The following is a 121,896-nucleotide window of genomic DNA, read 5'->3' as shown; positions in this document are numbered from 1 at the left end:
AATTTCAAGGCTGTTTGTGATAAGTATATCCTTCTCTTAGATTAACAGTGTCTATCATTCTCTCCATATTAAGTATATATACTTTTGTTTTTGTTGTTGAACCCTTTGAAAGTTTGTTATGATGTAACACTTCATCCCTAAATACTACAACATGGGACAAAGTCATTCCTCCTAATACAAATGTAACATTCAGGAAATTTAAAATACTGATATTATAGCCCATGTTTAAAAATTACCAAGTGTCCTAATAATATTCTTTATAATTTTGTTTAATAAGACTGTCACATCGCTTTAAAGACAAATATCTCTCTAGGGGGCACCTGGGTGGATCAGTTGGTTAAGTATCCGACCTTTGGTTTCAGTTCAGGTCATGATCTCATGGTTTGACCGTTTGAGCCCTGCATCGATTGGACTCTGTGCTGACAGTGCAGAGCCTGCTTGGGATTCTCTTTCTTTCCCTCTCTCTCTCTCTCAAAATGAATAAAAATAAACTTTGTTTAAAAAAATTTTTTAAATGCAAATATCTATTCTTTTTTTAAAACATAAAACAATTCTTGATCTTCATTTCTTTCCTTCTCCGCTCCCCCCCCCCCTTTTTTTTTAAACATTTTATTTATTTTTGAGAGACCAAGACTGAGCTCAGCTGGGGGAAGAACAGAGAGCGGGAGACACAGAATCGGAAGCAGGCTCCAGGCTCCAAGCTGTCAGCAGAGCCCATAGTGGGGCTTGAGCCCACTAACCGTGAGATCATGACCAGATGCTTAACTGACTGAGCCACGCAGGCACCCTGCTTTTTTCCCTTTTCAATTTTTATAGCCTTTCATTCTTTCATGACATTAACATTTTTGACTAGCCTAGGCCAACTTCAGAATGTTGTAGTTGTTATTTTAGAATAGGACTTATCAGAATGTTGTGTAATTTTCTTCAACACAAAGTTCAGGGGATAAGATACGTGGAGGGAGTAAGCTCTCAGGGTAGTTACATTTAAGCAGGACTGTGTGTGATTGGGGGGAAAAAGGGTGAGAGAAGTTAAAGTTAATTGTAAAGGAGTTCTAATGATAAACCATCAACTTTTACCATCAATGGGTAAAAGGAGGGAACGAGACCATGAAGGGAGTGAGGATAATAATAAAAGGATAGTTGGTTAACTGGAGGTTTCTACAAAGTTTCCATATTGTGAAAGAACTGGGTCAGGAACATAGGAAAAGCAGCTGATCAGTGAATACATCTGTGTTTTTCAGTACCTAGGTCTGCCAAAAATGTTTATGCATGAGACAAAATCTGGGAGATAGATCCCATACACAAAACTGTTTCATGAGCCCCATTGCTAGAAGTACAGCATGTATTATACATAAGGACTTGTAAAGTCCTTTCCTATAACTTTGACTTTATGTTATACCTGCTAAGAGGAGCTCTGTGATTCTCCTGCTTTTTTATATTTTCAGCATCCCTAGCAGAAAGGAATCATGTGGATGATAGGCAACCGTCATGTAGAACTTTGTAAGTGACTAATGAAATCACCAAGCACATCAATGATACTTCGGAGAAGAGAACCAGAGTACCAACTGAACGCTCCTCAAATGACACAATATATATGCTACCCAAATCGCCTGCACATCGGAAGGGCTGGGGCTTGATGGACGTCTCTATTTTCATTACTTGACATTATGCCTCTTATTTTGTCAAAACCCAATTTGGATGTAAATAGCCACCTAGAAAGGATAAATTCTTAAAGATGTGCCCTCAACAGATAATTTTGGATTCGGAAGGTTTGCAGTAACTGAAAGCCATTTATTATCACTCAGTTCTGGTGATCAGAACATTTATGAGCATTTATGCCAGAGCATTTATGAATGCCCTAAGTACTGGCACCAGTTCCTGTACTCAACGTTATTTTATGAGCGACATTGAACCCCAAGTACAGAATCTATCTGCCTTCATTAACTGGCATTCTTTACCATCATCATCATAAGCCAACATTCATTGAGTGTCTACAGGGTTTTGGCACTATATAATGTTCTACTTATACTTTCCACTATACTTTTAGTGTTTTTTAAACACTAACATAGTATGAAAAAGGAAGATATGAGTATTATTCCCGTCTAAAAGGACTCTATGAGAGAGGACCACAATGACAGGGAAATAAGACACTGGAGATTTTCTTTCACTTTTTATTAAGAATTTACTGTCCTTCTTTTTTTGATAAAATAGCTGAAACAGAACTATTTCAGTCATGGCATATGCTATTTAAATCCAACTTGCTGTCTGAAACACTGGATTGACTTCAGAAAATGATACCAGTAAAGCAACGCATCTCACTGTAGCTTCATTTTAATTTATACCAGAACCACATTCTGAGGTCCTCACATTAAGTTTTAATTCAATAGCACTTTCATCTTGAAAAATCTGGCTGGCCCGAATTGAAATTAGGCCTGTCAAGAGAACACACTGGAGTTAGGGAGAGCCCCGGATGGAACCAAACTACGGGCTTCAAGTGCCCTCTGGTGGCTGACAACAGAACAGCACAATTTGAAGTCTGGAATAAATAGGCACATGCCAAATTTCATTCTCTGTTGCGTTTATTATTCATATCTTTAAAAGAACTTATCAAGAATTTATTCTGTTAGGCACTTAGGATCAAAAGATAAATGGTATACAGTCTGTGTCATACAGGGGTTAATAGTAGAATGAGGGTAAAACTGACTACAGATAATTTCAACCCTCCCTAAGTACTATTAGAGTGCAATTTAATCTATTACAACCAAAGGCATGTTTGTTATCTTCATTTTTATAGGTATTATCATGGTAATTAATAGTATATAGAAATTCCTGAAAAAATAAAAGCAGCTATTTTCCACATACATTGTAATTCATATATCTGTATAAATCCAGAAAACACATGGTAAATAATTACAGATTTCTAGAGTTTTTCCTAGGAGTAACTCAAATCCATATTGCTTTTATGACTATTTTATTCATAGTAATAACAACTTTGTAATTATTTTAACTCTTGCTGGATAATATCAGACCTATTATGCAGATGAAAAAACTGAGGCAGAAGAGTCAGTCTTACCTGATAATTCAGTGTCAGAGATGAAACTAGAACTTGAATTGCCTGACTGCACCTGTTGGTTTTCTTGGTGGATTCATCCAATGACTTTTGTGTGATTTCTAATGATAATATGAAGGGTTTTATGAAGTCGCTGAGTAACATGAGATAGCCATTTACAAGAAGGGTTCACACCACACACACACACACACACACACACACACACACACACACTGGATCATTTCCAACATCAGCTACTGAGCAGCTGTCACAATTCTCTTGAGTTAGATGGAGCCTTTTATCAAGTTATGAAAAGTCCCATATCTAATTACCAATCTCCAGCATCATCTTGAGCTTGGCTCTGCTCAACCAAATGATACACTCTTAATGCCAAAGCAAAGTGATTACATAAATAATTTAGTCTGGTCTTCTTTAATCCTATCCAGGAGAAGCTTATAGTAATCTTAATTAGTATTTCACTCACCCAGTTCAGCCCCGTAACAGTAATCTCCTATCGAATTCCTGACATTGGGAATGGAAGGGTGCAAGATCTTTAAACGATGTATTCCTAATTTACATAAACCAATGATGTGAGTCAAGAAGTTAGTTTCAAAGGTATCAATGATGCTGGATGCAAACAAGACATTTCTGAGATGTCAAAGAAACCTAGAGGTGGTGGGGTAGAGGTGGGAAGTTTTGGGCACTACGATTTTAAAACTATGCTCTTTGGTACTTTTGATTGCTATAAAATATTTTCAATTCAGCTTTTTGTTGTTCCATTTCAAAGTATTTTGTTTTCATTTTCCTTTTGAGCTACTAAATATCTTCATGAGCGATTTTTGGTTTGTTTTCATACACAGTACTATGAAATAAGAATTGTTTTTAACACTTTTGATGTACCATTTGTTTCCTTTTTGATAAGGGGCAACAGAAAAATGAACATAACTATCATTACTTTAGATCATTGCTTTGTAAGAGATGAAACAAAAACTCTCTTGCGTAGGTTTTGATTGTGTGTGAGGGAGAGAGAGAGAGGTCACTTTACATAATTAGGTCCAGCTGGTTCAGACTACACCTAAAATACAAGTTCATTGGAAAGTTAAAATTATACCTCTGGGACAGTGAACCAAAAATTAACATGAAGTCTTTTCTCAACTATACCCAATTGTATTATCTTTTTTTGTGCTCCTATAAATGTTCATTTCCTTGTCCATCTGTCCACAAATATCACTCAAAGTCAAAAAATGTTTCCTTTCCTCCAGGAGATATATGTAAATTTCAGGAACCACTGTGGTGAAGAGAAATTATGCACAGGTGCTTCTTATAGAAAAAAAGGGGTGGGGAATTGAAAGCAAAGGAACGTTAGAATGTTTTAGCAACAACTCAAGCTGAATTTTGAAGGTCAGGTAAGAATGAAAGTAAAATGGCTAAGTTGATGGATTTTCAAAATTATTGAGGGATGAAGTAATTTTATTCTTTTGGGGACTCTTTAGAGCGACTAGAAATAAGTAAATGTCAGACCTACGTGCTATGGTCAAGCTTGAATTTTACTCTGTAAACTAAGAGCCGCTGAGAAATTTCAAGCAGAAAAAAATGATGAGGCTTGACTTTTAGTAAGATCACTTAGGTAATCCTGTGGAAGAGTCATTGGAGGAGGCATGGACAACTAAAATTGGAGCCTACTGCAATTATCAGTCTGACCTAAGGCAGTCAAGAGGGCAGGAAGTGGACAATTTACAACCTTGCTACACAGTGTCCTCCCTCAGCAGCACAAACCTTGACTGAGAACCTGTCTGAAATAGAGAAATCTTGTGCCATACCTCTTACCTTCTGAATTAGTATTTTAATCTGTAGATCTGGGAGGTACCACTCACAGAGATAAGGAACACAGTTAAGGGCAGTTATTGGAGGAAAAGAAGTCACTGTCTTAGATGTGGTCAGGTTAAGGTGTTTATGGAACATCCAAGAAAGCTGATCCACAGCAGTTGGGTATTCGGGTCTGGAGGCTGGGTTGAAGTCTGGTTTGGAGATACAATTTACCATTTATCACCAAGTTTATATTTGAAGCCACAGTCCAACCCAAGTGTCCTGGGATTTGCCCAGGAAAAGTGTATCATTAGTCAAGCAGAGGGCCCAGGAGGGAGCACTAAAACACACCATTATTTAAAGTCCCATACAGCAAAAGGTATCCACAAGAAACAGAAGGAACTTCCAGTGTAGGAAAACACAATGTGAGGAGTGGGAAGAAAGTTCCAAGTGGCAGGATGGTCAACATTCTCATTCCAGCAGAGGTCACATTAAGAATAGGTAAGAGTCCATTGGATTTGGCAATCTTGATGTCAGAGTAAAGCTACAGGTGGAGATTATTTCCCAGCAAGTTCTTTCTTGACCTTAGTATGTGGGGATGCAATTTAGAGCTTCTGCTCTCAAAGTTCAGATGAGTAGAGTATGTGAGAGGAGCGTGGTATGAAGCCAGTTTGCAAATGTTCTCTCTTCCAATAGGATGGTAAATTCTTTGAGGAATAAGGAAGGCACATAAAGATGATTAAGACCCAGTCCCAACCCTCAGCATTTATAACAAATCAGAAATTAGACATCTGTAGTACAAGATGGGACATGTATTATAAAATATCATAGAGATTCAAAAGAGGAATACACCACATCCAGACAATAGAAGAGCCTGCTTACTTCTCTTCGGTTGTTAGCACAGATATATGCACATACTTAACATTTAAACTGTATTAATTGCTGACTTTTTCAACAAATCTGGCAAATTATTAATAAAGTCCCTTTTATTCGCAAATCCAAGGAAACTTCAAACTCATTCATGAGATATTTATTAAAATAACACATTTAGGGAAAAAAATCAATACAATGTATACATCATTACTGAAAACTGTATACCATCATACAAAAAAGGATTTTATTTTGGGAAATTGATTCCTAATTTATGGCAAGTTTTACTTTCAGAAATAAAACCACAAAACGACACAATCTAATTCAATCTTAAAGGCTGGCATGCTGAGCAAGGAATGTTCTTATTCTTTGTAGGAGCTCCTTCTTTACACTGTCAGGTACCAGGGCTGAAATATAAAAATAAAATATAAGAGTAAGAAGATTCCAATTAATATATGTCAATTTGATATTTGATATCTTATTCTGAACTAATAATTTCATGAATAACCCACATGCTTCAATAAAGAAATAGGTAAAGATACCTGAAAAAGTATATTTGCAATTCATTATTTGAGTGAACTGTCCAATACCTAACTACACTGCACACCGATGAGAAAACATAAGAAAATTCTTTAAACTAGGAGTGGAAAAGGCTTTTTTTAAATACAGAGGTACAGCAGGTTAATAAATTTGGTTTAAATGCAACAGTGACAATTCAAGAAGTTGGTCAAAATCACCATAAACAAAGGCAAAAGACAAAAGTGGGAAAACACTTACAGAATTGGGCTGACCTCTCTACTATATAATTTCTCCAAATTGATAAGAAAAAGATCAGACTAAAAGAAAAACAAGCAAAAGAGATAAAGAAAAGGAGGAACACAGTTCTTGAACACAGAAGGGGTTTAGCCTCATAGTTGAAATGTAAATTAAAACCACATTCAGATACCATGTTTTACCAATCATATTGGCTAAAAACCAAAGGTCGGTAGTATCCTGTGCTGGCAAGATTGAGGGAAAACTGGTGCTCTTGTATTAGCTGGTGGGGAATATAAATTGGTACCGCATTTTTGGGCAGCTAATTTGGCAATACTGTAGAAGTAAGTGCACATACTCTCTGACTCAGCAAAGATGCAAAAACTGTGACAGGGGTTACATTTATGGTATTTTTACTTTTTCAATGTTGAACCATGTGACTATTATCTATTCAGAGTATCAAACTAAAAATGAAAAACAAAAAAGCCCTGCTCTTTGAAATTTTCATTACTATTAAATGTCAATACACGAATCTACACTATCAGTTTTCCTTTTGTGGCTACTAATAAATAAGGACAATCGGGAATGAACCAGAACTTCTAATGCTACTTGCTTGTATCTAAAGGAAACTAAAAACTTCAGGTACAGTTCAACGTTTGTATAGTGAATTCCATAAATAAGTATGCAAGTTAAATAAGACACCTATTCCCCTTGACAAATTGTTTAATTTAAGCCTCTGAGAAATAAAGGCTACATAATTAAGATCACTAGAAATGGGATCAGTAGGTACATTAAACATACTTTAATAAAAATTATGGTGATGGAGACTAGATCAGTCTAGTTGCCTTGGAGTTAGGGATAAGGTGTGACCATAAAAGGATAGCTTGAGGGATAGGGGGTGGTAGTTACGTGAATCTACACATGTGTATAAAATTCATAGCACTGCACACTAAGAAAAAGTCAATTCTACTGTATCTTAAAAAAAGAAAATAAATATTTCTGTTATAAAAGAAGACTAAGAACATAAAAGAAAGGATTTATTTTGACTTCTCTGTTCTGTATTTGTTCATTTTCCAGCAGTGGAGTTATACGGGATTGAAATGTCCAGGATACAAGTGTTGAAAGAGAAGCAAAGGAAATTTCCATCCTGTATAACCAGCTCCTAAATGTTAATAGATTAAACATAAATTACAGACAGAAAATAGAAAAAGAAATTGGAGAAAATGATTTTAAAATGTAAATTCGTGGGGAGAACAATACATACTGTTTCTTGTTTTGTTTTTCTTTTCCCTGAGACATGCTTGATGAAAAAGTCATGTTTTTTTAGCTGTGAACAGGCCTACAGATGGCTGGAAAGGACGATGGGATTCTGTAGCTCTTTCCCAGCAGATAGTTCAGAGAATTAGTATTCTCTAGCAATAATTTTCAAACTCATTTACTTTTCACACTTAAATTCTTTTCACTATTTCTATGTGAGAAAACAGATAATGAATCATCTAATTTATCTGCTTACACTTAAAATGACCAGAAAAACCCCTTTCTCAAAATAAATGAAAATAACATAGCTGCATCTGAGGTAACAATGTAACTCCTAACTCAGTATTTATTACATATCACCAATGTTAATATATTTCCTCTCCTTCCTTTGCCTTCTGAAAGGAAATAAAGATGTTTGTAGTGTGAATTTTAAATACAGGTTACCCTGAATATGAAGTTTTGAAGCTGCCCAATTCTTAATTAGACAGTTAATAAGACAGAACTTTTCTTTTTTAAATGTTTTTTTTTTTTTTTGAGAGAGAGACAGCGTTAAGTGAGGGAGGGCAGAGAGAGGGAGAGAGAGAATCCAAAGCAGGCTCCATGCTCAGCACGGAGCCCACAACAGTGAGATCATGACCTGAACTGAAATTAGGAGTTGGATGCTCAACTCACTGAGTCACCCAGGTGCCCCAGAACTTTACTTATTTTTAAAAAGAAAAAACAACAGCAGAGCATTGACTGTGGGGCTAGAGTAAAACTTTGGATTACTGAAATCGGGCCATATATAATAAAACTTATGAATCCTAGCTTCAGGTAATACTTGACCCTACAAAATCCCATATTTTAAAAACTATCTGTCTTAACAACCATTATGAACTTATGTTTCTATACTGTTTTAGAGTGCAAAAACATTTTATACTTCTCATCATATTTATTACTCAAGACTATGCTAGAGAGGCAGGTACCAATTATCTTTCCCATTGAGGAAAGTTCAAGTACCCAAATAATTTTAGAAAGGGTATTTTTCCCTGTAAAAAGAAAGAAAAACTGAACCAGCAAGAGAGAAAAAAAATGTCTTCACACGTTTCCGTCCACAAAATTTGTATTCCTTACCTCTGCCTTTTGGTGTGATTTCAGCCACCAAGTCATCAACAGTAACGTGTTCTAGTCCTTTTTCTTTAATTACCTCTTATGCAAAAGCAAAAAACAAATCATATCATTTAAAATCATTATCTGTAAGAAAGATTTTCATAGAGGAAGGGTTAAGATCATGTTTTTAGAGTGCAGACTGGTCTTTAAAAAAAAAGAGGACACTTCTTGTTTTCTTTTCTACTGAAGATTTAGTTCAACCTTAAACACATTAAGTATTCACCAGATCAAAATCTTAAAAACCTATTCATCTCTCAGCTAAATCACTTGTAACTTAACAAATATAACAGAATGAATTCAAACTGTAAAGTCAAATCTAAAATGTGTAAAAAGCTGGAAACTTAGAACTGTACAGATCTTATTTCACTATAATAGCAGTTCCTGAACGTATGGAGGGAGGTAAAAGCTATTATTTGAGTCTAACTTGTAATTTCATATCCCTAAATTAAACTATAGAACAACTCTTTTGTTCATTTCTCTTCTCTAGGCTAGGCCAAAAGAAGAAGAGGGAAAGGAGTTAACATTATTGGAACGCTATGTGCTGGGTGTTTTGCAGCATTTAATATTCACAACAATCTAATGGGCCAGGCATTTTTCCACTTCACAAGTGAGCCTACTGAGGCTTAAAGATTAAATACTCATCCAAACATGAGCTGAAGTCCAGCTGTATTCTCTTCCAGTGAAGGTCTGTATGACCTCAAAGTCTATGCCTTTACTAACTCACCCCATTGCCTTCTTAGGATTAATGATATAAATAGTTTCTATTATCATTAATTGTAGAAACAATTGCAATATAATGGGAGTTCATTGAAAATATCCAGAATTGCATTATACCAAAGCTGAGCCAGAAAAGGAGGCTCATCTTCTTGACATGTATAATTTATCTAGTGGTATCCTCATCAACACCCAGTAACTTAACAAGCTTCCACCCCACATTTTAAAAAATTAGTGTAATTATCTAGGATTTTTGTAGGTAAATTCTTCAAAAAATAATATTGTTAAAGCCAGAGATGTAATTCCTATAAAGTCTGCCAATGATAGTGTTCAATTTGTTATAAAGTTAAAACATAGGAATAATTAATGTTTCACTTTGAGTAGGGACACTGAAAAAGGCTGGATTCCATACTCTGATGAGAGAGAAAATCTTGCCTCACTTGGTTACAAAAAATACAAAGAAAATTTCTAAAGATTCAGGAAATACATCTACCAAAAGGAGACAAAAGGAGGAAATCATTACTACAAGATTCAATTTTCCGTATGTTTCAAATTATGCTCGGCACTCAACAGATCTTAAAATACTGCCTATAATTTTTCTAGTGAACTCCAAACCAACAAGAACAATGGAATTAGTTTATCTTGTAAATGAAACTGATTACCTTTACAGTGTGCCTTCAACTGGTCCTTCCAGCCACATTCAATTAATTTAGCTCTCAGCAACTCTTTGAGGCTGTTGAAAAAGAAATATTTTCATATTAAACTACAACAATGCACAATAGGATGTTTGAAGCAAAAGTTCAAACGTTCAATTAAAAATTCCCTGCCTTCTAAACACAAAAACTTTAATTGTGGCCTAATCTTGGTTCTATTACTAATTTTTTGATCTTATGCAAATAATTTAGACTCTGGACCTCATTTTCATCATTATAAAGTTAAATGAAGTGGATGAGGGAGAAGTACTTCTCAAGAAACTCTACTCTCTGGCCTTCTCATACACTTTCTATTCCTCTCCACGAACAGGAATACTGTGAGTCTTGTACAATTTCTAGATGGTTTTAGTTGAACTCGAAGCAGGTGCACCTCAAAATCTTCAAAATCTATTCTTTGACTACAAACTCTTCTCCTTTAGCTCTCTTGCTTCCCCATATTTCTAACCTCAAAAACTTTCCCCTCATTTTTTTCCAACAAGCTTCCAAACTATATACTAAGTATGGTATTTCATTGATTCTAAGCCTGTTTTTCCCCCACATTCTAATAATTCAGTAATTGGTATGCCTGTCATAATTAAAAAAAATTTTTTTAATGTTTATTTATTTTTGAGACAGAGAGAGACAGAGCATGAACGGGGGAGGGTCAGAGAGAAAGGGAGACACAGAATCCGAAACAGGCTCCAGGCTCTGAGCTGTCAGCATAGAGCCCGACGCGGGGCTTGAACTCAGGGACCGCGAGATCATGACCTGAGCCGAAGTCGGACGCTTAACCGACTGAGCCACCCAGGCGCCCCATGCCTGTCATAATTTAATTGGCAGAATTTTCTTTTTCCCTACAGGTTAAAAAAAATAATGGTGTGTATTACAACTAACTGCATCATGGGTATAATAAAATATTTCCTATCCTTTTGCCATACCCACTCTTACAAGTCTTCAGTCTTTAACCTAAATCATGTCTCAGCTTCAACACGTCATGTACCAAACTAAACCATTTCTCTTTCAATATTCCTAGACATCCCCTATGTGACAGTTCCATCTTGGTATTTAATTAGGTCTTCCTTTTTTTTTGTTTATTTATACTTGAGAGAGAGAGAGAGCGAGAGCAAGAGCATGCACACTTGAGCAGTGGAGGGGCAGAGACACACACTCAGAAGCAGGCTCCAGGCTTGAGCTGTCAGCACAGAGCCCAAAGCAGGGCTCACACCGCCGAGCCAAGCCGTGAGATCATGACCTGAGCTGAAGTTGGACGCTTAACGGAAGTTCCTCAGGCTTAACCTGAGCTGAAGTTGGACGCTTACCCTGAAGTTCCTCAGGCTAGAAAACCTAGGAGCATCTTTCACTCAACTCTGTTAACACTATACGTATAATCCACAGGAGCAATTCCTACTGGTTCCAGTTTTAAATATACACCTACAATCCAGATGTTTTCTTTACCATCTTTGCCATTACTCCCCTAGTCCAAGCCATCTTCTTCTCTTGGACTGGCCCACTACCAATGCCCCTAAACTTGTCCCCCTACTCCTTTGCTCATATACTTCGCTCTCCTTCTTCTGCTCAAAATGGCCCAGTGCTTCCCAATTTACTTAGACTAAAATTCCAAGTTTTTGTTAGGCTTACTAACCTAACTAGCCTAAATAACCGTCCATGATCTTCCCCCTCCCCAGGTCTCTCTTCTTCCTCTCACTCAATTTACTCAGGCTGATGAAATTCTATGTGCTCCTCAAAAAACCAGGCAAGCTCCTGTCTTAGATCCTTGGCTCTCGAAAGTCCTCCCCATTCACTCATATCCTTCTGCTTTCTTACCAGTGAAGCCTTCTTTATTTTTTTGTCTCGAATACACAACCCATTATTCTCTGCTTTATTTTTCCTCTAGAACTTACCACCATTTACATAAAACAGATGTAGTGTCTGTCTCCTCCCATTAGAATGTAAGCTCCATGAAAGGACAGACTTTATTTTGTTCACTACTGTATCACCAGCACCTTAACAGGACATAGCATATGCTAGAAACTCAGTAACTTTAAGCTGCACGAATGAAGAGACAGATAATAATAAATAATCCCCTTTACACATTACTGCCAATACTATCGTCTCAGTTCCCCAAGGCACCATTCTGGATGTCTTCTTCCTCATTTCTCATATTGAGGACTGCTGATTTTACTTTAAAAATTTTTAAGTTCTTGTTTCCATTTTTGCTGTTTTTCATTTTTAACCTGATATAACCTGCTAACACATTCTTCTATAATGTATCTCTAGCCCTTTAAGGCTATCCTCACATTGCCAGAATAGTATTCCTAAAGAGCAAATGTGATGTAGTCATCCCCTTTCTTAGAATCTTTTAACTTCTCCCCCCACCCAAGGATAAAGTCAGATGTTTTTGCAAACCCATCACCCATTTTCCTGCCCTTTCTTTTTTTTTTTTTTTTTTTTAACGTTTATTTATTTATTTTTGAGATAGAGAGAGACAGAGCATGAATGGGGGAGGGGCAGAGAGAGAGGGAGACACAGAATCGGAAGCAGGCTCCAGGCTCTGAGCCATCAGCCCAGAGCCTGACACGGGGCTCGAACTCACAGACCGCGAGATCGTGACCTGGCTGAAGTCGGACGCTTAACCGACTGCGCCACCCAGGTGCCCCTCCTGCCCTTTCTTTGACACCACTCTCAGTGTAATAAATCTGTGCAGGGTTCCAGCAATGGAAATGAGACCCAGGCAAGGCTGATCATAACTGGCCTATGTACCTAAGTAAGATGGTAATCAAGCCAGGTACTTTGCTGGAACTACTAGGAGAAAGGTAGTCTGAGCCAGAGGGATGTGAATCCTGAACTGCTGATCTCTGCCACCTTGTGGGTAGTCTGTTTAAGAATAAAGCCAACACAGAGGAAAAGAGAGCTGAGAAAGAAAAAGAAAAACATATTCTTGGTAACAATTTTTGAGTGCTTGGACCCAGTGGAGCCTGAAGTAATTTCAAGCTCTTGACTTTTTAGTTAGATGAGCTTATATATTTCCACTGATTAAGCAAGTTTTTGAGTTCAGTTTCTACCATTTACAAATGAAAGAATTCTGACTTATACCAAATCTACTCCTCCTGTCTACTGTTCCAGCAACATCACTTTCATACTTTACCTGCCAGCTTTAATTTTACAGTTCCTCAGAACATTATTATGTTGTAACAAATCTCTGTGACTTTGCACATTCTGTTCCATGTTCCTTGAATGTCTTCTCTGCTTTACTGGCTGGAAGAACTGCTAATCTTTCTCCCAGAACTGAAATACCTCTTATACTACTCTAACTGATTACTTTAACCCCCAAGTACAGTTGAAAGATCTCTCCTCTTCCTTAAATATATTTCTCTTATGCAATCTTTCACCCTACTTCTGGAAGCCTTTCTTGATTCCTGAGCCTCTGCTTAGTACTTCTACACCTGTTCATTCTTCAAATATTTACCTGGTCAGTTATGTGCTAGGCATAATGCTGGGGATACAATGGTAGTTCTACTGTCAAGGAACTGAGAGTATACTGCAGGACACAAATAAGCAAAGCAGGTGGTTATAATACAATGTGATTAAATGCTAGGATAGAACAAGGCATCTTGGACTTAAGGGATTCCTGTAAGAGATGATATTTAAATTAAGACCTGAAAGATGAGCTAGAATTAAAGATCAGGGAAGAAGAATGTCTCAGAGAGTAAGAACAGCACAGCTGCTCTGAGATTAATAGTTTGGTAACTGAAACTGGTTCTATCATATTATCTCCCTATTAAAAACTGCAGTAACCTGGGTATATTTTCTTCTCTGTTAGATGATACATTCTTTGACAGTCATTTCTTGTTCATCTTTTTAGAGAACTCATTTTCGTTTAAGTCATGCAATACTGAACAGACCTATTTTTTATGGATGTTAGGAATTGAAACTTTTGATAATCTCAATTTTCTGTAATTCCTTCCATTGACATCAGTTTGTTCCTTGATATTAGATTCTTACATTAAAATAACTGTAACTTAAAGATGTTAAATGTAATTTATTACACAATCCATTGCTTACCGTTCTCTTTCTCCAGTTTCTATCAACTTTTGGTTAATCGCTGCTCTCATCTGCGCATCTTTGTTCATCTTGCTAACCTGAACATCAACATGTATTTTCAGATACAGAACACCCACAAAGTATTTTCTTCTAAATCCTCTAGGTAAGCATCCCATTTAACATTTAACATTCTATCAACTGAAGGAGTGATAGATTTCAACATTGTGTTAACAATGTCATTACTCTTAATATCATTTACTGCATCCCAATAAGTCATACTGATTAACTCACAATTTTCTTCCCCCAGATACCCTTTATTAATGAGTCCTTAGATAATAATAATTATTGTCACATTTATGAAACACTTATGTGCCCAGTACTGGGTTAACACATTGGGGCTTTTTTTTTTAACCTCATTTAATTCCCAAAACTTATTTTTTTATGTATGAATTATTAACATAATCTGTATTTTACAATTGAGAAAACTGAGGCACAAAGATAGAAAGTGGTGAAGGCAGGATTTGAACTCAGGTACTCTGACCCGAGAAGCCCCCAAACACTTTAACAGCACATCATAACTGACTGCTAATAATTTCTGCACTTTAACTGCATTCAAAATTTCTGGGAAGCCATATAACCTAAATACCAATAAAAGATCAAGTACTGTTGGTGAAAAATAAAATTTCCAGATTAGGTTCTAAGTGCTTTACTTTTCACTAGGATGCACCCAGAAACACAACTCTCAAAGTAGCTCCAAGTATGTGTTTGTGTATGCTCTTCATCAGAACTGAAAACAAATCTCGAACTAATTCCCAACACAGAAAATTCTCAACTTTCATTTAAAAAAAAAAAAAAAGGTAGAAGAAGGTTAGAATGTAAAAACTTGGAATACAGTAACATTACTGCACTTAATCTGTCACTAACTCGGGACTACTTTTGTTGTCTCCCATCTTCGCCTATGTGAAAACTCAGGCTGGCAATGAGTTTTGAGTTGGGAAAAAAAATTTTTTTTGAGTGGAACAGGAAAAAGGAGGGGTTGAGAAAGGACTTAGTAATGTTTGCTTATGTCGTTGGAGGCTAACATTTTCAAAATAACTCTAAGGTCTAGTCGGTACCATTCCTAGAATATTGAACTTGATCTCGCCTTGGCCCCTAAAATACGGATAGTGACCTTGGACAAGTCAATTCTTAAAGGCCTCAGTTTTCTCACTGGTAAAACAAGGGCGCTAGGGGAATCCCTCCCAGTTCAGACATTCTTTGGGAAAATAGAATAGGGCGGAGACAGCGGGAGAGGCGGGAGGGGAGGAGCCAGAAAACAAAGCGTGGACTGGCTTCAGGCCAACTCCGGTTGCACGCCCTGTCGGAGAGCCCTACAGGCCCGCGAGCGCGGGTCGGGGAAGCTAACGAAAGACAGCACATCGAAAGGAGCCTGGGCTGGGCCCGGGTCCCGGCCCTGAGGACCACGGGCATAGCTCACCACCATCACCGCGGGCGAGGGCCGTCCCTTCCCAGCGACGAAATGACCCTTGCGCTGACGACCGTTACCTACCACACTCTTCGGCTGCCCGGACTTAGACCCTCAGTAGCTCGGGCACCTAAGCACACAGAAAGCTAAAACACGCATTTCCGGGGCGGGGTCTCGCCACCCTGCCTATAAATGTGAGAATTTAACCAGCGCGGGCCGCCTCCTGGTAGCTCAGCCCTCTGGGTAAGAAAGTCCATACCCTGCAGTCGCGCGGGCGTTAAGTCTCCGAAAGACTACATAGCCCGGCATGCAACAGAGTCAACTTTCGCATGGACACTACATTTCCCAGACGGCGCCCCACACCGCAGTGTTTTCTGGGATGGGAACCACGCCGCCTGCGAGCCTCGGTGCTACGAGCGAAGCGCGGACCTTTCAACAAGAGCTTTATTAATTCTCACGCTGCGACCTAGGAAGGCTATGGAGGTGGCTGCTAATTGCTCTCTGCGCGTGAAGAGACCTCTGTTGGATCCCCGCTTCGAGGGTTACAAGCTCTCCCTCGAGCCGCTGCCCTGTTACCAGCTGGAGCTTGACGCAGGTGGGAGGCGGCGGCGACCCCCGGCACTCTCCCCACTTTCGGCTGCTGGCAGCCGGACCCTTTCCTCATTTTCTTTCTTTCTGTCTTGGGCAAGCAAGGCGACCGGGACCTTCCGTATATCCCGTCGGGCTAGCGTGGACCGGGGATGGCCGCCTCTGGAGAGGGAAGCCCATCCCGGAACCCAGTGGGAGTCTCCTTCGCCTGGCTCGGCCCGAGTTCCAGGGTCCGTCACGCAACTGCTGCCTGGCCTCTGGGCGCTTGTCCTTCCCGGCCTGGGCCCCGCTTTCGCTCTCTAGCATCCTCGGTAACCGTGTGCGTTGAGAAGCCACACTTTGGAGGACCTCCCAGATGGCGGAGATTCATTTCTTAGAAAGAAACGCCATTGCAATTCAGAGCATTTTCAGTTGCATAGGTGCTGTCAGTTTAAGGACACTATCTTAGAGAATATCTCTAGGAAATTTTGAGGAAACGTTGATTTAGTACCTACACTTCTATTTGTGTGTATTTGAGGCTGACCAAAATATTCATCCTTGTTCTTAGAAGGTAATGAATGGTATTTTCGTTAAAGATAAAGGGCCCAGAGATTTGCATTTTTAACACACCTCTACTGATTCTGATGCGTGTTGAGTGCATCACACTTTGAGAAATACTGATCTAGACTTAATAAATTTTATCAGATAAGTGTTTATTAATTGATTTATAAAATTCAGAAACCTCTACCAAGACCTTGTTTTATGTTACCTGCTGATATTATCAAGATAAATGAGGTACAGTCTGTAACATAAAAGTGCAGTTGGGTACTTGGGAAGAAAAATATAAACAGATAAGTTTAGAGCAGTCTGATAAGGCAGTGATCTGGCTATGTACAGAACACAATGTTAGTACTTAAGTATCTTTCCAAACCAGCCTCGAGATCTGGGAAAGCTTCCTGGAGAAGTTGATATCTAAGTTGAGTTTTTAAGAATAGGTAAGAGTTGACTCAGGTAAGATAAAATGAGCTTGGTTTTTCTTTTCATTCCCTTCCTTTCCTTCTCCCACCCTGTGTCAGTAAATGGTACCATCATGTTTAATTTATGCATGAAAAGGCCACCCAAAATTCAGGGCTCAAAAGAGTAAGCAGTTATTGTTGCTCACAGGTCTGTAAGTTAGGTAGGTGGTTCTTCTAGTCGTGGCTTGGGCTTATTCCTGCATTTTTGTTCAGTTATGCATCTGCTTTGTCGCTCTGCTCTTGGCTGGGCTTCCTCATATGTTTGGGGGTTCTCTGGCTATAGATTGGTATAGGATTATTTCAGATGGCTTCTACTTAGTTAGGTTTTCTCCATGTGGTCTCATTCTTTAGCAGGCTTTTTACTCCAAGAGAAAACCAGCAGTGCACAGGCACTTTTATAAGCTGCTGCCAGGAAAAAGTTTGCTCTTGTCCCATTGGTCAAAGCAAGTCATATCATCAACCTTAAAGTCAGTATAGCAAACTCATAGTAAAGACAGAGAGGCATAAAAAATTGGAACTATTAGTGCAAGTCTACATAATTGCTTATATTGGAGTCATGAAGTATTTCTTTTATCCCCTTGTTCAGTCTGTCAGCAAGTACAGTCAGCTCAAGATTTGACTTCTTGCCTCCACCCTTGTCCAAATCAGTTATTTTTTTACCTTAACTATAGTAGCTTATTGACTAGCTTTCCTGCCATTTCATTCTCCTTCATTCCATTCTCTGTAAAGCAGTATTATCATAGTTTTTAATGCTATATTTATTTGATATCTTTTTCCTCCACTAGACTGTGACTCCATGAAGATAATGTTTCTCTTTTCTTCACTACTGTATCCCTAACGCTTAAGATTATAGGTACTCAATAAATTGAATGAGTGAGGAAAAGAAGTTGTTATTGAGGTGACTCCATTCCTGAGAAAGCGTGAGTAAAAAAGGGAAAGAGTAATTGGGTTTTGTGTAGGACACTGCTGCAGTCCTGTATTGCTGGAGGAAAAAATCTGGGGAATGAGAGATGAGTTAGAAAGATAGATGAGGGCACTGTTTGTTTTGTGGACTTTACACCTCTGGTGTGTCTAAGTCAGTATTTCTTTTCATGGGCTTTTACAATTAAAAATAAAGTTCAGGGGGCGTCTGGGTGGCTCAGTCGGTTGAGCGTCCAACTTCAGCTCAGGTCATGATCTCACGGTACCTGAGTTTGGGCCCCACGTCAGGCTCTGTGCTGACAGTTCAGGGCCTGGAGCCTGCTTCGGATTCTGTGTCTCCCTCTCTTTCTGCTCCTCCCCTGCTCACACTCTGTCTCTCTCTCTCTCTCCCAAAAATGAAGATTAAAAAAAAAAATAGATAAAAATAAAGTTCAGCTGTCAAAGATTTGCCAACTTTTTAACTTGTTAAGTGGAGATGTTTCTTTTGTTTGTTTCAAGTGTTTATTTAAATTCTAGTGTAATATTGGTTTCAGGAGTAGAATTTAGTGATTCATCACTTACATGTCACCCAGTGTTCATCACAAGTGCCCTCCTCAATACCCATCATCCATCTAGCCCATCCTTCCCATCCACCCCCCCCCACCCCAATCAACCCTTAGTTTGTTCTCTATAGTTAAAAATCTCTTATGGTTTGCCCCCCTTTTTTCCCCCCTCTTCCCATGTTATCTGTTTTGTTTCTTAAATTCCACATATGAGTGAAATGGTGTGGTATTTGTCTTCCTCTGACTGACTTGTTTAGCTTAGCATAATACATCCTAAGTGGAGATGTTTCTTAAACACGGTGATGTCCTCACCCATTCTTTCATAAGTAAAAGGATATTTGAACATCAAAAAAACAGGAAGCAAACTCTCACAATAGTCCTCTAAATTGAATACATTAACTTTATTAACGAGTTCCTAAGTTGTCATTGTTTTTTCCTTTTTTCACCATTTTTGGTATTGGAATCTGTGTTTAGGATGCACAATTGGAGGTGGTGATGAGCTGCCATTTAGGGTTTTAAGAGTAGAAAGCAGATAGATTTAGAGATTGAGTGGTTTACTCTTAGCATCTGTGGAGGCTGGGGGCTCCTGGGTTGCTCAGTCAGTTAAGCATCTGACTTTGGCTCAGGTCATGATTGCGTGGTTCGTGGGTTCTAGCCTCGTGTCGGGCTCTGCTGACAGCTCAGAGCCTGGAGCCTGCTTCTGATTCTTTGTCTCCCTCTCTGTCTGCTCCTTTCCTGCTTGTGCTGTGTCTCTCTCTGTTTCTCAAAAAATATAATAAAATGTTTAAAAAAAAAAAAAAAAGGATCTGTGGCAGCCGAATTTGGGAGATTGGAGGAATAGAGACAGGGAGACCAGTTTGGAGGCTTTTGCCATAGTTTATGTGAGGGGCTTGCATTAAGAATTACTACCTGGTGGGGTACCTGCATGGCTCAGTGTGTTAAACATCCAACTTCTGCTCAGGTCATGATCTCATGGTTTGTGGATTCGAGCCCCACGTCGGGCTCTGTGCTGACAGCTCAGAGCCTGGAGCCTGCTTCAGAATCTGTGTCTCCCTGTTTCTCTGCTCCTGCCCCACTTATGCTCTGTATCTGTCTCTCTCTCAAAAAAAAGATGAATAAATATTTAAAAATAAAAAATTACTACCTAAGAATGATGATGAAGAGGTTAATTCTTTTATTTTTTTAAGTTTATTTATTTTGAGAGGGACAGAGATAGCGTGAGTTGGGGAGGGGCACAGAGAGAGAGAGAGAGAGAACGAGAGAGAGAGAGAGAGAGGCAGAGAATCCCAAGCAGGCTCTGCACTGTCAGCACAGAGCCTGCGTGGGGCTCAAACCCATGAAACCTTGAGCGTCGAACCTGAGCCAAAATGATGAGTCGGACGCTTAACCAACTGAGCCACCCAGGTGCCCCGAGATTAGTTTGTTTAAAAATTGTCATTTCTGGAGATGGTGAGGTATGATTGAGGAGCTCCTCTTGGCAACTTGATTTCTTTTATACTACCCAAGGAGTTTACATTATTTCAGCAAAAACATTAGTGGATGGTGTGTGAAGCTTTGCATTTAGAATCTGAGGTTGAAGATGTGCTCTCATCTTGAGGAGTTTTAGTACTGGCTTATTTTTATTCTCTTATTTTAAATAATACTAGCAAATTGTTCTAAAGTTCCCTTTGCTATATAAACAGTACAACTGTCAGTTTGTGTTTTTCTTTTTCTCCCCAAATTTTATTTATTTTGAAAGAGAGAGAGAGCATGACAGGGGAGGGGCAGAGAGAGAGAGAGAGAGAGAGAGAAAGAGAGGGAGAGAGAGAATCGCAAGCAGGCTCCATGCTGTCAGCACAGAGCCAAACGCAGGCTTGATGAGATGAACCCATGAGATCATGGCCTGAGCTGAGATCAAGAGTCAGGCACTTAAGTGACTGAGCCACCCAGGCGTTCCAGTTTGTGTTTTTCTATGCTAAAGAACAAGCAAAAAGTTTTATAAAGTTTATTTATTTATTTGACAGAGAGCATGAGTGGGGGGAGGGAGAGAGAGAATCCCAAGCAAGCTCTGTGATGCCAGCACAGAGCGCAACTTGGGACTTGAACTCATGAAACGGTGAGATCATGACCTGAGCTGAAACCAAGAGTCGGATGCTTAACCGACTGACCACCCAGACACCCCTCTAGGCATCTATTTTATACAGATCTTCCTCTACTTAAAATAGGCACTTCCTGTGCCCTTCTGTTACTAGCACTCTGTTCCTCCACATACCCCTTCAGTCCCTAAGCAACTGCTGCTAGTTCTCTGTTGCTATAAATTAGTGTGCATTTTCTAGAGTTTTATATACATGGAATTACACAGTATGTATTCTTTTTTGTCTTGTTTCTTTTACTCAGCATAATTACTTTTACCTCGTGCCTGCGTAAGAGAAGGATATTGAAATCTCTGACTACGATTGTAGATTTTTCTTTTTTCTTGCAGTTCTGTTCATTTTTACTTCATATATTTTGAAGCTCTGTTATGTTGCATAAACACTATTGATTATTATGTCCTCACTCCAGCTCTTTTGCTAAATATTACCATAATGTGTGTATTTGTTTCCACCTTTTAACTTTTAACCTTTTGTGTTTTAGTATCTAACATGTATTTCTTACTGGCAGAAATAGTTGAGTCTTGTTTCTTTATTCAGCCTGACAATCTCTACCTTTTCATTATGCTGTTTATATTTGATGTGATTATTGATTTTTTTTTAGTTTGATCTTTCATCTTGCTAGTGGTGTTCTGTTTGTATTATCTACTCTGGGAAAATGGAATTTTCCTTTTTTTTTTTCATTTTGTCCATTTCCATTTTTCTTCCTTCTTTTGGGTTGAGTATTTTCTTTTTTTTTCTTTTCTAAAATTTTTTAAATGTTTATTTCTTTTTGAGAGAGAGAGACAGAACACAAGCAGGAGAGGTTCAGAGAGAGAGACACACACACAGAATCAGAAGCAGGCTCCAGGTTCTGAGCTGTCAGCACAGAGCTGGACGCAGGGCTTGAACTCACCAGCTGTGAGATCATGAGCTGAGCCCAAGTCAGACACTTAACTGACTGAGCCACCCAGGCGCCCCTGGGTTGAGTATTTTCTTAAGAATTCATTGTTATCACATTTCTTGGTTTACTAGCTATCGCTCTTTGTATTTTACTAGTTGCTTTAGAGTTAATGGTATACATCTTTAAAGATTTTTTTTAATGTTTATTTATTTTTGAGAGATAGAATGCAAGTCAGGGAGGAGCAAAGAGAAGGAGAGACAGAGAGTCTCAAGCAGGCTCTGTGCTGCCAGTGCAGAGCCCAATGTGGGGCTCAAACTCATGAGTCATGAGATCAGCACCTGAGTGGAAACCAACAGTCAGATGCTTAACTGACTAAGCCATCCAGGTGCCCCAATATAATACATCTTTAATTTACTGCATGGTATGTTCAAATGATGTTGCACTTTGCTCATAATATAAGACCCTAAAATAGTATACTTCTGTTTCTTTCCTCCTGGCCTTTATGCTATTGAATTTGTATTTTCAAAAGACATTTTTGCCATATGTAGGATTCTAGGTTTATACCTTTTCTTCTTTCAGTACATTTGACCCTTGAATAATGTAGGTTTGAAATATGCAGGCCCATTTATATGTGGACTTTTTTCAGTAAATATAGTGGAGGACTGTAACTGTGTTTTCCTTATGATTTTCTTAATAGTATTTTGTTTTTTCTAGTTTATTTTAAGACCACAGTATATACTGCATATACAGAATATGTGTTAACTGTGCTATTGGTAAGATTTCTGGTCAACAGAAGGCTATTAGTAGTTAAGTTTACAGGGAGTCAAAAAGTTATATGTGGATTTTCGAGGTGCTAGGGTCAGTGTCCCTTACCCGTGTCATTCAAAAGTCAAATGTACTTTAAAGATGTTGCCCCACTCTCTTCTAGCTTTTATTGGTTCTGATGAGAAAGCCGGTGTTTTCCCATCTTTATTCTTTTATACATGACATGTGTTTTTTCTCTTTTGCATTGCTTTTGAGCAGTTTGATTACGTTACCTTGCTGTGGTTTTTTTTCTTCATGAATGTTGTGCTTTTGAGTTTGTTGGTCTGTCTAGATCTGTGGGTTTATAGTTTTCAAGTTTGTAAAATGTCCAGCCATTATTTTTTTTTTCTTCCTCTTCTTTATTTTAAGGAATCCAGTTGCCCATTTGTATCTTTTATTTTTATTTTTTTGAAATTTATTTTTGAGAGAGAGAGAGAGAGAGAGAGAACACAGAGAAGGGGCATAGAGGGGGGAGAGAGAATCTCAAGCAAGCTCTGGGCTAACAGCACAGAGCCTGACACAGGGCTTGATCCCATGGACTGTGACATCCTGACTGAGCTGAGATTGAGAGTCAGACATTTAACCGACTAAGCCACCCACACACCCCCAGTTGCCCATTTTTAGATTGCTGGAAATTGACCCCAGGTTATCAGTGCTCTTGATTTTTGTGTGTTTTTTGCATTCTTTTTTTTCCTCTACTTTATTCTGGATAATTTATATTTTCATGCCTTTAGCTTCACTGTTGTTTTGCAGTGTCTGATTTGTTGTTATTCCCATCATGTGTATTTTTCATCATAGATGTTGTAGTTTTCATCTTTTACATTTTTCACGTCTGTTTTTAATGTATGGAATGTACGTTTTACATCTTTTTTGTCTTTGTTGTTTTGGACAATGGAATGTACTTTAATATAATAACTCAGTGTTCTATTCTGCTAATTATAACTTATGTATCAGTTATGTTGAGCTTCTGTTGATTGATTATTCTCTTCATTGTGGTTTGTTTTTTTTTTTTTTTCCTCTTTGCCGAGTAACATTTGGACACTAGAAATTGTGAATTTTACCTTGTTGGCTGGAGAATAGATTTATATTCTTCTAAATCTTCTTGAACTTGATTCTGGGTTACAGTTGAGTTACTGGAAACATTAATTTCATTTAGTCTTTTTTTTTTAATTTTTTTTTTTAAGGTTTTATTTATTTTTGAGACAGAGAGAGACAGAGCATGAATGGGGGAGGGGCAGAGAGAGAGGGAGACACAGAATCGGAAGCAGGCTCCAGGCTCTGAGCCATCAGCCCAGAGCCCAACGCGGGGCTCGAACTCACGGACCGCAAGATCGTGACCTGAGCTGAAGTCGGAGGCTTAACCGACTGAGCCACCCAGGCGCCCCTCATTTAGTCTTTTTAATGATTTGTTACACTGGTCTGGAGCAATGCTCAGTCAAGGGCTAATTATTCCCCACTACTGAGACAGTACTTTTCTTTGTATTCTACCCATTATCCCGTGAATTAGGTGTTTTCTCCATTCTACCTGTTGGTAACAGTCACAGTTCTGAGCCTTGTGTGAGTGTCCAAAACTTCTCTCTAATTCTAGAAGAGGTAGAAGAGAATGGAATAATAAGCAACCATGTGAGAATTAACCTTGGACAGCAGAAGAGAAATAGGAAAATCACACTTTTCTTTCTTCATATGTACCATATAAAAAGTATGGTATTTGTTTAGAATACCATTTACATGTTTAAAGTTAAGCTTGTTACTAATTTCATAGGACAAGTATTATTGATTTTCATTACAGATGAGGAGATGGGGTGGAAAGGCTAGTAACTTAATAAAGCCACTTGACACTGGCAAATCAGACTCCAAAGCTCATGCCTTTTCTAATGATCTATGGGCTATTTCTTCAGGGGAGGGAGAATAGAAGCCGGTGAAGATTTAGGCTATAGTTGGACTAAAGGAAGAAAAGAGCTATGTCACCATTGGATTTATGTAGAGTTTACTGTAAAATTGATATCTGCTCTTAGGGTGGAAAATATGGGGAAGAGTGGTAGATGACTGTGTTAATTTTTGCAGAAACATTGTATAAAATAGGTTAGTGGGAACAATGCTCTGAATTCTATTTCTGCTGTGTTCCATAAATCTTGCTTCAGAATTCATGATACAGACTTGCACAGTAGTTACAGTTTTAGTTTTGCTCTCTACAGTTTCAGTTACCCATGTCAACTGCAGTGTAGAAGCAGAGACGATCCTCCTTCTGACATACTGTCAGAAGATCAGCAGTAGCCTAACACTATATCACAGTGCCTGTGTCATTCACATCACTTCATCTGATCATACAGGCATGTTATCATCTCAAGTCATCACAAGAAGAAGGGTGAGTACAGTACAATAAGATATTTTGAGAGAGAGACCACATTCATGTAGCTTTTATGATAGTATATTGTTACAATTGCTTTATTTTATTATTAGTTATTAATTTCTGACTAGGCCTAATTTACAAATTAAACTTTATTATTCGTATGTATGTATAGGAAAAAACAATATATATAGGGATCAGTATCTGATTTTAAGCATCCACTGGGGATCTTAGGACGTATGCCTTGCAGATAAGGGGAGTGGGCTGGGGGGCTACTGTACTCTTTTTTTTTTTTGTTTTTTTGTTTTTTTTTTTTGCATTTTTATCTTTTTTTATACACAAATAGCAAACTCAGTAAGTAACTTGGCCAGAAGACTTAATTCATTGGGTATGATTAAAAGATAAATAATCTAAGAAGTGACCTCCGTAAGTTAACATTTAATGTTCTTTGCCTTTACCCCTGCTTTTTTAAAAGTACTATACTTTGCTTCTATCGGTATTAGAATGAATCATATTTAATTGGGTCAAAAGAGTTGAATATTGGCAATTTCACGTGGTTCAATGTAGTAGTGTATTTTGAAAGGACAAGAAGCAGTAATTGTAACCATTGTTAACGCCATTACAAGGATCATGTCTGTTTTATACTTACTAGTGTTATATCCACTGCCAAGCACAGTACACATAGTAGATATTCAGTACATAATTTATGAATGAGAAATACAGGTTTTTGAGGTTTCATACAGGTTTTGTAAGAAATTTAGGTAAAGATGGGGCCCCTGGGTGGCTCAGTCGATTGGGTGCCTGACTTCGGCTCAGGTCATGATCTCGCAGTCTGTGAGTTCAAGCCCCACGTTGGGCTCTATGCTGACAGCTCAGATCCTGGAGCCTGCTTCAGACTCTGTCCCTCTCTCTCTGCCCCTCCCCCGCTCTCACTGTGTGTCTCAAAAATAAAATAAAAACATAAAAAAAAAGAAATTTAGGTAAAGATTAAGGGAAATTTTCTTCTTGTCAGGCCCTAAGTTCTTTTTAAAAGACTGAAAGAGAAGGAATTTTTAGCAAAGCTCTTTTATTTCTAATGCAAGATAATAATAAATAATAAAATTTTTACTACTCTGGCCTCTTAGCCTTCTGTTAAAGAGGTTCCCCTTCCACTATTTCCACGAACCCAGCAGAGATTTAATACTCCTTGCTTTCCCCCTCCTTTCTTGGGAGGCTTTCCACTGCTTTTGCCTTTCAATTACTCTGCCTCTCCTTTTATAAACTCAAGGTGGTTGACATGAAAAATGCAATGATAACTTCACCTTTCTCATTTGAGGCCAGAGATGCAGCTTTTTTCTATATACTAACAGCTTTTACAAACTATTAAGTATGTAATATGCCCAATCCTCATTTCTGTGTCCAAATAACTTACATAAATTATCTTGTCAGAATGCAACAACAAAAGACTTAGACTATATCATAGTCATCTAATAATAGTTTTCCAGATCCTTATGTTCACAGATGAGAGGTTGTAATAAGGCAGAGGGCTAAGAAGCCTCTTGTTTGGGATTGCCCGGGGGCTTTGGCACAGATATGAAGTAAATGTATTTGTCGTGTCATTGTCTAGTATTATTGCTTTGGGCCATTATTTTACCATGTACATTTCTTGCAGTATTGAGTTTCATCCACACAGTGGTGCTAGAAAACCAAGAATTGGTGATTGTTTCCCTCCTAATCAGTGGAATATGTACTTCTAACTGTTCCTTATAAAATAAATACTTCCTTGAATCATATAATAGCAATTTCCTCAACCTTCATCAAATCCATAACTAAATTTATAATGATTTTATGGCATAAACCTTGAAAATAAAACACCCGGGGCACCTGGTGGTTTGGTCAGTTAAGCATCCGACTTCCTCTCAGGTCATGAACTCTCAGTTTTTAAGTTCGAGCCCCGTGTTGAGCTCTAAGCTGACAGCTCAGAGCCTGGAACCTGCTTCAGATTCTGTGTCTCCCTCTCTCTCTCTTCCCTTCCCCCACTCATGCTCTGTCTCTGTCTCAAAAATAAATGAACTTTAAAAAAAATTGAAGAAAAAAACCCAAGTTATTTTATCAGCAGAATGGGTTTATTTGGGATTATTAGAGAATTGTAATTCGGGACATGCAAACTTTGGCAAAACCATCGGCAAGTCCAGCAAACAAAGGAGAAGAATGTTATTTTATGGAGAAGGAGGAGGAAGTTGGGAAGAATTGTTTTGAATAAAAGAAAGTCATTGGAGAACAGCAAAACTACAGGGTAATGTTGATTTCTCATTAGCTATGTTACAGGAGTAGTCCCGCTTCTTGTAGGAGATGCAGTGTATATCTTTTCCCTGTTGGGGCCTGTAATTGAAGATTCTTCTATTGAATATTCTTCTGTTGTGGTCTGCAGTTGCCAGTTCTTCCTGTAACTGATGTTGAGTGGTGGGGGTTCCCCCTTCTGGCCTCCCTTCTTTCTGTACTTCTAGTGAGATTTCCCTTTATTAATATTCACAGTGGATTTTACCTTGCTTTGCTTTCGTCTGTGTTACATATTGTACTTATAAGTAATCTTTTATAAATTTGAATCTGAACTTTACTCTTCTGCTTAAAAACTCTTAAATGAATTACATTAAGTTTACCGATAAAGACAAGGTCTTTCATGATCCAATTCCTTCCTAGTTCCCTAGCTGTTTATCTGTAGCCTTTTCTTGTACAGTTCTCCATGGTGCTTTGTAGTTAGCCATCTTTTGTTTCTTTGAACACAAATTTTTCCTCCTGCTTTTGTCTGCTTTTCCTTCTGCCTATGATAAGTAGGGGTGTGTGTGTGTGTGTGTGTGTGTGTGTGTGTGTAGATATATTTCTTCATAAGTTAACTTTACCTTATATCCTTTCTAGCGTGGGTCATATTTCTGAAAGCTTTCATTAATTCGCCTCCTCCACAGATCAGTGCCCAGTGTTATGGTACCCAGTAACTTTTTCTTCCAAACATTTATTGCAGTTTCATTATATATTTACTTATGAATTATTTGACTAATGTCCATTTCCTTACTGAATCATGAGTGCTGAAGAGGTAGATTCTGTGCTCTTTGCTCATCATTGTGTCATTGGTGCCTATTGAATTATTGCTGAATGAATCAGAGAATAAATATAAGTCGGCCAGGCCTCAAAGCAGGTAATAGAAGTAGGAACAGATGAACATTATGGAAAAAAAAAAGAAAACACTTGAAATTAGAATACAGTAAGTTGAGTTTTATATTAAGGTAAGGTATTGGCCCAGCATAGTTTACTTTTATATTTTCTGTCAGAGCAGAAATTAATTCTACGTCATGGGCAGCCCTGAGTGGTAAGGGTTCCTATCTGCATGTGAAGGAAGGTAGAGTGAGATTACATTTAGCCGAATAAAATTATGGAAATAGTAAAGAGAGTGGATCTTAAAAGTTCTCATCACAAGAAAAAAATAACTAGGTGACGGATGATGTGTTAAGTAAACTTACTATGCTAATCATTTCACAATATGTTCGTATATAAAGTATATTATGTTATACACTTTAAACTTACACAGTGTAATATGCCAATTATATCACAATAAAGGTGGAGAAAAGTAAAATAAAGTTATGGAAATCGCTTAATGCCCAGTGCAAAACACTGTTCTTCAGGAAGCCTCGTTTCTAGTCCAGGTAGAATATTTTGTTCTGTACTCTTGGGAAAAATTTGATAAAACATTGGAGAAATCACCATTTGTTCTTACATTTATTTCCATAATTATGAAACAAAATAATGAAAACATTCTCTATTTCTTAATGTGTGGTAAAAAAAAATTAATGAGATATAGAGATGAAAGAAATGAGATATAGAGATATAGAGGTGAAAGCATTTTAAAAACTATAAAAACTCTACATAAAATGGACTTAATATTTGCCCCAGAGACAGGAAATCCTCCAATTTTAGAATTTCCCCATTCTTTTTATTCATAATTATAAGGAAGAGGTGCCTAAAAGAAAAGATGTTATGGCATGAAAAACCCTATCTCTTATGGCCACTGTCAGGGATCATGCCAGTTTGATTCATTGTTTATCCTCTACACACAGTGCCTATTGGGTGTCTAAAAATTGTTTTAGAATAAATAATATAGTGAATTTGTTCTTAAAGCCTTTGTGATTAGCATTCTGTGATTTCTTCACCTTTTGAGCATTCTGCAGAAAGAAATAATCAAAAGTGAAACCTGTATTTATGTTTATTCTTCTTGTATTTCAGCTGTGGCAGAAGTAAAACTTCGAGATGATCAATATACACTGGAACACATGCATGCTTTTGGAATGTATAATTACCTACACAGTGATTCATGGTATCAAGACAGCGTCTACTACATTGATAACCTTGGAAGAGTTATGAATTTAACAGTGATGCTGGTAAGAAAAATACCTGTAATAAGAGGATTTTCCAATAAATCTGATTCTTAATTTTCATTTTTAATCTGATGTCCAGGGGCACCTGGGTGGCTCAGTTGGTTAAGCGTCCGACTTTGGCTCAGGTCAGCTCAGAGCCTGGAGCCTGCTTCTGATTCTGTCTCTCTCTCTCTCTCTCTCTCTCTCTCTTTTGCCCCTCCCTTGCTAGCACTGTCTCTCTCTGTCTCTCAAAAATAAACAAATATAAAAAAAAAAAAATCTGATATCCAGAGAATTGAGGTACACATATCTTTAATCTATGGAATCCTATTGTTAATCTATATAAAGCTCTGTTCTGTTTAATTCAATTTTAATTTTTCCCTTTGTTCTTATCACTTATTATTCCCCTCCACACCCACCAATGAGCAACAATTCTAATGGATTTTATAAATCAATATTAATGTAACTGTTCATGTCTGCTTTTTCTAATGTGAAGTATTAACTCTGACTATGACAGTGAATTTGTTTATTTTTTCTTTTAATTCTTGCTTTATGTATTTTTAATCATGCTAATTGAGGCACAAACATTTTGTCTGCTATGGATTTGTCCTTTTAGCATTATGAAATGCCCTTTTTATCTCTAGACTCTGGGAATGATTTTTGTTTGTCTTGAAATCTTCCAATATTAATATAGTGTGATAGCTTTTTTTATTAGTAGTGTTCATCTTTTTCTGTCTTTTTTCTTTCACTTTATCAGTGTTGTTGTTTTTAGTCTGATGCCTTAGACCACTCAACCATCCTAACATGACAGTGTTGTTATTTTTAAAATGTGTCTCTTATAAACAACATATAGTTGGGTCTTGTTTTGTATCTAGCATGACAATCTGTCCTTTAAATGAAGGGCTTAGGACATTTATATTTAATGTAATTACTGATATGGTTGGGTTTATGTTACCATTTTCCTGTCTTTTCAGTTTGTCCCATCTGTTCTTTGTTCTTTATCCCTTTGTTCCTACCTGTTTTAGAATTAGTCAAATTTTCTTAAAATTCCATTTAATTTTCTCTTGGCTTTTTATCTAAACCTGTTTGTACTATTATTTTTTTTTTAATGGTTAATGTAGAGATTGTAGTATTCATCCTTAAATGGTAATAGTCTGCCTCTAACACTAAAACTTTATGGTAGTAATTCCTTCTATTTCCCTTTTACCCTTCAAGCTATTTTTGTCCTATATTTTACTTCATATGTTGTAAATTCCACAATAGATTGTTAATGTATTTGCTTTAAACGGTCAGTAGAATGATAATAGCTTCCTAACTGCTCTCTGCTCTTTCTAGCACACCTCTACATTGCATCTACAGAATCATGGATTGAATTTTTTTTTATTCCACATGTAAGATTAATAGGTTATTTGTCTTTTCTGATTTATGTCACTTAGCAAGATGCCCTTAAGGACCGTCCATATTGTCGCCAAGGGCAAGTTTCATTCCTTTTTATGGCTAAATAAAATATTCCACTTTTTATATAATGACACATTTCCTTTACCCATTCATCTATTGATGGACACTTAGGTTTTTTGTTTGTTTTTTGACTATTGTAAATAATGCTGCAGTGAACATAAGGATACATGTATCTTTTCAAGTTAGTGTTTTTATTTTCTTGGGATAAATATCCAGAAGTGGAATCACTGGGTCATAGGGTAGTTCTATTTTTACTTTTTGAGAAACCTTCATACTGTTTTCCATAGTGGCTGCACCAGTTTACATTCCCACCAGCAGTACATGAGAATTTCCTTTTCTCCACATCTTTTCCAACACTTGTTACTTCTTGTCTTTTTGATAATAACCATTCTGGTAGGTATGCAGTGGTAATCTCATTGTGGTTTTGATCTGCATTTCTCTGATGATGAGTGATATCAAGCAAGTTTTCATATAGTTGTTGGCTGTCTCTAGGTCTTCTTTGGAAAAATGCTCAGATGCTCTGCCCATTTTTTAAGCATGTTTATTTATTTATTTTGAGAGAGAGCAGAGCAGGGGAGGGGCAGAGAGAGAATCCAAAGCAGACTCTGTGCTGTCAACGCAGAGCCTGATGCGGGGTTCAAACTCACAAACTGGGAGATCATGACCTGAGCTGAAATCCAGAGTTGGACGCTTAACCGACTGAGCCACCCAGGCACCACTCCCATTTTTTAATCAGATTTTTTGTGGATTTTTTTTGGGGGGGAGGGTGGGTTGCTATTGTATAAGTTCTTTATATATTTTGATACCCTATGATTTGCAAATATTTTCTCTCATTCCCTAGGTTGACTTTTCATTTTGTTGATCATTTCCTTTGCTTTGCAGAAGCTGTTTAGTTTGATGTAGTTCCACTCATTTATTTTTGTTTTTGTTGCCTTTGCTTTTGGTGTCAGATTCAAAAAATCGTTGCTAAGACCAATGTCAAGGAGTTTACCACTTATGTTCTCTTTTGGGAGTTTTATGGCTTCAGGTTACATTCAAGTCTTTAATCCAGTTTATTTTTGTGTATGATATAGGGGTCCAGTTTCATTCTTTTGCATGTGGCTGTCCGGTTTTTTGAAGACCATTTATTGAAAAGGCTGTCTTTTCCCTAATGTATACTCTTGGCTCTTTCATTGTAAATTAATTGATCATATATGTGTGATTTTATTGCTGGACTCTGTTCTGTCTCATTGACCTCCACTTCCATACTGTTTTGATGATTGTAGCTTTGTAAAGTATTTTGAAATCAGGAAGCATGATGCCTCCAGCTTTGTTCCTTCTTTCTCAAGATTGCTTTAGTTTTTTGAGGTCTTTTGTAGTTCCATACAAATTTGAGGATTGTTGTATTTCTGTGAAAAATGCCATTGGAGTTTTAATTGGGATTGCGTTGAATCTGTAGATTGCTTTGGGTAGTATAGACATTTTAACAATATTGATTCTTCCAATCCATGAGAATGGAATATCTTTCCATTTATTTGTGTTTTCTTGTAAATTCTTTTTATTAGAGTCCGGTGTGTCCTTCCAGAGGTAGTTTGTTTTTTCTGTATGTCTGTTTTTTCTTTTTTTTAGCAAGTGTAAACACAAAGTGATCTATTTTTAAAATACAAACTCCTCATTGGTATATACAGTTTATTGTGCTCTTCTCTCCAACCTTGTGTTTTGCCATTTTGTACACTAGTCTCTAGCAATACCAACTCTTGCAGTTACTGAGACATGCCCTGTATCCTGTTGTCCTCTGCTCATTTTTCATGTGATTAACTCTACCTGGAACATTTTTTCTTAGTTCTTGCCAGGTTGCTTCCCGGTCTTTACTTAAGACCTAGCAAACCATCTCTTCTATTAAGCTTTCCCTGACATCCTCACTTTGCTCCTCTGGGAATATTCAAACCATTGGCTCTCAGATCTATGTGGACTTTTAATTCCTTCTAGGCCAGAGGTTTGCAAGACTTTTTCTGCATAGGGCCAAATAATAAATATTGTACAGTTTGTAGGTTAGACAGTCTTATGTCACAACTGCTCGGTTTTGGTGTGGTAGTGTGAGAACAGCGTTAGACGATATGTAAATGAATGAATGTGACTGCATTCCAAGCTCATTGACTATAGTTTGCCAACCCTTGGTCTAGGCCCTGGGTTTTTCTTATTTTTCTATAATCCTGCCATCAAGCAGAAGATTTGGTCAGTATGTTTGTTGAAATAACAACAACTGTTTAAAGCTTGTTCTTATCCTTTGTAGTTGTCTTTTCATTCTTGATAGGATCTTCCTCTTCTTATTTCTTCTCTGGGTTCAGGTATGAGTCTGGTTTATTGAGATAAATAACTTTACTGAATAATAAATATTTACTTCTATATTATATATACTTAGTTATATATTTTTATTATACGTATAAATATCTATTATATGTTACAAATATATACTTTATATATATTCCTCAGCAAACATTTATTGAATGCTATTATGCTTAGTAGCCACATACACAAATAAATTGATAACATGTAACAGTGGAAGTAGGGATAAGATGCAGACCTAGTACAGAGGAGGAAATGATAAATGTTGAGAGATGAAGTGTTCCAAGAAGTTTCAGAGGAGTTGTCACTTTAACAGAATTTTGAAGGATCAGTTAATTTGCCATGCAGATTGAGGCAGCTGTGTCTGCACATGACTTAAAAGGCACATTCAGCAAACTTCCACAGGCACATGTGTGCACTACAGGCACTCTAGATTGGTTTGCTAAAACACAGTGTATGTATGGAAGGACCAAAATAGTATGTATGCAGGCTTTGGTTGGAGATGAGGATGGCAAGGTGAGCAGAAGCCAGGGTGTGAAGGGAGGGAGGAACAGTCATGTGTTAAGCCAAGAGAAATATTAAAAAGATAATTGATTCTTTGATTCATTTTTGTACTATGCTTGGCTGGGAGAGGATATGGTAGGGTCACAGTTTTGGGCCAGAAGCTTGGTTTTATCAGTTTACTTGTTGATAACTGTGATTTGGGATACTAATTTCCAATTTAAATCACAAGATTGATTGGAAATGTGGAAAGAAAGTTTAATGGTAGCATTTGAAATCCTATAAGCAGTGTGGACTGGTCAATATAGTTTTCTTCTCCCATTGGAAAGTTTTCAAAGGAAATCAAATACTGTAAATTAAAAAAATTTTATTAAAAAAATTTTTTTGGTGTTTATTTACTTTTGAGAGAAAGTGCACATGCGCACAAGTGGGGGAGGGGCAGAGAGAGAGTGAGAGTGAGTGAGAGAGAGAGAGAGAGAGAGAGCGAGAGAGAAAGAGAAAGAGAGAGAGAATCCAAAGTAGGCTTCAGGCTCTGAGCTGTCAGCACAGAGCCCAATGTGGGACTCAAACCCAGGAACTGTGAGATCATGACCTGAGCAGAAGTTGGATACTCAACCAACTGAGCCACCAGGAACCCCTCAAATACTGTAATTTTAATAAGAGTGCTTATTTGACATGGAATCTGGACAAAGACTAATATGTCTTTGATCCCTTTTCCTGACCTATTTGCTAGCTTCTGTGGACATATTAGAATAACTAGTTACAATTCCTTATTTAGTTTAGTTTCTCTACTTATAGGCTCATTAAAAATAAAAACACTGTATACATACACACTCTATATACACTATGTACTAGGATAGTCTGTACATATGAGCCAAATGCCTGACATACATGTGCAGTGTATTATTACCTATACATGATTATACATGCCCATACTCTACATATGCATAACTTGTATTTTATTGTGTCTTTTAACTTTAAGGGCTTTTATATTTTTTAGATTCTGTTGTGTTTTGTTTTTTTAGGAAGACAAATCTAATATCTGTAAATTCCCTAAGAATACTGACTTCCAGAGCCTAACTCAGTCACATAGTCTGATTTGTACTATTCACTGAATCTTCAACATATTTATTGAATACCGGCTATATGTTACACATTGTCATAGGCACTGGGAATTCTGCATCATACAAAATAGTCTCTTCCAGTTTATTAATTCACAGCAGAATATGAACTACAGTTGACCCTGAACAACACTGGGAATCTGAGCATTAAACCCCTCCTCCACTGTGCAATAGAAAAGTACTAGTTTTGACTCCCCCAAAACTTAACTAATAGCATACTGTTGACCAGAAATCTTGATTAACACATATTTTATATGTTGTATGTATTGTATACTGTATTCCTACAATAAAGTAAGCTAGAGAAAAGAAAATGTTACTGAGAAAATCATAAGAGAAAAAATAGGTTTACAGTACTGAATTGTAAAACATTCACTTATAAGTGAACTGTTGCAGCTCAAACCTTCATTGTCCAACGGTCAACTGAATTTCTTTCTCTTGCTTCCCCAGTTTGAACTTGACATTGAAATAACAATCTCTTTTGTTCAAAAAAGTATACACCTTTCCATATGTATAATGTATATTTAAGTTTGTTTAGCTTCCTGATAAAATTAGGAAGTTTTTGTTTTTAATTTTTATTGACAAGCAATAAGGTATCATAATTTAGAACACAGGGCTTGAAAGTTTCCTTTCAAGAAGTTGCTTTCTTTCATAGTTCTCATTTATCATCTCATCCTTGAACTCTTTGAGCACTTCATATGCATTCTCTGTTTAGCTAAGGTCCTTGAATTATTCAGTATAATAGGGGCGCCTGGTGGCTCAGTCGGTCAAGTGTCTGACTTCGGCTCGGGTCATGATCTCACAGTTTGTGAGTTTGAGCCCCGCATTAGTCTCTGTGCTGACAGCTCAGAGCCTGGAGCCTGCTCCAGATTCGGTCTCCCTCTCTCTCTGCCCCTCCTCTGCTCACACTCTCTCTCTCTCTCAAAAATAAATAAACATTTAAAAAAAAAAAGAAAGAAAAGGTGTATAATACACACTCTAATATTAATTTATTAGATCTTGTAATGTATTAGATCTTGTATGGAAAAGACCTACCGTATACCTTTTTTTTTTCAGCTGGTGAGGTGACACTATGTTTGAGGATCCCTGGCTCCAAATTTTAGTTTTTGCAGGTTTATCTCCTGGGCTGGAGAGTTGTCCCCAGAGAGGAGTCCTCTAGGTTCTTGTCTGAGGGGTATAAGGCATGATCCTGTTTTCTGAGATGCAAGCAAAAGGAAAAAGTTTGTGGTACCATCTTTTAATATGTGGGGATCTAACTCATTCCCCTCTTTTCTTTCAGTAGAGTTCTTTACCCCTATGTTTAGCTGGGCCTGGTGGCCAGAGTCAGTCTAGTTAAAATTAGAGAAATCTCCAGTTTTTTCCTGCAGTGGGGAATTTATATTGTTTTGGAGAGAAATGGTATTTTTATGATTTTTTTTTCCACCCCAGAACATGGTATGTCTTTCAATTTATTTAGGTATGCTTTTATGTCCTTAAGTAAGAGTTTTATAGTTTTCCTTTGACTTTATGCTCATTTTATTAAATTTATTCTTAAGAATTTTGAGGTTTCAGCCCATTGTTAATAAAGTTTTGCTATTTTTTAGATGCTTATTGTATAAACATTGAAATAACAGCCACCTTATTTGATAATTTAGTAATTTTTACTTACTCCCATTTAGGTTTTCAAAAGGTACAATTATATCGTCAGCAACAAGAAACAGTTTTATCTCTCCTTTTCTAATGTTTTTGAACATGGAAATAACATTCCCCTGCTATTCCATTTTTGTCTTATTGCTGTTACAAGATAGAACCTCTGAACAATGTTGAATAATAATGGGGGTTGCAGGTATCCTTGTTTAGCTCTTGATTTTAATTATAATGGCTTTTAAATTCACTTAAGAAAATACTGTTGGTTTTGATAAATAGCCTTTATTATTTTATTTTATTTTTTTAAATGTTTGTTTATTTAACACTTATTTATTTTTGAGAGACAGAGAGAAACAGAGCATGAGTGGGGGTGGGACAGAGAGAGAGGGAGACATAGAATCTGAAGCAGCTCCAGGCTCTGAGCTGTCAGCACAGAGCCCTATGTGGGGCTTGAATCCACAAACCATGAGATCATGACCTGAGCCAAAGTCAGACACTTAACCGATTGAACCACCCACGTGCCCCTTCATTTTTTTAAAGTTGCTTCCTTCGGTTTCTGTTCCGCTGTATTTTATCAAATGCTTTTCAGCACCCACTTACTGTTAATGATTATATGCTTTTCGTTAATTATCAATGTAGTGAATTAAATTGATACATTTATTAAATTGCTTAATTTCCTGGGATAAACCTTTTTTGGTAAGAATATATTCTTTTCATACAATATTGGCTTCTATTTTCTGATATTTTATTTTTCAAATATTTGTACTTTCACAAATTATAGTGGTTTCTTTAATTTTTTTTTTTGGTGAATATGTCAGAATTTCATTAAAGTTTTGCTGGCCTAAAGGAGAGCTTTCTGGAGCTAGAACAATTTAAGATTGGAATGATCTATTCCTTATATGTTAAATAAAGATCCTTTTTGGACCTGTCTTCTATCCCTTTGTCCTTTTCAGTGTTAGTCTTCCAATTACCTATCCAATTTATTCTATGGTAATTGGTTTAGTCAAACTCTGTTTTCCGGGTAATTTTGTAATATATTTTTTTGTTAGAGAAGATCATTCATTTCTTTTTAAGTTTTCAGATTTGTTGCTATAAATTTGCATGTTCATGCTCTTAAGATTATCTTCTGTTTTTCCTTTCTCTGTTCTTTCTTTTTCCTTAATCAAACTTTAGAAGGATATTTTTATTATTTTATTTTTAAAGACCCATGTCTGGGATTGTTTTAGTTTTTTTTGCTTAGTTCAGTTTTTGTCTTTGGTTTTCAAAGTGTATGTAATGCACATCAGAATCACTTGGAGTAATTGATAAAAAGAAAGGCTAATTTAAGTTTATGGTTCTTCAAGATTCTGATTCAGTATGTTAGGTTGGTCATGGTCTGAGAATCTGCATTTTATCAGGTATGTTAAATGACTGTGGTCCAGTGACCACATTTTTTTTTAAATGTTTATTTACTTTTGAGAGAGAGACAGAGACAGAGCGTGAGTAGTGGAGGGGCAGAGAAAGAGGGATACACAGAATCCGAAACAGGCTCCAGGCTCTGAGCTGTCAGCACAGACCCCGACACGGGACTCGAACTCGGGAATGGAGAGATCATGACCTAGGCTGAGTCAGATGGTTAACCAACTGAGCCACCCAGGAGTCCCATCAGTGACCAAGTTTTGAAAAACTCTGCAACTGTGGTGTAGAAGAATACCGTGCTTATTTTTCAGATCAGTAGCAAGAAATTGACTTGCTGTTTGAAGTTATGTGTTGGAGAAAGGTGGAGAGTGTTAGCCACTGGCTACACATTTGCTTTTTTTTTTTTTTTTTTATTTTTAAGCAGAAAAGTTGTTCTGATACCCATTTTTCTGTCTGATTTTTGTGTTTTTGTTTCTGTCGTTGTTTTTTGTTTTGTTTTGTTTTGTTTTGTTTTTTTGAGTCAAAGGCACACATGCACAAAACCCTGAGAGGTTCTTTTGCTGTGGCTGGTTTATAAATAACTCCCACCTCCCCTTTGTTAAATCTGCGCTAAAAGGAAATCCACGTGTCTGACCTTGAGATGTCGTCAGGAGTCAGCAGATGGCAGCAGTTCCCAACACACAGGTTTATAGAGGCGTTCTACTTCCAAGTCAGTGTGATTTGTGTGTTTATAGTCCTCAATTTTATAGAAATGCCAGTTGGGTGGAAGAGTGCTTTTAAGAAGTCGAAAATGCCTTTAAGAAAGCAAAAAAAAAAAAAAAAAAAAAAAAAAAAAGTTCTTAAAATTTAATTCTTATGTTGTCATTTTGTTAGGTATTAGGACCTCTTTTTAAATAATGTGTTTTGTTTCTTAATATTTAGAGAATTCATTCAGTCTTTATGTTTCCATTTTTCTGAAAAACTACTTTGTTTATCTTAAAGAAGTGTGTAATCTCATAGTGCGTCTTTAAATTGCACTTAGAATGGGAGGAGAGTTAGTGGATTCCATATGAAACCAGCATTTGTGAGGCTTTCTTTGTCATGGACTTAATGACATGCCTGCCTTCACTGCTTGTTAGTCTAGCTGAGGTGCCTGCCAGTGTCTCCAGATTAGCATCTCTAAACCTGCATTTTACCTTATTTTCTACAATTGCATTTATTAATAGGGAGCCACTTATTTACCCGGTTAAAGACAAAAATAAAAAGGGAAGAGTAAGGTTGAACTATATGTTCTTCATGAATTATTAAAAGTTTTGTTTTATATAGAGACATTATTCATTCAAATTCCACTTAATGAAACATCATTTTTTTAAGCTTTAGCATAAAAAAGAGAAAGGGAAAAGGAAAAAGGATGTTTTGTTTTTCTTTCAAATAAGCTTAACAGTTATTAGTGATGAAAGCCTTTCTCCAGAAAAGATCACTTCCTTATAAAAGGGCAAAATTTTAAATGTCCGTGTGTAATAATACTAGTAAATGGCTTCCTTGCTTAATTTTGCTTGATCATTTTGCCTTGAACTTGGGTAGTGCTTTCTGTAAACGTATGTGTGTTAGAAAAATGCCTCGTCAATTCAAACCTCATCTTCTTAGCTGTTAACTAAGAGGCCCTCAAAGTCCTGTTTAGAGATGTTTTTCTTAAATACATCCATTTCTTAAATACAGTTCATATATGATTTACTGTGTCATTTATATACACTATATTGACCTTATAATTTTTGTATTACATTTTATTTACCCAGGAATTTAATTAAAAATTTTATATAATGTGTTAGCCTGAAGAAAAACTGAATATGGTAGTTGCATTCATAATGTTTTGTTTGTTTTTTGTTTTGTTTTGCTTTGTTCTTGTGTGTGTGTGGGGGGGGAGTATTCCAGAAATTGCAGTGAGATCTGAGGTATCATTTGTTTAGAAAAACTTGGATAGTGGTTTCTTCTCAAGAAAGTGTGGAATACAGGAGAGACAGTTTTTGGACTGGGGTCAACCAGGATTTGAATCTTAGCCCTGCCATTTTCTTACCAGTGGAATTCTAGGCAAATTATTTAATATTTTTGAACAGAGCTCTTTTTCTCTTAAAGTGTGCATAATGATTTCAATTTCGTAAGATTTTGTAATAGTTGAATGAGATGGCAAAAAGTCAAAGCACTTATTTAATATAACACTTGTACATGTAGTCATTTAGTAAATGTTCCATTCATCAATGAAATTTTAATTCTTCTGCAATTCAGCTGTGAAATGTTACTGCAGAATTATTTTCAATAGGTTTGAATATAGTTAAATAAACCTTTTTTTTTTTTTTTTTTTTTTTTTTGGTCTGGAAGAAGAAAATGATTGGGTGGGACTAAAACATTATAGATGCCAGTATCATAAAGCATTATTATGAGGACACTTTGTAAAACTGTCAATGGAAGTTATTCAGAAATAATTTAATACTCTAAGATTTACAGAAGAAAATATTTTTATTGCATACAGTCCATTTAAAATTAGATGTACCCTTTGAGACTTAGATTTCAAAAATTAGGAACATTCAGATTGCTTTCACTTAAACTATCATTTAACTAATGTAAGAGAGATACTGTGTTTTCTTTTGTATTTTAATTTATTTTAGCTTTATATTTATATATTTGAATGTCTTAGTCATTATATTAGATATGAAATCGTTTATCTGATGATTAGACTTCCAGCAATCTCAGTTATCTGTAACCTTACATTTAAAAGAAATTGGTTTAGGGGGGTTCAGTTGGTTAAGCGTCTGACTTCTGCTCTGGTCACGATCTTGCTTTTCATGAGTTCAAGCCCTGCATTGGGCTCTGTCCTGTCAGCCGGGAGCCTGCTTTGGATCCTCTTTTCTCCTCTCTCTCTACCCCTTCCCCCCTCATTTTCTCTCTCTTTTTCAAAAATAAATAAGCATTAAAAAAAAATAAAAGTGGTTTAAAACAACCTTCATGATTCTGTATGAAGTGAAGAATAGTGATTTAACAGGCTTAAGCTCTGTGTAAAGATCTTTTTTTCCTTTCTAACAGACTAGCGTGTGTCTGTATACACCTTATTCTGTGCTGTCATACCACAACATTTAGTTCCTTAAACATATATGGATTCTTACTGTATATATTCTGCATCCTTTTTTTCCAGTTACTATTTTGGAGATCTTTTTAAATCCACTTCAGTGTATTTAACAGTTGTTTGGTATTCCAAAGGATGGAATTTTACAATTAACCATTCCTTCCATTCCTTCACCAATGCTCTCCAGACAGAGATGCCAGGTACTCATCTGTAGTTGAACACGTATTTATGACGTTTTACAATAGAAGAGAATCCACACCATGGAGAACCACATAGTGTTTCAGTAAGAGGATGTTAGAAAGGATTATAGGATTGGGCTTGTATTAGGTGATTTTTTTTCTGCTTAATTTTTTTTAACCTTAGTTTTCCTACTCATATTCTTTTTCCAGTTAAACATTTTGAGTGATAATGTATTTCTGGTTGAGTTGTTAAAGCTGTTTATATGCTATCGATACTAGTCCTGTGTTATTTTTGTGGCAAATATTTTTCTCCCTGTCTCCTACATGTCTGTTATTTTTCACAGGAAGACTTTCTCCACCCTGAGATTAAAATATGATTAATCTTCTAACAAAGTTACTTTACTTTTTCTTTAAAACATTTATATTTTTAATTTATCTGGAATGTGGAATTTGTGCACGCTGTCGGGGAGAGTAATTTTTTTCCAGAAAATCTCTAGTATTTGTTGACCGCTCCATTTTTTTCTCACTAAATGGAAATACCGCATGATGTTCTAAATGCCTACGTAGGCATCAACCTGCAGTAAAATATCTCTTTATTGACTCCATTTAACTGAGTGACTGGAGTAACTGGTATTCTCTATTTCTTCTATTTAATATACTGATTGAAGCCCAAAGTAAGCTTAATGTTTACTGCTAGTAGGCCACTCAGTACTTCTATGCTAATAACAATTCTGTTTCTGCTAGTGAAGTTTTACATCACTAATACTCAGATTTGGTCATTCTAAAATCCTTCTGCCGGCTGTGCTTGTCATTGTATTTTCATTATTTAATCAGTATTGTGTAAATCAGTAAAATATGAATACAAAAAGAAGGGAAGGTGCCATTTCAAAGAAAACTAAACTGGATGCTTTAGAAAAAGACAGTGGGTCACTACAAAACTTGTGGCTAGTAACAACATTTTGTATGGTTTACTTAAATTTTGTTAATATATACACAGATCTAAGTAATTATAGGAACAGAAAATGAAATACATGAATCAAGAATTATTTTGGGCCTGTAGGAAAATCTGTTAACTGAAAACTAAAGCTATACCACCACCACCACCAACAAATTATTGAGCTGAGTACATTTTGATGTATAAGGTGAAGTCTGTTTCCTGAAGTGTAGACCTTTTGGTTTTTTTTTTAAGTTTATTTACTTATTTTTAGAGAGAGGGAGAGAGCGCCAGCAAGGGAGGGGCAGAGAGAGAGGGAGAGAGAGAATCCCAGGGAGGCTCTGCGCTGTCAGTGCAGAGCCCCATGCAAGGCCTGAACTCAAACTGAGATATCACGACCAGAACCAAAGTCAAGAGTTGGATGCTTAACCAGCTGAGCCACTTAGGTGCCCCAGAAATGTAGACCTTTTTATATATTTTCTTGTAAAACATTTTAATGATGGAGCCATCTTACAGCTTTAAATGGTAAGGATATAGATAACAGTAAAAATATGTTAACAATAACCTAAGTTGTTAATAGTCTAAATGTCTAGGCTGATGTCTAGGGAGGCATTTAGAACATGATGTAGTATTTCCAGTTAGTTAAAAATACTGATCGTTAACTCTAAACTTAAGAATGAAGAGGGACACCTGGGTGCTCAGTCTGATTCTTGATTTCAGCTCAGGTCATAATCATGGTTCCTGAGTTTGAACCCCACGTGGAGCTCTGCACTGATAGTGTGGAGCCTGCTTGGGATTCTCTGTCTCCCTCTCTTTCCACCCTGCACTTAACTCTCTCTCTCAAAAATAAATAAATAAACTTAATTAAAAAAAAAGAGAAGAATGAAGACCGGATTATTACAATGTATTAGTTGTCTGTTGCTGTGTAGTATCTTACTTCAACATGTAGTGACTTGAAATAAAAAACATTTGTCATCTCACTCAGTGTCTGTAGGTCAGAAATCAGAGTGGCATAGCTGGGTGGTTCCTGTGAAGGTTTCTTATGACGTTGTAAGCCAAGATGTCAGCCTGGAGAGCCGTGATCTCAAGGCTCAACTAGGGCTGAAGGATATACTCCCAAAACAGCTCACTGTGTGCTGGTTATTGTCAGGAGCCTTTATGCCCTCTCCATGTGGGTCCAAGAGAGCAAGATAGAAGATGTGATAGAAACTATGACCAAGTTTGAGAAGTCACATACCGTCACTTCAGTCATATTTTATTAGTTAGAAGAGAGTCGCTAGTACAGCTCATCCTCTAGGCACCTTCTCTTAAGAGACTAACCACTACACTGCAGATATTTATTCTGTGTATAGGGATGAAGGGGAGGAAGGATTCATTAATAATGTTGGGCTTCTTTTTAGGATACTGCTTTAGGAAAACCACGAGAGGTGTTTCGACTTCCCACAGATTTGACAACATACGACAATCGCCTTTGTGCATCTATCCATTTCACATCTTCTACCTGGGTTACCTTGTCAGATGGAACTGGACGATTGTATCTCATTGGTACAGGTGAACGTGGAAATAGTGCTTCTGAGAAATGGGAGGTGCGGTTTTTGTTATATATTTTTAAGACTTATGCAAAGTCTGGAAAGTATATATAATATAGACCTTAGTGATTTTGAAATAACACTTTCTGGGCATAGCTTATATGTGATCTCTTTGTTTTTATAATATATCATGTTTTGGAAATTTTTAATTATATAGTATGTACCTTTTACACAACTGATACGTTAACCATTTCTGGTTTGATCAGGGGTTGTTGCAAGTTGTCAAGAATTGCATTCATATTTTCATCGCATGTTGAGTGCTTTATATGTGTGTAAAGCAGTACCCTAAGCATTGGTATTGCCTCCTTCTTGAAGAAGAGATAGCCAAAAATTACATTGGAATATCTTTTCTCCTTTACTCATGTTATATTTGCTGATATCTTTATAAGCCCAGCACACTTCTGCATAACCACTCTGCTTGCTGTCTGGTAAGTTGCCATTGGTCAGTGAGTTGACCAGAGTATTCCCCATTTAGAAAAATACACTGTGATACGCATATAGTAATGTGCCAGTCTCTAAGATACTATTTTTATTTGTTTTCCTTTTTTTTTTCTTTTGTTTGTTTATTTTTGAGAGAGAGTCTGCACTTGCGTGCCCGCACCAGTGGGGTAGGGGCAGAGAGGGGGCGGGGGGACAGAGGATCTGAAGCAGGCAGGGCTCAGACTCACGAACTATGAGATCATGACTTGAGCTGAAGTCAAGACGCTCAGCCTACTGAGCCACCTAGGTGCCCCTATTTCAGTTTTCTTAAAGCAATGTAATATTTTAAAAAATTATTTTTTTGAGAGGTAGTGAGACAGAGCATGAGTCTGAAGCAGGCTTCAGGCTCTGAGCTGTCAGCACAGAGCCCAACATGGGGCTCGAACTCACGAACCGTGAAATAATGACCTGAGTCGAAGCTGGACACTTAACCGACCGAGCCACCCAGGCGCCCCAACAATGTAACATTTTTAAATCTAAGGGGCAAATTAGGATTTTAGTAAGTAAGGAATTAATTTCTCCAGAGCCACAGTTTTTGAAGGTGGGAAAGAATGACACAGAGTTATACTAATAAGTATATTGTGATACTTCTTTCTAAATCTCAGCAGCTGGCCTTTAGTTCCAGGTAAACAAACATGAACTTAATAAATTTATTTATATCTTATAAAAGATTTTTATCAGATCAGATACCTACAAAGATCAGGCTTTAATTATTTGAGAAAAACCAAGAAGGCCTTAGAACCAAATGGCTTACCTTCCTAAGTTATATTAAATGGTATACTACCAAATTGTAGTAATTCAAAAAACTAAACAAAAAACATGATAAATAACCAGAACAACGATACCCTGTTTAGAGGGGACCTTTGCAGGCCTTTGTAGTGGCAGATTCAGATATTAATTGGACATTGTGACATTTTCTGCTTTGGCCTCCAGTGATATTTTTTTTTTTCTTTTTTTCCCCTTCCTTCCTTCCTTCCTTCCTTCCTTCCTTCCTTCCTTTTTCCTTCTTTTCTTTCTTTCTTTCTTTCTTTCTTTCTTTCTTTCTTTTTCTTTCTTTCTTTTTTTCTTTCTTTCTACTGAGGCAGTGTGGTATATAGCATAGCTACCTGAAACACTTGGAAGGAAAGTGATGGGCAGGAGAGATATGAATGAGAACTTATTATTATCAAGCTGTGGATTCAGTTGGTTTTGATCAGGAAGAGACACACTGACCGAACTCACCTTCAGCTTAAAAATAGCACCACATACTCTGCCAGAAGGAAATTCATATGGGTTTATAATTTATTTGGTTTCTGCTGTGTACATCCCCATGGTGCATATTAGTTTTTAGTAATATTTTTTAAATCATAAATTTAAATCTACTTCATGCCCTCTTTAGTATACACTGGTGTAATGAAATAAGCACACTCTGAGATGTTTGCAGTGAGTAATAGTTTTAACTGGGGTCTGGGAAGAGGGGGAATGGGATAGGGTTTGGACTTGGGCTTTCACTGAGGTGGGAGGGATACTGTGGAGTACTGGTCACTTTAAGAGAAGCAACTTAGGAGAGTTTTGACACTTTGGGGAAATTAGTGTAACAGAGGAGGCTAAAGGTGCGAGTGGTTAGGGGGCACAGTAGAGCATACGGGGGCCAAGTAAGGGCAGTGATGACTGAAGTGTAGGAAGAGAGACAAAGGGAGATAGGAAGACTGCCTGCTTTACAGATGTGTTACCTCTAGTATGATGGGTTGCTGTGTATCAGCAGTACCACGTTTGAGTTGCTAGGCTCGTTAAGGAGACAGGAGCCTTCAGCCTAACCATTTATAAAAGTTTAGACATCGACTCCGTGGTCTCATTCCACCCCTTTCACTCACATGAGAGATAGAGAAGAGGAGGAAGCAATAAACTAGCTATTTGTACCTGACAAAACTCAACCATTTTTCCTTCCTCCTTTTTGTCTCCCAATGTCAACCAACTGAAACCTATCTTTATCATCTCAGTTTTGAGTATGTGAGGTATTTTTGGTTGTTACTGCTGTTTTCTGTTTATGGAAGACTGTAGAATGGATTCCAAAGGTCTACTATTTGAATAATTTGAGAAGAGGTGCTCAAACATTTAGGGAAATTGACATTAAAGCACACTTTTCTTTATAAGGCTTTCAACTAGGAGCAGATAGTAAGAGATTGTAGATAAAAGGATTCCCCCCCCCAGAAAAAGTTTTTTTTTTTTTAAACTAATTTTTGTCATTTGGATGTTTTCCTTCAACTCATTTATTTGAAAATCTTGCTTAGCCGACAGTCTTAAAATATCTTTGATTTGTTATTTACTCTTAAATAAAATACAGTAGTCTTTTAGATTATGTGTTGGTGATATAAAAAAGAATTTGTTAAGATTTTATGTCTCTATGATGCCTAAACTTGCTCTTTAAAAAGAAACTTTAATATATTTAAATAGAGTTTGTTGAATTATAAGTTTTTTATTATAACTTTTAAATGTAAATGGGGTCTTTTGTTTTAGAGAAATAAGAGTTTTAGTGATATGTTCTCCAATTCCTTTGCCTCTGACCTTTGCAGACTTCCAGGAACAAACAGGAACAAACCAAAACAAAAACAATAGGAAAAAAACATACACACGCACATGCGCACACCTGTGCACCAGTATGCACAATATTCAGAAAGTAAGAGGAACAAAGGAAAAATAAATCCTATATGAGATAGGAGAAGAGACGAGGGAGACCTGCTTCTCTTCTGTAGAGCACTGTAACTTGGTAATTCTTTTCTAGGAGGTCACTTCTAGTTCTCTTTCTCCTTTTGATGCTGTTTGGATGCCTTATTGTTTACCTTGTTTTTAAGCCAAGAGTACTGGCCAGTTTTCTCTGTGAAATAAATAGGTGTCTTTCAGAAGTTCTTTTTCAAAGAATATTAGTTGAACTTGCAACCTTTATTTAAAGGCTTTTCGCATTTTTCTACTCCTTGTAATAAATAGCATCCAATTAGTTGTTATATTGTCAGAATTTTGTGCATTCCCGCTGTGCTGTGTTTGTAATATGTACATTTATGTGTGTGTGTGTGTGTAATCTTTTTTTATTTTAGATTATGTTTAATGAAGAGCTTGGGAATCCTTTTATCATAATTCACAGTATCTCATTGATGAACGCTGAAGAACATTCAATAACTACCTTACTTCTTCGAATAGAGAAAGAAGAATTGGATATGAAAGGAAGTGGATTCTACGTTTCTTTGGAGTGGGTCACTATCAGTAAGAAAAATAAAGGTAAAATGTAACTACAATGTGAATCCACAGGGGTTGGTGCCATTTAGTAGATTTTGAAATGCAAAGCTGTTCCTGTAAATGCTGTTGTTGCTGTGATTCTAATACCCCACATCTAGTGGGATGAATTCCTATAGATAATTTCTCCTCAGGTATATATTGTTATAGAAACAATAACTTGCGGGGCGCCTGGGTGGCTCAGTCGGTTAAGCGGCCGACTTCGGCTCAGGTCGTGATCTCGCGGTCCGTGAGTTCGAGCCCCGCGTCAGGCTCTGTGCTGACAGCTCGGAGCCTGGAGCCTTCTTCCGATTCTGTGTCTCCCTCTCTCTCTGCCCCTCCCCCCATTCGCGCTCTGTCTCTCTGCCTTTCAGAAATGAATAAATGTTAAAAAAAAAAAAAGAAAAGAAACAATAACTTCCAGTCAGTTATGCCTTTTTGTATAAAAGGAGACATTCTTACATAATTTTGAAAGAATTTAAAGTGTATAATTTCAGTATATGCAAGACTGTACACATATATTCTAATGTGTATATGTATCACATACAAGGATTATATATATAATTAAATGTAAATTATAAATTGTAGAAAAGTCTTGACTCTTGGGCTGTTTGAAACTATCAGACTTCTAACTTGGACATTAGAAATTATTTTTCACTGTATTAATTAAGATTCCTTTAATGGTGTGGCCTTGTTCTTCACCAGTGCTTAGTTCTTAATATTGTTGAAAACTAAGGGAGCTTGTTTCCATGACTCTCTGCCCTTTTTCTAAGTTTTTATTAACTTACATAACTTACGGGCCTTAAATTACAGTTGACCCTTGAACAATAGGTTTAAATTGTGTAGTTTAAACTGTAGAGTTCAGGTCCATGTATACATGGATATTTTTTGATACAGGACATTACTGTAAATGTATTTTCTCTTCCGTATGAGTTCTTGAATAACCCTTTCTTTATTCTAGCTTACTTTATTTTTAAAAATACAGTGTATAATATATATACAAAGTATATGTTAACTGACTGTTTTTGTTATCAGTAGATCTTCCAATCAACAGTAGGCTGTTAGTAGTTAAGTTTTTGGGGAGTCAAAAGTTATATGCAGATTTTTGGCTGCATGGGGGATCTGTGTGGTTTTGTTTTTGTTTTTTTTTTTTTTTTAATGTTTGTTTTTGAGAGAATGAGAGAAACTTTGAGGGGGAGAGAGAGAGGGAGACAAAGGATCGAAGCAGGTTGGGTGCTGACAGCAGAGAGCCTGATGTGGGCTCAAACTGAACCATGAGATCATGACCTGAACCAAAGGCAGACGCTTAACCAGTTGAGCCACCCAGCATCTCTCATATCATTTCTTAAGGTTTCATTCTTTTCACCCCCTTAAGTATTATTTATATAGTTGTTATTCTTTTCCTTTTTCTTTTTCAATGAATATAACAGCAGTGCTTTTCTAAACTGTGTTGAGTGGAACATTTGATAAACAATGTTTTGTAGTTAAATTGAAAATATGGGCATATAATAGCCCTATTTCACATTAAACATGTTGAAGATTCTAAAAATGTTGAGTAAAAAAAAAAAAAAAAGACAATTAGAGCAAGCATTTCCCAGCTCATTTAACCATGGAGTTCACTTGAAATCCACATGTTATTTTCTGTTGCACACATGTTGGGAAAAGCCACCCTGTAAACCATGTAGTATCTAAGTCTGGGTGTTTGGAGTCCAGTAGGACTCTTTCCCTTACACGTACCTGTGCAGGAAGCATAGGAGTTTTTAGTTCATTCGTAAATTTACAAGTCTTTTCTTAAATATGTGTGAAATGAAGGTGAATGTAGGTGAAGATTTAGAGGAAAACAAGGACATATATTTAAAACAGATTGTATCATTATGTATAACACGTGACATTGGGTTACAGTTTTTGACTACTTATTGTGAAGCTTGTTAAAGTAGTACAGCTCACTCTAATAGAGTAACAGTGTAAGTAAAGGTAAGGGCACACACAAAACCAAACCTGTTTTCAAGAATAAATTCAGTTATTTTACCAGTAATTTTCATGATACAGTTAATTTTATATCTTTTCTTTATATCTCATATCTTAAATTTTATATCTTAAAATCAAGTATTGGGGCACCTGGGTGGCTCAGTTGGTTAACTGTCCTACTCTTGATTTCAGCTCAGGTCACAATATCACAGTTAATGAGTTTGAGCCCTGCATTGGTCTCTGTGCTGTCAGCGGGGAGCCTGCTTGAGATTCTTTCTCCCTCTCTCTCTCTGCCCCTCCCCCATGAGTATACATGCATGCTTTCTCTCTAAGTAAATAAACATTTTTTAAAAAATTAAGTATTGGGGCACCTGGGTGGCTCAGTTGGTTAAGCGTCCGACTTTGGCTCAGGTCATGATCTCGTGGTTTGTGAGTTTGAGCCCTGTGTCGTGCTCTGTGCTGACAGCTCAGAGCCTGGAGCCTGCTTCAGATTCTGTGTCTCCCCTTCTCTCTGCCCCTCCCATGCTCATGCTCTGTCTCTCAATAATAAATAAATATTTAAAAAAATTAAAAAAAATTAAGTATCATTTATGCTTGATTCATTAGTCATACAGGTCTGAATCATTTCTACCATAAACGTTTCATTTTAAGGAAACCCCCTTAAGTAGCTAGAATGAACAGAAAAATAGTCCACACCATACCTTTACTTTATCCTTCGTTTGTGGCTCTTTTGAGCAGATGCCTATCATGTACCTGCTGGGGAAGTAGAAAGGCTGTAGTAAAGGAAAAGGTAGATCATTCAGAAGCTGATATTTAGGTAAGTCAGTCACTTTAAAGTCTACAGCACTGGTATCCAATGGAAATTTCTGCAAAATGGACATGTTTTATGTGTGTGCCATTTAATACAGTAGCAGCTACCCATGTGTGGCTGTAGAACATTTGAAATGTGACTAATGTGACTGAGGAATTGAATTTTAAATTTTACTTAATTTTCGTTAAATAGCCACCATGGCCAGTAGCTACCACATTGGAAAGCACAATCTAGAGCAAATTTCATCAGAGCTGGTATTTTAAAGTAGGGGTGAATTTATAGAAAATTAGGTTATAAACTTTTTTAGCCCTATGAAAAGACTCTTGATAGCATGCCTTTTAATAGTACACTTAAAATACTTAATTTTAGGGGCGCCTGGGTCGCTCGGTTAAACGTCCAGCTTCGGCTCAGGTCATGATCTTCCTGTCCCTGAATTCAAGCCCCACCTGCACTGGGTTCTGTGCTGACATCTTAGAGCCTGGAGCCTGCTTGGGATTCTGTCTCCTTTGCCCTCTGCCCCTCCTGTGCTCGTGCTCTCTTTCTCTCTCAAAAATAAATAAATGTTAAAAAAAATACTTAATTTTAATTAAAATTAATATACAAATATTTTCAGGATATTTTATAATATAGTGTTTTATTTATAATTTTTTGTTCTAAAATACTTTCTTTTTTTACAGACAATAAAAAATATGAAATCATTAAGCGTGATACTCTCCGTGGAAAGTCAGTGCCGCATTATGCCGCTATTGAGCCTGATGGGAAAGGTCTGATGATTGTCTCCTACAAGTCCTTCACATTTGTACATGTTGGTCAAGATCTTGAAGAAAATAAGAATGAGAACTTGTCTGAGAAAATCAAAGGTAATTTTAGTGTTCATCTTCATAGAGCTCATGTGTGTTTATGTACATTTATGTCTGGTTTGTCTTACTGGTTAGGTTATGGGTTCTACCAGGACTAGATAGAGGCTTAATTTTCCTTTGTATTTCCCAGAATTGTCTTTTGTAAAATGTGCTACCTAAATAGTGTGAATTGTTTTAATCAGTAATTTCATAATTACCAAAAATGTTTTTAAAAAATTATGGCTTTATGAGATGTTTAGTAAATACTTATTAAATGAATAAATAATGTCTGTTTGTTATTGGTGTTTGTGAAGCTAGCATATTAGTATTGAATATATTAATCTTTTAAAATAAGCTAAACTGTGTTGATTATAGGTATATACTAGTGTACGTGTTCTGAATTTTTAGTACTAAGCTTTAAAAAAAAGTTCTTGAGGGCCTAATTGTTAAGTTTTTCCAATGTTAAATGAATAAACGGATGAAGTTAATGTTTTAGAATGAAGACAGTAACAAAGTCTTTAAAATTTATATTTACATAGGAAGAATACTCTTACATTCAAGAGAATATCCCCCTGTAATCATTTCTATTCATAATTCTGATGTTTACAACCAGAGAATAGTATATTTTACTTGAGATTTTCGCAATATTTTCAATTATACATATTAATCTTTGAATGTCCCTTTTTTGTTAATTATATAAAATAAAAATAAGTTTCACTATATTTATTTAGAACTTTCTAAAGAAAAAAATTCTTTGAAAAGTATTTGAAAACAGGGATGCCTGGGTGGCTCAGTTGGTTGGGCATCTGACTTTGGCTCAGGTCATGATGTCAGGGCGCGTCAGTTCGAGCCCCATGTCAGGCTCTGTGCTGACAGCTCAGAGCCTGGAGCCTGCTTCAGATACTGTGTCTCCCTCTCTTTCTGCCCTCCCCCACTCATGCCTGTCTCTCTCTCAAAAATAAATAAACAGACAAAAAAAGAAGAAAAGTATTTGAAAACATTAATGTAATAAATATTTTAAAAATATTTTCCACAGGTTCATAAATGATATGCACCTTTGAATAAGAGAGTTGTGCTTTGATGGCCTTTTATTTAGCCTTGTAACAACTTGGTTTCCCATGTGATGTATTTTAATGTTAGATTATCTCTAAGATCCCTCTCTGAATAAGTTCTACTCTGTCTTAATTATACTGTTAAACTTTTCTAGAGCTTAGCCAAAACAGCTATTCATATCTCTAGACCACATGCCCCTTAGAACTCTTGGTGAGCAAAGGAAATGAAAGAATGCCCTAATCTCTGGAAACATTCTGCCTAGTACCTGAAACTATGTGGTTCCAAGACAGATTGTAGCGTAGGAGGGATACAACATCTGTTATAACTATCAGTTCAGGTGTTGTTTTTCTTGTTGACATCTCACATTATATTTTGATTTCCTTCTGAATCCATTAACGTCTTTCCTTCCCTTTTAGTGTGAGCCTCAAATCCCCTGTATTTTTCTGTGTACCTTGTAATAAACACACTTTACCTATAAAGGAGAAATGTAATTTTTAAAAAATTATGGATAGTTTGTCAATTATAGCATGCTTTCTTTTAAGTAATCATCTGAGAATATATATGGGTTTCATTTTCTATAAACCTCAAGAAGACTGATATTGTCTGTTGCCAATTTGGTGTTGTCATAATGATATAAGTAAGAGCATTTTCTTAGAAAGACTTAAAACAATTTCCAAAACATAGGCACTTAGCAACCAACAATTGAAAAAATTATTTAGTTGTTCGTATAACTTTTAGTGGAGAGAAGCTTAAAAAATTCTGGCTTTCCATTTAGTCTATTTCCGTGGACTTTAAGTTTTACTAGAAGCTCATGTGATTTTGCAGACTCCTCCCCTTTCCATATCTGGCAGAAGTTGCCCACTGAATCATTGTTACATATAAACTGCCTCGTTAACTTTTGTGGTGGACAGAAAATTGAGTAAAACAGGTAACTTGCCTTAAGGAGCTTGTAGTTATCAATCTTTTAAGCTGTAGTTCAAACTTTCTCAGTGAATTTATACTAAAAGTACTTTTAAAGAGATAACAGAGAAGATCTAAGAGCCTGCTTAAAGGAATATGATGCAAGTTAGAAATTAATCCAAAGTAACAATTTTATCCTGAAAATTTATGCATTTTTTATGCTTATTCCTATAGTATCATGCTTGTTAAATTTTATTTAACATCAAATAGAAGTGACCCTTTAAGAAGATACATCACACTTACTATTATATCTTTGAGCATAGCTAGTACTTACAAAGTTTTTACACAAAACAGCACAAAAATAAAAAGAATGATACCCCCCTCAGAAAAGAATAATAACCCGAATTTACTGAGAGTTTATAATATATGTAATAACAGGATTGATATTAAATATTTTATATGCATTAACTCATTTAAATTTTAACAGTTCTGTGAGATAATGTCATATTTTGTTATTTTATTTTACAGATTAGGAAAAAGAGGGTAGTAGATAAAGTTGCATACCAAGATTAATAAGTGGTTGAGCCAAGATTCAAGACCTAGGACTAGTCAACTCTGGAGTACTAGTTACTAACCACTATGTTATATTCCTTTCTGATGAGTGTGTGGACAGATTAATGTTTATGGATATCATTAAGCAAATAATTATTTATTTCTTAGCAAATATTTATTCTTTTTGCATTTAAGCCCTATTTTCTTATTTCATCCTATGGGTATTTCAACCTGTAGCATGATGAGTTTAAAGCTTTTTCTAAGAGAAGCCAAGGAGATCAAGAAGGAGGTGAAGGGAGGATACTTTTATTGGGAACTTGGACAAAATACACTGGCAGCCGTTGAATTCCCTGTGAAATTGCTTTCATGCACAAAGTTGCAGAGTAGAATTTATAAATATATCTTTTATTTTTATGTGGGTATGTATCTCACCAAATAATAGTTGTCTTCTGTATCACAGAGTTACATTGTTAGCTCAAATCAAAGCAATGGTGAAAGTTTCAGACAGTGGTTTATGACATATTTATTACTCCTTTGAAGTAGGAATCTGCTGTGTGTGTAAAGGGAAGAGAAAGGAGGAAGAAAAGGGGAAACTGGGAGGCAGGGAGAGAATGAATGGGGATAAAGGATTGCTGTCATTAGTATTTTATGAGTGCTTATGTCTTGGAGCATTAGGTAAGCCTGGAAGAGGAAATGTCAAGTGCAGTTGTTATAACTCTGAAAATTCCCCCAAAAGATCTGTGTGTGTTTGTTTATAGTTACTTTGTTTTGTAAGAAGATCAGTAGAAATTATGCTAAGATTCCTTTAGATAGGTGTTCTTTTGTGTGCTCCAGTGTCTCATTTTGTGTGTTCTGGTCTCCACTTTTTTATTACATAATGTATTTTTCTTTTCCCAATAGAACCTCTGTATTACTGGCAACAGACTGAAGATGATTTGACTGTAACAATACAACTTCCAGAAGGCAGTTCTAAGGAGGACATTCAAGTACAGTTTTTGCCTGATCACATCAACATTGTGCTGAAGGGTCAGAGGGTTTTGGAAGGAAATCTCTATTCATCTATTGATCAAGACAGCAGTACATGGATGATTAAAGATAATAGGTATACAGATAGAGTTGTATTTATATTTAAAATTTTTTTTTTCTTTTTTTCTTATCCCTTCTACAGTGGTTACACCAAAGTTGACTACTACTACAATAGGTCTGTCTGTATTGCTGATTCTTTCTTAAGACAGATTAAAAATGGAATTACTGTATCAAAATACATGATTATCATTAAGATTAAAAATGCTAGTAAAGTTATAGTTTGTATTCTATGGTAGAGTTTTTATTATCAGCTCTGGAAAAATGATGACAGTAGTAACAGTAATAATGGATAAAAATGGTTATTTGTTTTGATTAATACTCTAAAATTTTTTAAGAAAAAAATCTTTTTATTGACTTCAATTTGCCAACTAGATAATACATTCCCATTCTTTAAATTTTAATATACATGAAAGGGTACACAGTGTGAAGGCTCCCTCCAGCCCAGACCTCCAGCCATCCTTCCCCTCATGCCCATAACCACTGTTCATAGTTTTCCTTCTACAGGTATTTTATGCATATTCAAGCAGATATATGTCTGTTTTTTGAACAAAAAAGGTTTTAAAACATAACTATACATAGTTTTACAGCTTGCTTTTGTTGACTTTCAATAGCAAATCTTGAAGAACTTTCTATAATGTATATATAATGATTTATTTTATTCTCCTTTATGGCTATTTATGATATTTTACTTTGTCACCCACAATGGTCCTTTATTCGATATTTTGACTGCAGTGTTTTGCTACAGTGAATAGCTTTCATGTGTATATAAAAGAATTTCATGTGTGCAGGAATATATATGGAGGACTCCTACAAGTGGAGTCAATATTTCTTTGAAAATTATAGAGAATATTTTTTTAATGTAAGTTAGCCGTGTACATTTTTTTGTAATTGTGTGTTCAGGACACAAGAGAAATAGATGATATGGTCAACTTATCCAAACAGAACTTTTCAGTACAGCAAAACTGAGAATTTCTTCTCTTCTAAAAAAAACCATTAAGAAAACAGAACCAGGCCATGGACTGGGAAAAAAATATTTTCATTATGCATATAAAACAAAGGAATTGCATTCTCCATATATAAGAAACCTTGTTAGAAATTTATAATTAAAAGATAACCCAATTTTAAATATGGTCAAATGATTTGAATTGACGTATCATGATAGATGATATTTGAACAGCTAGTTAAGCATATGAAAAAATAGAGGGAAAGGCACATTAAAGCTAGATGAGACACCAGTGCATGGCTAAAACTAGACAGCTTATGGTATCAAATGTTGACAAGAATGTGGATCACCAGCCTCTTGTACATTGCTGGTGGGAGGGAAAAATGATAGTCACTTTGGCAAACTGTTCAGCAGTTTCTTAGGCTAAGCATATATATATACCCACTTAGTAACCCAGAAATTCTACTAGATATTAGTACTCAGTAGTACACAATAGAATGCTACTCTGCGATACAAGAGAATGGTGTGATAAACACAGCAGTATGAATGAATCTCAGAAACATGCAGAGTGAAAGAAGCCAGAGACAAAAAATGTGCATACAGTGTGAGTCCAAACATATGAAGTTGGCAAACTGGCAAAACCATCTCTGGTGATACAAATCAAGACAGTGGTTACCTCTAGGGTGTAGGGGGACTGACTAGAAAAGGGACACAAGGGAACTTTCTGGATGATTGAATAGCTTCCTTGGGTTATAAGGGTATATGCATTTGTGAAATTCCATGAATTCTATACTTCAAATCTGAATTTAGTCTGTAAAAACCTCAGTGAAAGGAATATGCAGAAAAATAGGTAAAAATTAAGTTTCTTATAAAACTATAACCCTTTGCTCCTACTTTTTTGCCCCTTTGTAAATCTTTCATTATAGATTATTAGTAATTATTACATTCTGTGATGGGTTAATAGATGGTTTTGGGCACTTAATTTAAGAAATGGTCAGATTTGGGGGCGCCTGGGTGGCTCAGTCGGTTAAGCGTCCGACTTTGGCTCAGGTCATGATCTCACGGTTCGTGAGTTCAAGCCCCGCGTCAGGCTCTGTGCTGATGGCTCAGAGCCTGGAGCCTGTTTCAGATTCTGTGTCTCCCTCTCTCTCTGAACCTCCCCCATTCATGCTCCGTCTCTCTCTGTCTCAAAAATAAATAAATGTTTAAAAAAAAAATTAAAAAAAAAGAAATGGTCAGATTTGGTCAGAAGTGGGTTAAAATTAGTTATTTTTACTTTAAATATAATTTTCAATTTGTAATATAGGACCCATATGAGTCTTTGATTTGAGTCTAAATATTGGAAGTCTGAGAAATAGGTATCTAGTTCAAAAAATTTGAAGCTATATGCTTTTATATCCTGAATTCGTTTTATTGATGGGGAAATTTGGCGACTTTTCTTTTTTAATGTGGGAAGATAAATAGATTCATGAGTAAATGATGTTGTTTATAATTTTTTGAGAATTATTGAAATAAGAATCCAATATTCAGTGAATTCAACAAAAAAAGAATAATGATTTCCATGAATCTGATGCTTTGTCTTTCTCTCTTTTTGGATGGATTTTTTTTTAACTGTTCTAATAATTCTTGCTAACCAGTTTTAATCATGGTATATTTAAATAATCACTGCAGTCCTTCCACATTTTTCATAATCACTCCTGCAAATGTTTACAAAAATATTTTTATTGTAATTCTCAGGAAAGTATTACTGTTTCAGAGGGAGAGTGAAAGATCTGAGCTAGATTAAAGTCTAATCTCATGGACATGATAGTTTTCGACAATCTCACCTTTCAAGGTGATAAAAGTGGTTTCTAGAGTCCTGACCAATACTCAGTTATACCAATTGAATAAATACCTGATTTTGTTAACAGTTTATCCATTTACCTGGATAATGAAGATGTGGAAAAGTACACCCAGATGAGAAGTACCCTGGAATCTAATGTGTCCACTAATCACCGTCTGACTATAGCTAGGTTACCACAGTAAAACACATGGTTTTTGGTTCATTCTTCATGAACTTTGGCATACTAACACACTGAGTTCGTAACAGAATCTGATAAAATTACTCTTTATTTAAAAACTTTTTTTTTTTTTTTTTATTTTGAGAGAAGGGGAGAATCCCGCACAGGCTCCACGCTCAGTGCAGAGCCTGATATGGGGCTTAATCCCATGACCTGAGCTGAATTTGAGTCAGACGCTCAACTGAACTATCCAGACATCCCTATTTTTATTTTTTATTGAAGTATAATTAACATATGCTGTTATATCGGTTCCAGGTGTTCAGTATAATAATTCAACAACTTTATACTTTACTCAGTGCTCATCATGATAAGTGTACCCTTAATTCCCTTTACACTTTTTAATATACTTTAAAAGCTTAGTTATGTGAACGGTTCTTTAAGAAACATTTTATATTCTACTTAAACATATTTTATGTGCATGAGAGAGATTGAGGGTAGCATTTCTAAATTGGCAAAGCAGCTATAACATACTGTTAAAGTAGGTCATCAAACAGTAACTTAGCAAAGGTTTAGAATAGCTGGACCTCACACAAATAGTTTCAGCATTTAATACATGAGCATAAACCTGTGTTGTTTTCCCATTAAATTTGAGGTACTTGATTACTATTTTACATTACAAAGGATAATTACAGTGATGTGTAGGTGGGGTCATTGGTTTAAAAACATGATTTTCTGTGCTTGATTAAATTATTCGTATTTCTCATTTTCAAATGGTTAATGTTCCTTCTCACTTTGGAAGGATTTGTTAACTAGTCTGTAGGTTATTGTATGGGGTTATATATTCTTTTTGGCTGGATGGTAGGACATGATCCTAATTTTAAAATGTAGAAATGCAGTTGTGCTTAAAGGATTGCATTGATTAGGCGTGCAAACTTAACGATGGTTCAGAAATTCTCTATAACTGACATTGTGTGAACTGTTTTTAACTTCTTTAGGTAGCAGCTGACTAAAACAGTATTTATACATTCTGGTCATGGTAAAATTTCCTTAATATTTACATGTATTTATTCAGAGAGGCAGAATAGTGCAGTAGTGAAGAGCATTGACTTGGAACCACACTGCTTTACTAACTCATGACCTTGGCAAGTTACTTAACCTCTAAGTGCTTTTCTTTTCTTACTTTGTAAAATGAAGATGAAAATAGTACTTACTTTATTTGGTGGTGGTGAGCAATCAGTGAGTTAAAACATGTAAAGTGCTTAAGACAGCACCTGGCATATGGGAAGCATTAGATAAGTATGAGTTGCTGTCGCGATTATTATCTTCATCATCATCATCCTTTTCAAGATTAGCTCTCTTTTAGAGAATAGATTATGATGGTAATTTTTAATGCTAATGATAGGAACTCATTACATAGAAAAGATGTTTTGCGTCGTCTCAAAATAAGTAGTTTCAGAAAAAGTTAAAAGTGCTGTAATTAATTCATGAGGTGAAGATAATAACAGCCTTGAAAAATAATTGATAAGTTTGCATGTTCTATTTGATAATTATGATTATAGTTATTATTGTGTCCTTGCAATTATTTCCTTGCAGTTGTGTTCCAGGGCATGGGTTAGTATGGCACACGTGTACCAAAGGTGGCACATGGGAAGGGTTGCTTTCCTATGGGACAGCTACCACCACCCCACTTTTCTCTGTGTTCTAGCAACGGCTGCGCCTAAAGCAGCTTATTACTTGAATTTCTCTTCCTATTCAAGAGGCACGTGGGGCAACTCCCTGTGCTCCTATGTCCACGGTCTGCCCCGGCTCAGCTCTCATTCTCTTTCCTGCCACATGAAACCTTAATCTCAGTATTCCGTGATAGGCCCCTTTTAGTGTATTTGGAATTTGTTCAGTGGCTTAAACGTACAGAATTAGATTTTCATTTGATACAGACCACATTAACAACTTTTTTCTTATGTTACCAAATTTAATTATTTTATAATTTCTACTTTCTTTTCAATTCATTAAAATCTGTATTTTAAGAATTGATATTTGTGCTGATCTAACCTGCCTGATGTTTACATTAATATATATTATGGCTACTAGTTTAGGAAAATGAAGCTAATTATTGGCTTCATGCATAAAGAAGTACCTTTAGTTATAGTCAGTTAATTTCACGTGCCCGCCCCAACCACCATCCTCGTTACCACCATTCCCTAGTAAAATATCTCAGAATCTTGGTGCCTGCATTTCTGTCTCTTAAGTTCAGTAATACACTGCATACCTGGACTACAACAGTATTTTCTAGGTGGTCTTACTCTTGCCAATCACTCTTCTCATCAAGTCATGTGGCATACCGTTTCCAGTGGTACTTTCTTGATTGTTTAGTAAGTATAAATTATTACCCTTGGATTATAGATTTTCTATCAAATGCAATACCAAAATGAACACAGGTTTTGGTATCTTCTGGACACCAGGGTGGGTAGATTCAATGGAAGATTCTTCTGGTTGGTGTTGGTTATATAATTTGTATAGTTGGGTAATGTAACATTAAGCATGTTACAAGTAACTTCTTTTAATTTCTAGCTTGGAGATTTTCTTGATTAAAAAGAATGAAGGACTAACATGGCCAGAGCTAGTGGTTGGTGATAAACAAGGAGAGTTTATAAGAGACTCAGCCCAGTGTGCTGCAATAGCTGAACGTTTGATGCATTTGACCTCTGAAGAACTGGTAAGCAATTGTAATAGTAGGGTGACTTTCCAAAGGCCCGGAAGTATGTTATGTGAGGGTTGTGCCATGTTTTTCAAACATTATTTTACATTTACTAATGTTAGAGACACGGATGAGGCACAGACTGGTGTTTGAATGTAGGTTAAAATTCTAATATTCATTCCTTACACTATGTGAATACATATCTGTGTGTGTGGGATTGCTGTATAAGGTGGATGTGCATGTGTATATTTATATATATGTATACACACACATAGATACATTATATATTCTCCTTTAGAAGAATCAGACCGATATTGGCAGGGACAAAATTAGGATTTTACTGTATACCTATGCCAATAATCTTCTTGTCATCGTAAAATTTTCTAGGTTATCTTAGGATATCACAGGGGTATATATATACTACAATTAATTATGATTGACAAAATAATTCATTGTAATGATTACAGTGATAATACACTACTCATTCAACTGTGACATTTTGTTGAAAATGTTCCAATCTGATAACTTTTAAGATAATGTTAAAAATTTGAATAAAGCAGGGGTGCCTGGGTGGCTCAGTTGGTTAAGTGTCCAACTTCAGCTCAGGTCATGATCTCATGGTTCGTGGGTTCAGGCCCCGTGTGGGCTTTGTGCTGACAGCTCAGAGCCTGGAGCCTGCTTCAGATTCTGTGTCTTCCTCTCTCCTCCTCTCCCCTGCTCGTGCTCTTTCTCTGTCTCAAAAATAAACATTAAAAAAATTTTTTTAATTGAATAAAACATTATACCAGAATTTCAGTTATATGTTTATTCACCAAAAATTATATCAGCACATGTACAATGTCTGACTTATTGCCATTTGGAGTTAGAGTGATGAGGAAAAAACTGTTAGGAGGTAGTTTATACTATAGGGTTAATTATATCCTAAAGTAGAAAGGAAATTAGAATATTGAAAGTAAATGTCTCTGTCAAAAGAAAACATGGCCAAAATGGAGAAACCAACTTTCATGTCTGCCAGCAATAGTTAAAAATTTCAGGGGGCACCTGGGTGGCTCAGTCAGTTGAGTGCTCTGCTTCGGCTCAGGTCATGATCTTATGGTTCTTGAGTTCAAGCCCCACATCAGGCTCACTGCTGTCACCACAGAGCCTGCTTCAGATCCTTAGCCCCCACCCCCCCCACCCCCCCCCCTCCCCCCCGCCATTTGCACTCTCTCAAAAGTAAAAAATGTTGAAAAAAAAAATTTCAGGATCACTGGAAAGCATTTGTAAGACTGTGAAACTTTGATCTAGCCCTGGTGTTAAAACAAGCCCATGCAGACTGCATTGCCCTATGTTCATTCATTCAGCAAGTATTTTTTGTGATAGGGCTCTGGGATATAATCATATAGTTACAGTAGTGGGGTTTGTTATGATATTGTAGATTATTGCTGCTAACTGCCTTTTAAACTTGATTATTTCAAGTGAATATTGGTATATATGAGTAAGTTATTTATGTCTGAACACCAGTGTATTTGGGAAAAACATAGAATCTTGTTATCTGCAGCTGAAGGCTGTCTTGCGTGTTTCAAATCTTTATACTTTTTGTTATCTTTCTGCATTGGTTAGAACCTTTAATCCATTGTAAAATAGAAATGGTGAATAGTGAAAGCAGACATTCTTGCCTTATTTGTAAGCTTGGAAAAATGAATATTTCACTGTTAAGTACGGATTATTTTTGTCGTGTTGAGGACATTTTCTTCTATTATACTGAATTTTTAATCATGAAAGGCCATATAGAATTTTGTCAAATACACTTCATTTGTGGTGTAAACCTTACTTGGTCATGATGTATAATCCCTTTTAGGTATTACCAGTTTGGGTTTGCTAATATGTTATTGAGGAGTTTTGCATCTATATTTGTGAGGAATATTGGTCTGTAGTCTTTGTTTTTTCTTTTTACTGTCGTTATTCAGTTTTGGTATCTGGGTAATGCTGATGTCAAATGAAAAGGGAAGTGTTTCCTGCTTGTTCTATTTCTGGGAGAGATTGTGTAGAGTTGGCATTATTTCTTTAAATATAGAATTTTCCAGTGAAACTGTCTGGACTGGAGTTTTCTTTTTTGGAAGTTTTTAACCATGAATTTAATTTCTTTAATAAATACAGGATTATACTGGGCATCTATTTCCTTTGGCTTTTTTTCAGTTTCCAGTTTCATTTGTTATTACATTGATTATTTTCTCCTTTTTGCTTACTTTGGATTTATTTTGCTCTATTTTTAAAAGTGAAAGTTTAGATGATTGATTTTTTTTAACCTACTTTTCTGTTGAAAGCATTTAATGCTATATACTTTATTCCAAACACTACTTGACCTACCTCCTCCAAAATTTCAGCCTGTCTTCTTAATCCCATTAAGGTTGATTTGATTTGGTGCTGTATTTCAGTATTTTATGTGGCTGATATTTATTCCTTGTTTGTTCTTTCTTCCAAGGCAGAACTTTTCATGAATCTCAACTGAAAGTCTAGGATGTTTACCAGGGCTTCTCTGGTGTGGGCTCTGATCTCTAATTTTTGTCTCCCAAGTACTTTATTAATATCAGCACTCAGCTTTTGAGCCCCTTGCCTGCTTCTTTCCACTTGTCTTTTCCAGCACAGCTTGAAAATCAGTAAATGCCTAAAGACAAGTAGCAGAATCTTGGGTTCTCTTCTCTGCTGTTCCCCTTTCTCTGTAAACTTGTCCTGTTAAATTCTGGCTGCCTTGATAGTACTGAACTTTTTTTTTTTTGAACATTTTATTTATTTTTGAGAGACAGCAGGGGAGAGGGAGAGAGAGACAGAGACAGAATCTGAAGCAGGCTCCAGGCTCTGAGCTGTCAGCACAGAGCCTAATACAGGGCTTGAACCCAGAAACCGTGAGATCATGACCTGAGCTGAAGTCGGATACTTAACTGAACCATCCAGGCGCCCTGATAGTCCTGAACTTTTCATTTTTGTCCTCTTATCTTTAACATATAGTTAATGGAAAAGGGAAAGGAGGGAGGAGTGCAGAGGGTGCTTTCTCTATGCTACTGGACATATATATATTTTTGAATCGCTGAAAAAATGGCCCCAGCTAATTGCTGATATTGCTTTCCCAGCCAATCATAGCAACCAGACTTGTTTCCATTGATATTTAGGCTGACTAAACTAGGTGGCTCCAAATCCCAGGTGGCCATGGACAAGGTTCATCTTCTATCACTTCTATAACTCCAGAGATTTAGTTTCAGAGATTTTCTCAGGTCATTTCATCAAGTTTTCAATAACATGACTGCATTTTGGCAAACGAGGTGTGTGGACATTTGGTCAGCTGTAGAATTATGGTTCTGTTACATACATGTGTATACATAATTCATAATGCATGTGTATGTGCAATTTATCACTTCAGCATTGTGATCCTTGGACTCTGTGAGGGTATAAGGCCAGAGAGTGCTTCTTGCATTTAAGCAATGGAACATATTAAAAGTTCCTTACATTTATCTCTACTTTTGGCTTATTATTAGCTACACCTTTGTTTTTGTATTAGTGTGTATGTGTGTATTTAGTGGTTGTTCTAGAGTTTACACTGTACATCTTTAACTCATCACCATCTTTCTTCAAAAATTATTACATCATTTCACTGTAACTAAAGAGCTTCACAATAGATTTCCATTTCTTCATCCTTTCTATTATTCTCATCAGACATTTTATTTTTACATGTTATAAACTCAATAACGTTATTATTTCAACTTTAATCAGTCAGTTCTTTTTTAAAGAGATTAAAATATGGGGGGGGTCTTACATTGGCCCACATATTACACATTTCCTCTGTTCTACATTTCTTTGTGTTGATTCATATTTCCATCTGTTGTCATTTTTTTCCTGGCTGAACAGTGTCCTTTAGCATTTCTTGTAGTGTAGGTTTACTGAGTAAATTTTCTCAGCTTTTGTTTGCTGTAAAAATACTTAGGTTGTCTTCCTTTTTTAATATTTTTGGTAAGTATGTAAGTCAATGTCGATAGGATTTTTCCCCCTTTCAGAACTTCTGTTATACTCCATTGTTTTCTGGCTTGCATAGTTTCTGATGAGAAGTTGGCTGTCATTTGTATCTTTGTTCCTCTGTTCATAATGTGTTTTTTCCTCTTCCCACTACTTTTAAGATATTCTCTTTATTAGTAGTTTGCAGCAATTTCATTATAATGTGATTTGCAGTGGGTTTTTTTAGATGTTTCTTTGACCTTCTTCAATTTATAGAGTTATAGTTTTCATCATTTAATGACCATTTCTTCAATTTTCTTTTTCCATTCTTCATGCCCTCTTCTAGTTACCCATGTGTTAGACCATTTGATATTTGTTCCACAGGTCACTGCAGTTGTGTTTTTATTTTTTGTCCTGTGTTTCATTTTAGATAGATAGACTCTCTTGCTGTGTTTCAAGCTCACAGGTCTTCTGCCGTGTCTAATTAGCTGTCAATCCCATCTTTTTTTGCTTTCCACTTCAGATATTATATTCTCATATTTACAGTTCAGTTTGGTTCTTTTTTTATATCTTCCATACCTCTCTCAACATATATGTATTTTTCTGTACATCCTTGATTTTGTAATAACTGTTTTAATGTCTTTGTGGTGATTTCATCATTCTGTCATTTCTGGGTTTTGTTGATTAGGATTTATCAGTCATGGGTCTGAAATTTAGTTTTTAATTACTGTTGTAATCTTGATATTTTAAGTATGAAGAAACCCATTCTCTTATTGTTGATGGTTTGTTTATTTTGTTTTCTGGTCTAAGAATCCAAATCCAGATAAAGAAAAACCTCCTTGTAATGCTCAAGAGTTAGAAGAATGTGATATTTTCTTTGAAGAGAGCTCCAGTTTATGCAGATTCGATGGCATTACATTAAAAACTACTCATGTGGTAAGTTTTTGATCATCACATTTCTAAAAATTTATGAATAAGTACAAGTTATAGGAGATAATAATTAACTGGCCACACATATAATTTGCAAACCTGGCTTGATTGCAAAGCTGAACAGCAAAGTAAATGACAAGAAAACCCTTGAACTTTTTGTTTGATCTTTACGAATTGGTGTGCAAGATACAGGATTTTTAGTCTGTTTTTGTTTTTGGTTTGTTTTTTACTGTTGACTGTTTTATAATATTTGGTGTTTGGGGTTGGGTGGCTATCATCTAAAACTCATTACTTCATGAAGTGGCAGTTTATATCACCATCCCTAATGAAACACTGTTGCCTTATTTTGGTACTGTTGCATATTTGATATCTTGTGGTAAGCTTTTTTCTATTTAGGTTTTTATATGTGGTTACAACTAATTTATAATAACCTCATTTTTTCATTTGAAATTATGACATATTTCTTTATGTTCTCACCTGGTTTAACAGCTAGGTAATACTATACAATGTTATTGTTGGTGTTCATGTGTGTATGTATATGTAGTGGTTGTCCTAGAGATTATAGTATGTATCTTCAGTAAATTTTTTCCAATTGCATTATTTATGTGCTATTTTTTAAGAATCCCTTCTTTATGTAAAGCCATTTCTGTATTCAGGGGTTTTATCTAATAGAGTTATAGAAGTCAAATTAATGAGTCCTGGACTAAGACTCTGACAAGTCAATTTCCACTGTATATTCTCATTAATAATGTTTGCAGTTATTACCTATTTCACTGCATCTTTACCTGTCCTTTCGTTTTTATGCTTGATCTTTACTAATTGGTGTGCAAGATACAGGATTTTTAGTCTGTTTTTTTTTGCTGTTGACTGTTGACTATTTCATGATATTACCTTTGACTATTTCTTTTGTGAAGAATTTTTTCATTTATTTATTTTGGTGTTTCTGACTGACTTGTGTGACCTTACTTCTTCATAAAATGTGTTCCTAAAGAGCATGCATGATAGATTTCTCTTATAAGTAGGTTCTATCATCAGAAAGTTAAGAAATGTACATATAATCCCTCATTGTACCACAGTTTTTAGAGACAATGTTTGATAAAACATTTCCAGCATTTTGCACATACTCAAACTGTTTAGTCACAGTTCAGTGTTAATTGCCGGTTTAACTCCAATGATTTGCTGTTTGTATATATTGCAAGATGACACCAATGATTTGCTGTTTGTATATATTGCAAGATGATCACCATAATAAGTCTAGTTAAATTTTCTCACCATACATACCTATAAATTCTTTCTCATATAATGAGAACTTTTAAGGTCTACTCTGTTAACAATTTCATATATTAAGTACAGTATTAACTAATAGTCATCATGCTATAAATTATAATCCCCTATACTTATTTATAATAAATGGAAGATTATACCTTTGACACCCTTAATCCATCCCCCAGCCACCATCAGATATAAGATATAGAGGAAGGGAGAGAGAATCTTAAGCAGGTTTCGTGCCCATCATGGAGCCCAACATGGGGCTCGGTCTCATGACCATGAAATCATGACCTGACCCAAAATCAAGAGTTGTACGCTTAACCAGCTGAGCCACCCAGGAACCCCTGATTTACATTTCTTGATGCTTACTGTTGTTGAGCACCTTTTCATATATGTACAAGTTGACCATATTTAGGTCTTCTTTGGAAAAAGGTCTGTCTAGTTTCTCTAATCATTTTTTTTAATTGCATTATTTTTTGCTATTTAGTTACAGGAGTTCTTTATAAATTTTGGATGTTAAGCCCTTATCCAGATATATAATTTACAAATATTTTTTTCCCATTCAGTAGGTTGCGTTTTCATTTTGTTGACCATTTCCTTTGCTGTTAAGATTTTTAGTTTGAAATAGTCCCACTTGTTACTTTTGCTTCTGTTGCTTTTGCTCCAGAATATCATTGCCAAGACTGAGGTCAAGAAGCTCACGGGCTCAATTTTGTTCTAGGAATTTCAGGCCTTATGTTCAACTTTTTAATCCATTTGAGTGTGTTTTTGTGTATGATGTAAAGATAGTGGTCCAGTTTTCTTTTTTTGCATGTGGCTATCCAGTTTTCCCAAAACCATTTGTTGAAAAGACTGTCCTTTCCCCATTGTATATTCTTGGCTCCTTTATCATAAATTGACCATGTATGGATAGGTTTACTTCTGGGCTCTCTGTTCCTTTGGACTCTGTGTCTATTTCTTATTTTTTACTTTTTTAAATATTTACTTATTTTGGGGGGGGGGAGAGAATGAGCAGGGGAGGGGCAGAGAGAGAGGGAGAGAGAGAATCTGAAGCAGGCTCTGTACTATGCAGGGCTCAATCCCACAAACCATGAGATCATGACCTGAGCCAAAATCAAAAGTCATATGCTTAACTGTCTGAGCCACCCAGGTGCCCCAGGACTCTGTGTCTATTTTTATACCAGTACTATACTATTTTGATTACTATAGCTTTGTAGTATAGTTTGAACTTAGGAAACATTTTTTAAGATTGCTTTGGCTATTTGGGATATTTTCTGGTTCCACACAAATTTTTGGATTTTGTTCTGTTTCTTGGAAAAGTGCCATTTAGAATTTTGATAGTTTTATTGAATCTGTAGATTGCTTTGGTAATATGGACATTTTAACAATTTTTTCCAGTAAGTAAATGTGGAATATCTTCCCATTTATTTTTGTCTTCAGTTTCTTTCATTGGAGTTTTAACAGTTTTCAGTTTAGAAGTTATTCACCTTCTTGGTTAAATTTATCCCTATTTTATTCTTTTTGATGAAATTGTTAATGAGATTGTTTTGTTGATTTCTCTTTCTAGCAGTATGTATGTATACTGTATGTATGTAACTAATATATAGAAACACAACAGCATTTTGTGTATTACCTTTATATCCTGCAACTTTACTGAATTTATTAATTTTAATCATTTTTTTGGTAGAGTCTTTAGGATTTTCTATATAATGTCACATCATCTGCAAATAGTGACAGTTTTACTTCTTCCTTTCTGATTTGGATGCCTTTTTATTTCTTTTTCCTACCTAATTGCCCTGCTTAGGACTTCCAATACTATGTTGAATAAAAGTGGTAAGAGTGGGCATCTTTTTCTTGTTGATGATCTTAGAGGAAAAGCTTGTAGCTTTTCACTGTTGAGTTTGATATTAGCTGTGGGCTTGTCATATATGGCCTTTATTATGTTATATTCCCTCTGTACCCACTTTTTGAGAGTTTTTGTAAATGTTGAATTTTGTCAAATGCTTTTTCTGCATGTATTGACATGATCATACAATTTTTATTCTTAATTTTGTTAATGTGGAATATCTCATTAATTTTCAGATATTAAGCCCTCCTTGCAGCCCTGCAGTAAACCTCATCCCTGCAGTTTACCTGCAGTAAAGCAAATATGTATATTTGCTTTATATATTTAGGTGCTCCTGTGTTGGTGTCGTAAATATTTACAAATGTTATATTCTCTTGTTAGAGTGACCTTTTTATCATTATTTAATGATTTGCCTCTTATTACAGTCTTTGTCTTCAAGTCTGTTGTCTGATGTAAGTATAGCTTACCCCAGCTTTCTTTTGGTTTCCACTGAATGGAATATCTTTTGCGGTCTCTTCACTTCCAACTTTGTGTGTCTACTTCTGAAGGGAGTCTCTTCTAGGCAGCATATAGATGGGTCTTATTTTTTTCTTTCAGTCACTCTATATATTGAGAATTTAATCTATTTACATTCAGATTAATTATCGATAGGTGTGTACTTATTGCCATTTTGCTACTTAATTTTCTGGCTGTTTTGTAGTTTTTCTATTCCTTCTCTGTCTTCCTTTGTGATTTGATGATTTTCTATAGTGGTATGCTTAAACTCCTTTATCTTTTATGTATCTACTGTAGGTTTTTGCTTAATGGTTATCATGAGGTTTACATTTATTTTTTTTTTTTTCAGTTTATTTATTTTGAGAGGGAGAGAGCATGTGCACGAGCAGGGGAGGGGCAGAGAGAGAATCCCAAGAGAGGCTGTATGCTCAGCACAGAGCCTGACATGGGGCTCAGTCCCATGACTGTGAGATCATGACCTGAGCCAAAATCAAGAGTCAGACACCTAACCAACTGAGCCACCCAGGTGCCCCAATGAGGTTTATATTTAAAAGCTTAGATTTATAACCGTTTGTTTTATGTTGATAACAGCTTAAGTCTGAATGCATTTTAAAGCTATACATTTTTACTCCCTGAAACATTTTATGTTTTTGATGTCACAATTTATATTTTTTTATCTTGTGTATCCCATAATAAATTACTGTAGTTGCGTTTTTGCAACGTTTGTCATTTAACTTTTATGCTACCTTTCTAGGTGATTAACTTGCTATCTTCACATTAGATTTTGAAAGTTGTTGTGCATTTACCTTTACCAGTGAGGTTTATATTTCCATATGGTTTTCTGTTACTATTTGGCATCCTTTTTGTTCAGCTTAAAGAAGTCCCTTGACATTTCTTATAGGGTTAGTCTAGGACTGATGAATTCCTTCACCTTTTGCTTCTCTGGAAAACTGTTTCTCCTGCCATTCTGAATGATATCTTTGCCAGGTAGAGTATTCTTGGTTGGAGGTGTTTTTTCCTTCAGCACTTTGATTGTATCATGCTACAGCCTTCTGGCCTGCAAAGTTTCTGCTGAAAAAAACTGCTGATAGTTGTGGTGGGGTGGTGGCGGTCCCTTATACATAACAAGTTGTTTTTCTTTTCCTGCTTTCAAGATTCTATCCTTGTCTTTAACTTTTGACATTTTAAACATGACATGTCTTGGTGTAGGTCTTTTTGAGCTCATATTACTTCAGACTTTCTGGAGCCCAACCTTCTGGGCTTCCTGAACCTTCCCTTCCTTCCCCAGGTTTTCCCTTTGTTTATCCATACCTCTGTGCTTAGTGAATATCTTTATGACTGCTGTTTTGATCTCTTCATTGGGTAAACAAACCACTTACCTCCATTTCATTAAGATCTCTTTCTGAGGTCCTATCTTGTTCTTTCCTCTTTGCAACATATTCCTGTTTCTTCATTTTCCTCACTCTGTATTGGTTACTCTGCCTTAGGTAAAACAGCCAGCTTTCCAGGTCTTGAAGGAATGGTCTCTTGTAGGAAGTGAACCTTATTGTTCAGCTCTTCCCTACCTCTTGGTTTTCTCGCAAACTTTTTTGATATTCCAAGCAGCCTATTTTACTTTCAGTGGCTCCTAGCATTTAGGGGTGTACCAAGACCTGTCAGTGTCCCTAAGGGGAGGATCTCAGTCAGCACCTACATTCAGACTGATTGGAAGCCTCAGGCAACAGCTTTTAAGGTATGCAAAATATATAGTCCCACTATAACCAGAAGTCCCACTGTCTGCCAGAACCAGGTAAACTAGAGGTGTCCCCTGGGTGGCAGCCATAAAAATCAGGGTGCCAAGAAAGTGTACAAGTATCTTTCCGGGGGATCCTGGCACTCTGGAAGAATGCAGAGGGATAGTGCAATAATGCCCGCTGGTCTCCGTCTCCAAGAGTATCTCAGCCCCTGTATATTAAAGTAAAAGTCCGTCCCTGGGGCTGAGGTTCCAGGCCAAGCAAATAAGCCTTTTTCACAGAAAGACTTGGGTTAGGTTTCATTCTGTTAGTGCAATGCCCTTATGGTGGTAGCTGGCCAAGAACTGTATCTCCAGTTTTTGGTGTCAGGTGGGACCTGGAAATAAAAGCTCCACTGGATAGGCAATTAGGGGGGACATCCACTGGGTAGCAGCCATAAAAACTGAGACCACCAGATTAAGAACTGGGGTGTGAGATGTGTGGGCAAGCTTTCTTCTGGAAATGCTGTGCCCTGGAGCACAGCAGAAGGAGAGTGCAAAGGTAGCACCCACCTTCTGAGGTCTCTAGAGAGTTATAACCAGCTCTTAGATGTGTTTAATGAGAAACCTGCCCCCTTGGTCTGCAGCAGTGAAGATAAGCTAATGGGCCTTTTTTACAGAAAGACTGGATACTGCAGTTTTTTGCCTCTGTGCTTTGGCCTTGGGGATGGTAGCCAGTTAACTCTTTGTCCTGTACGGGCTTATGGGACCTGCAGGTATAAACCCCCACTAGCTGCCAGAGCCAGGTGCCCTAGAGGTCTCCCCTGGATGGGAGCCACAAAAATTGGGGCACCAGAAGAGGGTACAACTCCTTTCTGAGAGGTACCAGTGCTCTGGAGTGAGGCAGATGGAGAATGACACCCGCTGGTGTCTGTCCCTTGAGAATATTACAATGTGTCTCTAGATGAGTGTTAAAATGAGCCTCTTTTACAGAAAATCTGGGTACTTTGCAGTCAGCTGCCTCTGTGACTGGTGAGTCTGTGCCCCATGGCCCTTTACTAACAGTTTCTCAATTCAAGCTCCCTTGGCTTTCAAACATCGAAGTTATGGAGGCTCATCTCTCAAGTGCAGGTCTCAAAAGGTGGGGTGCCTGATGTGGGGTTAAACCCGTCATTCCTCAGGGAGTAACTCAGTGTTTCAGGTTCCCTCCTGATTATAGGTGACCATAACAGGGGTACAGTTTATGGTGAGATTATGTCTGACTGCTTTGGTATGGGTTTTTTCCCAGAGGAGATTGTTCCATACATAGCTATAGATTCAGTGTGTCCATGTGAGGAGGTGAGTTCAGGATCTTTCTATGTTGCCATCTTGAACTGAATCTCCTAAATATCTTGTCTTCGTCTCAGTTGGGTTAAATTTGAGACCAAAGTTTGGTCTTTGAGACCAGAGACCAAAGTTTCTTTTTCCAGTTTTCTGTTATTAGACATTTTGCATAAATATGCAAAGATTGTCTGAAGTAAAAATGTATAAACATTGCTGTTTGTGTATAAGTGGAATGGGTATAAATGGAATAGCTCCAACGAATTAATAAGTACATCTTTGTAAAGGCAGAATTGGCTTGTGAGTGTATTGTATCAAAATCAAGGTCTACCTGGTCAAATGTGTAGTTTCTTGGTATACCCAGGGGGGTACCAGTTGGCTTGTCATTGGAAGAAGGAAACAAAGGAGGCTATAATATTTCAGATGTTCACTGCTACATCCATTCCAGGAATCAAGTAGTACTTTATCAACAATTTGTACTTCTTTCTGCAGTGTTTACTCCAAGTTCTCTCTTGATTTCATTTTTCATGACTTTGGCTGTACATGGAAAGGTCAGTATATGTCCTTATAGTTTTAGGAGACAATACTGTAAGAAAAAGGTCAGAACTCTATATTGTAAATGACAGATTTTTCAAAATAGAAGTTCCCTGAAAGAAATGGGAATCAGGGTTAGAATTTAGCATTTTGAAAATAAAATAGTGAATGACTATATGCAGCAGCACAATAAAAGAGAAATACTAAATTTTAAATTTGAGAAAGGAAAGTAAGAAGATGTGGTCACTTGAGTAAAACTCAAGTCAGAATTCAAATACAGTTGATGAGTTATTTTTGCTTCTCTCTAGATCTGTACTATACAAAATATTAGCCCCTGGCCACCTAGTAGTTATTGAGCATTTGAAATTGTAGCTTCTCTGAATTGAGATGTACTATGAGTGTGAAATACACAACCAGATTTTGAAGTCTTAGAATAAAAAATAAAATACGTTAACACTTCTATATGAATTTTTATGAGATAATAGTTTTTATATGTTTGGTTAAATAAATATATTACTAAGACTCCTTTTTCCTGTTTTTATTTTTAATGTGACTACTAGAAAATTCAAAATTACATATGTGGTTTGTAGTAATCTGTAGTGATCAAATTAAACAGGCTTGAGCAATCAAAAGGTGATAGGATATTTTTAAAAATTAAATTACAGTGAGTTTCTAAGATCAGTTGAGATGGTATTCATCATATACTGCTTAAAACAGAAAATTTAAATAGCTGAAAAAAGTATTTGCAACTTATAGATAAATAAAGCCATCAAGACTGGAAGCAGAGGAGTTGCAAAGAGGAAATAATTCTTTTAAGTTAATGTCATTATGAAAGCTAGTACAAAAGGCATGTATCTGATACACTAATTCTTTCCAAAAGATATTAAGAATGAGATCAGAAGTTCAGAGGAAGGAAATCCATTTAGAAAGAATGTATTTAGAAATACATTTAGAAAGGAAATACTATTTAGATAAAAAGTATCTAAGCCTATGGTTCTCAAGCTTTTTGGTCTCAGGATCCCTTTACGTTCTTACATTCCCTGGGGTATCAATTTCTAATACTTGGTCAAATTTGATATAGTGCAAAAAAATTTAAGCTATACAATTTTGCTACTATGGCCGCCATAACAAAGTACCACAGACTGGGTGACTTAAACAATGGAAATTTATAGTCTCTAAATTCTGGAGACTAGAAGTCAGAGATCTTGGTGTTAGCGTGTTTAGATTGTTCTGAAGCCTCTCTCCTGGGCTTGTAGATAGCTGTCTTCCTTAGTCTTCACATGGTCCTCCCCCTGCATGTGTTTGTTTCCTAATATCTTATAACACCAGTCATATTGGATTAAGACGCACCCTAATGACTCAGTTTAACTACCCTTTTAAAGGTTCTGTCTCCAAATACGTCACATTCTGAGGTACTGTGGGGTTAGGACTTAAACATATGACTTTGGGAGGGATACAGCTTAACCCATAAAAATATCCTTCACTTAGATTTTAGCACTTAACATTTTGTCACATTTATTTTTTCTTTGTTTTTCTACCTCCGTTTTGCTAAAATATTTAGGAACAGTTGCACATGCCATGTCCCTTCATCCCTGATATCTCACATGTGCACTGAAGATGAAGGCATTTTCTTATATAAGCACAATACAAGTCAGGAAATTTAACTTTGATATAATACTTTTGTCTAACATAGTTCATAGCAATTTTTTTTCCCCTGATTTGGAAACCTATTGCACTTAATTGTGATGTCTCTTTAGTTTCCTTTAATTTGGAACATCCAGTTACCCAGTCTTTATGTTGTTGACTTTATTTTGTACCTTTTATGGACTGTCTCCAATATTTCCTCAAGATCAGATTGACTGGCTACATTTTTGCCAGGAATACCACATAACTGGCATTTCCTTTTTAGTGTCTAACATGAAGGAGAACTTCATGGCAATTTTCCGTACTATTATGGCATAAAATTTAATTGGGTGGTATTCACCTGGTTTCCCTGCTCCCAAGTTATCATCTTCCCCTTTGAATTAATAAGTACTTTGTGTGAAATGAAAATAGAAACACAATGGTTCAAAATTTTTGGGATGCAGGAAAAGCCGTTCTAAGGGAGATGTTTATAGTGACACAGGCCTATCTCAAGAAACAAGAAAAATATCAAACAATCTCACCTTACAACTGAAAGAACAAGAAAAAGAAAAAGCCCAAAGTTAGTAGATGGAAAGTAATAAAGAATACAGCAGAAGCAATTAAAATAGAGAATAAAAAAAAGACCAATGAAACAAAAAGCTCGTTCTTTGAAAAGATAAAATTGATAAACCTTAGCCAAAATCATCAAGAAAAAAAAGAGGACTCAAATAAATAATCAGAAATTAAAGAGAAGTTAAAACTGACACCACAGAAATAGAAAGGACTGAGACGATGGCAAAAAATTATTTGCCAACAAATTGAATAACCTAGCAAATGGATAAATTCTTAGAAATATACAATCTTCCAAGATTGAATCAGAAAGAAAAAAATCTGAACAGACTAATAACTACTAGTGAAATTGAATCATTAATCAAAAAACTCCCAAAAAACCAAAGTCCAGGAATGGATGGCTTCAAAAGGTAAAATTCTACCAAAAATTTAAACAAAAAGTAATACCTACTCTTCGCAAACTTCCAAATTATAGAAGAGGAAGGAATGTTTCCAAATTTCATTCCATAAGGCTAACATTACCCTGATACCAAAACCAGGCAGAGACACTTAAAGAAAATTAGACCAATATCTCTGATGAATATAGATGCAAAAATCCTCAACAAAATACTAGCAAATCAAATTGAACAATGCCTTAAAAGGATCATTCACCATGATCAAGTGGGATTTATTCCAGAAATGCAAGAATGGCTTATTATCTACAAATCTGTCAACATGAGATAAACCATATCAACAAAATGAAGAATAAAAATGATAAGATCATCTTAATAGATGCAGAAAAAGCCGTTGACAAAATTTAGCATCCATTCATGATAAAAAATTTCAATGAAGTTAGGTATAGAGGGAACATAACAGAGTAAATGTCATATATGACAGGGCCACAGCTAACATACTCAAACTGAAAATTTTCCTTTAAGATCAGGAATAAGACAAGGATGCCCACTCTTGCCACTTTTATTGAGCATAGTACTGAGAATTCTAGCTGCAGCAGTCAGACAAGAAAAATAAAGAAAAAGTCATCCAAATTGATAAGGAAGAAGTAAAAGTTAGTAATTCCACTACTGATATTTACCCAGAGAAAGCAAAAACACTAATTCAAAAAGATAAATGCACTGCTGTGTTCATTGCATTATTTTTTACAATAGCCAAGATACGAAAGCAACCCAAGTGTCCATCGATAGAAGAACGGGCAAAGAAGATGTGGTATGTGAATACACACACACACACTGGAATATTTCTCAGCTATAAAAAAGGGTGAAATCTTGAAATCTTGGGGGTACCTGAGTGGCTCAGTTGGTTGAGCGTCCACCTCTTGATTTCGGCTCAGGTCATGATTCCAAGATTGTGAAATTGAACTTCGTGCTGAACGTGTAGTCTGCTTAAGATTCTCTTCCTCTCCCTTTTCCCCTCTTTCCCCACTCGTGGTCTCTCTCTAAAATAAAAAAAAAAAATTTTAAAAAGGTGCCTAGGTGGCTCAGTTGAGCATCCAACCTTGTCTCAGGTCATGATTTCATGGTTCATGAATTCAAGTCCTGCATCAGGCTCTGCACTGACAGTGTGGAGCCTGCTTGGGATTCTCGCTCTCCTCTTCTCTCTGCCACCACTCCTTTGCTTGCTCTTTCTCTAAATAAACTTAAAAAATCTTAGAAAAAGGATGAAATTTTGCCATTTTTTGACAATGCGGATGGACATACGTAGAGGGTATGTGAAGTAAGTCGGACAGAGAAAAACATACCATACGACTTCGTTTATATGTAGAATATATAATATATAATAAGTAAAAAGCAAAACCAGATCTGTAAATACAGAGAACAAACTGGTGGAAAAGGGGAGGGGTGGCCAAAATAGGTGAAAGGGAGTGGAAGAAACAGGTCTAGTTATGAAAAGAATAAATCATGGGGATGGAAGGTACAGGTATAAGGAATATAGTCCATGGTATTGTAATAACACTGTATGGTGACAGATGGTAGCCACACTTGTGGTAGACATAGCATAACATAAAGACTTGTCAAGTCACTATGTTGTTCACCTCAAGCTAATAGAACATTAGATGTTAAACTGTACTTCAATTAAAAAAAAAAAAGGTAAAACTGTCACCAAAATAATAAAATACCTAGGAATAAATGTAACTAAAGAGGTGAAAGACCTGTACTCTAAAAACTATAGAACACTGATGAAAGAAATTGAAGAAAACACAAAGAAATGGAAATATACACCATGCTTATAGATTGGAAGAATTTAGATTGTTAAAATGTCCATAATACTCAAAGTAATCTAGATATTCAGTGAAATGCCTATCAAAGTACCAATAGCATTTTTCTTACAGAACTAGAACAAAAAAATCCTGAAACTTGTATGATTCACAAAATACTAATAGCCAAGGTATTCTTGAGAAAGAACAAAGCTAGAGGTGTCACAATCCCAGATTCAAACTATACTACACAAAGCCATAGTAATCAAAACAGTATGGTACTGGCACAAAAATAGATACATAAATTAGTACAACAGAATAGAGAGTCCAGAGATAAACCCAAGCTGATCTTGTCAATTAATACATGACAAATTATATGACAAATAGGGAATATGTATATTCTCTATACAATGGGGAAAATTAATAAACGGTGCTGGGAAAACTACATTGTAAAAGAATGAAACTAGACCATTTTTTTTACACCATACACAAAAAACTCAAAATGAATTAAACATGTAAATATAAGATCTGAAGCCATTTAATTCCCAGAAGAAAACATAGGCAGTAAAGGCTTATGTATCAGCCTTAGCAATATTTTTCTCAATCTGTCTCCTCAGGCAAGAGAAACAATAGCAAAAGTAAACAATTGGGAGTACATCAAACTAAAAATCTTTTGCATGGCAAAGGAAATCATCAGCGAAATGAAAGGTCACTTACTGAGTTGGAGAAGATATTTGTAAATGATATATCCAATAAGGGATTGATATCCGAAATATATAAAGAGCTCCTAGAACCCAACACCAAAAAACTAATGTTTTAAAAAAGGGGCAGAGGACCTGAACAGACATTTTTCTAAAGAAAACACACAGACAACTAAGGTACCTGTGAAACAACCTCATGAACCAAGCTCTGCTACCTTCAGACTTTTCTTCTACAGCTTCTTTACCTCTCTCAGCCTTCAAAGAATTGCAGAGAGTTAAGAGTCTCCCTAGGCTTTGGCTTCAGGGAATGCTGAGGCCGGTTTCATCTTCTATCCATACCACTAAAATTTTCTATCAGTTAAGGTTGCTTTGCTTTCTTATCACTGGTATGTTCACTTGAGTACCACTTTTAATTTCCTTCAAGAACTTTTCCTTTGCATTCACAACTTGGCTAACCATTTGGGGCAAGAGGCCTAGCTTTTGGCCTTTCTCAGCCTTTAAGATGCCTTCCTATTAATTAAGTTCATCTTGTATGGGTGAGGTTTGTGGCACCCCAAAACAATTACAATAGTTAACATCAAAGATCACCAATCACAGATGACGATAACAAATACAGCAATAATAAAAAAAGTTTGAAATATTGTTAAGAATTACCAAAATGTGACTAAGAGACACTGAGCAAATGCTGTTGGAAAAATGGCACCAATAGACTTGCTCAGCACAGGGTTGCCACAAACTTTGCGTTGTAAAAACAAAAAAAGCTGCATCTGTGAAGCACAATAAAACGAGCTATGCTGTACTGTATGCCATATTCAAAGAGAACTTTCTCCAGTGTTAATAAAAAGAAATGATGCATCAATAATTTATACCTTTCCTGTAGAACTTACCTCATTTCCTTTTATGTTCTTTGAGATGACTCTGGGTAAGATATTTAGCCCCTATCTTATTCTATAAATATGATGATGATAATAGTACTTATTTCACAATTATTATAATGAGTAAAATATATTTCAAGCCACCTACACAGGGGTTGGCACTTAGAAAGACCTTAGTAAATGCAAATATCCTTTATTACCATTCTAAGCATCTTCTATACATTCTGCCTTAAATATTATAGTCATCTCAAATTAAACAAATGAAATGAGCAACATTAATGGGGAAAAACACGGCAACTTTAGAGTGATCTTCATGGAAATCATAAAGCATTTAAAAAATTATATGCCTGAGAAATTTGTGAATAGCTATTAAAAAAACTTGACTCTGTGTTAATCTAGCATATTTAATTTAGAGACAAATTTCTAAAATCTTGCACCATTTCAAAAATAAGAAATGCAAAATTCATTATTCTGTCATTGTATTGTCAAATAAATTATATTTTATCTATAATTCTAACTGTATGTCCATCACTTTCAATTTTATACTTTCCTATAATGCATATATTTCAGTAGTTTGTAGATCTGCCCATAAAAAGTGAACAAGTTATTCTTGAAATAAGCTTTGGATGCTTTAAATATACTCAAAACCAAGTTTCTGGAAGTTTTAAAATCAAGATTAACTAGTCTGATGATACTAACTGCAAATAATAGTGTACTGTAAGACAAAACATACCCTTTAGATGAAGTAAATAATTTAGAATTCTTCTCTGTGTAGTAAGAGATTGTATAATATTCACTTAATAAATTCCAGCCTGCCTAGTATTCCCCATAGGTAAGTAGATCATGCCACTAAAAAAAAAAAAAAAAAAAAAAAAAAAAAAAAAAAATGCCACTAAAAGATGTTTGATCCCTCAGTTGGTCAGTGGCCATGATAGGAAAATAGGCTTATAATTCTATTCAAAGGTTGCAAACTAAGAGTAGCTAAAGGAATTGTGTATAAACAGTGATTTAGGATAACACCTAAAAAAGTCTGGTTTCACTTTCTCATGATAGTATTAGAATCTCTTGATAATTATTTATGCTTTTCAATATTTTATTTAAATCTAATTTAGTTAACATATAGTGTAATAATTGTATCAGGAGAAAAATTTAGTGATCCATCACTTACATACAACACCCAGTGCTCATCCCAAGTGCCTTCCCTAATGCCCATCACCCATTTAGCCCATCCTCCCTACTCAGTATTCCTCTAGCAACCTCAATTTGTTTTCTGTATTTAGGAGTCTCTTATGGTTTGCCTTCCTCTCTTTTATTTTTTCTTCCCTTCCCCTGTGTTCATTTGTTTTGTTTCTTAAATTCCACATATGAGTGAAATCATATATTTGTCTTTCTCTGATTGACTTATTTCACTTAGCATAATACACTCAGTTCCATCCACATTGTTGCAGATGGCAACATTTCAATTCTTTTTGATCGCTGAGTAATATTCCATTGTATGCTTTTTCCTACTTTTTCTTGCCTTACTTCAATAGCTTGGATTTCCAGCATGATACTGACTAGGAGTAATGAGGGCAAATACCCTTTCCTGTTAGCAGTCTTAGTGGGGAGGAGCATTTGGTCTTTTACCATAAAGTACAGTGTTAATTCTAGGTTCCTCAGGGAGGCAGTTGCCTTTAATTTCTAGTTTGCCAAGCATTTTTATCATAAATGGAGGCTAAAGTATTTTTCTTCGGTCTGTTGATAATGCTGAATTTCATTGATTGATAATTTGAGTGCTGAATCAGCCCTGAATTCCCAAGATACACTATATTTGGTCATGATGTATTATCCTTTTTACTTATTACTGGATTTGATTTACTAATATTTTACTGAGATTTTTTGCATTACATTCATCAGGAATAATGGTTTCTCTTTTCTTTTCTTGTCATATCTTTGGCTCTCAGAGTAATGCTGGCCTCATAAAATAAGTTGAGAGTTGTTCCTTTCTTTTGTTTCCTGGAACAGTTTGATATTGTTTCTTTGTTTGGTAAAACACACCAGTGAAGCATTCTAGGTCTGGAGATTTCTTTGTTGGAAGGTTTTTAACAATAAATTCAATCCTGTTAACAGATACAGGACTACTGAGGTTATCTATTTCTCCTTGAGTGAAATGTAATGCTTGTCTTTCAAGGAATTTAACTTAAATTATCAAATATATGAAAGAGTTGCTCATACTACTTCATTATTACAACTTAGTGTCTTGGACCTTTATATACATTTTTATTCCTGATATTGGTAATTTCTGTCTTCTTTTTCCTTGGGTTATTCTGGCAAGAGACTTACCTTGATCTTCTCAAAGGACCAGCTTTTGGTTTCATTGCATTTCTTAATTATTTTCAATTTCACTGATTTCTGCTCTTAGCCTTTATACCTATCTCCTTTAGATTTTGTTTGCTCTTCTTTTCCTAGTTTAAGGTGGAAGCTTAAACTATTGAGACATTTTTTCTTTTCTAATATAACCTGTAATGTTATAAAATTCCCTCTAAACATTGTTTTAGTTGCATCTCACATGTACTATGCTTCATTTTCATTCAGTACAAAATTTCCTAATCTCCTTTGTTAGGTCCACTATGACTCATGGGTTATTCAGAAACATGTTGTTTAATTTCCAGATTATTTGTGGGCTTTCCAAATTTTTCTTTTTTACTAATGTCTAATTTTTTAAAATGTTTATTTATTTTGAGAGAGCATGTGTGAGTGGGGAAGGGCTGAGAGAGAAGGAAAGAGAATCTCAAGCATGCCCTGCACTGTCAGTACAGAGTCTGATGTGGGGCTTGAACTCATGAACTGAGAGATTGTGACCTGAGTGAAAATCAAGAGTCAGATGCTTAAGCAACTGAGCCACCCAAGTGCCCCTACTAATATCTAATTTAATTCTGTTATGCTCAGAGAACATTGTGTTTATGATTCTTATTTTTTTAAATGTGTTTTTATAGGACAGAATATGGTCTATTTTGGTGAATGTTCCATATCTCTTCTAGGATTCCAATCAGATGTGTGTTAGACTGTTTAATATTGCCTGACAGCATTTAGATGCTCAGTTTTTTGTTTTTAATCCCTGCCCCATCCCCCACTTTGGTTTAGGTTCTACTAATTTTTAATAAGCTATTTTAAGGTCACTAATTCTTTTTTCCATAGAGTATACTGATGAGTTTGTTGAAGCCTTTTTCTCTTGCTGTGTTTTTTTCCTCTAGGATTTTTTTTTCACCCTTTGCAGTTTCTCTCTGCTCTAATTCTGCATTTATTTATGTACATAACCCATCTCTTCCATTAAACTTTTTAAAATCCATAGTTATTTTAAGTTCCTTGTCTTGTAGTTCCAAAATATAGATCATCTGAATCTGGTTACCTGGTCTGCTTTGTTTCTTGACAGTGGGATGTTTTTACTTTCTTCATTTTTTTGTGCCTTACAATTTTTGATTGAATACTGGATGTGAGAACAGTAGAGACTGAGGTAAATAGTATTTATGCCTGGGAGTGGACATACTTCTGCTAGGTCATTAGTGTGGGTAGTTATGACAGGAGGGTTGTAAAAAGGCTGATCTAACCTTGAGTTTTGTTGTTATGGTTACCCTCAGTGCATCCCTCGCTTCAAATTCCCCTAGTGTTAAGTTACACTCTGGTGGAGGCTGAGTTGATGGAAGATTTTCCCCAACTCTGCTATTCTGCCCTAAGCTTTGGGCTTTCACTGTACATCTGCCTCTCAGAGAGAGTCTCTCTATGCTCTTACTCCTTCTCTAGTGGTAGACTGCTGTTGTCACTTACTTGGTGCTTCCCAGCCTGATTGGGGGGTGGAGGGTGTTGCATGGATGAGGGGTTCAGACTCTTGGCTCAGCCTCAGTCCTGGGCCATGTGTTCTTGGGTTTCAGGGTTTGGGACTTTTTAGTGCTACTGCCCTTCCTCTAGAAAATTTGTAATAGTCTAGGCCCAGGATGATTCAATTTCTCCTCCAGGCACAGAGATGGTGTTTTTAAAAATTTTTAATTTTTTTTCGCCTCATCTGCAACAGGTCGTCTTCTGAGCCTTTGGGATGCTAAGATTTAATGCTCTCTCCCAGCGGTTTAAGACTTTTGACACTTACAGAAAAAAATCCAAGAAGGACATTCTGATTTTTCCACAGAGGAATACACTTCCTTCCTAAAACTCGGCACCATCAGAGCAGCTCCCTTTCTCCTGGTCTTTTTTGCTAGGAACTGGTCAAGGACCGTAAGAAAATCTGTAAATCCAAAGAATTCTATACTTGCTGTCACACACTAGGCTTTTGGCAATTTGTTAGTTGAATTCTCAATTATGCAGTTCTTTCTTCTTTCTATGCTCAGATGGAACAGTTCTCCTAGCCCATCTCCTTGGTGACACCTGGTTTTCCTCAGATTTCAAGCTAGTTGGTTTCCTTGTAACCTCAGCTCTCTGATGAATTTTTTAAAAGTAATGATTCTACAAATTACCCAGCCTTTTCTTGTTACATTTGGAGTGACATTATTTCCAGCTTTCTTCATCCTAGGCAGAATCTGGAATTCCTTTGCTTACTATCAATAACATGCCTAAAAAGCCTAGAACTTAAACTTATAATCAGTAAATTAGTGATGGTTCAGTATTCACAAGAGGTTCCATATACACAAGTAGGCAAATTGTGTACTGTAAAACTCCATTCCTCTGACCTATGCTAAAAAAAAAAATCAAGGGTGGGCATCTCAGAGGCAACCATCTTTTATCCAAGATTAAAGTGTTTTCTTGAACAGGTGCTTCCCATACTGGATGCTGGCTGGCCAAAACAATAAAATAATCTTGTTTGGGAAGTCTAAATGCCAAAATGAACAATAAACACAATTATTCAGCCAACAGAAGGGCAAAAGACATACCCAGAGGGAATAAAGTAAGTAGAAACCATGGTAGGAGGTAGAAAGTAAGTGACTGAGGTGGATACAGGTATGAGTAGCAGAAGGAAAGAAGATGGTGATATGATCACAATGACACCACAGTGAAGTACAGAACAAGGGACATTTGGTTCTCAAGAGATAAGTAGATTACATGTTCATCAAAACTAGGTACTATTTTCTAAACAACATTCCACTTCTCCTTTAGACCTGACTTGCCAGTGCATTTGTTTGTAGAATGACCCAGTTCTTCATGAGATCTGATTGTTTCCACTGTTCCCTATGATCTTGACATATGTTCATGCTAAACATCCACCTCAAGATAATTCCAGAGGTTTTCTCTGTTCCCTGCAAACTCTAAAAATCCACACTACATAATTTTACCCAAAAGCAAAACAAATCAGTATTAAGATTACTAACTAAAGTAACTAGTTTTGCTAAGTGAATTAAGTAAATGAAAATGAAGTGTGATAACTAAAAAAGTACACTTAAAATCAAGTGCACTTTTGTATGATCCTATAGAAAAAAAAGCATCAGCATAAGAAAATGCAGAAAAACAAAAATATTTGAAGCAGACAAAACGGGGAAAGTGAAACATTATCCATTTACCTGGCATGGGCAAATTACCTGTAAGAGTCAAGAGTAAGATGCTCTAAGTTTCCCTGGATAGTCAGGAACAGGTACCACAAAGCCCAAGGTCACAATTTGGTATCCAAGAGCAAAATGGGACAGCAAATAAGAAAGAAGGAAAGGATGGCTGCTTTGGGCAAATGCTGACAAAAGAAGTAGCCCCCAATAGCTTATTAGCAGTGGAAGGAAGGAACAAAAACAAACCACGCATAACCAGAAAATACGTTTTTAAAATGGAGAAGGCTGAGGTTACTTAGTGTAGTGTTAAAGAGCTCTACTCACTTCAGATGTCTCTAAGGGTATTATCATAGACATATACATTAATGTTTACCCTGATGACATTCAACCATCAATAAAATGTTACTTTCTGTTCAGAATGTTCTATATAAGATGTGCAAATAATAAATTTTAGCAAGATTTCATTTAAAAAAGGCTTGAAACATAGTCCTAGCACTTAAATGAGAAGAACTCATTTACACTAGACAATTTACTAATTTGGAAAACTCATTCTTTGCTAATGCCAAATTTATTGCCTTAAAAAAAAAATCCTAAACCCATAAACTGGCCAATAAAATACAATTCCACATTCCTTCTATTTTCATGATTATTAAAGAAAAGATCGTATTTATCTTTAAAGTACTAGTGAAAACTACAATTAGTAAAATATTCTCTAGAGAAAATTTTGAAATGCATTTCAAATAGTCAATTGATACTTTTTTTTCTTTGTAGAACACTTAGCAAATAAAGACTTTTGAAGATTAAATGTCAAAGACATTTAAAGAACCTCTAATAACTGCTATTACCAAATTAAATTAAAAATGAGTATCAAGAAAAAGATTGTCTGTTCAGAAACAAAGTATTTTTACGAGGCCGGACTGAAAAGTTAATGACCTGAAACTTTAATTCCAAAGCCTATTATTGAATTCCAAATTCAAGCATTCTGTACATAGAATGAATTGCTAAAATTTACACTTTTCTTACTATGCATTAAGTATTGGGTTGATATGCATCTACAACTGTATAAGGAAAAAAACAATTCCCTGTGTTTCTCCTTTACTCTCACAATGCTACCACACAGAACATTACTGATACCAGATGTGTGGGTTTTCCACACATCAAGTAGTTTTCTGAGACTAGTAGGATATCCTACACAATCTACTTGCAGGTAGTGTCACATCCCACAGGCTAAGGCCTTACTCCCGCAAGACTCTCCCAAACTCCCACTTCAGCTGCCAGTCCAAATCCCAGGTTCATCTATACCTGTGACTGGCCATACATCAGGGTTTCAACAACCCTCTCCTTGGGTTCTATAGTTTGCCAAGACAGTTAACAAAATGCACATTGACCAGTTTATTATAAAAAATACAATAAAGGATAATAATGAACATCCAGATGAAAGAGATGCATGATGCAAACTATAGAGGAAGGTGCACAAAACCTCCATTTCCTCACCAGACATGCCATCTTCCTAGTACTTCCATGTGTTCAGCAACTCAGAAGCTCTATGAAGCCTGTACTTTTGGGACTTGTGTGAAGGTTTCATCACACAGGCATGATCAGTCATGATCCTATCCTAAAGGTTAGGAGGTGGAGCTGAAAGTTCCAAGCTCCTAATCATGGTGTGGTCTTTCTGGCAAACACCCCCTATCCTGAAGCCATCCTGGAGCCCACCAAGAGTCATCTCGTTAGAACAAAAGACACTCCTATAACTTAGAGTCAAATACCAAGGGGTTAGCAGCTATGTGTCAGGAACCTGGATCAAAGATCAAATATTACAACAAAAGATGTTCCTAGTGTTCTTATCGCTTAGGAAATTATAAGAGTTTCAGGAACTGTGTGCCAGGACCCAGAGGCAGAACACAATATTTACATATTTTCTATTATTTTACCAACTACCTTATTTAAGCTTCACTACTTAAGAATTAGGAATACGGTCCCATTTTATAGAAGAGGAAGCTCAAACTTAAGAGGTGAAGAGATTTAAGTTAGGAAGCTAGTAAATGGCAACTGGGATTTCAGTTCAGATGTGCTTCCAAACCCATGTTCTTAATCACCACCACAGCATGTTCTCCCAAAGCCCATTTTATTTTATTTTTTAAGTGTATTGATTTATTTTGAGATACAGCATAAGTGGGGGAGGGACAGAGAGAGGAGGAGAACCCCAAGCAGGCTCTGTGCTGCCAGCGCAGAGCCCTGTGCAAATCAAAACCACAGGGAATCATCACCTCACACCAGTGAGAATGGCCAGTATGAAAAAGAAGTAAGAAGTGTTGGTGAGGATGTGGAGAAAAGGGAACGCTTGTGCACTCCTTGTTGGAATGTACATTGGTGAAACCATTATGCAAAATGCAAGAATGGAGGCTCCTCAAAAAATTAGAAATAGAAATAACCACATAATCCAGTTATTCCATTTCTGGGTATTTATTCAAAGGAAATAAAAACACAAAATCAAAAAAAAAGCACTAACCCCCATGCTTATGGTAGCATTATTTATGATAGTCAAGAGCCAACATAGGAGAACAATATGTGTACATTGATGGATCAATGGATTTTAAAAATATGTATATAATACAATGGGATACTTTTTATCCATGAAAAAGAAGGAAATCTTGCCATTTGTGACAACATAGATGCATTTTGATGGCATTATACTAAGTGAAATAAGTCAGACAAATATATGATCTCACTTATATATGGAATCTCTAAAAGCAAAACAAATGAACAAACAACAATAGATTCCTAAATACAGAGAATTGATGATTGACAGAGGGAATGGGGGTTAGAAGATAGACAAAATAGGTGAAGGGGATTAAGAAGTACACACAGGGATCAAAAGTACAGCATAGGGAATAATATAGTCAATCAAATTATAACAACTTTGGTGACTTTTGTAACTAATCATGGTGAGCATTTTGTAATGTATATGATTGTTGGGTCACTATGTCATATACCTAAAATTAATATTGTATTATATGTCAACTATGCTTCAATTAAAAATAAATAATAATAATTACTATAAAATGGGCTTTTGCAGGGGTGGGGGTGCCTAGCTGGCTCAGTTGGTTAAGCATCCGATTCTTGATTGGTTTCGCCTCAGGTCATGATCTCACGGTTCATGGGTCCAAGCCCCATGTTGGGCTCCATGCTGACAGTGTTGAGCCTTCTTCGGGTTCTCTCTCTCTCCCCCCACTGGCCCTCACCCCTCTCCCCCATTCACTCACTCTCAAAATAAACAAAAGAAAAATATTTTAATGGGATTTTGGGATGCCTGGGTGGCTTCTTTGGTTGAGGGTCCAGCTCTTGATTGCAGCTCAGGTCACAATCTCATAGTTTGGTGGGTTCAAGCCCCACATCAGACTCTGCACTGACAGTGCAGAGCCTGCTCGGGATTCTCTGTCTCCCTCTCTCTCTGCCCCTCCCTCCCACTCGTGCTCACTCTTTCTCCCAAAAATAAACAAAATGTAGTACTTTGACTCTAATGGAGATAGGTAGAAAGTAAGTGAGAGTGGAAGAGAAGAAATATTTAAGTCAGAATAGGGGGCCCATTTTTTTTTCCTAGGAAAAATGTACCAGTTTTAAGTGTTTCAATGTTATATAAACAAAGCTACAGTAAACATCGTTGTAGGTGTATTTACATAAAAAACATGTATAGTCTGTGAACACTGTCTGCCATCCTCTTCCCCTTCTGAGGAAGACAAAAGTTCTATCCCCAGGCACTGCTGGGGCAACAGAAATCGGGTTGCTCTGTCACAGAATTCTCCTGTGACCAGGAGCCTATGCCTGCTCAGCTGTACCAATAAATCCTCTTCCTGGAGAGCCACTTCACAGTTTTCCCTACTGAATACAGGTCAGGTCTCTCTCATTGGAACCCAACATTTTATTCTCCAGTCTTCCCTGAAACTCATGAAAGCAATTCAATATTTATCAAGTACTATGCATGTTTTCTACATTTGATGTTATTTTGTTGGTGTGGTATTTAGGCATTTTTAACTGATGATAACATTTCTATACAGAATATCATTTCAACCTATTTTCATTAAAAGAAGTATTCCTATAGGTAGAATTCAAATATAAATCTCAGTCCGATGGTTTTGTATTAAAAATGAATTCCTTTAGTCATGAGTATTGCAATAAAAATTATTAGCATAATAAACATTCTTGACATTGATACTGAAATTAAACAGTACATCAACTTAAATAATTTGTAAACAGATTTGAGTTTGAATCTCAGCTTTGTGGTTTTTCTTTGTATCCTAGAACAAGTTCTCAAACTCTCCATGTTCTTTTATCTCTTAAGTGCAGATAATAACAAGCGTGTTGATTGTTGAAATTAATATTTATAACATGCCTTGTATATATAGCACATGCTCATAAATCTTAGCTATCATTGCACTTAGTAATTGTTACAAGTTCCCATTTGTAAACTTCATATTTGTAATTCTGTGGTTTAAAAAGTATTCTGCCTATAAATGAGTGTTTTACATTGTGTTTTAAACTAGGATACTAAGAATTAAGAGGCAGTATAGTGTAGTGGTTAGGAACATAGATGCTGGGTTCAGTCTTAGCTCCACAACTTATTACCAGGCTGACCTTGGGCAAGTGACTTTGCTGAACTTTAAAATGGATATAACAGTAGCACATTTCTCCCAGGGGCATTTCTGAAGAGGTAATCAAACTGCCTGTATAAACAGTTTAGAAAACTTGCTGACATATAGAGCTGTGTGTCAGTTATTGGCATCATCATTATCATTATTAATTTGTTGAGTAAATTATTCTTTGTCACTATTTTAGGTGAATCTTGGAAGCAACCAGTACCTTTTCTCTGTCATAGTGGATCCTAAAGAAATGCCCTGCTTCTGTTTACGCCATGATGTTGATGCCCTACTCTGGCAACCACACTCCAGCAAACAAGATGATATGTGGGAGCACATTGCAACTTTCAATGCTTTAGGTATAAAGCAAGCTCTTTGACAGCATTTTCCATTATGTCAGAAATTAGGGTCGTTTTTTTTTTAAGTTCATTTCTTCTTTTTCTTTTTCTTTTTCTTTTTTTTTTTAATTTGAGCTGTCTTAATTACCTTTGGATTGATTTGTGCTATATTTGGTTGCTTTTACTATAGTTGATGAATGTTAGTACTTTTGGGACAGAACCAATCTATTTTTATGCTTGTACAGAAGATCAGCACAGAATAGAAATCAAAGTGGTTATCTCACCACTTGATTCTTCTAATCAGTCATTTGTTTATTCCAAATAAGCTATGCGGTATTAGAATATGAACAGTGGGTTTGACAATACCCTACATGGAACTTGTATTCATGTTTCTTCAGAGTAATCATCAAAAACATCATAGAATTGCTCAAAGGAAATGCATTTTAAAACTAGGGCTTGAAAAATGGTAAGATACATAATTGTAGACTTACGCAATAATTCATTTTATGTCAAACTATATTAGTATTGTATGGGAGAAGTTTTTTTAATATAAATTAGGCACAGTTACTGCTTTATTGAGTGATTATTTTAAACTGGGAACAGGAAGTAAAATTATATATTCTGAATACAACCTTAATTATAGAGGAGATTGGTCAATTATCCTTTATAGTTAATAATGTAGGCTGCTAAGCTGGTTAATTCAGACTCCAAATGGATTTTTATGACCTGAAATAAAGAGTTTTATTGAAAAATTTGAATATAAAATTTCTGGCCTCTATATAATTCCTCTTTTTTAATTCTGAATCTTCTTTTTTCAGTAAGGAAATCTCTGTCACATAATTTTTATATGCTTAGATTCTCCATTTGTATCCCTAAGTCTGTTTAGAATTCTGCTTAAGTTAAATCAACATTACATTTGATATGTAGTCTCGAGACATTATATACATTGTTAATTTTCTCAAGGTTAGCCCAGAGAGCTAATTCTAAAATACTCAGGTATCTACATCCTCTTCACTGTTTCCTCTTCAAACCCTGTTTAATGATAAAACCAATATTGATCTTCCTGTGCTCTACCTAGAGTTCCTTTGCTCGTTATCTGATGAGATCACTTTACGTTAGTGTTCTGTTTTTATCCCACATGTTATAACGTTCAGTAACCATGTCCCAGTCTGAAAATACTAATTTATACTTCAGAACATAAATACCCTTTTAACCTGTAAAGATAATTTTTTTAAAAGACAAGAATAAGATTTTACAGAGTTTAATTAGTTTTCAAGGGATGTTTTAATTAAGTTTTTAAAATTAGATGCTTAAATTTTCATTCCAACTTGTAGTGATCTCAAGGTTCTACTTCTGGGAGCTGAAGTACAACAAAATCCTGTTACACTGTGGGCACTGGTGTATAAAAATACCACTAACATTATAGAAATAATAAGAGAATGCATTGTCACATTAGCATTTTTAGGCTTGGGGGCTATATTATGAACACACTCCTGAAATAACTTTATGGTGGTATCCTATAAATATTTTCCCATTTATTTGATAAAAAAGATTCTGTAATCCACATCTGTGATTGATGAGCTTAATTATTTGGCATTTAAAGACAGTTTGACATGTTTTTAGTCCTTTTGATTTTTAGATTTTTAGTGTCCTAATTATTCACAGAAATAAGGAACTATATTGTGTTTTTCTTAAAGAGATAATACCCTACCTATTTTGTTCCTTAAGAATTAAAGCTCTATTTTGGCACCAATTGGGAGAAATTGTAAGTAGTCATTAACGGTTCAGAATTCAAACACTGTTGAATATTTATGGTGTATATTTTATCGAGGCATTTTAATTTATAATAAAAACTGGGAAATACTAAATGTGTAATCACATTTTCCTTCTTTTTAATATATGGATTTTTATTTGTTTCATAACAGGCTACGTCCAAGCATCAAAGAGAGACAAAAAATTTTTTGCTTGTGCTCCAAACTACTCATATGCAGCCCTGTGTGAGTGCCTTCGTCGAGTGTTCATCTACCGCCAGCCCACTCCCATGTCCACTGTACTTTACAACAGAAAGGAAGGCCGGCAAGTAGGGCAGGTTGCTAAGCAGCAAGTAGCAAGCCTAGAAACCAATGATCCTATTTTAGGCTTTCAGGCAACAAATGAGAGATTATTTGTTCTCACTACCAAAAACCTGTTTTTAATAAAAGTAAATACAGAGAATTGATCACCCCAACATGTCAGCTTTTCTGTACTGAGAAAAGTATTCAGTGGTAGCCAGAAAGCTTAGTAGTTATACTATAACCTGTTAAGTTTTACTATGTTAAATAAACTATCTTATATGAATTTTTTATTTTTTAAAGGAAATTGGAAGTATATTCAAGAGATTATGATTCTATAAAAGCTATGGAATGAAGCTGCAAATTTAGAGAAAATTTACTTCTGTAAAAAATGTAAAGTATTAGAATGATTTTTTTAAAAAGTCTGGAATTTCATCTTTTATATGAAAGATGTACAATTCAGTGTTTAAAAATAAAAATATTTATCACATACTCTTTGTTCATTGATAGTTTCTTCCTTCTGTACCTATAGAACTTTTGGATTACAGTTAAACTGTTGGTTCTTGTAAATACTCATTTAAGTGGACTGAATAGCTGAGGTAGAGGGGGGAAATAGAACAGAAGTACAGCAGGTCCAGTATTGTTAAAGTTTGCTGAAATACTAAGATTTGGGGTTTTTATCCAAAAATTTTTTCCATTTATTTTTTATTCATTTGCTCTTCCAACAGGGATAGACAAAGAGAGATGATAAAGTTCCATAAAGTGTGGCTCTTATCCATTGTTATACAACAAACCACCTCAAAACTCATTAAAACAAGACTATTTGAAAATCTATGATTCACTGATGTGGCTGTCTCTGTTCTGCATGGCTCCAGTAGGCTAGACTTGTCTTATTCCTGTGATAGAGCAGACATTGCAAGAGGGCAAGACTGACACACAAGAGCTTATCAAGCCTGTGTTTCCATCACATTTGCTCTTCTTCCATTGAACAAAGCAAGTCACATGGTCAAGTCTAGAGTCCGTGTGAGAGGGACTGCACAGGAACACAGCAGGAGGTATAATTCATTGGCGCCATTAATGTGATAGTCTGTCATACAAATTATGATTTATCTTGGTAGTTCTCCTTAAACTTCTACAGTTAAAAAAAATAACCCTGGGGCACCCGGATGGCTCAGTCAAGTGTCCGACTTGAGCTCAGGTCATGATCTCACAGTTCTTGAGTCAAGTCCCACGTCGGGCTCTGTGCCGACAGCTTGAAACCTGGAGTCTGCGTCAGGTTCTGTGTCTCCCTCTCTCTCTGCCTCTCCCCTGCTCATGCTCTCTCTCTCAAAATAAACATTAAAAAAAAAAAATAACCTTGTTTATACATTAAATATATTGTGTCATGAATTGTAGTTTTTCATTTCCTTAGATTTTTTGGGGTTTGCATTTACCTGGAAAAGTGTTTACTTTGGAGGAAAAAGATGGAGATTACATGCATGTTCTAAACACTTAAAATGCAGTTTCCTAGAGAGAAGTATTGGGATGCTACATAAAAAAATTGGGGAAGTCCAGAGAACTGGTAATGAAAGCCAGAGTCCTAACAGTGCTCTTAGTATTTAGGAATGAGGTGGCCTGGATTTCGAGCATCATAAGGTCAGAACACAGAAAAACAAGACACAAAACTGTATTTCCAGAACTTTTCTGTGCTGTAAAACTTAATGACACAAAAGAGTATTGAGACAGTGAATTATTAAAAACTTTATTATGTGACAGGAGATTTAAATCTTTAAAATTTTCCCCAAGGATCATAAGTACCCTCTTAGGAAATATAAGAAAAATGCAGATTAATGTGCTCCTTAGTTAACCATATGGCTATGTGTGTATGTATGCATATACACACAAAGTTCCAGGTAGTAATAAATTTTCTTTTCTTCCTGTGATTTTTAACATAATGTTGAATTGGAAACTATCAGGATAAGTAGTCCTGATTTTTGCATCTTGACCTATCTTAAGAGAGTAATACATCCAGAGCAGTGATTCTAAGCTCTGATTTCTCGAAATGTTTTAAGAATCCCATAAGCCTATAAATCAACTGAAACAATTTTCTACACTTTAAAAAATAAACACACAAATAAGGCTCACCACAAGAGTCTCTTAATGATAGAGAACTATGGGTTGAAAGGGGGAGGTAGGTGAGAGATGGGCTAGATGAGTGATGGGTACTAAGGAGGGCACTTGTGATGAGCACTATTGTATGCAAGTGATGAATCACTGAATTCTACTGAAACCAATATTGTATGTTAACTAAAATTTAAAAAAATAATAAGGCATATGCTATAAGTCTATGGCATAATACAACTACCTCGTATTTTGTCGATTTTTATCATAAATTATGAGCAGGAATTTATGATAGTAATAAAGTAGTACTTTATGTGCTTTTCATATTAAGAGTCCCTTAACAATATTCATTATTTCATACAAATCAAAACCACACTTAGATATCACCTCACGCCAGTCAGAGTGGCCAAAATGAACAAATCAGGAGACTATAGATGCTGGAGAGGATGTGGAGAAACGGGAACCCTCTTGCACTGTTGGTGGGAATGCAAATTGGTGCAGCCACTCTGGAAAACAGTGTGGAGGTTCCTCAAAAAATTAAAAATAGATCTACCCTATGACCCAGCAGTAGCACTGCTAGGAATTTACCCAAGGGATACAGGAGTACTGATGCATAGGGGCACTTGTACCCCAATGTTTATAGCAGCACTCTCAACAATAGCCAAATTATGGAAAAAGCCTAAATGTCTATCAACTGATGAAGGGATAAATTGTGGTTTATATACACAATAGAGTACTACGTGGCAATGAGAAAGAATGAAATATGGCCCTTTGTAGCAACGTGGATGGAACTGGAGGTGTTATGCTAAGTGAAATAAGCCATACAGAGAAAAACAGATACCATATGTTTTCACTCTTACGTGGATCCTGAGAAACTTAACAGGAACCCATGGGGGAGGGGAAGGAAAAAAAAAAAGAGGTTAGAGTGGGAGAGAGCCAAAGCATAAGAGACTCTTAAAAACTGAGAACAAACAGGGTTGATGGGGGGTGGGAGGGAGGGGTGGGTGGGTGATGGGTATTGAGGAGGGCACCTTTTGGGATGAGCACTGGGTGTTGTACGGAAACCAATTTGACAATAAATTTCATATATTGAAAAAAATAAAAATAAAACAAAAATTAAAAAAAAATTTAAAAACCCTATATTCTTTAAAAAAAAATTCATTATTTCAACATTTAGTAAGCATCAACTATATACCATAACCTCATGTTTCCAATGTTGAGGATAATGCATTGCTAAGTATAAAGAGACAAAGAGTCTACCTTACAGAGTTTTCCAGGTAAAGTTTCTCTTTGGAGGAAAAAAAAGTGGGAGGGGGTAAGTGGAGTAGTGCTTCTCTAAGAAAGAAGTCTGACCAAGTCCGGAACCCATACAAGAATTAGGCAGAAGTGTTGCCAATAGGAAGGGGAGAAAGAGGATAAGGGAATTCAAAAATTAAGAATGGTAAAAACTGATGCTTTCAAGTAATATACAATTGTCAGATTTCTGCATACAAAGGAAATTACTATACAGATTAAATCACCATTGCACAGGCATTTCTAACATTTTATAAATGTGATTAAAGAGATAAATGGTAAGTTTATGTATGGCAAATAATATAATACAACTAGTATTGTACTAGTCATTGCTGATTACTGGAAGAATATTTTAATTACATCTTAGTACTAAGGGTGTCTTACCAAACAAGTAAATGTAATTTAGCTGGTAAAAATTATGCCTAATATTAGAATGTTGGAATAATAAATGAAAAATAGCCCCTCTCAAATTAGTATGAAGGAATTATGAGCAAAAACAATGAAGATAAAAGGTAACCAATCAGGTACCAAGATATATTATGAAGTGGTAAACAAGTTGGTATATCATTGGATCCGTAAATAGACATATTTTTTTATTTACTTAAATGTGTATAATCTCAGACCCAGAAAACAAAAATATGAGAGAAACTAATGGATTATAAAATGTAAAATTTCTTTATGACCTGATTCTATAACAGTGGTAAAAGAAAACAGACTGAGAGAAGATACTTGTCGACGCATAATAGAGGAGGGTTAAAATCTAGAATAATCTAGAATGTCAAAACACTATTTTTTCATAATAAAAAAACTGCAAAATAGGGAAGCAGATAAAAGATATTAATAGCCAATTTACTTTTAAAAAGATGCTCAGTCTCCCAAGTAATCAGGGAAATTGGTAAAAAATGTAAATTTTTAGAATATGACATATTGACCAAGGTGGGGGAAAATGGGAACTCTCCTACACTGTTGGTGGGAGTGTCAGTGGGTACCAAAGGACAGTTATAAATACGTATTCAAATAAATAGTGCATTTTCCATAATCCCAGAAATACTGGAAGACACTCAACATGTGCCCAGCGCAGTATATATAAGAATATGCATTGTGGTGATGTTTCTAATAAAAATTTGGAGAGATCTAAATTTCCATTTTAGGGAAGTAACTAAATTGTAATATTTTTACATTAGAATAGTATATATCAATGTTTATTAAAAGCTTGAAGTTACATCCCTCTTTATGGGTCTGAAAACTCCCTGACACCCAGTATGTAAGTAATACTTTTCCGCTTTCTCATAGGAGAAAGATGCAGTTAAATTTTAACACCTGGGCAATTTACAACAGGATCTGTGTGTTTTCCAAAAGGATAGATAATGCCTGTGAGAACTCTTTCTTTGTTCATAAAAATGTATTTTTTGAATCGTTAATGTATATATTAAAGAGGGAAATATCCCTTAGTGCCTCAAAGGAAATAGGAAAGTTAAGATTGTATGTTGCCTTGTTTCCTAAGTTTCTACCATGGGAAGGAAATAAAAACAGCCAGCCCCATGACTTTTCTTTGAACAAGTGTTTTGGGTTTAAAAGGAGGCAAGCCATGTTCCAAGAGAAGTCACTTGTGTTGGATCCATTACCAGCCACATCCATCTTGAGGTTCTGTTCCACCTGTCCTTTCCTTCAGCAGACTAACCCAGGCACACAATATGACTGTGTCAGAATGTGACTGGCAAGATCAGTTACACAAGTATTTATCAAGCCTCTGCTTGTGTCACATTTTCTCATATCATACTGGCCAAAGCAGATCACATAGCTTATCCCAGAGTTAGAGTGGAGTACCCTGCAAAGTTCCATGGCAGAGGACCTAGATATGAGGAAGGCGAGGAAATGGAACCATTTTTGAAATCTATTACATGTACCCCATACTATGTCCAAACAATGTAGATTTCTAGCCTTTTCCCCTCACTTCATGGCACACAGAAAATTATACTTATAGCACACTAGGGGTGCTCTTGGCCAGAAGTGACTTGGCTATCTAAGGACCAAGGGATTAAATATCTAGGTGACCTGTAACCTATTTGCAACACACTGATGTAAAGTCTAAGAGGTATGTGCATACTCTGAATGTCATTTATAATTAAGGGCTATAATCAATTTTCTTTAAAAAAATTATTGAAAATTTTTATTTTAGAAAACTATACTGTGTCATTGATATCCAAAATGTATAATTATTACCATTTCAGATGTTCATACATGTCATTGCATGAGCTTTTGTTTTATTTATTGTTTAATGTTTATTCATTTTTTGAGAGAGAGCGCAAGTGGGGATGGGCAGAGAGAGAGTGAGACACAGAATATGAAGAAGGCTCGAGGCTCTGAGATGTCAGCAAAGAGCCTGACGTGGTGCTCAGACTCACGAACTGTGAGATCATGACCTGAGCTGAAGTTGGACGCTTAACTGACTGAGTCACCCAGGTGCCCCTGCATCAGCTTTTAAAGTGAACTTTTTTGACTTCTGTGGAAGATGGTAGCATAGGAGGATCCTAGGCTTACCTTGTTCCATGGACATACCTAGATAAAACCCACCTCAGTGTAAATAACCCAGAAAATGACCCAAAGACTGGCAGAACAGACCATCCGCAGCTAAATGTAAAGAAAAGGCCATATTGAAGAGGGTAGGAAGGGCAGAGACATGGTTCAGAGCCAAAGTGTTCAGGCAACTGTCCACAGGAGGGACATCATGGGCACAAAAGGCAAAAGGAGCAGGCCCTGCACCAGGCACCTCAGGCACAGGGGACCTGCACAGGAAAGATGAACACCCTAACATTTGACTTTGAAAACCAGAGGGGCTTAACTTTTGAAGTTCTTACAGTGAGGCTTAAAACCTGGAACTTTACAAATCATGGGGTCAGCTCTGAGAGCCAGAGAGTGACAGGAAACTGTCCCTGCCCTTGAAGAGGCAGTACCACAAACAGCCCCACTTAGATACAGCACAGAAACAGCAAATTGAAAGACTCCTGGGGGTACAGGAGGGAGATTTGTTTGCTAATCTTGAGGCCCATGCTGATGGGTAGTTCTCCAAGAACAAAGGAGCTGGTGGGGGGGGGGGCTCTCCTCTCACTCCCCACCCCCTCCCACAGCCTAGATACATGGACACCTGTGGGAATGAGCATAGCTTGAACACTTTCTACTTAGCTTGGTAACAGTATGCCCTGGACCTGCATACTTGTGCAGATCTGCCCCCATCTCAGATTCCTCCCACAGCAAACCAGCACCAACCTAACACTGCATGCCTCAAGCCCTGCATTCTCCTATGGACTTGCCCCTCCAAAACACCTTTGGTATGAGTCCATCCAAAGATGTGTCACAAGCTTGGCAGTGTGCAAGCAGCCCCGATGGGTCAGCACCACCACAAAGTGACTCCTGCTCAGGGAGAGGAGAAGATAACCACCACCACACACCCTTCCTGTGGTCCCAGCAGTGGACTGCAGGCCTCTCCCAACAATGACAACTTCTCAGGGACAACACCAGGGAAGCACCCTGCAGTTCTGTGCTGCTGAAGCTCTGGCAAATGCCTGGTCTGACCCTACTCAAGCCCAAAGCAGTCCCATACTGGCCCACTAACACAGGAACCAAACCCTGCCACAATAGACAAAGAGAGCCATTGCAGCTGACTGGACTAAGGGCAAATGCAACTCAGCCACAAGAGTAGGGTGCATGCAAAACACAGGATGACAACCCTGAACTGCTAGGTTCTGGTAAACAGGGAACATTGTAGTGCAGGACACTCCAAGACCTCTGCTTTGTAAGTCCAATACTTTCAAGAGCAGGAGACATAGCTGATTTTCTTAACACACAGAAATAGACCCAGAGTGAGGCAAAATAAGAAGACAGAGGAGTATGTCCCCAATGAGGGAACAGGAAAAAAAAAAGCACAGCAAGAGACTTAAATGAAATGGATATAAGTAATATACCTGATAAAGAATTTAAAGTAATAGTCACAATGATATTCTCTGGACTGGAGTAAAGAATGGAGGGCTTCAGTGAGACTCTCAACAAAGAGATAGAAAGCTTAAAAAAGAACCAATCAGAGATGAAGTACTCAATAAATAGTACTAGAGAAAAAAGAATGGATCAGCAACCTGGAGTGCAGAGTAATAGAAAGCTATCCAGCTGAACAAGAGAAAGAAAAAAGAATAAAAAATGAAAAGAGATTAAGGGATCTCAACAACACCATTAAGCGTAGCAACTTTCCCATTATAGGGATTCCAGAAGAAGAAAGAGAAAAGAGGGCAGAAAATTTATTTTAAGAAATAATAGCTGTAAATTTCCCAATCTGGGGAAGGAAACAGGAATCTCGATCTTAGAGGCACAGAAAGCCCCCAATAAAATCAACCCAGGGAGGTCCATGCCAAGACACATAGTAATTAAAATGGCAAAAAATGGTGATAAAGAGAGAATCTTAAAAGCAGTAAGAAAAAAGTTACATACAAGGGAAATCCCATAAGGCTATATCAGCTGATATTTCAACAGAAAATTTGCAGACCAGAAGGGATTGTCCTGATATATTCCAAGTTATGAAAGAAAAAAACCTGCAACCAAGAATACTCTATCCAGCAAGGCTATCATTCAGAATAGGAGAGGTTTCTCAGACAAACAAAAGTGGAAGTAATTCATCACCACTAAACCAGTCTTACAAGAAATGTTAAAGGGGACTCTGGAAATGAAAGACCATAAACAGGAGTAAGAAAATTAGAAAGCACAAAAGCAGGAAAATTAAGTATATCTATAAAAATCCATCAAGGGATTCACAAAATAAAATGATGTAGAGTATGACACTACATACTGGGGGAAGAGGAGTAAAAGTTTAGTGCTTTTAGAATGGTTCAAACTTAAGTGACCATTAAATTCATATAGACTGCTATGTGTATGAGATGTTATATATAAACATAATGGTAACCACAAATCAAAAACCAGTAATAGATACACAAAAAATAAAGATAAAGGAATCCAAGTAGATCACTGAAGGAAACCAGCAAACCATGAGAGAGAAGAGCAAGAACTAGAACATGGAAGAACTACAAAAACAACCATAAAACAAGGAACAAAATGGTGGTAAGTACATACTTATTAATAATTACTTTGCATGTTAATGAACTAAATGTTCCAATCAAAAGACAGAGGGTGATAGAATGGATAAAAAAGCAAGACCCATCTATCTATATGCTTCCTATGAAAAGACTCATTTCAGGCCTAAAGACTCAAGCAGATCTAAAATGAAGAGGGTGGGAAAAGCATTTATCATGCAAATGGAAGTGAAAAGAAAGCTGGGGTAGCAATACTTATGTCAGACAAAATAGATTTTAAAACAAAGATTATAACAAGAGACAGGGAAGGACATTACATAATCATAAAGGAAACAATCCAACAAAAAATATAACTATATATAAAATATATATATTATATATAATATACAAATATATGTGTAAATATTTATGCCACCAGTATGAGAGAACCCAAGTACATAAAGTAGCTAATAACAAAAATAAAGGAAGTAATCGATAGTAATAAAATAATAGTAGGGGAATTTAACACCTCACCTACATGAATAGATCATCCAAACAAAATCAACAAGAAAATAGGGGCTTTGAATGACACATTGGGCCAGATGAATTTAATGGATACATTCAAAACACTCCATCCTAAAACAGCAGAATACACAGTCTTTTCAAGTGCGCATGGAACAAACTGGATTATACATTGGTCCAAAAAACAAGTCTCAACAGATTAAGAAAGATTAAAGTCATACTATGCATCTTTTCTGACCCAATCTTATAAACCTAGAAATCAACCACAAGAAAAAATCTGGGAAGAACACAACTACATTGAAGTTAAATAACATGAAGCAATGACTGAGGAAACCAAAAACTCAAAGAAGAAATAAAAAATAAATGGAAACAAATGAAAATGAAAACACATGGTCCAAAATCTTTGGAATGCAGAAAAAGCTGTTCTAAGAGGGAAATTTATAGTAATACAGGTCTACCTCAAGAAGCAAGAAAAATTTCACATAAACAACCTAACCTGACACCTACAGGAGCTAGGAAAAGAGCAAACAAAACCCAAAACCAATAGAAGGAAGGAAATATTAAAGATTAGAGCCAAAATAAATGGCAGAAACAATAACAAAATAGAACAGATTAATAAAACAAAGAGCTGGTTCTTAGGAAAGATCACCAAAATTGACAAAACTTTAGTCAGACTCAAAGAGAGAGTGAGAGACACTGAGAGAGACCAATCTCATATAAACAAAATCAGAATGCAAGAGGAGAAATAACAACTGACATCATAGAAATAAAGAATTATAAGAAAATACTATGAAATATTATATGCCAACAAATTGGACAACCAAAAGAAATGGATAAATTTTTAGAAACCTATAACCTACCAAATCAGGAAGAAACAGAAAATTTGAATAGATTATTAGGGATAAAACTGATGTAGTAATAAAAAAAAATTGCCAACAAACAGTAGTCTAGGACCAGAGTGATTCACAGGTGAATTCTACCAACCATTTAAATAAGAGTTAATACTTATTCTTCTCAAACCATCCCAAAAAATAGAAGAGGAAGAAAAGCTTCCAAATTCATTCTGTGAGGTCAGCATTATCCTGATACCCAAACCAGATAAAAATATTACAAAAAAAAAAAAAAAAAAAAGCAGAGAACTCTGATAAACACAGATGCAAAAGTACTCAATAAAATGCTAGCAAACCAAATCCAACAAACATTAAAAAAAATAATAATCCACCATACTCAAGTGGGATTTATTCCTAGGATGCAAGGGTGGTTCAATATTTGCAAATCAATCAATGTTATACATCACATCAAAAGAGAAGGGATAAAAACCATAATCATTTCAATGATAAAGAAAACACATTCAACAAAGTACAACATCTATTCATGATAAAAACCCACAATAAACTAGGTTTAAAGGGAACCTACTTCAACATAATAAAGGCCATATAAGAAAAACCCACAGCTAGCACTTTGCTCTATGGTGAAAAAATGAGAGATTTCCTCTTAAGATCAGGAATAAGACAAGGATGTCCATTCTCACCACTTCTATTTACCATGGTACTAGAAGTCCTAGCCACAGCAATCAAACAAAAAAAATAAATAAATAAAAGGCATAAAAATGGGTAAGGTAGAAATAAAACTTTCACAATTTGCAGATGACATGACACTACATATATAGAAAACCCTAAAGACTCCATCAAAAACCTACTAGAACTGATAAACGAATTTAGTAATGTTGCAGGATACAAAATCCATATATAGAATTCATGGCATTTATATACACTAATAATGAAATAACCAAAAGAGAAATTAAGAATCCCTTTTACAATTGCACCACATATTAAAATACTTGGGAATAAACTTAATTAAAGATGTGAAAAACTTGTACTCTGCAAACTGTAAAATACCAATGAAAGAAATTAAAGATGACACAAACAAATGGAAAGATATTCCATGCCTGTGGATTGGAAGAACAAATATTGTTAAAATGTCCACACTAACCAAAGGAATCCACACATTTAATGCAATTCCTGTCAAAATATCAACAGCATTTTTCACAGAACTAGAATAAATAATACTAAAACTTGTATAGAACCACAAAAGACCCTGAATAACCAAAGCAATTTTGAAAAAGAACAAAACGTGGTATCATAATCCCTGATTTCAAGATATACTACGAAACTGCAGTAATCAAAGCAATACAGTACTGGCATAAAAGTAGACGCATAGATCAGTAGAACAGAATAAAGACCCCAGAATGAAACCCGCAATTATATGGTCAATTAATCTTTGACAAAGGAGGCAAGAATATACAAAAGAAAGAAATCTCTTTAATAAATGGTGTTGGGAAAACTGGACAGCTATATGCAAAAGAATGAAACTGGACCACTTTCTTACACTGTACACAAAAATAAACTCAAAATGCATTAAAGACCTAAATGTGATACCTGAAACCATAAAAATCCTAGAAGAGAGACAGGTAGTAATTTCAATGACGTCAGCCATAGCAACATTTTTCTAGTTATGCCTCCAGAGGCAAGAGAAACAAAAACAAAAATAAACTGTTGGGACTACATCAAAAGAAAAAGTTTCTATGCATCAAAAGAAACAATCAACAAAACAATAATAGAAGATATTTGCAAACGACATGTTCAAAAAGAGGTTAGTATCCAAAATGTACAACTCCACTAACACTCAACTCAACTAAAAAAAAAAACCCCAAGACTTCTCAATAATCCAATTAAAAAATGGGAAGATGGGGCAACTGGGTGGCTCAGTTGGTTAAGCATCTGAATTTGGCTCAGGTCATGATCTCATGGTTTGTGAGTTCAAGCCCCACATTGGGCTTTGCACTAACAGTGTGGAGCCTGCTTGGGATTCTCTTTCTCTCCCTCTCTCTCTGCCCCTCCCCCACTCACACTTTCTCTCTCAAAATAAATAAACTTAAAAAATAAAAAATAAAAAATGATAAGAAGACATGAACAGATATTTCTCCAAAGATGACACAGATGGCCAACATGAAAAGATGCTCAACATCACTAATCATCAGGAAAATGCAAATCAAAACTACAACAAAGTATCACCTCACACCTATCAGAATGACTAGAATCAAAAACACAAGAAGCAAATGTTGGCAGGGTGTAGAATAAAAGGAATCTTTGTGCCCTGGTGGTGAGAATGCAAACTGGTGCAGCCACTGTAGAAAATAGTATGGAGGTTCCTCAAAAAATTAAAAGCAGGTTACCATATGATCTAGTAATCCCATTATTGGGTATTTACCCAAAGAACACCAAAACACTAATTCAAAGATATATGCACCCCTATGTTTACTGTAGCATTATTTACAATACCAAACTATGGAAGCAACCCAAGTGTCCATCAATAGATAAATGGAGAAAGAAGTGGTGTGTGTGCCACACACACACACACACACACACACACACCATTATATATAATGGAATATTACTCAGCCATAAAAAAGAATGAAATCTGGATGGAAAATGGATGGATCTGGACAGTATAATGCTAAGTGAAATCAGTCAGTCATAAAAAGACAAATATATGATTTTACTTATGTGGAATTTAAGAAACAAATGAACAAAGAAAAAAAAGTTACAGACCAAAAAAACAGACTGTTAAAAACAGAAAACTGGTGGTTGGCAGGGGAGGTGGGTGAGGGGATAGGTGAAATAGGTGAGGGGAACTAACAGTACACCTACCATGATGAGCATGGAGTAATACACAGAACTGTTGAATCACTCTATGGTACATCTAAAACTAACACAACACCATGTTAATTATACTGGAAATTTTAAACCTTACTGAAGTATGGTTTGTACACAATATTATGCTTATTTAACATACAATTGGATCCATTTTAATATATTTTGGTATAAATTATACATATGTGATAATATGTAATGTATATTACATGTGTATTCGTATATACTTAGTGAAATAATCACTATAAAATAAATCTGGAGTGGCTATATTAATATCACACAAAATCAATTTCAGACCAAAGAATTATACCAAGGATAAAGAAGACCATTTCATAACAAGGGTCAGTTATGCAAGAGGACATAAAAAAATGTTTAAAGTTTATGTATCTAATAACAAAGCTTAAAGATACACAAAGCAAAGACTAATAAACTATAGGAATAAACAAAAAATCAATAATTACAGTGCAGATTGGAATACACTTCTTTTGGTCATTGATAAAAATAAGCAGGCAGAAAATCAACAAGGATATAGAAAATTCAAGTTATGCTATCAACCAAGTTGACTTGATTGAAATTTATAAAAACATACTATCCAACAACAGAATATTCTTTTTTTATTTAAAAAAATTTTTTAGCATTTATTTATTATTCAGAGACAGAGAGAGGCAGAGCATGAGCAGGGGAGGGGCCGAGAGATGGGGAGAATCCGAAACAGGCTCCAGGCTCTGAGCTGTCAGCACAGAGCCTGACGCGAGGCTTGAACCCACAAACCACGAGATCATGACCTGAGCCGAAGTCGGATGCTTAACCAATGGAGCCACCCAGGCGCCCCGAGTAATATTCTTAATCTTAATAAACATTCTTAAGTGCAAACATCATATTTATCAAGATAGACTGTGTTCTGGACCATAAAACAAATCCCAATAAATCAACAAGTATCAAGACATGTCCTCTGAGCAAAATAGAATTAAATTAGAAATCAGTAACAGAAAGCCCTTTAGAAAATCGCCAAATACTGTGAAATTACATACAGACTTGTAAATAATTCAAATAAAAAATATCAAACAGTAATCAGAAAGTGTTCAAAATGAATATAAATGAGAACTATTAAAATTTGTGATGTTGTGATAGCAGTATTTAAAGGCAATTTGTAGCACTGAATGCTTTTGTTAGAAAAGAAGAAAGATCTCAAGTCAATGACCTTAGCTTCCAATTTCAAAAACTAGAAAAAGTGGAAGCTCAACCCAAAGTAAGTGGCAAAAAAGAAATAGTAATTATTAGATTATAAATCAATGAAATAAGAATCAAGAAAATCAATGAAACCAAAACTTGGTTCTTAGTAAGAATTGATAAAATTAACCTGCAGCTAAGCTCATCAGGAAAAGAAAAAAGGAGGAGAAAAATTACCAATATATTCTATTCCATTGGTCTATGTGTCTGTTTTTGTGCCAGTACCATGCTGTCTTGATGATTACAGCTTTGTAAAGGCTAAAGTTTTGATGATTACAGCTTTGTAAAGGCTAAAGTCTGGGATTGTGATGCCTCCCACTTTGGTCTTCTTCAATATTACTTTGGCTGTTCAGGGTCTTTTGTGGTTCCATACAAATTTTAGGATTGCTTGTTCTAGCTTCGAGAAGAATGCTGGTGCAATTTTGATTGATATTGCACTGAATGTGTAGATTGCTTTGGGTAGTATTGACATTTTAACAATATTTATTCTTCCAATCCATGAGCATGGAATGTTTTTCCATTTATTTGTATCTTCTTCAGTTTCCTTCATAAACCTTCTATAGTTTTCAGCATACAGATCTTTTACATCTTTGGTTAGGTTTATTCCTAGGTATTTTATGCTTCTCGGTGCAATTGTGAATGGGATCAGTTTCTTTATTTGTCTTTCTGTTGCTTCATTATTAGTGTATAAGAATGGAACTGATTTCTGTACATTAATTTTGTATCCTGCGACTTTGCTGAATTCATGTATCTGTTCTAGCAGATTTTGGTGGAGTCTATTGGGTTTTCCATGTATAATATGTCATCTGCAACAAGTGAAAGCTTGACTCCATTTTTGCCAACTCCAGAATTGGACCAACAAAAGTATAGCCAACTAATCTTTGACAAAGTAAGAAAGAATATCCAATGGAAAAAAGACAGTCTCTTTAGCAAATGGTGCTGGGAGAACTGGACAGCAACATGCAGAAGAATGATACTAGACCACTTTTTTATACCATTCACAAAAATAAACTCAAAACGAATGAAGGACCTGAATGTGAGACAGGAAACCATCAAAACCTTAGAGAAGAAAGCAGGAGAAAACCTCTCTGACCTCAACCACAGCAATTTCTTACTTGACACATCTTAAAAGTCAAGGGAATTAAAAGCAAAAATGAACTATTGGGACCTCATCAAGATAAAAAGCTTCTGCACTACAAAGGAAAAAATCAACAAAATTAAAAGGCAGTCAACAGAATGGGAAAAGACATTTGCAAATGACATATCAGACAAGGGCTAGTATCCAAAATATATAAAGAACTCACCAAACTCCACACCTGAAAAACAAATAATCCAGTGAAGAAATGGGCAGAAGACGTGAATAGACACTTCTCTAAAGAAGACATCCAGATGGCCAACAGGCACATGAAAAGATGCTCAGCGTCACTCCTCATCAGGGAAATACAAATCAAAACCACACTCAGATATCACCTCATGCCAGTCAGAGTGGCCAAAATGAACAAATCAGGAGACTATACATGCTGGAGAAGATGTGGAGAAACGGGAACCCTCTTGCACTCTTTCTGGGAATGCAAACTGGTGCAGCCACGCTGGAAAACAGTGTGGACGTTCCTCAAAAAATTAAAAATAGACCTACCCTATGACCCAGCAATAGCACTGCTAGGAATTTACCCCAGGGATACAGGAGTGCTGATGCATAGGGGCACCTGTACCCCAATGTTTATAGCAGCACTCTCAACAATAGCCACATTATGGGAGAGCCTAACTGTCCATCAACTGATGAATGGATAAGGAAGTTGTGGTTTATATATACAATGGAACACTACTTGGCAATGAGAAAGAATGAAATCTGGCCTTTTGAGCAACTTGGGTGGAACTTGAGAGTGTTGTGCTAAGTGAAATAAGTCATACAGAGAAAGATAGATACCCTATGTTTTCACTCTCATGTGGATCCTGAGAAACTTAACAGAAGACCATGGGGGAGGGTAAGGGGAAAAAAGTTACAGAGAGGGAAGGAGGCAAACAATAAGAGACTCTTAAAAACTGAGAATAACCTGAGGGTTGATGGGGGGTGGGAGGGAGGGGAAAGTGGGTGATGGGCACTGAGGAGGGCACTTGTTGGGATGAGCACTGGGTGTTGTATGGAAACCAATTTAACAATAAATTTCATTAAAAAATTACCAATATAAAGGAATGAGAGAAGTGAAATTACTACAAATTCTACAGATATTTTAAAATATGAGAATATTATAAACAACTTTATTCCAATAATTGGAACAATTCAGAAAACATGGACAAATTCTTTAAAAGACACAAGTGACCAAAGCTGAGTCAAGAAGCTTTATATCTATGTCTAAAATGAAACTTATAGTTAAGAATCTTCCCACAAAGACTCACAGGCCAGATGGCACCACAAGTGAATTCTACCAAGTATTTGAAGAAATAATATCAATTCTACACAAACTTTTAGAAAATTGAAAAAGAGGGAATATTCCCCATCTATTTAAAAAATCCAGCATTATCCTGATACCAAAACCCAGCAGAGACAATACAATAAAGGAAAACTATATGCTAATATCCTTCATGAACATGAATGCAACAATTCTTATCACAATTTTAGCAACTTAAAGGATTATATAAAGGATATAAAAAGGATAATACATTATGGCCAGATAGAGATTATCTGAGCAATGAAAGTTTGGTTTTAGATTTTAAATACACCTCAATGAAATTTACCATATCAATGGACTAAAAAAACTAACAAATATAAGATCTTATCTGTAGGTATTTAAAAAGTTTTGGATAAAATCTAACATTCTCATGAAAAACTTACAGCAAACTGGAAATGAAAGGGAAATTCTTCAACCTGATACAGGTAACATAATACTTAATGGTGAAAGACTTAGCACTTTCCCCACTGCTGCACTCCCCTATCCTTCCCACCAAGATCAGAAACAGGGTAAGAATCTCTGCTCTCACCACTTCTATTCAAAATTGTACTACCAGGTTCTAATTTGTACACTCAGGCAAGAAAAATAAAAGACATCCAGATTTGAAAAGAAGTAAAGCTGTCTTTCTCCACATGTAACATGATCATTTGTGTTGAAAATCCTTTGGAATTTATAAATAAATACAAAATAAAAACAAACTACTACAACTGTTAGTTTATTAAAGTTGCAGGAAACAATATCAATATACAAAACTCAACTATTTCCATATCCTACCAACCAACAATCAGAAACTGATGTAAAAACGGTAGCACAGTTAGTTGTGGTGAGAGGTTTCCACAGGTTTATCTATAGACTTGATTCAATCAATCAAACAGTCCTAACATGCTTTTTGCTTTTTAGGTAAAATATGGTACAAAGGACCTAGAATACCAAAAAGAATAAAAAAGTCTTAAACCACCAGATTTTAAGGTTTATTATAAAGCTATAGTAATCAAGACAATGGACAACATGGTATTGGCATCAAAACAGATGAAGTGATTGATAAAATGGAGAGTCCAAGTACAGATGTAGATATATGGACATACATGATCAATTGAATTTAGACAAAAATATGAAGGCAATTCACTGGAGAAAGGATAATTTCATCTCCCAAATTGGTGTTGGAACAATTGGATATCTATTTTCACCTTTTTATTAGAGTGAATAATGGTTACCCAAAGATATCAGGTAATAATCCCTGAAACCTATAAATATTACCATATAAAGAAAAAATGATGATGTTAAAGATTTTACATGGAGAGATTATCCTGGATATCTAGGTGGACCCTAAATTCAATGACAGTGCCTTTATAAGAAAGAGATAGAGGGAGATTATAAACACAGAGAAGAGGTTATGTGAAGATGCACACCAAAATTGGAGTGATGTCCACAAGGTAAGTATTCTGACAGCCACCAGAAGCTAGAAGAGGCAAATAATGGATTCTCCTCCAGATCATGCAAAGAGAGTATGGCCTTCCTGACATGTATATTTTTAATTTCTGACCTCAGATCTATGAGAGTATATGTTTCTATAATTTTAAGTCACCAATTTTGTGGTAATTTATTATAGTGGTCATAAGAAACAGCCTTGTACCAAAATTAAAATGGATCATAGATTTAAAATTTACATTTTAACTTTGTAACTTCTAGAAAATAAAAGAAAATCTTTGTAACATGAGGCTAGGCCAAGATTTCTTGCTTAGGACACCAGAAAGGAAGATCCATTGAAGAGAAAATTGATTAATTGAACTTTAAGAAATTATGTTCTTTGTAAGATTTAGAATGAAAGACAAGCCACAGACTGGGAGAAACTTTTGTAAATCACTTATCTAATAAAGGACTAGTATCCAAAGTTATAAATAACTCACTCAAACTCATCAAAAATCGGTAAGAAAATAATCAAACGAGGAGCACCTGGGTGGCTCAGTCTGTTAAGTGTCCAACTCTTGGTTTTATCTCAGGCCATGGTCTCACGATTTCGTGGGTTGGAGCCCCAAGTCAGCTGACACAGAGCCTGCTTGGGATTCTCTCCCTCTCTATCTGCCTCTCCCCCACTTGCTCTGTCTCTCTCAAAAATAAATAAATAAACTTAAAAAAAATAATCAAATGAATAAATGTTTTTAAATGGGCCAAAGTATTAAACAGACATCACGTCAAAGGAGATATAGGAGTAGTAAATATGCAAATGAAAAGATGCTCAACATTATTACTTGTTAGAAAATTGCAAAATGAAAACGTAATAAGATATGACTACATAGCTATTGAAATGCCTCAAATTTAAGACTGACCATATCTAGCATTGGCAAGGAGTAACTGGAATTCTCATACACTGCTGACTGGAATTGTGAAATGGAAAATCACTTTGGAAAATAGGCAATTTTCTAGAATGTTAAACATATCTACCTCATGGTTGAACCATTTCACTTACCCATTCTCTTACCCAAGAGAAATGAAAGTATATTCCCATGCAAAGACTTATACATGGCCAAATCATTTGTAATAGTCAAACCTGAGAATAAACCAAATGTCCATCACAGATGAATAAATTCACTGTGAGATATCTATGCAATAGACTGTGACATGGTAATAAAAAATAAACTATTGATATAATTAACATGGATGAATCAGAAAATAATTATGCTGAGTGAAACAAGCCAAAGTATATACTAAATTACTTAATTTGTATAAAATTCTATAAAGTGCCAACAAATTTATATTGATAAGAAACAGATCAGAGGTTGCTAAGTGGGAGGGGTCAAAGGAAGATTATAAAGGGTCATAAGGAAACATTTTGAGGTAGTAGATGTGTTGTCTTAATTGTGATAATTTTATGAGGGAATATGTAAGTCAAACTTTATTCAAGAGTATGCTTTAAATGTGCAGTTTAGGGGCGCCTGGGTGGCTCAGTTGGTTAAGCGTCCGACTTCAGCTCAGGTCATGATCTCACGGTCCGTGAGTTCGAGCCCCGCGTTGGGCTCTGGGCTGATAGCTCAGAGCCTGGAGCCTGCTTCCGATTCTGTGTCTCCCTCTCTTAATTTAATAAAATTAAATTAAATTTTAATTTAAAATTAATATTTTAAGGATTAGGTTTTGAATTTTATCAAAATGTCATTCTATTGGTATAATCATGTTTTTTACTCTATTCTTTTATTAATAACTTGTATTGCAATAGCATTTTAGTACACATTTCCTATATTTTGGGCATCAGTATCCATGCCCCTTTATTTTGGTACCTATCCCGTAATTTCTTTCTGAAACCATGTGCTTGTATGTCACTGGCTCCATTCTTGGCACCATTACTTAAAGCTAAACTAATCAGTACTTTGCCATGCACTGGTTATGATGATTGGCTCATAAAAGGACACCTGATTCATTCAGAACCAATGATTCACAATGAGCATTTACTGTAACTTCTGGCACAAAGACATGCTGCTGGATAGGAGAATGAAGCGATATAAACAGAACCAAATTTGTCACTATAGTAAGTTGAGAATGTCTCAAAATATGGGACCAACAGAGGGATGGAGCTAAGAGGCTGTGTGAGAGAAAATAGACCCTGATTATATCATCTAGTGTACCTAGTAGTGTATAAAGCTAGATCTATTCTTGGATGTTTGGGTAATGTGAGTCATAAGTTATCTTTTTGCCTAAGACTTTTGGTCAAAAGAAGCCTGATTCCAAGATGAGAAATTCTTTTAATATGTAACTATGCTCTTCACATTGAGATTTTATTCTAGATTTTTACATCTGAGTTTATGGATGATAGTTAAATTATGTTTTTATCAACAGCAGCAGTAAATATGGGTATGTAAATAAATTACAAGTGCTTTTGAGAAGGGGAAATTTTTTTCCATGTCAAAATAGTTCTGCTACTCTCCTCAAAAATGTATATTTATGAAAATAAATTTAGAAAACAACTTATTTGGTACCAGGGAGGGAAGATAAAAGATTTATGAGATCCTTCAATTCTGAAACTATATTTTCTGACTTTGCCATTTTTTCCATGTGCCCACACTACAAATTTACTCTAAATGGGAGAAAAATCTGTAGAATATTGTATTTTTAAGCCATTTAAATGTTTTCTATAATTATTTTTTTTAATTTGAAATTCATTTCAATGCTTGCTAAAATATCCGTTAAAGGTATTTATTTCTGGAAAAATGGTACCAGGGGAATATTGAAGAAGACTGAATATATTCTTGACATTAAAACAAATATTGCTCTTTTACCTGCCATGTGTATTTCCCCCAGGAAAAATATGGTTTGGCATGCAATGTTAATTCAGTCACTGAAATTATGAAATGAACAACTCTGAAATAAATGTTATTCTTCTCTGGTCCTTTACTCAATAGCACATATATTTTCAGTGTTTTTCTCTGTCTGCAAATACTGAAAGGGCGGGCCTACGCCCGCTGACTTCATCTTGTTCTGTGTTCTTCACCTTGACCACTCCTCCTCCCCTTGAGTAACCTCCTGCTCACCCGTTCAAACTTCCCAATCAGAACACGCTGGCGACCTGCCTAACAGGACTCCCGACCCTTCCCCAGCCTCCCCAGCCAATCTGCTGAGGCCACAGCCATTACCTCACCAACTGCCCCTAGGCCCCAATAAAACCTTTGTGCTTTTGAAACTCGCTCTCTCTCCCTGGTATCTCACCGCTGCGTCGGTGCAGGTAGGGGATTGAGCTCGAGCTAGCTCGAATAAAGGTTCTTTTGCTTTTGCATCGGACTCGGCTCCCTAGTGGTCTTTGGGGATCACGAATTCTGGGCATAACATTTGGGGGCTCGGCCCGGGATCCCCAAGACCCCTGAGGGACCCCCGACCCGGAGAGCCTGACTGGCCACGGTTAGTGTCTGTTTGTTTGTTCTGTCTTTTCTGTGTGAGCTCACTTCTGGAGTTCTGGTAGTGCCCGACGCGGTCTAAGTGGACGCACTGGAGGACCACGGGCCGGGAGTTTCGGAAGACGTTCCGATTCTCCCTTCTGGAGGGACGTGGAATCCCCTCAAAGGTCTGAGACGAGGCGGGTCGCTCCCGCTGGTCGGCGTGAGGCCGTCGTCTTTGGAGGGACGTGGAATCCCCTCATCGGTTTTGGAGGGACGTGGAATCCCCTCAAATGTCTAAGCTAGCTTTCAGTTTTGCTTCCATGGAGTTGGAAGATTTTCTAGGGGCCCTCTGTTTGTCTGTTTTTGTGTTTCTCTGTTTTGTTCTGTGGACTTACTGGACGGACGTTATGGGACAGACTCAGACTACTCCTCTAAGTATTATGATTGATCACTTTAAGGATGTGAGGGGAAGAGCTAACAACCTCAGTGTGGAAGTCCGAAAGGGTCGGTGGCAGTTTTTTTGTTCTAGCGAGTGGCCAACTTTCAATGTCGGATGGCCACCAGAGGGGACCTTCGACCTCCCTACCATCCACCGAGTCAGGAGTATCATCTCTCAGCCTAAGACGGGCCATCTTGATCAGCTCCCTTACATTATCACTTGGCAGGACCTTGTGGAAGACCCACCCTCTTGGCTTAAACCCTTCCTAGCCCCGCTCCCTCCGGAGCCAAAACCCATTCTTGCTTTGCAGGGGACAAAGAAGAAGAAAAGTCTTATCCAGCCTTCAGCACCCCTCTACCCTGTCTAACAGGGGGGTACTGAAGAAGAATTAATTTTTCCTCCCTCGTATAACCCCTCTAGGATGCTGGAAGAACACCATCCTCCCCCTCCGGGGGAGGCAGACGCTGTTCCGAGAGCGGGAGGCGGAAACGCTCCAGTGGGAAGCCCGCCCTTCACCAGACAAAGGGCTCAGAGGGAGCAATCCGCCTCCGCCGCCGACTCCACTATTCTGCCCCTGCGAGCCACCGGACCCCCAGACGCGGAGGGGAACCAGCCCCATCACTATTGGCCTTTCGCCACTAGTGACCTCTACAATTGGAAAGCTCAGAATCCTAAGTTTTCCGAGAAACCGGCAGGGCTTATTGATTTATTAGACTCTGTTCTTTTTACCCATCAGCCCACGTGGGATGATTGCCAGCAGCTTTTGCAGGTCCTGTTCACGACTGAAGAAAGAGAAAGAATCCTCAATCAGGCCCGAAAACTAGTTCCGGGTGCAGATGGGAATCCCACCACCAACCAGGCTCAGATAGATGCCTCCTTCCCCTTAACTCGGCCCCAGTGGGATTTCAACACGGCAGAAGGTAAGGAGAGGCTCCGGGTCTACCGCCAGACTCTAATGGGGGGTCTCCGAATGGCTGCTAGAAAGCCAACCAATTTGGCCAAGGTAGGAAATGTACAACAGGGAAAAGATGAATCTCCGGCTGCCTTTTTAGGATGGATCATGGAGGCATTCTGTACCTATACCCCCATGGATCCAGAGGCTCCGGAAAGCAAGGCAGCTGTTATCATAGCCTTTGTAAACCAATCGGCCATAGACATTAGGAGAAAATTACAGAAAATAGATAGACTAGGAGAAAAAAGTCTGCAGGACTTACTGGTGGTAGCCGAAAAGGTATATAATAACCGGGAGCTTCCTGAGGACAAGCAGGCTCGCGCCATGGCGGCTGCCAGCAGTAAGCAGACTCGAGACCTGGCGAGAATACTACTAGCTACCACTGCTGACTCCCCTGAGGAACGAGACCGCCGTCTCTGGCAGCTGGCAGACGACGCAAGAAAAGGTAAAAGAACCGCCAAGGGGGGGAAGCAGAGGCTGCAGAAGGATCAGTGCGCATACTGCAAGGAGATAGGGCATTGGGCCCGAGATTGTCTGAAAAGGGCCGGTGGGAAAGGAAGCAAGACTGATCGAGTAAAAGTCCTAGAGCTAGATGAACTAAGTGATTAGGGGAGTCGGGGTTTGGACCCTCTCCCCGAACCCAGGGTAACTCTTAAAGTGGAGGGGACCCCTGTTGACTTCCTTGTCGACACCGGAGCACAACATTCGGTCCTCCGCACCCCACAAGGAAAACTAGCCAGCAAGAAGTCCTGGGTACAAGGGGCAACTGGTATGAGCCAGTATTCATGGACTACCCGAAGAACAGTAGATTTGGGAACGGGCCGGGTATCCCACTCCTTTATGGTAATACCAGAATGCCCCTACCCGCTGTTAGGACGGGACTTACTGACCAAGATTGGAGCTCAGATAACTTTCAGACAAGGGGGCCTCAGGTCACCGATCGCAAGGGCCACCCCATCCAGGTCCTGACCATGAAACTGGAGGATGAATACCTCCTCCACCAGGAGGCGCTCCCGAGAGAGGATAATATAGACAGATGGCTACAAGAATTCCCCTCGGTTTGGGCAGAGACTGGGGGGGGGATGGGACTAGCCGCTCATAGGACCCCAGTCCTGGTAGAGCTCAAGCCAGGAGAGAGTCCGGTAAGGATCAAACAATACCCCATGTCACAGGAGGCCCGGAAGGGGATCCAGCCACACATCCGGAGACTACGAAGCCTAGGGGTACTAGTTCCTTGCCAGTCTGCCTGGAACACCCCCTTATTGCCGGTCAAAAAGCCTCACACAAATGACTACCGACCGGTACAAGACCTCCGGGAAGTAAATAAGAGGGTCGCGGACATACACCCAACTGTTCCCAACCCATATACTCTCTTGAGCTCCTTGGCGCCCTCCAGGGTCTGGTATACTGTACTAGATTTAAAGGACGCCTTCTTCAGTCTGCCGCTGGCACCCCAGAGCCAACCCCTGTTCGCCTTCGAGTGGCATGATCCGGAGGAGGGCTACAGTGGGCAACTCACCTGGACACGGCTACCTCAGGGATTCAAAAATTCACCCACCATCTTCGACGAGGCACTACACGAGGACCTGGGTGAGTACAGAAGGGAGCACCCTGGCCTCACCCTCCTACAGTACGTAGATGACATCCTGATTGCTGCTGACACGGCCAAAGACTGTGAGCGAGGGACCCAGGACCTGCTGGCTACCCTGGGGGCTTTAGGGTACCGGGCATCCGCGAAGAAGGCTCAGATATGCAGGGAGAGGGTAAGTTACCTGGGATATATCCTGGAGGGCGGACAGCGGCGGTTATCAGATGCCAGAAAAGAAACTGTCCTAAAGATCCCTACTCCCACCTCCCGAAGAGAAGTGAGGGAATTCCTAGGATCAGCCGGCTACTGCCGCCTCTGGGTTCCAGGTTTTGCTGAGATCGCCAGGCCTCTATATGAAGCTACCAAAGAGGGGAAAACATTTAAATGGACTGAAAAAGAAGAAATTGCCTTTAATCAGTTAAAAAAGGCCCTCCTAAGTGCCCCAGCCCTGGGCCTACCAGACATTATGAAACCCTTCCACCTCTTTGTAGACGAACATAAGGGAATAGCAAAAGGGGTTCTAACTCAAGCCTTAGGCCCCTGGAACCGCCCAGTGGCTTACCTGTCTAAGAAACTAGACCCAGTGGCTGCCGGCTGGCCGCCATGCCTAAGAATTATTGCGGCGACAGCACTCCTAGTCAAGGATGCAGACAAACTGACCCTAGGACAGGAGATCTGGATCACAACCCCACACGCCATTGAAAGGGTCCTGAAACAACCTCCTGATAGATGGATGAGCAATACACGTGTGACTCATTACCAGAGCCTCCTACTCAACCCTCCACGAGTGCGGTTCCACCCCAGTGCAGCCCTCAATCCTGCAACCCTGCTGCCCGACCCTGACCTAGGTGCTCCACTACATGACTGTGCGGGAATCCTGGAACAAGTACATGGATTCCGGATGGACCTGACCGACCAGCCCCTCCCCGATGCCGAGGCTACTTGGTTCACTGATGGCAGCAGCTTTGTGCGAGATGGACACAGGTATGCGGGTGCAGCGGTGGTCACCGAAATGGACACCATATGGGCGGAGGCTCTACCCTCCGGAACGTCAGCCCAGCGAGCGGAGCTCATAGCCCTCACCAAGGCGCTGATGCTGGGAGCTGGAAAACGGCTTAACATCTACACAGACAGCCGTTATGCATTTGCCACAGCTCATATTCATGGGGCAATTTATCAAGAGAGGGGGTTACTGACGGCAGAAGGACGGACTATAAAAAATAAGCAGGAGATACTTAACCTGCTTACGGCCTTATGGCTTCCTGCCAAGCTAGCCATTATCCACTGCCAAGGGCACCAAAAAGCTGATAACCCAGTAGCTAGAGGTAATCGAAAGGCTGACCAGGCAGCCAAGGCAGTAGCCCTTACTCCAGTCCCCACCATGACCATACAACTACCAGACCCGGGAGACCCAGTTTTACCAGACCAGCCCAAATACTCCCAGGAGGAGTTACAGCAGATCAAGAAACTCCCCATGGCCCAGGAGATAAAGGGATGGTGGTATACACCTAACAAGGAGCTCGTGCTGCCAGACCGGCTCGGAGTCTCAATATTAGAGCACATGCATCGGTCTACTCACATGGGGGCCCGAAAATTAAAAGACTTAATCCGACATGCCGGAATCAAGATTCACCAACAGGACACCAAAATAGAGCAAGTTGTATCTGCCTGCAAGACCTGCCAACTCACCAACGCGAAAGCCACATCAAATAAAAAAGGAACCAGGCTCAGAGGCACCAGACCGGGAGCCCAATGGGAAGTCGACTTCACTGAAGTCAAACCAGGAAAGTATGGTTATAAATATTTACAGACACCTTCTCTGGCTGGGTGGAGGCATACCCAACCAAGCATGAAACGGCTCAGACGGTGGCTAAGAAGCTACTAGAAGACATCTTACCCAGGTATGGTTTTCCTGCCATGGTAGGATCAGACAATGGACCAGCTTTTATCTCTCAGGTAACACAGGCAGTAGCCAAGGCGGTGGGGGCAAACTGGAAATTACATTGTGCTTATAGGCCCCAGAGCTCAGGACAGGTAGAAAGAATGAATAGAACCCTAAAAGAGACCCTTACCAAATTAACCATGGAGACTGGCGGGGACTGGGTGACTCTCCTACCGTACGCCCTTTACCGGGTTAGAAACACTCCTTACACCTTGGGTTTTACTCCCTACGAGATCATGTTTGGCAGGCCACCCCCTGTTATTCCCAGCCTTCGAGCTGAACTTCTTGCAGAGTTTAAAGATCAAGAACTTTTTCTTTCCTTGAGAGGGCTCCAGAGGGCGCACGAGGACATTTGGCCGCGCCTCTGTGCCATCTATGAGGCTGGCCCGACCCCGACACCTCATCAGTACAGGCTGGGAGACTGGGTCTACGTCAAGAGGCACCGCCGAGAGACCCTCGAGCCGCGCTGGAAGGGACCCTACATCGTGGTGCTGACAACCCCCACCGGTCTCAAAGTAGACGGCATCGCGACCTGGGTCCATCACACCCACGTTCGGCCAGAGGACCCCTCCATGATCTGGAAGGACTCCGTCACGCGATGGGCTGTCATTTGGGACCAACACAACCTGCTCAAGCTCAAGCTACAGCGCATTCGACCCACCTAATATTGGTAACTCTGTTAACTCTGCTTGTCATTGCTCATACTGCCGGGAGTCCCCACGCCCCCCAAAACATCACCTGGCAGATCATAGACACCAGCTCAGGGACAATATTTAATCAGACCTCCCAGAGCCACCCCAGGGACACTTGGTTCCCAGAACTTTGCATAAACCTCCAAACTCTGTTCCCCTTGTCACCATAAATGCAGCCGGTCCCATGATTGGGTCCGTAAGCTACATGGCAAGGGGGGAATGAAAGGGCGGGCCTACGCCCGCTGACTTCATCTTGTTCTGTGTTCTTCACCTTGACCACTCCTCCTCCCCTTGAGTAACCTCCTGCTCACCCGTTCAAACTTCCCAATCAGAACACGCTGGCGACCTGCCTAACAGGACTCCCGACCCTTCCCCAGCCTCCCCAGCCAATCTGCTGAGGCCACAGCCATTACCTCACCAACTGCCCCTAGGCCCCAATAAAACCTTTGTGCTTTTGAAACTCGCTCTCTCTCCCTGGTATCTCACCGCTGCGTCGGTGCAGGTAGGGGATTGAGCTCGAGCTAGCTCGAATAAAGGTTCTTTTGCTTTTGCATCGGACTCGGCTCCCTAGTGGTCTTTGGGGATCACGAATTCTGGGCATAACAAATACATACCTTGCTAAGGGAAAAAAGAATGAGGATATCTTAATGGAAGTACAAGGTAATAAAAGTATGAAGTGTATCCTCTAATGTTGGTATAATAGATTTTACTGGTACTTCGGGAACCCAGTTGGAACCAGATAGGAGGAAAAACAACTGAGAAATCAAGAATGGCAAACAAAATGGAAAGCTAAAAGGAAAACAGCCTGGCAGTTCCTTAAAAGGTTAAGCATAGAATTACCATAGGACCCACCAATCCCAAGCCTGGGTATAAACCCAAAAGAAATAAAAACTAGTACATAAATATTCATAGTAGCATTACTCATAATAGCCAAAAGTATAACAAATGGATGGATGGATAAATATGTGATAGATCCATACAGTGGGATATCATTGGGCAACAAAAAGGCATACATACTACAGCATGTATGAACTTTGAAAATATGCTATGTTTTTGAGTAACTTTGCTAAGTGTCAAAGATATCAAAATGTGAACACAGATCTTCAAGTTTTGTTTAGTAAAATAAACATGATTTAGGGAGTTGGCTTTTCTCCAATACCTACTCTGTAAAATGGGGACAATAATACATTCCCCACAGAGTTGTAAGGATTATAGATTATATAGAGTGCCTAATTATCCATATATGCTGGTTTCCTCAAAAGGCTTTATAGTGTCTTAAAGAATACACAACTGATAAATAAGAAATAATTGCAACAGCATGATATTGGATGTTAGATAAGTTTTTTCCCCTATAATTGGCTTCTAAGCTCACAGAAAGAGAATAAAGATTGTTAAGCAGGTTACTTGTAGCCTTGAGGAACCAGCTGTTGAGGGCACCGAGGCTTGCTGAGAGGCCAGTGTTCCCAGAACCTATACTACCAGCATTCATACTCCTACTACCTCTAGGTAATTTTAGAGAACTTAGATGGAGAGAGAAATTTCCCAGTTGGAGAAGGGAGAGAGAGAGAATTCCTGACAAGTTTTCCTCCCTAAGGAGATGCTGAGAATTCCTTGTAAAGCTTGGAGGTATCAAAGAAGAATAATTGCATTTGTTTTCTAGTCAGATTTCTGCTTAGCTATCAGGGTTTTCCACCTGTCCTTTGCTACTGGAACAGGGTAAAGAGCAGTGTAGACAGATGATTTAGTGGTGGGATACCAGTGAGGAAAAGGGACAAGAACCCTGAACTGAGCTCCTGATGCCTAAGAAGCATGGAGAAAGGTTCTCTTCATGGCTGTAGGCACTAGTGTTAGGAGCAAAGAGAATCAATGAGATTGGAAGCCAGAGATTCTCCAAGGACAGACACAGTACGTGACACTGAAGCACTATATCTGAGAGCAGCTGCAAAGTGGGTGCAGTTATATGGAAGTAAGGTAGACTATCTCACAGGGGCAACTGGTAAAACCAGAAAGCTTGATTCTGAAAGTCTCAGGGATGAGGGGAGATGGAATGAAGTTGACTAGATATTTGCACGTTAGTAATAGCAGCAATAGATCATGATATAGTGATTCAGCACCTGGCTACTGCAACCAGACTGCTTAGATTCATACACTCAGGATTAGGGGCAAGTTGTAGAAGGAATACATCGTCTTTAAGTTGGGACATCCTGTGCTAGAGGTCCAACCTTTTAAACTTCTTTGAAAACTTTCTGTAAGTTAAGGACAGAAAATTCTTTCAAAAACAACAAATAAACCCCTTGGGATATTGAAATAGAAGATAGACTAACAACACTATGTTAAATTTAAACATTCATCTAGGGGCGCCTGGGTGGCTCAGTCGGTTAAGCGGCCGACTTCGGCTCAGGTCACGATCTCGCGGTCCGTGAGTTCGAGCCCCGCGTCCGGCTCTGGGCTGATGGCTCAGAGCCTGGAGCCTGCTTCCGATTCTGTGTCTCCCTCTCTCTCTGCCCCTCCCCCATTCATGCTGTGTCTCTCTCTGTCTCAAAAATAAATAAACGTTAAAAAAAAAATCTTAAAAAAAAAATTAACATTCATCTAAATTACAGGTTGGAATCTTTGCCTTAAAGTACATAGGAGCCACAAGCATTTCAAAAATCTATTTCTTAAAGGTAATAACAATATTACAGCTAATATGTAAATAGCACCTACTATGTACCAGCCATTGTTCTAGTACTTTACATATTAACTCTTTTCTCATAACAATCTTATTATTCTACTAAAGAGGAAACTAGGACATGGAATTTAAGTAACCTGCCTTAGTTATATAGCAGTAAGTGGCAGAGCCTGGATTTGAACCAAGGCAGTACGGACTCTAGGGAGCTCTTAACCACTTTTTAAATCTGCTTTACATGCACAGGTAGTGAATTGTCCACATACTTCTTGATGATGGCGGTGGTGGTGGTGATTTCTTGTCATATATGTCCCAAGTCTCTAGGATTTTAAACAGATGGAATTTTGGACATAATTATATTTCTCAATTATTGCTTTTATTTTATTGCTTGGTTAACTTTTCTTGGGGTTATCTGTATTCAATATCTTCAGATACAGAGGCTTTGGGAAAGTGAGTAATTAAACATATTTAAGTCAAAAAATAAATTAAAAATGTTTAATCAATGAGAAAATTTGGTTTACGATTTTAGAAATTCATGATTTCACCCCATGCTTGTTGCAGTGGGTCTAGATAATTTCAATTGTGGTTTCCATACCATTGTTTTTGAATTTCTTCCAGGTGCATGCTTTTTAATGGTTTCCCCAGTGATCTGACAAATGGCCAGCCCCAGCCGTATGATAATTCTAATGAGGCCTAACAGGGTCATTAAAGTTTGGGATGATGAGAAGAAAAACTACTATCCAACTGCTTCTGAACAACCTTCATTAAGCAATCCTTCTTGCATAGTTTTTTTATTCTCTTTTCTCCAGGTTTTGGCTCCCCGTCTCCCCCCTATTTTAACCTTGAGTATTTTAGTTCTCAAGGAATAATTTCAATCTATGTTGAATACTGGGCTAAAGGTACTTATTTAATTACCCAAAGACCATGTTTTACAAAGATAGCAGCCACCTAAGCCCCCAGATTTACCCAGCATCCATGAGTCATTAAGAAAGCAGGAGAGCCTGTTGATCTATTTGTCAAATCTGCCCACTGCAGAGTCGGATGCAGTGACAGATTTTTGAAAGGAGTGAACTTCTTTGTAGCAATTTAACTAGTGGTTTCTACAGCATTCCTGGTAGGACTCTGGAATGATGACTCCTAAGAATTGACTCATTGTAGGTAGCTAAAGAAAGCAGTACAACTCATCTGTCCCTTAGCAAGTGTTCTCACTTTGATGTTAACCAGTATTGATCCTAGGTCTGAAGGCAAGCATACTAACTTTTTAAACTGATGTGAAATTAGAAACTGCAGTCAGTTCATTGTCATCAAAAACCAAATATAAGGGTTGAGTTGGAAATGTAACTTTTAATAAATAAGAAAATTCAACATTACCATAAGCATTATAAGTGGTTTAAAGAGAGGCTTTGGCAACTGTACTCCTTAATTTTCTCTAAGAATTATATTGAAAATCATATTTTAAAAACAATTATATATTGATATCATTATTATGCTTTTACCTTCACTCAGATGGAAATAATAATTTTGTAAGTACACTAGCATATATTCATACAATAAAATACTATGAAGATATTAAATATTATTATGAAGAACTTTTATTCACATGGGAAAATGCTTATGGTCTAAAGTGAGGTGAATAAGGTAGAATATG

General features: G+C 37.0%; 2 protein-coding genes across 6 annotated transcripts; one reads left to right on the top strand and one right to left on the bottom strand.

Moving 5' to 3' along the window:
* Nucleotides 1-5,852: 5,852 nt before the first annotated feature.
* On the bottom strand, nt 5,853-16,001 carry ENY2 (ENY2 transcription and export complex 2 subunit). Of its 2 annotated transcripts, none has more exons than XM_042923600.1 (5): nt 15,809-16,001; nt 14,353-14,429; nt 10,261-10,331; nt 8,849-8,923; nt 5,853-6,132 (listed from the first exon to the last, which is right to left on the bottom strand). In XM_042923600.1, the coding sequence occupies exons 1-5, from the start codon at nt 15,812-15,814 to the stop codon at nt 6,056-6,058; spliced, it is 306 nt and encodes a 101-aa protein (XP_042779534.1). In that variant the 5' UTR covers nt 15,815-16,001; the 3' UTR covers nt 5,853-6,055. The 2 variants fall into 2 exon arrangements, with proteins under 2 accessions (XP_042779534.1, XP_042779535.1); XM_042923601.1 differs by having other exon boundaries at nt 15,881-16,001.
* A 106-nt stretch (nt 16,002-16,107) lies between these two features.
* Nucleotides 16,108-91,577, top strand: NUDCD1 (NudC domain containing 1). 4 transcript variants are annotated; one of them, XM_042923598.1, is made up of 11 exons: nt 16,108-16,391; nt 29,260-29,414; nt 43,427-43,612; nt 47,167-47,347; nt 50,798-50,980; nt 54,365-54,566; nt 60,062-60,206; nt 64,965-65,090; nt 88,554-88,713; nt 90,618-90,689; nt 91,472-91,577. In XM_042923598.1, the coding sequence occupies exons 1-11, from the start codon at nt 16,274-16,276 to the stop codon at nt 91,489-91,491; spliced, it is 1,548 nt and encodes a 515-aa protein (XP_042779532.1). In that variant the 5' UTR covers nt 16,108-16,273; the 3' UTR covers nt 91,492-91,577. The 4 variants fall into 4 exon arrangements, with proteins under 4 accessions (XP_042779532.1, XP_042779533.1, XP_042779530.1 ...); XM_042923599.1 differs by lacking the exon at nt 91,472-91,577 and adding an exon at nt 91,047-91,152; XM_042923597.1 differs by lacking the exon at nt 91,472-91,577 and adding an exon at nt 24,854-25,023 and having other exon boundaries at nt 16,314-16,391; nt 90,618-91,151.
* Nucleotides 91,578-121,896: the final 30,319 nt, after the last annotated feature.

Source organism: Panthera leo, chromosome F2, assembly GCF_018350215.1.
Source record: "Panthera leo isolate Ple1 chromosome F2, P.leo_Ple1_pat1.1, whole genome shotgun sequence".
Lineage (NCBI taxonomy): Eukaryota > Metazoa > Chordata > Mammalia > Carnivora > Felidae > Panthera > Panthera leo.
The sequence above is the reverse complement of the archived record's forward strand: the minus strand, read 5'-3'. Positions and strand labels throughout refer to the sequence as shown.

What these genes read in the sequence shown, in the direction of transcription:
- ENY2 (XM_042923600.1), bottom strand. An exon ending in GTTGAAGGCACACTGTAAAG is followed by an intron (nt 8,924 to 10,260) that starts GTAATCAGTTTC and finishes CTTTTGCATAAG; the next exon opens with AGGTAATTAAAGAAAAAGGA. An exon ending in AATCACACCAAAAGGCAGAG is followed by an intron (nt 6,133 to 8,848) that starts GTAAGGAATACA and finishes TTTATATTTCAG; the next exon opens with CCCTGGTACCTGACAGTGTA.
- NUDCD1 (XM_042923596.1), top strand. Translation starts at nt 16,274, where the DNA reads ATGGAGGTGGCTGCTAATTGCTCTCTGCGCGTGAAGAGACCTCTGTTG. An exon ending in TGGATGATTAAAGATAATAG is followed by an intron (nt 54,567 to 60,061) that starts GTATACAGATAG and finishes TTTAATTTCTAG; the next exon opens with CTTGGAGATTTTCTTGATTA. An exon ending in TGCAACTTTCAATGCTTTAG is followed by an intron (nt 88,714 to 90,617) that starts GTATAAAGCAAG and finishes GTTTCATAACAG; the next exon opens with GCTACGTCCAAGCATCAAAG.